Source organism: Cervus elaphus, chromosome 30 (assembly GCF_910594005.1).
Source record: "Cervus elaphus chromosome 30, mCerEla1.1, whole genome shotgun sequence".
Taxonomy (NCBI): domain Eukaryota; kingdom Metazoa; phylum Chordata; class Mammalia; order Artiodactyla; family Cervidae; genus Cervus; species Cervus elaphus.
In genome coordinates this window covers 81,265,486-81,409,235 of record NC_057844.1, presented here as the reverse complement: position 1 = coordinate 81,409,235, position 143,750 = coordinate 81,265,486, and the positions used below count along the sequence as shown (strand labels likewise).

The 143,750-nt window shown below is 44.9% G+C and overlaps 2 protein-coding genes and 2 long non-coding RNA genes across 4 annotated transcripts in view; 3 read left to right on the top strand and 1 right to left on the bottom strand.

The window, feature by feature from the left end:
* LOC122686601 overlaps positions 1 to 20,351 on the bottom strand; it is a 22,794-nt gene extending 2,443 nt beyond the window's left edge. The window contains exon 1 of the long non-coding RNA XR_006338846.1: positions 20,272 to 20,351. This is a non-coding gene — a long non-coding RNA (uncharacterized LOC122686601). The remainder of the gene's footprint in view (positions 1 to 20,271) is intronic.
* A 73-nt stretch (positions 20,352 to 20,424) lies between these two features.
* ARGLU1 (arginine and glutamate rich 1) lies at positions 20,425 to 49,398 on the top strand. The gene is made up of 4 exons (XM_043891755.1): positions 20,425 to 21,022; positions 31,175 to 31,400; positions 33,688 to 33,771; positions 47,823 to 49,398. The coding sequence occupies exons 1-4, from the start codon at positions 20,676 to 20,678 to the stop codon at positions 47,985 to 47,987; spliced, it is 822 nt and encodes a 273-aa protein (XP_043747690.1). The 5' UTR covers positions 20,425 to 20,675; the 3' UTR covers positions 47,988 to 49,398.
* Positions 49,399 to 55,570: 6,172 nt separating this feature from the next.
* Positions 55,571 to 104,945, top strand: EFNB2 (ephrin B2). Its single transcript, XM_043891784.1, has 5 exons — positions 55,571 to 56,387; positions 80,950 to 81,233; positions 98,035 to 98,127; positions 98,863 to 98,976; positions 101,223 to 104,945. Exons 1-5 carry the CDS (start codon positions 56,266 to 56,268, stop codon positions 101,609 to 101,611), a joined length of 1,002 nt encoding a protein of 333 aa, XP_043747719.1. The 5' UTR covers positions 55,571 to 56,265; the 3' UTR covers positions 101,612 to 104,945.
* Positions 104,946 to 111,193: 6,248 nt separating this feature from the next.
* On the top strand, positions 111,194 to 115,845 carry LOC122686839. The gene is made up of 3 exons (XR_006338915.1): positions 111,194 to 111,558; positions 113,323 to 113,572; positions 114,179 to 115,845. It is a non-coding gene; the product is annotated as an uncharacterized LOC122686839 (long non-coding RNA).
* Positions 115,846 to 143,750: the final 27,905 nt, after the last annotated feature.

Below are 143,750 nucleotides of genomic sequence, written 5' to 3'. Positions count from 1 at the left end.
GCAAAGTGATGTCTCTGTTTTTTAATACGCTGTCTAGGTTTGTCACAGCTTTCCTTCTAAGAACACGCGTCTACAGGGAACCAGAGCCAAATAAGCATTCCACTGGGTTGAGTCTACAAGATTCAAAGTGACTATAGGCGTTCCACAGCCACAACCCCTGTCCTTCAAGTAGGCTGGGAAGACTGCAGCCTCTTTCTGCAGATATTAAGCAAAAGCTCCACCTGTGTCATCAGCTTTGATTGGGCCGTCTATGCTGAACCAACCGTTGTCATCAGATGAACACGGTCTAAGTCCTCTGCTCCCTTCCCCGGCTGAGGGTGGAGTCCTGCTCAAGGGCTAATCATGCTACACACAGCGGGGTCTGTATTGACAGCTGAGCTGACGGAACTTGATGAGGAGTTTTAAACAATGGAGCAGTGATTTTTCAGTAGGGACGCCACCACTCAGAAGGGAGTTTTAAAGATTTGTGGGAGTATTTCGATTGTCACAGCTATGAAAGGGGAGCTGCTGGCACTGAGGAGGCCGAGCCTGGGATGTCAGACCTCCTGCCCTGAACAGGGTAGTTTGCGTAAGGAGCTAGCTCTCAATCCTGCATAATTTCCATGAATCTCATTAAAAACCAGGCCTGGGGCTTCCCTGCTGGCAAAGTAGGTAAGAATCCGCCTGCTGATGCAGGGGACAAGGGTTCAGTCCCTGGTCCGGGAAGATCCCACATGCCCCCCCGGAGCAACTAAGTCCATGCGTCACAACTACTGAGCCTGAATTCTAGAGACCGAACACCACAACGACGATGCCCCAGTACTGAAGCCTTCACACACAGAGCCTGTACTCTGCAAGAGAAGTCTCCGCCGTGAGAAACCCGAGCACCACAACGGAGAGAAGCCCCCATTTCTCGAAACTAGGAAAGCCTTCACTTGGCAATGAAGACCCAGTGCAGTCAAAAGCAAAAAAAAAAATTCAATTAAAAAAAATTTTAAATTAAAATTTAAAAAATTGAAATTAAAATTTTAACAACGAAAGGAAAAGCATGCCTGACTATGTACTCTACAGCAAGCTGTGTTGTAAAGAGGAGATTTGTTTTCCATAAGATGATCCACATCACAGCAAAGAAAATTATTTTCTCCCTACACTTACAAATAATAAACAAAGCTGAGCTCATTGATAAGATTATCATACTTGCTCATTTTTTTCACTTTAACAGTCTCAGCTGTAACTTGTCTTGACATGTTATCAGCTCAGTTCAATTAAGGATATCCCCCTCATCCTCTTATTTTGTAGCCCTGTAAGAAAAAGACTATGAAGCCCCTCTGAGTTTCTCCCTTGGTTCGCAGGGAAGAAGGGGCCACAGACAATCAAATATGGAAGCCAGGACATCATGGTTACCAGCAGAGAAGGAAAAAGTGCAGCTACAGTCAAAGGTTAGCACATATTTAAAGGGAAGAAAAACTATTAAAAAAAATATTGATAATATGCAGCTTAAAAAAGATTACAGCATTTGGCAAGGAAAACTATTAGGTTTTATGAACAAACCACTGTGCTTGTCCATGAAAGTAAAACCTCAAGGATCTCTGGTTCATTAAGTTTTTAAACTTAGAATACACGGTATGATCACTTGGCTACTAAAAAGGGATAATTTTTGTCAACACTGGAGTACTTCTAGTTTTCCTAAAACTCGTTTGTAAGCTGTGGCTTTCCCGGTGGCTCAGTGGTAAAGAATCCACCTGCAATGCAGGAGATGCAGGTTCGATCCCTGGGTGGGGAAGGCCCGTGGAGAAGGAAATGGCAACCCACTCCAGTATTCTTGCCTGGAGAATCTGACACGACTTAGCACACAGACACACACACTCAACAGTTTATAAGCTGACACTGGTTTTTAATCAAAGTCCACTCACATCTCTGCTCTTTCCCATAATTTTCTGCTCAGAATGACTTCTGATCATATTTCCCTTACGTCCAAATGATTCGCTAGAAACAGATGCAAGCATCTGACAACTTCATCATGGAGTGTTAGCTTCTACTGATAAGTAACTCATTCCCCTGAAATGTGGTGGCTTAGAACAACATTTATTATCTCACTTTTTTCTGGGTCAGGAGTCCAGGTAGAGCTCAGCTGGTTCTTCTGCCTCAAGGTCTCTGATAAGCCTGCAATTGAGATATCTACTGGGGGACTTGCTTGGCGGTCCACTGCTTAAGACTCTGAGCAACCAATGGAGGGGGCGCGAGCTTGGTCCCTGGTCAGGGAACTAAGAGTCCACATTCCCCGGGGCAACAACTAGAGAAGTCCTGAGCACCCAACTAAGACTCGAGACGGTCAGATAAATAAATATAAAATAAATAAACAACTTCAACCACAAGGTTATTGGACATTCTGAAGTGTCATTTGCTAAGAGACTGCTTTTGTGAAGACATCTGTGCTAGATTCTTTTTGCATTCTCAAGGAGCTTATCCTTTAGAAGAACTTTGTCTTTTCAGTTTATGCCCTGCTTCTGTGGGCTTCCCTGGTAGCTCAGACAGTAAAGAATCCGCTTCCAATGCAGGAAACCTGGGTTCGATCCCTGGGTCGGGAAGATCCCCTGGAGAAGGGAATGGCAGCCCACTCCAGTATTCCTGCCTGGAGAATTCCATGGACAGAGGAGCCTGGTGGGCTACAGTTCACGGGGTCATGCACAGATTTGGACACGACAGAGTGACTAACACTTTCACTTTCACACTTTCTGTGGAAGCAGAAGTCAGCATTCTCTCAAACATCCGGATCTTACAGGGCAGAAGATACCTACTAAAATGATGACCATATGAGGCAAATGGACAATGTTCCATCAGAGGGCCAAATTACTGCTTCATTCAAAAATATGTATTGGATGTCTTCTGTTGCCAGATCTGTGTTAATTATTGGACACTGTGCTAGAGGCTAGTTACAATTTTCACAGCAAGCTATTATCTGAGTGAAACTAGGTCAGGGAGACAGAGGAATTAAGTAGAACATTTAGCTCCGAAAGTATCAGACACATGACAGACTGGAATCTTGGCAAAGGTTAACAATGACAGCAAAGTCTCCTATTTGACACAGATATGGACACTTTTCCTCTCAACACCCAGCAATGAGCACAGAGGAGCTGTCTTGGGTTGGGTTGCTAGGAGCCGAGCCTGCGAGAGGTTATCCACTCAGGAGGCGTATTCAGAGTGACCTTGGGAGAAGGGTCAGGGTTAGTACTGGAAGTGGGACAGACCAGGAGGAAAAGCTAAGCAAGAATGTATGACTCCCCTGAGATGAGCCCCCAGTGAGGCCCGGGGTAGAGATAGACACAGTCTTGTCCTACCTTGAGGTTATCTATGCCCATGTCACTAGGTCAGGGGCCACGGTCCATGTGGGTTTAGCAACACGAATAGCACTCAGACCTTAATGATAGCATCAACCAGTCAGTCCTAAAGGAAATCAGCCCTGAATGTTTATTGGAAGGACTGATGCTGAAGCTGAAACTCCAACACTTTGGCCACCTGATGTGAACAGCCGACTCACTAGAAGAGACCCTGATGCTGGGAAAGACTGGAGGCAAAAGGAGAAGGGGGAGGCAGAGGATGAGATGGTTGGATGGCATTACCGATTCAATGGGCATGAATTTGAACAAACTCTGGGAGATGGTGAAGGACAGCGAAGCCTGGCGTGCTGCAGTCCACGGGGTTGCAAAGAGTCTGCCGCGACTGAGTCACTGAACAACAATGATGGCAGGCTGGGTAGTGAGGCAGGAGCACAGACCTGCTGAGTGTATTCGAGAGAGAACGGGAAGGGAGGAACCGCACCCAGCGGGTGTAGACAGCTCTTCCGGGAAGCACTGCTGCAAATGGGGCAGAAAATGGACTTGCAGCAAGACAAGTACACAGGATCAAGGGGACTTTTCTTTAAAAAAACATTATTTATTTGGCTGCCCCAGGTGTTTGCTGCAACACTGGGTATCTTTGATTTTTCCAGAATCTTTTTTTTTTTTCAGTTGTAGCATGCAAACTCTTAGTTGTGGCATGTGGGATCTAGTTCCCTGACCAGGAACCAAGCTCTGGCCCCCTGAATTGGGAGCACGAAGTCTCAGTCACTGGACGCCCAGAGAAGTCCCAAGGAGGTCTTTTTTAAATGGAAAAAATGTTTTGTTTTGTTTTGTTTTTTTGCTAATAGGGATGATCTAATAGAGAAGAAACATGATGATGCCAAGAGGAAGGATAGTTTGGAGGACACTGGCAGGTGGGTCCTTTACCGCTGAGCTACCACGGAAGCCCCAGTTCACCTCTGTGAACAGAGGAAAAGACAGACTAAATATAAGGGGGTATATTCACCTGAACAGGAGGGCAGGGGCACCGATGGGAGACTCCAGAGGTTCTCTTCTGATTGCTTTCTGTTTCCCCTGAACTAGAGGAGAGGAGACTGAGGACAGGAAAGGGGGTGGAGGTTTGAGGCGTGCAAGAAAGTGCATGGGATGAGGAGGGGCTTCCCTGGTGGCTCAGCTGGTAAAGAATCCACCTGCAATGCAGGAGACCTGGGTTTGATCCTTGGGTCGGGAAGATCCCCTGGAGAAGAGAAAGGCTACCCACTCCAGTGTTCTGGCCTGGAGCATTCCATGGACTGCAAAGAGTTGGACACGACTGAGTGACTTTCACTTTCACTTTGCTTTCAAGCAACTTGACTGATTCATTTTTGGTTGATGACTTCAGATTGCCTGAAATCATGACTTCTGTTCTTTCCATATCGCAGCATGTCCTTTATTTCTGTTTCATTCCTTTTTTAAAAAAATATATGTATATTAAGTTTTTTTTTTTTTTTTTTTTATGTGGACCATTGTTAAAGTCTTCACTGAATTTGTTACATATTGCTTCTGTTTTTTGTTTTGGCTTTTTGGCCACAAGGCATGTGGGATCTCAGCCCACACCAACCAGGGATTGAGCTGGCACCCCTTCCACTGGAAGGTGAAGTCAACTACTGGGCCACCAGAGAAGTCTCTAAACTGAGTTTTCTGTCTTTCTGTTGGGGTTTGGGAAGGGTGTGCGTGCTAAGTCACTCAGTTGTGTCCGACTCTTTGTGACCGCATGGACTGTAGCCCTCCAGGCTCCTCTGTCCATGGGATTTCCCAGCAAGAATACTGGAGAGGGTTGCCATTTCCTTCTCCAGGGGATCTTCCCAGCCCAGGGATTGAACCCAGGTCTCCTATATTGGCAGGCAGGTTCTTTACCACCAAGCCACCAGGATACTCCCTTGGGAAGGGTATGGAGATTGTTGTTTACGTGTTCACTGGGGCCTCAAACAGTACTTAGCAACTAAACAACTGTGCTTAAAGGAAAAGTCCTATAGTAAGTTCTAACTGGAAATGAGAAGGGAGATTGGGTAGTAGCAATAAAGAAACCTTATTCCCTCTCAATTGGGATAAAGTTTTGCTTTTATTCCAACCCCTAAGTTTTCTAAATAAATGCTCATGAAGGCACACATGGGCAATCCACCCACACACCCTCCCCCATGCCTGCAGAGCTTCGGTGACCAACCACGGAGGCCCACGTTTAAAATAAAATGACTGCGGACTCATTGGTGGTGCCCAGCGTGATATACAGCTTGTTTAAGCAAAAATAATAATGACTTTCCCGGAAGATATAAATGGACTCTACCCATGCATGACTTTGCATTTTAATCCTACCACTATCTATCGAGTGGAACCAACCTTGAGGAAGCCAACTTAAGCCATAGCAAGAAATGTCAGTTATTTAAAAATGAGCTGGAGTCCATACTCATCCAAGCAAATAAGAGAATCATAGACTTAAAGTTCTGAATGGCCTCTCTTTGTTCTGACCTTCAGATATCATGCAGGTGAATCTTTAAAGCGGTGTTGTCTGCCAAACGCCAGGCTTTCAAAGGCCACTGAAGCTGCCAGTCTTATTCAGATCCTTCCTGCCTTTCTCCCTGTCTCCCCAAACACACACCCCATTCAGCAAAACCAGAAAGTGTTGATGAGCCAATAGCATTTGTTTGGGCGGTGCTGCTGATCAGAGAGGTGAAGACTGTTTAAACAAGGCAGGGTTAGTAGGAGAAGGCGTCTTGCAGAGATAATTCCCAGGACGTTGGAGAAAAAATAATCCTTAATTTTTTTTTTGGTAAAAGACAATGAACTTGAAGAAGAACTTGGATCCTCCAAGTTTAGCCCCAAAGTGGAAGTGACCAAGTAGAATGGCTACTAAGACTGTTTCATCCTTCTCTCATCAGTCTACAGGATCTGCTGCAGTGTTGACACATACATTTTTTGTTGGGATTCTGTACCAGCTGAGCCACAAGGGAAGCTCAAGAATACTGGGGTGGGTAGCCTGTCCCTTCTCCAGGGGATCCTCCCAACCCAGGAATTGAACTGGGATCCCCTGCATTGCAGACAGATTCTTTACCAGCTGAGCTATGAGGGAAGCCTGGGTAAATAAACAGAATTATTCAAGGAAAATAGTTCAATAACAATACTGTTCATGTGCTCTGGAATATTATGTAGTGTTTAAAAAACATGTTCAATCTCTATTTTATTGACAGGCTAAAACTCCTAAGACATGTGGTTAAGTCATTTTAAAAAGTAAACAAATAATATATTTGATAAATACAGGAAAACATCTAGAGGTATAAGGAATAAATATAATAGACGTTATCTCTGTGGAAAAAATACCGAGGGAGACAGTCATCCATGTGTGCTGTGTGCTAAGCCGCTTCAGTCACGTCCGACTCTTTGCAACCCTATGGACTGGGGCTTCCCAGGCTCCCCCGTCCATGGGAGGCAAGAACACTGGAGTGGGTTGCCATGCCCTCCTCCAGGGGATCTTCTCAACCCAGGGGTCGAACCTGCGTCTCTTACATCTCTTGCGGTGGCCGGCAAGTGCTTTACCATTTGAATATTTTCAACAAGAGTATATTTTTATATTCAGTCAGTCAGTCAGTTCAGTCGCTCAGTCGTGTCCGACTCTTTGCGACCCAATGAATCGCAGCACGCCAGGCCTCCCTGTCCATCACAAACTCCCGGAGTTTACTCAAACTTATGCCCATCGAGTCGGTGATGCCATCCAGCCATCTCATCCTCTGTCGTCCCCTTCTCCTCCTGCCCCCAATGGCTCCCAGCATCAGGGTCTTTTCCAGTGAGTCAGCTCTTCTCATTTGGTGGCCAAAGTATTGGAGTTTCAGCTTCAGCATCACTCCTTCCAATGAATACCCAGGACTGATCTCCTTTAGGATGGACTGGTTGGATCTCCTTGCAGTCCAAGGGACTCTCAAGAGCCTTCTCTAACACACAGTTCAAAAGCATCAATTTTTCGGCACTCAGCTTTCTTCACAGTCCAACACTTACATCCATACATGACCACTGGAAAAACCATAGCCTTGATCAGACAGACCTTTGTTGGCAAAGTAATGTCTCTTCTTTTTAATATGCTATCTAGGTCGGTCATAGATTTCCTTCCAAGGAGTAAACGTCTTTTAATTTCAGGGCTGCAATCACTATCTGCAGTGATTTTGGAGCCCAAAAAACTTTGCTGGAGCAGCCGTAAAGAAATACCCCATGTCCAAGGTAAGAGAAACCCAAGTAAGCTGGTAGGTGTTGTGAGAGGGCATCAGAGGGCAGACACACTAAAACCATAATCACAGAAAACTAGCCAATCTGATCACAGGACCATAGCGTGTCTAACTCAATGAAACTAAGCCATGCCGTGTGGGGCCACCCAAGATGGTCAGGTCACGGTGGAGAGGTCTGACAGAATGTGGTCCACTGGAGAAGGAAATGGCAAACCACTTCAGTATTCTTGCCTTGAGAACCCCGTGAACAGTATGAACAGTATATTTTTATATTAGGTGTGTAGAAAAAAGATAAAGCAAATGTGCCAATTATCAACTGATATTTTTCTCTTGTGCACTTATGATAAATTTTCATATTTTACTTATCTTTTAAATGTCCTATTTACATTTCATTTTTAATTTAAAAATTGTAAATTAATCTTTGGTAATTCATATTTTTCCTACTAAGAATACTATTTTTATTGTACTGGCATAGTTATTTTGCTATGATTTCATATAATAAACATGTAAACAAACACACTTAATAAAAATTAACAAAAACTGAACAATACTATCAATGTTTTTCAACCATTTCTTTACTATATATATTTCCATATGAATATTATACACCTATCAGTATTCATGGTGATTTCATTCTATTTCATTGGATATATATTATATGGATATATATCATCATCTTATAACCCCCTTCTTTTTGAGTATGTATACTGTATTCCTGTTTTTAACTATTACAAACAATTCCAAGAAGTATACATTTGAGCTTGATTGGCTTGCATTTTTAAAAAAAATTTAGTAGTGCAAATTATTGTCCAGAAAAGTTGCACTATTTTAAACTTGCAGTGAGCAGGAATACATTTTCCCCTACCAGTAAAATAATTGTTGACATCAGCATTTAAAAAAACCTTCATTATGTGGTAAAAAAATAGAACCATTTACTGTTTAAATGTATGAGTCTTTATAGTTATTAGTGACAATGTTAATATCTATCTTTGATTCTTTAGTGAAGTTCATGCCCTTTCCTTAGTGGGATATTCACTTTTGTTACTGACTTATAAGCTATTTTTATATTTTAAGGCTGTTTGGTCTTTACAATGTGTTGAAATCTTATTTACCAGGTCATTTAATTTTAAACATTGTCTTAAAACTTTCATCATAAGACTCTTTAAATTCTTATTAAACTTTAGAAATATTTTCTCTTACCACTTTTTCCTCAGTCACATTTTGACAGTTTCCCAAAATATACATGTAAGAAAATAAAAATCCTTCAAGCACGAGTACGGTTTCATTTTCTACCTTTAAAATATGTAAAATATGAATAAAAAAGAAAATGTGTGTCTAGGTGCATAAAACATAAAAACATTAAGGCTTTAATTCACCTTATATTTATTGATTTATTTATATGCAAACAGGTAGGACATGAAATTTATTTTTTCCCAAGTGGTTAGTTAGCTAATCATCCCAGTACCAATAAACAAATATCATTTATTGGCTGTTGCATAATACCACCTTCATTATATCCATAGAACACAATTATAAATAAACATGGGCTTGTTTCTGCATTTTTATTCGTTCATTCGTTTATTCACTCAGCCCATCCTGACTGAGCAAACAGTACATTCTGGGCACCGCTTAGGCACGAAGGACTCGGCATAAATGAGATGCACAGGAGCCTTGCCTTTGGGAGCTTCTGCGGAAGTCACAGGCACAACAACGAAGGAACGGTGACCAGCAGGAGGAACATACAGCAGAAGTCAGAGCGCAGCGTGGGAAGAGGGGCGGGAGAGAAATCTCACTCAGCACGATCAGACGCGTCCGGGAGGACGGGGGTCTCAGCACACCGGAAAGCAGCAGAGGGAACATGAACGACGCGCAGAGCCCCAAATGTAGTGAGGAAATAAACCCGTGACCGTCTGGGGGTGGAGAAGCAGCCAGTGCAAAGGCCCCGGGGCAGGACGGGGTGGGGAGGGCAGGCCAAGGCAGCTGGACCGAGATAAACCAGCACATGTGCAGAGATTTTTAGAGTGCTGGGGGCCCTTTGCAGCTGTGGATCAAAGTGAAAGTGAAAGTCACTCAGTCGTGTCCGACTCTTTGCGACCCCATGGACTATGGAGTCCATGGAATTCTCCAGGCCAGAATACTGGAGTGGGTAGCCTTTCCCTTCTCCAGGGGAATCTTCCCAACCCAGAGATGGAACCCAGCTCTCCCGCATTGCGGGCAGATTCTTTACCAGCTGAGTCACAAGGGAAGCCCAAGAATACTGGGGTGGGTAGCCTATCCCTTCTTCAGCGGATCTTCCTGACCCAGGAATTGAACTGGGGTCTCCTGCACTGCAGGCAGATTCTGTACCAACTGAGCTACTAGGGAAGTGGCTGCGGATGAAAGTTCTGTATGTAGGAAGTGTGCTCTGACTCACATCACTTAAACAAGCGCCTTTGTAGCTATGTGGAAAACTGATCACGTGAGCCAGTGACAGGACTAGATTCAAGCTGTGAAGCTAAGCTGGAGCTCACAGGACTTGGTGATTGACTGGACATACAGGAGAGGAAGAGGTATGGCTGGAACAACTGAGGTGGGACGAACTGGAGACGCATGAAGGCTCCCTAAGGAACATCAGCAATCAGGAGTTTGGTTCTGAACAGGTTCCAGTTGAAATTCTTAGGACCTCTCCAAGTGGAAATATTAAGCAGGTGGCTCGATATACAAGTCTGAACCGCGGGGGAAAAGGTCAGGCTGGAAATACAAGTTTGGGAGGGTCAGGAGCATGCAGGTGGTGTGGTATGCAGGGCCTGTGGGATCTCCAGGGCAGACAAGATAATCAGAGGGTCTGGGGGAAGAGACGGAGAATGCAAAGGAATGGCCAGTGGGGGAGAGGGTGCGGTGTCCTGAGACGGAGCCAGGACGGTGTTTTCAGGAGGACGGCAGGATGCGAGTGGTGACTCAAGGTCAGGACTGCAAATGGACGGTTGGGTTCCCTGAGCTCAGGGCCATTAGTGACGGGGACAAAGCTCTTGCCGTAGAGGAGCAGGACTTCCAGCTGAAGAGCTCGGGGCAGAAGGAATAAGGGTGAAGCTATAAGAAACAGAGGCTGTTCGAGAAGTGTGCATAAGCAGGCACTTGCATTTTTTTTCCCCCCATGGAAGTTAATCCAGTATCCTTGCACACTGACAAAGTAACCCAGGAGAAAGAAGAAATTAACCATGCAGGTGAGGGGGATAAAGGCAGGAACGAGACGAAATAAGGGGCTTTTCCTGCTGGCTCAGACAGTAAAGAATCTGCTTGCAATACGGGAGACCTGAGTTCGATCCCGGGGTCAGGAAGATCTCCTGGAGAAGGGACTGACTACCCACTCCAGCATTCTTGCCTGGGAAATCCCACGGACAGAGGAGCCTGAGGGGTTACAGTCCACGGGGTCGCAAAGAGTCGGACATGGCTTAGTGACAAACAACAACAGTTCTTGTTTTATTGGCTACTTTTATAAATATTACACTTACTTTTGATGCTTAATTGCTAGGTCATGTCCTATTCTTTGCAACCCCATGGACAGTAGCCCACCAGGCTCCTCTGTCCATGGGATTTCTCAGGCAAGAATACCAGAGTGGGTTGCCATTTCCTTCTCCAGGGCCTCTTCCCCAACCTATGGCTCGATCCCTTGTGTCCTGCATTGCTGGGGGTTTCTTTACCACTGAGCCACCAGGGAAACCCCAAAAGAAGGATGCAAATAAATAAAGACTCTACAAAAAGCAAAGAAAGCAGATACTATAAGTGAAAGACTTTTAAAAAATATTCTAAAACTGGAGACAACAGAAAATAATGTGACAGATAAACATCAGCTGTATAATGCAAACTGGAACCTGTAACATTTCAGTTGGTACAATTACAGGAAGAACTATAAAACCACAGCTCTGCAGAGGCGCTGGGGACCTACCTAGTTCAGCCCTTCATCCCGCAGTTGAGGACAGTGAGGGCTGGAGAGCTGCAAAATCTTACTCAAAATCAAACAGAAGCCTGAGAGAGTATCTCCCACCTAGAATGCAGCACTACCTTCATTACATGTTCTTTGAAACATTTATTTGTGAAGGGTATTGTGATGATTTTTAAACACAGCTGCACATTCTGTGAGCCCTCAGGAAGAGGCCTCTTCCCCTGAAATCTGCACTAACCCTGGTGACTCAATGGTTACAAACAGAATACAGTAGAAGTGATGGCATGGCTTTGGAAGTCACGTTGAGAAAAGGCTTGGGTAGTCTCTGCCTCACTTGTTCTCTTGGGTCACTGACATTGGGGGCACCGAGCTGGCTCGAGGCCCGACGCTGTGCCCAGGCCACAGGTAGGTGATGTAGCTGAGTTTCCAGATGATGCCCCTGGCCATTGAGTCGTGGTCCCCCTTCTGCTTTCTGCCACTGAACCTTCCCAACCGAGCCCCCAGACAACCTGGAGCAGAGACAAGCCACTCCCACTGTTGTTATTCACTCAGTCGTGTCTGACTCTTAACCAACCCATGGGCTGTAGCACGCCATGCTTCCCTGTCCTTCACCATCTCCTGGAGTGTGCTCAGACTCAATGTCCCTTGAGTCAGTGATGCCATCCCATCTCGTCCTCTGAGATGGGTTGGATGGCATCTCCCACTGTACACAGAATCTCTGTGCATAATAAAATGGTTCTTTTAGGCCAAAGTTTTGGGGCGGCTTGTTGCAGCAGCATGAAAATGAATACTATTTTTCCTCCACTACTATGGGTTTTTAAATGGAGAGCAAAGAGGAAAAATTTATTCCTAGTCTATTTTATCTTCGAGTCCAACTAAAGCCAAAAGGCTGTACTTGATTCGAGTAGAGAAATGAAATAAAACTTGGTTCTGAATTTTAACTTTCTGCAGCACAGAGGAACAAATTATAAGGCTAGTCCAAGAAGTTTTTCTTTTCTAAATGTCACAAGATTTTCAGATGATAAACACTTGCTTAGCAGCACAGGACTCAAGCAAATATCTTGGCAATTAATCACATGTATACAAGATGTTTTTCCCCCCTGGGGAGAAATTTTCTGTTGTTGTTGAAGAATAGAGCTGTACTTTAAAAGTATTTGAAAGCAAAAGCAAACCAGAGGCTTCTCTGCTCTTAAGTACAATACGACTGATTTACTTTCATAATGTAAACATCTTATTTTTTTTTTTTTTCTAATTAAGCAAGTAAACAAAGCAGGATGAGGGCTGGTGTTGGTGTCAAGGGTTCTCGGGAGCCCCTGAAATGCCTGATGACAATCCAGCCTGGCAGAGACCTGCGAAACCAAGATACTGTATGAAGTGTTTCTGTCAGTTCCCTATGGCTGCTGTAACCAATTACCTCAAAATTTGTGGTTGAAAACAACAGACCTGGACTTCCCTGGCAGCTCAGCGAAAAAGAATCCGCCTGCCAATGCAGGAGACACAGGTTCGATCCCTGATGTGGGCAGATCCCACATGCAATGGAGTCGCTACAATTATGCACCACAACTATGCAGCCTGTCCTCTAGAGCCTGGAAGCCACAACTCCTGAAGCCTGTGTGCCCTAGACCCTGAGTTCTGCAACAAGAGAAACCCCCGCAATGAGATGCCCCCACTCGCTGCAATTAGAGAAAAGCCCACACTGCAATTAAGGCTCAGCACAGCCAAAAAAAAAAAAAAAAATTACAAAAAAACCAGAAATAAACCCAGCACAGTATTGTTGCAGTTATGGAGATGGTTACCTTTACTGCTGTGCTCAGTCATGTTCAACCCTTTGGAACCCCAACATAGCCCACCAGACTCCTCTGTGCATGCAATTTTCAGGTAATCCTGGAGTGGGTTGCCTGGTTTCCTGCTCCAGGGGACCTTCCCCACCCAGGGAGTGAACCCAGGTCTCCTGCGTTGGCAGGCGGATTCTTTACCTTCGAGCCATCCACGAAACCCACTGTTTTGGAGGTTAGAAGTCCTAAATTAAGGGGTTGGAATAGCGACATCCTCTCCAGAGCCTCCAGGGGAGACTCTTTCCCTGCCTTGGAGACAGGCTGGGACGAGGACCCTCTGCTTCAGAGCTGCAGTGCCGGCACCTGGACACACCTCTCCTGGAGCTACAAGGTACAAAGAAGCTGTCAGGGACTAAAAATAACCACACATATGCGCAGTTGGGCCAAATTCTGGACAAAAAGATACAGAGTCTAAAAAGCCCAACTGTTACTTCTGCAGAGCCTGGAGCAAAACCCGGTGTGTATCAGTCGTGTCTGACTCTTTGTGACCCTAAGAGCCAGGAGGCTCCTCTGTCCATGGAATTCTCCAGGCAAGAATACTGGAGTGGATAGCCTATCTCTTCTCCAGGGGAATCTTCCCCACCCAGGGATGGAGCCCAGGTCTCCCGCATTGCAGGTGGATTATTTACCAGTGAGCCACCAGGAAGCAAAAGCAGGAGGTGGGGGGAAGCAGCAGGATACACACATGCCCTGTGCACACAACATGACCAGAGGGGAGGGAGCCAGAAGGGGAGCCTGTTACTTGTTCTCATTCCCACTGCTGCAGCAAGTGCCCCAATAAAGCCTTGTCGGAATTTCTTGTCTGTCCTCTGATCAGTTTCCGTTGATTAAGGAGGCCAAGAACCCTGATTGGCAACACTTCTTCCCACTCCTGGTGGTGATCCTCAGGGTTGCTTAGTTTGAGGCTTCATCACTGCAGTCTCTGCCTCAGTCTTCATGTGACCTTGTCCTCTCTGTGTCTGTCACCATCCTCTTCTTATAAGGGCGCCCATCATGCTGGATTCAGGGTCCCCTCCTCCAGTTTGATCTCATCTTGATTATATCTGTAAAGATGCTATTTTCAAATAACATCACATTTACCCATAGGGGGTTGGGGTTAGAGCTTGAATATATGTTTGTGGGGGACACAATTCAACTGATAACAGTGTCCTAAACAGAAATCTAAATAAAGGGCTGTGATTGTGGGGGAGATGGGATGATTAACTGCAGGGATCCCAGGGCCACTTCTTTTTAAGAAGTCAAGTGCTCAGTTGCTTAGTCGTGTCCAACTCTTTGTGACCCCATGGACTATAGCCCACCAGGCTCCTCTGTCCTTGGGATTTTCCAGGCAAGAATACTGGACTGGGTTGCCATTTCCTCCTCCCTTTGGAGTCAAGAACCTGGATTTAAATACTGACCAGCTGTGAAGCTGTGCAAAAGCCCTTTCTCCTCTCCGGTCTCCCAATACTTATCCGTGAGCAGGGATTAGCCAAGGCAAATGCAGTCACAGACCAGCAACCAGGCATCACCCAGTGAGGAATGCTGACACTCAGGCCCCACCCTGGACCAACTGAGCCAGAATGTGCTTTTAAGCTGGAGCCCCAGCTGCTTCCAGCGCGCCTTAACGCTTGAGGAGCACTTAGCACAGTTCCTGAGGCATGATGGTTTGCCAATAAATGCTAATCCCCCCTGCCTATAAACCCCACAAAGGCACTTACATAAAATGGCTGAGTTTACATTTAATTTAATAACTGAAGACTAAAATGAAAGAAAGGAGGAGGGAAGGCCATTCTTAAAATGTCTCATTACCAAAAAAAAAAAAAAAAATGGCTAACTAGGAACAGGCTGGTACTGAAACACTAATTTCTGGAACTCTTTGGTATATGTCAACTTTTTTTTTTTTTTTTTTTTAAAGAAAAGATTGCTCACACTACATGGGGAAAAGAAACCTAGATATGAGTCACAGCTCACTCACATTTTTTTAAGGCTGTATTATCTGAAAGAAATAGGTGAATTCCTAGGTTACTGGTATATGATTCCTGTGGGAGTTAAAACAATTAAGTGTAAAAACAAAACAAAAAGCTTGGAACTCATGTCTCCATCCCTCAGAACGAGAAAAGAGCTGCATAAACTGAAAGCGTGAAAGTGTTAGTCGCTCAGTCATGTCCGACTCTGTGCAACCCCATAGACTGTAGCCCACTAGGCTCCTCTGTCCATGGGATTGTCCAGGCAAGAGGACTGGAGTGGGTTGCCATTTCCTTCTCCAGGGGATCTTCCTGACCCAGGAATCAAACCCAGGTTTCCTGCACTGTAAGCAGATTCTTTACCATCTGAGCTACCAGCGAAGACCTGCACAAACTGAAAGTCAATGAATTTTCTTAGCTCCATCAGAGAATTGAGGTCCTGGGATAAGCCAACACCCTGAAAACTACAGACAGGTGAGGACTGAGAAAACAGGACTGCACAGCAGAAGCTCTGGGACCAGGAGCAGGGCTTTTGTGGTTCCCACAGCACACTGCTGGACACTGACAAAGGGCTAACAGATTAAGCAAGGATCCCCCACATTTTCATGGATTTTATCTCCAGCACCCCCATCAGGTTCTCATGGTGGAGATGGGAGAAAAATCCCCTTGTTTGGCTTGTGGGTGAGGTAGTAGCCATTTCAAAATATGTCATGACAGAAGTTTAACCAAGGTTTGACTAACACACATTTGCTCCCATTGATCAGTGGGGACAAAATAGTTCAGCTCATTTAAGAGATAAAGCATGGAAATTTGGAGGGTCTGTGTCTGGCCTTTTCATAAGTAATCAAGGTACTCCTATAAGTCTCATTTAGTCTTACGGGGGAGATGGGTTCCTTGCAGTGAGCTTTTTCTCCAAACACCAAGTATGAGAAATCTCTTAATTGTCACTGTTTTCCAGGAGTATGGGATTCAGATAACAGTCAGCACCATTAACAGTAAGGGCTTCCAAGGGCAATCTAAGATTCTTCACTATTTCTTCTCTGACTCTTCTTTATGTAGATCTGAGTTTCTGACCCTTATCCTTTTCCTTCTCTCTGATGAACTGTTAAAACTGTTTCTTGCAAGGCAGGTCTACTTTTGCTTCTCTGAGAAGATCTGTATTTCTCTTTTACTTTTGAAGGATAACTCTGCTGGATACAAAATTCTAGGTCACCTTTTTTTTTTTTCCTTTCAAGACTCTGAATATGTCACCCCACTGTCTTCTACTATGCATGGTTTCTGGTAAGAAGTCTGATATGATGCTGACCTTTGTTTCTCTCCGTCTAAGTTCATGGAGTGTGCAATGCTGAAACTTTGATAAAGTGGACAACTGACGTGTGTGTGTCCCTCGTTGCTTCAGTGCATCCTCAAAGACAGTTCCCAGTAATTTAAGTGGCTTTGATCCACTTTTCTTTTCCACAAACAGTTGCTGATGGAGTGCCTCCAAGAGAAGCATGTGGGGTGCTCACTAAAAATGCAGACTCTTGGGTCCAAGCACTCTATGAGAATCTCTGGGGAAAGGACACAGGATTTTGTATTAAAAACAAATCTCTAGGTGGTAAAACCATTGCTTCATAGTTACACATTTTATGTCTCATATCATTATTTAAGAGTGCTATTTTATGCTTTTGTATATATTTAGATTTCAATCCATCTTAATTTTCTTTCTGTTATGATGCAAAGGGATTCCTTAGTGGTTCAGATGGTAAAGAATCTGCCTGCCATGTGAGAGACCTAGGTTCGATCCCTGGGTTGGGAAGATCTCCTGGAGGAGGGCATGGCAACCCACTCCAGTATTCTTGCCTGGAGAATCCCCATTGACAGAGGAGCCTGGCAGGCTACAGTCCATGGGGTCACAAACAGTAAGAAATGACTGTGTGACTAAGCACAGCACATGATGCAAAACTCTAAATTAACTGTATTTTTAAGGTTTTTACTTTAATTATGCCAGCAGCATTTATTAATAACCCATTTTTTCCCACTAAATTAAAGCATCACCTTTATGATAGATGGTGGAGTTTCTCACAGTTTTTAAAAAAGACACATTCCTTTATTCTTTTTGTAAAATATCACGCACTAATCAAAGGATTCATGACATGCAGAAAAATAAGGTTAAGTTTAAAAAACCCAGCTGTCTTAGATTGAATAGTATCCCTCCAAAATTCATGTCAACCTGGATTTGTGAACTTATTTGGAAATGGGATCTTTGCAGATTAACTTACATTAAGATCAGACCATACAGGATTAGGGTGGGTCCTAATGAAAAGAATTAGTATCTACATAAGAAGGGAACCTGGGCTTCCCAGGTGGTACAGTGGTAAAGAATCGGCCTGCCAATGCAGGAAACACAAGAGACACAGGTTCAATTTCTGGGTCAGAAAGATCCCCTGGAGAAGGAAATGGCACCCACTCCAGTATTGTTGCCTGGGAAATCCCATGGACAGAGGAGCCTGGTGGGCTACAGGCCATGGAGTCGTGAAGAGTCGGACACAACTGAGCACACATGAATGAGAAAAGAACAGATGCACAGTGAATGCCATGTGAAGACAGAGACTGAGATTGAAAAGCCAAAGAAAGAGAGAATGCAACTACCACAAACTAAGACAGAGGCATGGAATATGGTCTCCCTCTGAGCCTCCCAAAGAACCAATCTTGCCGACACCTTGAGTTTGGACGGCTGGACCCCAGAGTTGCAAGTGATTAAGTTTCTGTTGCTTTGTGCAACCAGTCTGACTGTGGTACTCTAGGAAACCAATATATCAACTACCAAGAAATAACTAACTTTAACATCAAATGGCCCTCATTCCAGATATGTTCAGTTCAGTTGCAGCACACCAGGCTTCCCTGTCCTTCACCAACTCCTGGAGCTTACTCAAACTCATGTCCATCGAGTTGGTGATGCCATCCAATCATCATCCTGTGTTGTCCCCTTCTCCTCCTGCCTTCAATCAATTCCAGCATCAGGGTCTTTTCCAAGTCAGTACTTCGAATCCAGTGGCCAAAGTATTGGAGCTTCAGCATCAGTTCTTCCAACGAATATTCAGAGCTGATTTTCCTTTAGGATTGACTGGTTTGATCTCCTGCAGTCCAAGGGCCTCTTAAGAATCTTCTCCAACACCACAGTTCAAAGCATCAATTCTCTGGCACTCAGCTTCTCTTTGTGGTCCAAATTTCACATCCCATACATGACTACTGGAAAAACCATAGCTTTGACTAGACGAACCTTTGTCAGCAAAGTAATGTGGCATTTAGCATGATGTACTCTGCATATAAGTTAAACAAGCAGGCTGACAATACACAGCCTTGGCGTACTCCTTTCCCAATTTGGAACCAGTCCATTGTTCCATGTCCAGTTCTAATTATTGCTTCTTGATCTGTGTATAGATTTCTTAGGAGGCAGGTAAAGTGGTTTGGTATTCCCATCTGTTTAAGAATTTTCCAGTTTGTTGTGATTCACAACATGTAATAACCTTTGCCTAAGTCAAAGGCTTTGGCATAGTCCATAAAGCAGAAGTAAATGTTTTTTTGGAACTCTCTTGCTTTTTCTATGATCCAACAGATATTGGCAATTTGATCTCTGGTTCCTCTGCCTTTTCTAAATCCAGCTTGAACATCTGGAAGTTCTCGGTTCAAGTACTGTTGAAGTCTTGCTTGGAGAATTATATGTAAGCACGAAGTGTAGTGTGAAAGTGTTAGTCACTCAGTTATGTCCAACTCTTTGAGACCCTATGGACTGTAGCCTGCTAGGCTCCTCTGTCCATGGGATTTTCCAGGCAAGAATACTGGAGTGGGTTGCCATTTCCTACTCAAGGGGATCTTCCTAACCTGGGGATTGAACCTGGGTCTCCTACACTGCAGGCAGATTCTTTACTGTCTGAGCCATCAGGCAAGCCCATAATATGTATACACATATTATACATGTAATAGACTGAGAGAAATATTTCCAGTACAAGGTAATTCTGTACACTCTATATTATTAAATGTTATTTTACTTGAATCTATCTTTAAAAAAAAGGGGGGGAGGGAGGTGGGCAGGGGGTTCAAGATGGGGAACATATGTACACTCATGGTGGATTCAAGTCAATGTATGGCAAAACCAATACAAAGTTGTAAAGTAAAATAAGTAAATTAATTAATTTTAAAAAAAAGAAAGAAAAAAACTGGATTTGTACTATTAGTCTGCTGATGGTTTTTCCTATTTCTGTGCTAACAGGTTGGTGTTTAATTTTTTTTTATTATTACTCCTTTTTTTAAGGGTTTTCTTGATCATTCACAACTGTGTGATCCTCTACACAAAATTTAAAATTAGTTACTTTTAAGTCACCCTCGAGAGAATCTGGGATTCTGTTGTCAATCGTGCTAATTTTCAAATTTGACTTGGGAAGAATTGGCCTATTTTTGGTACTGACTTCTCATCCAAAGATCTCGCACGTTTTTTTCATTTACTCAAGTCTTGTTTTCACCAAGAGTGATGGATTTATTTCATCACCAGGATCTTCTAACTCCTTAAACTTTATTCCTAACTACTTTACAGTTTTTGATGCCATTGCAAAATAATTTCCTTTTTAATAGGTTATTACTTGTTCAAAAGGAAAACTGCTAATTTTCCCTCTGCTTATCTGTCGAGAGTTTTAAGCCTCTTACTAAATTCAGTTTTGATGGAGACATCTGAGTTTTTGCACTTGGCCTTTGAACCGCTGCATTAACCCCTGGCTTTCCTGTATCCCAGCCTTCTTGCCAGCCAGTGAGCTGCACAACCGCGTCATAAAGTGGGGCGTCGCCAGGCACAGCACCAGAGAGCTCAGCTCAGAGGAAAGTGGTCTATACCCAGGGTCACTGACACCACTTTGGCCTGCTTGACGAAATCAGCTCCTAAGAAATAACGCCGTCAGTCAGTTCGTACTGAGGCACCTTTCACCTGAGCCAAAAGCTGACGAGCCCAAGATCACGACAGTAGCATCTTACCAGGAAGCAAACACGCGCTGGAGCAGAGGCCAGGAGGTCGGCCTCCCGCGCGGCGGGCCGGCGGAAAGAGCCGAGCGCGCTCGGAAGCTGCGGCCACGCCTTCCGCAGGGAGCGTCAGGGGCGGGGCTCGAGCGACGGCGCGTTGCGCGGGGCATTGTGGGAGGGGCGGCCGGTGCGGCCACGGCTGCCATCTTAGCAACTCCTGGCGTTGCGGCCTTGTCGTTGGAGGCGGCCTTCGCGGCGGCCCTCGACCTCACGGAGAGACGAGAGAGTCAGCTCGCTGACCAGCTTTCCTTCCCTCGGCCTCGACAGGCCTGCCGGCCCGCGTCCGGAGGCGGAGGCGCGGGTAGCCCGGCACGTGCAGGGCCCGAAGCCAGCGGTTAGTCACAGCGTCGCCCGGAAGGATGGGCCGGTCTCGGAGCCGGAGCTCGTCCCGCTCCAAGCACACCAAGAGCAGCAAGCACAACAAGAAGCGGAGCCGGTCCCGCTCGCGCTCTCGGGACAAGGAGCGCGTGCGGAAGCGCTCCAAGTCCCGGGAAAGTAAACGGAACCGGCGGCGGGAGTCGCGGTCCCGCTCGCGCTCCACCAACACGGCCGTGTCCCGGCGCGAGCGGGACCGGGAGCGCGCCTCGTCCCCGCCCGACCGCATCGACATCTTCGGGCGCACGGTGAGCAAGCGCAGCAGCCTGGACGAGAAGCAGAAGCGAGAGGAGGAGGAGAAGAAGGCAGAGTTCGAGCGGCAGCGGAAAATGTGAGCTTCCGCGCGGGGAGGGGTGGGGTGAGGGGGGGAGTGATGAGGGGAGACGGTGACGGGGGGCGGTGGTGAGGGGGGTAGGGGGGACGGGGGGAGTGGCGAGGGGAGACGGTGACGGGGGGCACTGGTGAGGGGGGTGGTGAGGGAGTGGGGGGTGACGGGGGGGGAGCGGTGAGGGGAGACGGTGACGGGGGGCGGTGGTGAGGGGGGTGGGGGTGACGGGGGGAGTGATGAGGGGAGACGGTGACGGGGGGCACTGGTGAGGGGGGTGGTGAGGGAGTGGGGGTGACGGGAGGAGTGGTGAGGGGAGATGGGGAAGAGGGGGTTGGGAGGGTGGTGAGGGAGTGGGGGTGGTGAGGGAGAGGGTGACAGGGTCAGTGAGGGGGGAGAGGGGCTGACGGGGGAGTCGGGGTGGCAGGGGAAGAAGGGAGTGATGGGGTCAGTGGGGGTGAAGGGGGGTCAGTGAGAGGTAGCGGCGGGTGGCGGGGACACTGGGGGTGCCGGTGAGGCGCGGGAGTGAGGGGCGGCGAGGAGAAAGGCGATGGCTGGGTCGGAGTGGGGGGAGGTGAAGGAGGTTAGAAGGGTCGCTGGACCCGGGCCCCGCGGGCCTGCAGCCTCGGCGTCTGGAAAGGCGAGGGGTCAGGACCTGACGAGTTGGTTGGGAAGGAAGACAGTGGGGACCGGCTTGGGAGGCTTGGAGGAGAGAGCGCGTTTTGGCGCGAGAGGCGGCGGCAGCGAGTCCCGGAAGTTGGGGGTGCAGTTCCGAGCGGGCGGGGAGCCGCGTCGGCCCCCGAGGGTGACGAGGGATGCGGGCCTCTGTCGCGTCGGAGACGTAGGACCCGAATTCTCGGGGATAAAGAAAAACACTCGAAAACCAGGCGCTGAACTTCCGTGTGTTCCTGCTGTTGAGTGATGTCGTGGTCGCTTTTCCCTTTTTGAGCCTCTCTCTCTTTTTTTTTTTGAGGTGTAAAAAGCAAAACGCAAGTAGCTTGAGTGTACAGTAAGATGGGTCTTGAAGCATGCGTTCACTTGTGTAACCACCATCCCGAGCAAAGCCGACTCCTTCCTTTTGCTGTGCTGTGCCAAGTCGCTCAGTCGTGTCCGACTCTGAGACCCCGTGGACTGCAGCCCGCTCGGCTCCTCTGTCCATGGGGATTCTCCAGGCAAGAATACTGGAGTGGGCTGCCATGCCCTCCTCCAGGGGATCTTCCCGACCCAGGGATCGAACCCAGGTCTCACACATTGCAGGCTAATTCTCTACCGTCAGAGCCACCAGGGAATTGAACTGTTTATTCATTTTGCTGTGTAGTTCTGTGTAGCACACTTTGGTGCAAGTCTGTTGTTTCCCCTTGTGGTGTACTTGCTGTTGAGAAGACAGTAATTGCTTTTACTTTTGCATTGATCCAATGTAGAAGAGACACCTCTCGAGTTATCTTTTGATCTAAGACTAGGTGCACATAGTCCCAAGCCAATGAAATGGCTTGGGATAATATGGTCTAATCATGAAATTTTGGTTTTAAAGTGTAGGGTTTTGTTCCGGTTCAAGACTATGGTATTCTGATGCTCTGGGTGTTCTTTCTCATCCAGAGTTGCCTTGCTGACTCTACCTGTTTAACCAGCAGTCTTCTTGGCTCTTAAGTGCATGTTCTGAAAGTGCCCATGAGGCAGGACAATTACTGAATGTTGAATTTTCCCAAGACAAGTTTATCTTGTGTACTGATTGTGCAGAGGTTTTAACTTTCTCTGCAGTGTGACTTGTTTCTAAAAGCAAATCATTAAGAGGTCAGGGAATAGAAAACTAATATTGCTGTGGCCAGAGTCCCTTCACTGCGTTCCTTTAAAACATGCGCAATGCTTTGATTTTCCCTTAGAAGTATCAGTGATTGTATGAACACCAAGTACACATAATTGTGTTGGAGGAAATTTCAATTACATAGAATCCAGTTTTTTGGTCTGGAACAAGATCCTTAATTGTAAAGATTTAGTTCTCGAATAACTATCAACATATGAGCGTTTAAAAAAACTAAGACATCTCTGAGATAATATTTACATGCGAAACCAAAGGATACCTCCAAAGAGTAATGGTTGGCCACTCACTAGAAAGCTTAAGACTTATAGGAACAGTATGTATGGGAGAAATAGAGGGATTTAGCAAACTTCACACGAATAGCAGAGAAGAAATCCAGAGATGAAATGAGAGTTTAGAGCAGTTATATAGTTCCAAGTTGATAGAGGAGGCACACTTCCATTAGCATGTATGAAGGGAGGAGGGGGTAGAACTAGCATCCACCTTACACTGAATTCCTGTGTGTCCTGCCGATAGTCACTCGGTCATGTCTGACTCTTTGCGACCCCATGGACGGTAGCTCACTGGCTGCTTTGTCCATGAAGTTCTCCAGGCAATAATACTGGATGGGTTCAGTTCAGTTCAGTTCAGTCGCTCAGTCCTGTCCGACTCTTTGCAACCCCATGAATCACAGCGTGCCAGGCCTCCCTGTCCATCACCAACTCCCAGAGTTTACCCAAACGCATGTCCATTGAGTTGGTGGTTTTATCCAACCATCTCATCCTCTGTCGTCCCCTTCTTCTCCTGGCTTCAACCTTTCCCAGCATCAGGGTCTTTTCCAATGAGTCAACTCTTCGCATGAGGTGGCCAAAGTATTGGAGTTTCAGTTTCAGCATCAGTCCTCCCAATGAACATCCAGGACTGAGCTCCTTTAGGATGGGCTGGTTGGATCTCCTTGCAGTCCAAGGGACTCTCAAGAGTCTTCTCCAACACCACAGTTCAAAAGCATCAATTCTTCGGTGCTCAGCTTTCTTCACAGTCCAACTCTCACATCTGTACATGACCACTGGAAAAACCATAGCCTTGACCAGACAGACCTTTGTTGGCAAAGTAATGTCTCTGCTTTTTAATATGCTATCTAGGTTGGTCATAACTTTGCTTCCAAGGAGTAAGCGTCTCTTAATTTCATGGCTGCAATCACCATCTGCAGTGATTTGGGAGCCCAAGAAAATAAAGTCAGCCACTGTTTCCCCATCTATTTGCCATGAAGTGATGGGACTGGATGCCATGATCTTAGTTTTCTGAATGTTGAGCTTTAAGCCAACTTTTTCACTCTCCTCTTTCACTTTCATCAAGAGGCTTTTTAGTTCCTCTTCACTTCCTGCCATAAGGGTGGTGTCATCTGCATATCTGAAGTTATTGATATTTCTCCCAGCAATCTTGATTCCAGCTTGTGCTTCTTCCAGCCCAGTGTTTCTCATGATGTACTCTGCATAGAAGTTAAATAAGCAGGGTGACAATATACAGCCTTGACGTACTCCTTTTCCTATTTGGAACCAGTCTGTTGTTCCATGTCCAGTTCTTAACTGTTGCTTCCTGACCTGCATATAGGTTTCTCAAGAGGCAGGTCAGGTGGTTTGGTATTCCTATCTCTATCAGAATTTTCCACAGTTTATTGTGATCCACACTGTCCAAGGCTTTGGCATAGTCAATAAAGCAGAAATAGATGTTTTTCTACAACTCTCTTGCTTTATCGATGATCCAGCAGATGTTGGCAATTTGATCTCTGGGTCCTCGGCCTTTTCTAAAACCAGCTTGAACATCTGGAAGTTCACGGTTCACGTATTGCTGAAGCCTGGCTTGGAGAATTTTAAGCAATACTTTACTAGTGTGTGAGGTGAGTGCAATTGTGCGGCAGTTTGAGCATTCTTTGGCATTGGAATGAAAACTGATGTTTTCCAGTCCTGTGGCCACTGCTGAGTTTTCTAAATTTGCTGGCCTATTGAGTGCAGCACTTTTACAGCATCATCTTTCAGGATTTGAAATAGCTTAACTGGAATTCCATCACCTCCATAGCTTTGTTAGTAGTGAGGCTTTCTAAGGCCCACTTCACTTCACATTCCAGGATGTCTGACTCTAGGTGAGTGATCACACCATCGTGATTATCTGGGTCGTGAAGATATTTTTTGTACAGTTCTTCTGTGTATTCTTGCCACCTCTTCTTAATATCTTCTGCTTTTGTTAGGTCCATACCATTTCTGTCCTTTATCGAACCTGTCTTTGCCTGAAATGTTCCCTTGGTATCTATAATTTTCTTGAAGAGATCTCCAGTCTTTCCCATTCTGTTGTTTTCCTCTATTTCTTTGCATTGGATGGGTAGCCATTCCCTTTTCCAGGGGATCTTCCTGACCCAGGGATCGAACCTGTGTCTCTTGCAGTAGGCACTGCTTAATATGGTCTAATCATGCAGAAGAGACAAGTGAAAGGTCTAGGTTTCACAGCCGTGGGAATGGGCAGAAGTAGTTGTCTATCTACAAGTTGTGTTGGTTAGCTCATTCAGCTAATACTTAGGGAGCGTTTGAGAAGTGCCGAGCACTATGCCAAGAGCTGTTACTCTGAGAGACGATTGACCCTCCACGATCTCAGTCTGGCCTGAAGATGGGTAGATGGGTAAGTAGGTAGTAATGCAGTGTGGCAAATTCCGTGATAGTGATGGGACTGAAAAGGACGCATCCTGGACAGCTCAACACCTTAGTTCTCTTGAAGAATGAGTGGCAGATAAAGATAGGAGACTGTCAGGCTCTCCATAGGAGGATACGTGCAGACCCAGGGTGGGAGTGCCCCCACCCCTGCCAGAATAAAGGGAGAGGTGCAGATGGTCTTAATGTAGAGTAAAGAGATGAATATGGACTTGAACATGAAATTCCTTAGGCACTAAAGTCATGGAGTACTGGAAAGGTAGATAGAGGCTGGGAATCATGGGAAGGGTCTTATAGGCTGAATTACGGACCTTGGATTTCATCATAGAAACCAGAAGGGTTTAAAGCAGACAAATGGTGTGGGGTTGTTGGTTTATTTGTTTTTAAACAGATGTTTGTTTTTAAACAGATCGACTGCTGTGTAGGATAAATTGCAGTAAATACACGTAGGAGTAGTGAAGGAGCAGTTGTTGAAATGGACAAAAGGGGCAGATTTAAGAAACATTTAGTGCAAATAAAATTCGATGTGAAACAAGGGAAGTAAAGCATTATTCTTGGCTCTTAAGTTTATATTGTGGCCGTTGCACCTCAGCTACCAGATGTTTAAGTCATGACACTGCAGGTCAGACTCAGATAAAATGTCAGAAGCCTGGTGGATGGTGGCGGGGGAAAAATAAAGGGAGTTTCCACTTGGCACTTCCAATGTAGGCACTAGATTTTGGATATAGTGAGTTTATCCAAGCTTGATAGTGGGGGACTGAAACCTGAGAACCCTTGAGCATAGATAGAATGACCCAGGGAGAGTGTGGGGAAGAGCGGGGGGGTCACAGGGATGTCTGTGTTTACCATTGGACAGAAGGAAAGTGCGTGGTTGGGCAGTGAGTGAAGAAGGAGCAGAAGAAGACACACTGTTGAGTGTAGCTTCTTGTGAGAGGTCCAGTGTGAGGTGGAGAGACAGCAAAGTTAAAATTGATTGGGCTTTAGCAATTAGAAAGTCTCAGTAAGATTGGAAACCAGGCTGTTTTGCCATTTACACTCTTGAGACCTTGAATAAACTACCTACCTTTGAGCTTGATTTCTTATCTGTAAAATGGAGATACTTGTCTTGTTTATTGTGAAGGTTAGAAATAGTGCATTTGGGGTACCTAGGTGGTATTTGTCATGTATGCAGTGAGACTCAATAATGTTGTTTGTAACTTACATGTGTGCAACCAGATTGAACCTGGTGAATTTAAGAAGTGATCTTACAAGTCGTAATCTTAATACAATAAAAGGCAGACCTTAAAATTAAAAAATTCTTGAAATTTTGAGGTTGATAATTCAGTTCGAAAGATCTCCTCCTCATGTCCCAGTCATTCAGTGTTGTGCTCGCTCTCCGCTTCTGCACCCTTATCATTTTTCATGTTTTATTTTGAGATGCTTTATGCCTGATGTAATATCTGTTGGGGAAAGAGAAAGAGTGACTGAAAATGACTTGCAACAAATCAGGATAATAGTGGCATAGTAACTTTAGTGTTCAACTACATGACATCTTGAGCGCCTTCTAAATGAGAGTATCTGAAGTGAACTGGGGTCTGTCTAGTGATTCTGAGAATACTTAGGAGCTTATTGTGAGAGCAAATTCAGTGTGTTGGAACTGCATATCAGGGAGGGTAGGGCTTTGAGATGAACTTTAGGGAGAAAGGTCAGGCTGATGTTGAAAAGAATTTTATCAATTTTTAAAGTATTTTGTAGCTAAATTTTTGTGCATACCTGTGCCTTCCACATTTGTCTGGAGAAACAGTGCAGAGTAGTAGGTCATTACCTGTGGAGTAGCTAGGTTGAGGGTCACTCCTCAGTCACCTGCTTTGCCTCAGAGGCCATCAGAGATGTACATGATGCTGTGGTGTATAGAGCTTTGGGCAGAGTAGTCAGTACTGAGTAAATACTGTTTGCTAATGTTATGAAGCAGTTCCTAGAATTAAGCTCCTAGCACTGAGTTTGTACATTTTAAAGACTTAATATTTCTCGATACTTTGTGCAAAGTCCCACTTGAATTAATGGTGCTGTGCTGCTGGGCCTTTGTTGTTTGTTCTAGTGGTTGCCATTTTAAGGTTGATTGTGATCAATGTTTTTAAAAGACCTGAGACAATGGAGAAAACTTGGTTTTGATTCGCCCCTTTCATGTGTCACAGGTTCTTAACAAGGGGATGAATTTAGCAAAGGACTTTGAGGGAAAAAATTAGAGAAAAGAATCAAGAATGATACTCCTATGACCAAAGTTTAACAAAGGGGTATGCAATGATTGTAGTGATAGGTTTCATAAGATACTAATGATGAAATTGGGTTGTTTTTTTTTTTTTTTCTTTTCTTGAGAAAGTTTCAGTGCCTCTTTGGAAAGGCAGCCTAATAGCTGCCTTATCAGCGATTATGATAATAAATTTGTTTGTCATCAGTAAAAATGAACTCAATTTTTTTTTTTTAAGAGCTATCCACCCATCCCACCTTCCTTCAGCCGAGTGGTACAGGAAAGCTATGTTGTACTAGCTTTTATTCAATTTTATACCATATATTTTTACCTTTGTGGGAAGACAGACAAAGAAAGGGATCCGGACACAAGAAGGGTGCAGTAAAGGGATACAGAGTCACAGTCAGGAGTCCAGGCTCTGGTTTCTAGCGCAGCACCTAGTACCCAGTGAGTGGTTCAACAGAGGCTTGTCCTGTCTCTCAGGTGCTTAATTCCCCTGTGCTTGTGTCATTGAGATTCTGGATTCACGTGTGTGGAGGGAGGGGAATTAAAACAGTATTGGGCTTTTAACTTTTTCAGAGCTGGATCTAGAAATTGATTAATTTTTTCTGATTGCTGAAGTGGCCGTTTTAACCTTACCAAGAATAACAGCGATTATATTGTTGATAATCCTTGTAGGGGGCAGCTTTGCACTGGTGCCCTGACCTTGCCTGTCTCCTGGCAGGGCACGGCAGCAAGGCCTAATTACAGTCCGGGGTGGGGGTGCCTGTTCCTCCAGGAACAGAGAGAGATAAGCAGCCTTGTGAGAAAGTCCACTGGGCCGTTTCCCATCTCCTGGTTTCAGTTAAGCTTGGCAGTTTCCGCTTGCCCTCCCCTTGAGACTGTGAAACTGCTGAGTTGTAGTTAGAGTTGACTCCTTAGCAGCAGCCATCTCTTGTCTCCACTGCATGTCACAGTGTGTAGCCTGTCACCTGGCCCCTCTGGTTTGGTGTCCGTCAGTGGGAGCAGAGACCCAGGGAGCTGATACCATGCTGGTGTGGCTTTTGCTGTAAGTAATAACACTGAATTTATTTAGGTTCATTTTGTGCTTACTGACCAAATCTGTGGAAATGTGGCCCCATCAGCCATTGTGCTGTATTGCTGTCATTTAGGGACTGTTTGCTTGTCAGAAACACTAAATATATGTCAAATCTCTTCCACCTTTACCAAACTCCTTAGTTAATTAGTCAGCTTTTATACTGATAACCTAACTCAAAGCCTTATCCCATTCTTTTCCCTCTTTACTACTTTGTGTGGAAAGTTTTAATTGGAACTTGGTTTATAGTGTCCTTTTAAGAGTTGAGTTGTACCATTTTTGAAATTTTAAAATGAAATTTCTTCTAGACTTACACATTTATTAATTTTATAAGAACCAACTAACAAAAGGCGTGCAGGGTATGTGTATACTTTTAAACTTCGTGTTATGAAAGCTTTCCAGTTTACCAAAATGGAGTACTGTAATCCTCATACATCATACAGGTTCAGCAATTGTTAGCCTTGCTTGTTTCTTACATATTTTCTTTCTCTTGGGATGAAGTAGAGAAACAGCATGTTTATATTTGAAATATAGTTTTAATTTGTATTGAAGTCACTGCCTGATTTCCTTTAGATACTTTGGTCACTCATTTTTAGTGCTGGAGTAGATGTCTGTTCTCTTACTGAGCTGCTGTAGATGAAGGCTTATTGGAACTGCCTTAATACTATATTTTGTTGAAACTAAAAAAAGGTAAAGGAGCATAGTTAGAATACATGTTAGGCTTTCATGTTTTTTCCCCCAATTATAATCACCAATAATGTAATGTTGGGAAGAGATAGTTAAGAAACAAGCAACAGAATCTTCAGAATGGTTATTGCAGATATCTGGAACCTAATAGAAATTATGCTTTTTCAAGAAACTACTATCTCCCTGGTAGAAATACGTAGAGATTATAAATGCAGAAACATATATGAATCGGAATGTTAGATATGCTGGTGTTAGTATGGTATCACTGAATAAATAACAGGAGTTAAGAATGAAAGCACCTTAGTGGGAGTTGAATCACCCCCCAAAATAGTTGACTTGAAGTGGATTAGGATATTTAAAGGTCACTTAGAAACTATGAAGTCTTAACTAAACAGATAAATTGAATGACTTCATACATACATAGGAGTCATCAAAAGATAGAAAGGTTACAGATTTTGTTTAATTTTGTGGTTGTGAGAAACTGAAGCATTAATGGATTGACCTCTTAGGATTTAGGTATACTTTCAGAGTTTCTTGCATTCATTTCAGCACAGATTGTCTCAAATAATGCTGTTCAATAGAAATGTAATGTGAGACAGATTAAAAAGAAACCAGTGAAATTAATTTTAACATATGCTGTATCTTTATTCTTTTCTTTTTACTAATCTTCAGTTCAAATTGGATGCATGTGAGACTATTGGCTGTCATATTGGAGATCACTGGTATAAAATGTGCGACGTTTCCACCATGGTGCCTTGATAAATGTCAGTATCTTCAGCACCAAATTTCACCTTGAGTAAATAAGTTCATATATAATATCTAAATGGGATTAGAATAATTAAGCAATATCATGCTTCATTGAACTTTATAGAAGAAGTGATGATAAAAATGCATTTCATCCACTTCGCCCTATCTGGACAAGGAAATGGCAACCCACTCCAGTATTCTTGCCTGGAGAATTCCATGGACAGAGGAGCCTGGTGGGCTACAGTCCATGGCGTCACAAAGAGTCGGACACAACTGAGTGACTAGCACTCCCCATATTTGGTAGAGCTTTGAATTGACAGTCAATTAATAAAAGAAAGAACAGGTTCATTAAAGGGTAAAAGTTGCAAAGCTAAATAAGTCTGTGTTTTCTCTAAAAGCTGTAGTACTATTGCTTTCACACTCTGAATCTCTTTCAATCTGTATTTATTCTGACCTTGCTTGTAAGTGGGGGAGGAGGAATCAATTTAGCTGGTCTGAATTGCTTGCTACATAAGTTTCTCCTAACTTCTCTGTAACTCATCGCTTAGATTAAATGGATTGGCAGATGAGCAAATCATATATTTAATAGCTTGTCCTTTCATTATAAAGCTGATAATGAAAGTAGATTCCCTGTTTCAGATTTACTCTGCGGTTCCTAAAGCTAAGGCATTAAGCTCTTTGTATATACTAGTCTTTTTGTATTTACTTTAGAGAGTGACAGAAGAAAAAACCATGATATTATATTTACTTGAATTTTGGTATCACTTAACCTCTTGATATCTATCTTTTCCTTGTATGTTATGTGAGAATGAATTGTGAAATCATAGAAATATATAATCGGACTCTGTTTTACAGACTTAGAACTAGTTCTCTTTCAACTCTTGGTTTACTATATTATCAAAATCACCTTTCCCACTTTGTTTGCTAGTCGGCAGCAGGAAATAGAAGAAAAACTCATCGAGGAAGAAACAGCACGAAGAGTGGAAGAGCTGGTGGCCAAACGGGTCGAGGAAGAATTGGAGAAACGGAAGGATGAGATTGAGCGAGAAGTTCTCCGAAGGGTGGAGGAAGCCAAGCGCATCATGGAAAAGCAGTTGCTCGAAGAACTCGAGCGACAGAGACAAGCTGAGCTTGCAGCACAAAAAGCCAGAGAGGTAACGCTCGGTCGTTTGGAAAGTAGAGACAGTCCATGGCAAAACTTTCAGTGTCGGGTGTGCCTCCTGCTCAGTTCAGAAAGAGATGGAATACAGACTCATTCCTTTCTCGTCTAAACTTAACATTGCTGTGAAAGTTAATTTTTTAGCCTATTCAGATGTGCTGACTGATACTTAAAAGTTATTTCCATAAAACTATCCAAGGATACTTTTTGATTGAATGGAACTGGCTTACATATTTGAGAAGTGTTTGAAACTTTTGCCATGGCTGCAGGACTTATATTCTTCTTTGGGAGGGTGGGGGGAGACAGGGAGTGGTAAAGGAGAAGGTTAATAATCCACCTGTGGTTATGTGTTCTTTTCTGTTCATCACTCTTACTGCCTAGACTGTGAGAGGCTTTTTGCCTTCAGTCAGATTAAAAAGAGCAGGGCCTAATGTTGAGTGACAGCACCTGCTTTTGATAAATAGGTTTTCTTGTTCTTCTTTTTTTCCTCCTTTTATTCCTTGCCCCCTACCCCAAATCCTGCTACAACACAATGGACTAATTCTAGCATTCTGATCATAAGGCCCTCCATTTTCCTAATGTGTTTCAAGGATCTTTTTAGGAAAAATGTCCAGATTATTCATCCACTTTTTTAGTATCTACTAACAACTCCTTTTTTCCTCTAGAGAGTTATGAAGGAACAGGTTGTCCTTGTCTGGAGTCAAGCTAAACACACGATTTGTTTTATCAGCAGCTGGAGCAGAAGTTGAAAATGTCTTTCTGTGAGACAGTAATTTGCTACTGAAGCTTTATGGCTTGTTTGCACTGATTACTCCAGGAACCTAAAACTTGCGGAAAGTCACTGAAACACTCGAGGCAAATTACTTTACAGCACTGAGTGTCCCTCAACATGGTTGCATAATAACTGAATTCCAATGATAGAAAATAGAACCCGTAGTTCTATTTTGTTGGACTTCAATGTTTTACTCAAAATAATGTGATTCATTGTCTTTTTTAATCTTGGCATTATTGTGGACAAGTTGACCTTACATTAAATCTCTGTTTTCCAGTAAGCTTAGTTTTTCAAATGCGTTTTCCCTCGTGCTGTCTTTAACTAGATATACATGTCTATATTTAGTGGATGTCACAGCCTCTGCAATTGAGTGTATGAAATTTTGATTAGTGTTTTTCATGACGAAGATACTTTTGGAGTAATGGTGCTGTCTTGTAGCGAGTTATTAATCATAGGAAGATTTTTTTCTCTTCGTTTGCTTTTTGTTTCATATTAACAAATTTTTTTTTTTACACGGACACAACCCTCTTGACAGTCTTCCCAAATATTAAAATCATTTGAATATGTATGCTGTGATCTCAACACTGCCCAAACCATCAAGCAGTCTTCATATAGTTTGCATTATAAAATCTCATTAAATTCTCCAAGAAAAAATAAATTACAGAATTTTATTTCCTGACCATGCACCCCCTGGATTCCTGATTTTCAGTTCAGATTGTAGATGACAAGATAAGCTGCCTTTAGAAATTGTCAACAATTCTGAATGTTAAGTCCATTTTCCCCATGGAAGAAGCCCTTAGTTCCATGAAGTATGGATTACCATTTGTATTTTTCACTAACAGTAAATGTATTTTTCTTATTAATTGTTTGCCTTAGGAATGATGAATTACATTTTTTGTTCCTTCTTACCATAAACATCTGCATTCCTCAGCTCAGCCTTCCTTGTATGTTGTTTCTTTATAAATGGTTGAGCTGCTGATGCAGGTTTTGCCAAGCTAACAGTACAAATCATTTTAAAGAGGAAGCTGGCGCGTATGGCAGCCGAGGAGCACACTCTGCAGGACACTGGACAAGACAGTAAATATTCAACTTTTAATGCTGATTAAAGGAGTATAGGTAAAGAATACGTAGGTATACATAATTGGTGAGACAAATATTCACTTTATTTATCTTTTATATATTATTTTTTAATTTGGTAAATACTATCCAGTTTTGTAGTTGTCCTTGTTGATTTGTGTGATGTTAAAGTATTAGTAGTAACTGCCAGGAAACTGTCATTAGGGAGGGTGTAGTCGGTTGCTGTTTGGACTGGGAGGGATGATTGAAATTTAGTGCTAGAGACAAATGTTAGTGGCTGCACAGTTTATCATTTGTCAGACAGAAGGTAGCTATACAGCTGCCCTGTTAAGTCAGATCAAAAAAGTTCAGAGGAAGATTAGTAAGTATTTTATCAATTAAAAAAAAAAAAACATTTTATCTTTCTAACATCTTAACATGTCCTCCCCTTTAGGAGGAAGAACGTGCAAAACGTGAAGAGCTAGAGCGAATACTAGAAGAGAATAACCGAAAAATTGCAGAAGCACAAGCCAAACTGGTATGTATAAAGCATATATGAAAAATAGTCCAGAGTTCTCAGAACTGTTTTAAGGAATTTGAGGCAGGAGTAGGAATAGTTCACTAGATTTTAGCTACTGTCTTTAGAGGAATCTCTTTGGGGCAAGCCAGAAATTCTGATTAATCTGGAGAAAATTCCAGAATTCACAGTGGTTTAGAACAGATTTTCTAGGGGAAATTGAACTGTCCCTAATTTTTTTCTATCCTAACCTCATTCACATTTCTTCTCTACCTACAACACAAAAGCAAAAGTCTGAAGGTATTTACACGCACTAATATGCAATATTTCACTTGGCATAAGTTGCTGTTATCAATTACTAGACAGAATTATACAGTATTTGATAAAGTGTACCCAGTTAGTAAGTGTTCTGTGTTTTTCAAGTTTATAATCTAACAAGGAATAGAGACTTAAATAATTGCATTATGAAATAGGCATATGAAAGGAGATACAATTTTTACATTTCATTCAAGTCAACATAAGAATACCAAAGTAGATTTTTTAATAGAAAAGCTAATGCACATCACTTCTGTTTTTCTTTCCCATTCTGTTTTAGTACTCCAGTTTTTTTGTGTTTGTAGCATATACTAGCATTTAAAAGTAGATCAAGTTTTTGTTGTAGTAGGATTTTCCCACTTAAAAGTGTGAATATATTTTGAAGCATACTCAGTATGATGAAAAAGAAAGCTAGAATTAAAGGAATATAGGTATAAATAAAAACAAAAAAGGATAGTCAGACACTATAAGGGAAAACTTTCTTATACAGATGGCACATAGGAACTCTACTTCAAAGTAAGAATATAAATCAAGGATGGAAGGACATGAACATAACGATGAATGAGCATTAGTGGTGGTTCCTGCCCAGGAATGAAAACATGGCCCAAGAGGGACTTTTGGTTGTAGACAGGATTTGCCTAGTTAGAAATGGTTGTGAATAATATAGCCACAGGAAAACATTTGCTACTAAGTTATGCTGTAGACTGGGGGGGAAGCAAGATGTAGGTTCCATTTAAGTGGTTTAGAAAAAAACAAATTCTGTGACTGTGTTTATAAAGGCACAGAAAAAGATCTGGGAGTGTATAAGCAATTTGAGTTTGGGCAAACTCCGAGAGATAGTGAAGGACAAGGAAGCCTGGCATGCTGCAGTTCATGGGGTCGAAGAGTGGGACAAGCACTTAGAGGTGGATCGTTATGGCCAGGTGGGGGTGAGGGAAGACCGCAACTACTTGTTTATAATGCGTAAGAATGTGACAGTGAAACCACCAGCAGTTGGTCCTAGAGCATGATCTTTTACAAGATAATGTACCCCACGTAAGAGCCAAACTCGAAATACTCTGAACAACTTACCGAGCTTGACATAAGGACTCTTACTTAATATCACTGTCCTGGTTAAAGTGAAAGCCACAGGGAAAGGGGAAGACTCACTTCCGCTTTACCAAGGAAAAGACATTAAAATCTGCTTAGGTAGAAAAGACACCATGAATGTGAAGTGGATGAGAAGTTATAGTAAGGTGTATCACTGTATGCTGATGAACAAGTATGTGATCATTTTTTTTTTTTAAATAATTCCACATAAGGAAATCTCAGTACAAATAGAGAGTGTAAGTTGGAAGTGTGCCTCTTAAATTTAGTTTTGCAAGTTGAGCTTTGAATGGTACATGCAGTCTGGTTTGTAAGGCATGAATATTTGCAGAAGACAGGAGCAGTGTAGTTTAGGTTGAAACACTGAAGCAAAATTACCCAGCAGGTGAGGTGGCATTCCTTTTAGAACATGGTGTAAGAGATTGGATAGTAAATGGGTTTGGGTTGTGGATGGCCTGAAACGCTGGATGGTGACTCTTGAAGTAGGTATATGCTGCCAAATTCCTGATCCCTCCTGACCTGGGCTGTCTGGGTGCCTAGGGACAGCTCAGGGTCCGGTGTTCCTCTAGGAGTGTTTACCCACATGAGCCATAAATTCAGAGTCTTCTGTTTGTCATTACTGGGAAAGGATGAGCCAAACATACTCTGGAGCAGCTTCTCAAGTGGTAGTAAAACTGGCCAGATTTTATTTTTGTCTTCTAATTCTGGTTTGCCTCAGACCCCTATTTTTGCAAAACAACAGTTAAGATGCATTATTAAAAAAATGAGGTGAGAGTGCTGTAGAAGTTGCTGAAATGCTTACTGGCTTCTCTCTTGTGGGTCAGTGAGTTTGCGCGGTCCTGGGTCCCTGGACCATACTTAGACCAGTGCTGCTCCAGGGCAGCATTAACAGATTGTTCCGTGACACTACTGTTAACCGCATATTGCCAGTGAAACTTGGGTGGGAAGAAAGGTATCCTACAGGGAAAGAAGCTTGAATTTCAGGAAAGTTGGTAAGAATTTGGACACAATTAGTTCATTTGTTTCTTGGGTTCGGTAAAGTTGCAAGTATAAGTTACTGTTCATGTTGGAAAAGATTAATTTTTGTTTATTCTCTTGGTGAACATTTCCTTGCAGGGAAAGTAGAGTATCCTTTGTGTAGGAAGAGACAGAATGTATATTTTATAAAACATTGAGTTTCTTTAATTTTTGTTTTCTCTCCTCTTCCTCTGAATTTTGAGTACAGTTCTTTAATCTTCTTACATATTTACTAAGAAATAGGCTTACTTGGTGGCTCAGTTGTAAGGAACTTGCCTGCTAACGCAGGAGACACAGGTTCAATCCCTGGGTCAGGAAGATCCCCTGGAGAAGGAAATGGGAACCCACTCAGTATTCTTGCCTGGGAAATCCCAGGACTAGAGGAGGCTGGCAGGCTACAGTCCATGGAGTCACAACGAGTCAGGCATTACTAGGGAATTCTACATGGAATATATTGAAAATCTTGTTAAAATGATAGATATAATGTATAAAGAGCAATATGGAGATAAAAAAAGAGTCAAGTCTCTTAAAAACTTTAATGTATTAATTGTGGAGACAAGGACAGTTCCAAGAAAAGTCAACTAATAATATGGAACTGCCGGGTAAGGAGTATGAATTATGTGAGACAACTGACATAATTGCCCTGAGAACCTTCTGGAAGAGAGACCCCGGATCTGGACCCTGATGGACAGTTAGAATGAGGACAAGAGTGTGAGGAAACGAAGTGTAGAGCAAAGGCCTGTAGGGAAGTAGAATTGGAGAAATCTCTTTGGGGGATCTCTTGGAATAATGGGAAGAGCAGTAGTAGTTGTGGTAGTAAAAGCACTTTGTGAGTAGCAAGCTGTGTGATAAGTGATGGGAGAGTAGGTGTAATGGGTTCCATAAAACCCCTTCTTAGTAGGGAAACAAAGAAATGGCCCTCTCTCTGCTCTTTCTCTGACACGACGTGCCACATTTGAAGGTCTTTTCCTCGTGTCAGTGCCCAGTGCTGCTGGCAGGGTTGTGGTCATAGGGACCCTTTGTGCAGAGCGCTGTCCTGGGAATGGAAATGGGCATGACCATTTTCAGTTAAGATCAGTTGCTCAGTCCTTTCCAACTCTTTGCAACCTCATGGACTGTATCCCACCAGGCTCCTCTGTCCATGGGCTTCTCCAGGCAAGAATACTGGAATGGGTTGTCATTTCCTTCCCAAGGGATCTTGCCAACCCAGGGATCAAACCTACGTAATACGGGGAAAGTAGCTAAATACAAAACTTACATACATACTTTGATTTTCCTAATTTGAAATGTACATTTGCACATTTAATAGAAAAATATGCCAAAGTGCTGAGAATAGATCTAATTGGTAGGCTTGTAAGTGATTTTATACTTTTCTCCAGTGTCTACATTTTGTCCAAGAAATACATGTCACCATTGTGATCATGTAAGAGTAACTAGTAAAGAAAGTAAACTTAAGCCACACTTAGACTAACTTTTTAGTAGGTCCTCGTGACAAAACTACAGAGATAGATCCCAGTAATGTCTATGATAAGGAACACATTAGCTAAGCGCTGGGCTCTCATATGTGATAATCATGTTAAGTGGTCTAGACCAAGAGTAATTTTTGCTTATTTTGATTCCACATTATCAAGATACTTTATTTTATCTGTTCATAAGGACACAATATATTAACTGACATACATACTTGATTTATAAAATCGAATGAAAATTAACCAGAATGTGAATTGACTTGGCTTGGCTTTTTGGCAGATTGGGTTCAGTTCTTGGGTTAGTATTGGCAGTGCACAACTATCATCAAATATTTGCAAGGCTGTTAGCATGATGAGATGGAGAATTTTAATTTTCTTCAGTGTTAAAATAATACTTAAAAACTGTGTGAAAGTCGTCGTCTTTGCACTGTTTTTTAGTGATATGTCTGGGAAGAGCCCAGATACTATTCTGAAATGTATATGAATCTTACTTATTCAGAAAGGGAAACAAACTAAATGAAGGTGATAGGTGTTGGCATGGAATAAAATGTTCTAGGAGGTTATGTCAGTAGGAAAAATGACCCTCAGATGGTTCCCTAAAATTGTAGCTCTATCGTATATTTCCTCTCCTTAATGTTGAAATAGTTTTCTCCTTTCCCCCTTATCGGAAAGGGAGATTTCCCATGTTCATTGTGCTGCATGACAGTTGGTATCTCACCAGTTTGAGAGATTTAAAAAATAGTACCATTGTTTACTATATATGAAATGTACCCATATTCTTAAAGTAAACCAGATCTTACTTTGCAGTTTCAGGAGAGGCTCTAAAACAGAGTTTTTAGAAAGGTGCAGGAAAGCGCTTTTTTAAAGTGTGTGTGTGTATGTATTGAATATAGTTACTCTCAGTGTTTCAGGTGCCAAGCAGGGTGCTTCGGGTACACATGTACACATATATTAGTTTTGAAATTATTTCCATCACAGGTTATTACAAGCTATTGACTATCTTTCTCTATGCTATACAGTAATAAACCTTTGTTGCTTGTTGCATATCTATTTTTTAATTAGAAATCTAGCATTCCATTCATACCAAGACAAGTGGAATCACAGTGTCATAATTTTTTAGGCAAAAAGTCAAAAAGTTTTCTAAAATATATGTTATGTGTACTATGTATGTATACAAAAACTTTTTAACTATACTTGATAAAGCCTTGAAAAAGAACACCAGAAAGAGAGATTGAGAAATTGGAGAACAAACTAAATGAAATGGGAGTGCTGAATATGAAATAGAAAAATAGAAACAAACTAGATAAATGTAAAAGTATAGTCCAGTTGTTTAAACGTGACTGCTCATTAGAAACATATCTGGAGCTCTGGAGAAAAGGCAATTCCTGAGCATATTTTTCAAAAAAATTTCAAGATAATTCTGATATACATGTGGATTTTAAAAAATGTTTACAGGTTTTTCTATTAGATTCTAGTTTTGATGATACAGAGTTCTGTTATTTTTCTGTTGACCAATCATGATACAGTGGTATTGAGTAATAGTTACATAATCATAATAGTAAAAATGTTTTATCAGTTTTCGCAATCAGTACCAGACCGCCCCCCCCCCCAAATAAAGATAATTACAATTACAAGCCACAATAGGAACATGTTTAACTTAACAATATAAAATAATCACATACAATTTGGGGTGTTAGGCAGAGTGATGTGGTAAGTGGAAGTATGTGCATACACATGTCTTCATCCCCTCAGTCAGTCAGTCTGTCTTTTGGTTGGTGCATTTAATATGTTTACATTTAACATAGTTATTGATATTTGTGATCCTGTTACCATTTTCTTAATTGTTTTGGGTTTATTTTCTGTGTGTCTTTTCCTTTGTGTTTCCTTCCTGGAGAAGTTCCTTTAGCATTCGTTGTAAAGCTGGTTTGGTGATGCTGAATTCTCTGAACTTTTGCTTGTCTGGAAAGCTTTCAATTTCTCCATCAAATCTGAACAAGAGTCATGCAGGGTTGAGTATTCTTGGTTGTAGGTTTTTCCCTTTCATCACTTTAAATACATCATGCCATTCCCTTCTGTCTTATAGAGTTTCTGTTGAGAAATCAGCTGATAGCCTGATGGGAGTTCCCTTGTATGTTATTTCTCATTTTTCCCTTGTTGCTTTTAATATTTTATCTCTGTCTTTTAATTTTTGTCAGTTTGATTACTGTGTGTCTCATTGTGAGACACCTCCTTGAGTTTATCTTTCCTGGGACTCTGTGCTTCCTGGACTTGGTTGAATTTCCTTTCCCATGTTCAGGAAATTTTTAGCCATTATCGCTTCAAATATTTTCTTAAGTCCTTTCTCTCTCCCATCTCCTTCTTGGGACCCTTGTAATGCAAATGTTGGTGCATTTAATTATCCTCAGGTTGTCCCAGAGGTCTCTTCGGCCATCTTCAGTTCTTTCATTCTTTTTTCTGTATTCTGCAACACTGATTTCCACCATCTGTCCTCCATTTATCCGTTCTGCCTCAATTATTCTGCTGTTAATTCTTTCTAATGTATTATTCATCTCTATTTGTTCTTTAGTTCTTGTAGGTCTTTGGTAAACGTTTCTTGCATCTTCTTAATCTTTGCCTCCATTCTTTTTCTGTGATCCTGGATCATCTTCACTATCATCATTCCGAATTCTTTTTCTAGAAGGTTGCCTATCTCCACTTCATTAGTTGTTTTTCTGGGATTTTATCTTTTCCCTTCATCTGGGACATAACTTTCTGCTCTGTCATCATGATTAACTTTCTGTAATATGGTTTTTGTTTTAGCCGCTGTGAGACTGTGCTTCTTGCTGCTTCTGTCTGCCTTCTGATGGAGGAAGCTAAGGGGCTTGTGTAAGCTTCCTGATGGGAGGAATGGGTGGTGGGAAAAACTGGGTCTTGCTCTGGTGGGCAGGGCCTTGCTCAGTAAAGCTTTAATCTGATTATCTGCTGCTCGGGGGGTGGGGTGTCACACTCTGTCCCTGGTAGTTGTTTGGCCTGAGCTGACCCAACCCTGGGGTCTCCAGGGCTCTATGGTAGGGTTAATGGCAGACTCCCAGGGGGGTTACACTACAGGGGACCCTCCAGTGCCCCTGTAATAATGCCCCTGTGGTGAGCCCCTGGCGACCCACGCCTCCACGGGAGGCCCTCCAACAGTAGCAGGTAGCTTTGGTTCAGTCTCGTGTGGGGTCACTGTTCCTCTTCTCTAGGTCTTGGTGTGTGCAAAGTTTTATTTGTGCTCTCCAAGACTGGAGTCCCTGTTTCCCACAGTCTCCTGGGAGGCCTATGATCAAATCCTGTTGACCCTCAAGGCCAGATTCCCTGGGGATTCCCAGTCCCTTTGTTGGATCCCAGGCTGGGAACCCTGACGTGGGGTTCAGAACCTTCACAACAGTGGGAGATCGTCTTGGGTATTATTGGTCTCCAGTCTGTGTATCATCCACCTGGCAAGTATGGGGTTTGATTTTATGGTGATTGCGCCCCTCCTACCATCTGACTGCGGCGTCTTTGTCTTTGGACGTGGGGGGTCTTTTTTTGGTGGGCTCCAGTGTCCTCTTGATGGTTGTTGTACAGCTAGTTAAAGTTTTGTTGCTCTCGCAGATGAGTGCACGTCCTTTTACTCTGCCATCTTGAACCAAAAGCACTTTTTAATGTTTGTATAGTAGACTGAAAAATACCTCCAGCCCCCTAAAAAAAGATATCCGTGTTCTAATCCCCAAAACTTAGGAATGTTATCTTATATGACAGATGAAGAGTTTTACAGATAAAAGTTCAGGGTCTTGAGGTGGAAAGTCTATCCTGGTTTATTACTGTGCCCTGAATGCCTTCAGGCATTCACCGACTCATCACTGACTCCATGGACTTGAGTTTGAGTAAACTGGGAGTTGGTGATGGACAGGGAGGCCTGGTGTGCTGCAGTCCATGGGGTTGCAGAGTCAGACACAACTGAGCGACTGAGCTGAACTGAATGCCTTCACATGTATCCTTTCAAGAGGGAGCTAGAAGAGGTTTTACCACAAAACACACAAGAGATGGAAAGATACTAGCCTTGAAGACAAGAGTGATGTGGTCAGAATGCAAGAAGTCCTCCTCGCACCCCCCAGGAGCAGGAAGAAGCTTGCAGTGGACTCCCCTAGACCTTTGTGAGGGAGCACAGCTGCCAACACCTTGGTGTGGCCTAGCAATGCTGATTTTCTATTTCCAACCCTTAGGTGAACTTTGTGTTGTTTTCAGCCTACCTAGTTTGTGCTAACTTGTTACCTTAAAATGTGGGCATATTTTTGGAATTGGACAGTGGATAGAGGCTGGAAGAATTTTGAGGCACATGATAGAAAATGCCTGGACTGCTTTTGAGAGACTCTAGGTAGGAATATGGACTTTATAAAGTGCCTCTGGGCACTTCTGGTTAGGGGTGGGAAGAAAAGAAATAACATGTTAATGGAAACTAGAGGCAAGGAATTCCTTATTATATAGTGGGAGAAAACCCAGCTGGATTGTATCCTACAGTTGTGTGAGAGGCAGAACTTACGTAATGATGATCTTCATGTATGATTGAAGATACTTGTAAGTAAAGTGCAGTCTTGTTTCTGCTCATAATTTATGTAAAATGAAAGAAGAGAGAAATTGAGCAAAGAACCAGGAAGTAAAATAGATGAGAACTTGATGCTTGTTCTAGAAAGAAGGCCAAGGGTATGACTGGACATCTTCCTAATGCTGAAAAGGTTATGCATGTAACTCAGAGGCTACCTCAGCCATTTTAGCAGAAGCCAGGAGTAGGTGAGATTATCCAAGAAGGACCCGTGGAAGAGCCTGTTGGCTCATGGCCAGATGTGCCTAGGAGATCAGCAGAAGCACTGCCAACACGGACTGATAGAGAAGACACCGTGGCAAAAGACTTTCAGACTCCATAACAGATGAAAAGGTGGTGTGAAGTCAGAACAGAGATGGAAAGATCCTGGCGGAAGGAATGTGGCCCTGGAATGTCAGCACCTTGATTCTGCTGCAGTGATAACTGCCTGCTGGATTCACTTCTGTCGTTTTAAGCTATCCAGTTTGTGGTAATATGTTATAGTGCCTACCGGAAACTAACAGTTGTAAAGAGAACGGAACATTTGTAATAGAGCTGAGTGTGTGTAAGTTGACTAGTAATGACATGTTTATACATTTTAAGAGATGGGAAAACATGATATGGCATCACATTTAAAGGTCAGTTTAAATATCTTAATTTGAGATGGGATGGTGGGCAAGTTAGGGTTTTCAGGCATTGAGAGGCTTGTTCCCAGATGATAAAGTAGAAAACTGATTTAATTATGTTGTATTTTCGGCAACAGTTTTTTTAAAAACTGTGAACATTAAATGTATGGACATTGTGCGATGTGGTGTGAAGGACAGAGGCTATAGAAACAAGAAAGCCACTGAGGTCAGTGAAAAGGTGGGCACTTGATAAGGTGGAAATAGAAATAGTAAAGAGAATAGCTGAACTCGGTGAGTGGTGAGGGTGTGCAGAGGGAGGAAGAAGAGGAAATGCAAGAGAAGGAAGTCTGCACTAGGAACCTGGAAGGCTGGATGTGATCATGCTAAGAACCAGGTGTCACCAGGCATTGAAGGAAAACTCACAAAAGGGATGAGTATTGAACAAGACAAGCAAAAGAACTGAGTAAAAGAACAGAGAATTTAGGGCGCAAAATTAAAAGAAGTGCATCTAGAAGAGTACAGTTTCTTTTTTGTGAAATTTTAAGACACGAGTGGTGGAATCCTGAAAGTGTCAGCTATCTCTTTTGGCAGTAATGACGAGCAGCCTCTCCAGAGATCTGGAAGGCAGTGATTTCTGTACCCAGTGTTTCATACCATGCTCAATTACCAGGCAGTTCTTGACGCAATTGTTTGTACTTCAGGTAAAATGAGAGAGGAGATGTTATCTAACATTGAAGTTTGGAAAGTATGTTTGTTACAAAGGTAGCAAAGGGGAATTAAACTGAGCAGAAAGGGGACTAGATGGAGGGTGGTTACTATTTCTTTTTAGATGAGTAGCTAATGATACAGTGATGGTATATATCCTCAGAAGGTGTCAGTCAGAATAACTAAATTAACATGGGCCCCTGGGGGGAAAGAGGGTATTACTTTTTTCAAGCTCCCTGTCCCCCCCCCCCCAACCTTTTTTTTTTTTTTTTTTTTGGCCTTGTGCATGAATAACATAAAATAGTTTGCTAAGGGTCAAAACTAATTACATCAGATTTTCTTTTTAATATTTTTTACTCATTTTTTAATCTAAAATGGAACCTATGTTATACTTGTTAATACAGGGGAGGGTGTGTTAAAATTGCAAAATGGCAGAGTGAAACATATGCTTTGGAAGGTTAAAATGCAGAAATTCACATTTCCAAGTTAGGGGCATGATTCCTAATTGTAATTTTTTTTTCCCCATTATTCCTGTTATCACTCCTGATACATATTTCATAAAAATTCATATGTATTCCAAGTAGAGAGTGATGGTTTTCAGTATCACTATTTGCTAAAGAAATTGTAGCTAAGAACCTTGAACCAAAATTGCAGACAGTGTAAGGAGAATGCTTAGAAAGGAGTTAATTAAAAAGGTAATAGAAGCTCTGGCTAAAGAGGGACAGGGAGACAAAAGATCCTGGGAGAGGGGCTAGGTAGACCCTGCTATTATGGCAGTATACTCTGCTTTTGTGTATTTCATCTCAGCAGTCGTTCTTTTGAATGGGGTGAGGGTTGAAAACCTTTCTGAGACCTAGCAGGGCCCTGGGTGCAGTGGCCGGGAAGGCTGGCCCCGCTGTGACGACTGGCATCGTCAGTGTGGACCTTTCTCTCCGGGCGCCGTGGTGTGAGAGGACTTGGTGCTGTCCCTCGGTGTGAACACGCCTGTGCGTGCCCTCCCCCTCCTCTGGAATAGTGGTTTCTTCTGCGCACATTGGAAATGAAGAGGGGAGAGGGGTCGTGTGCACTTGCCTGCAGACGGGGTCGTGAGAGACAGTGCAGCAGGCCAGTTACCTGAGAGGGCTGCACGGCTCCGAGCAAGCCCTGGCCAGGCGGCCGTGGAGCCCGCCACACGCAGGGGACGGGCAGGCTTCATCTCCTAAACGCCACTGCGTTAACATGAGCGAGCACTGGTTTTTCTCAACTGGCCTTTTTTAATATGAAATGTACTTTATTGTCAGGGTTTATCAATTTACCAACATACTTGTTAACTTGCAGTTGAAAAGGACTTTGTAATTTTATCAGTTCAACATAATTTTCTTATTTTAGAGCTAAAATAATGGTTTTTCTTCTTTGGTCACTGTACTTAGGCCTCAGATATTTTTTGTTTGGCTTAGAGGATAACTTCTAGCATTTATAAAGTATTGTACTTTACCGTGTGCTCTCATAATTATCTTATTTCATCTTGTAATTACCCTATGATATAATTACTCTGTGATCATTTCATTGTTATTGTCATTGCTATTGGAGTCATTATTTATATATAAGGGCCAAAAAAAATTAAGATTTCCCCAAGATTATTGAAGTACTGAATCTTAAAAACCAACTTTTATGCATGTCAAATTCTTCTGTGTTTTACAAAAGCCTTGAGTGTTTTACAAATAGGGAGCCTTCCTTAATATATTACAATTGTTAAAAAACTTATTTCAGGCCACATTTTGGCATACATGTTCTTTACACAAAGACACTTATTTCTGCACTGTTTTATTTGAAAATGTCTGTTTTGTTACTCTCTATTTTCTTCTTGCAGTTCTGTTGAGATACAGTTGACATACAGCACTGTATGGGTTAGTGTATAGCCTAAACATCTGGCTTATGAAATGATTACCATGATACGTTTATTGAAAATTCTTTTTTCTTTTTTTGCCAAAAAATATGCTTGGTTTAAAGCCGTAATGACAAACTAGGAGTGTGTGTGTGCATGAGGACAGGAGAGATGTGCTTCACGGCTGAGAGAATCGTGCCGTCTGGGGCTGGCGAGGCGCCGCGCTCCGCTGGCCCCGGGCATCGCGCCTCAGTGCTGCGCCTCCCCAGCCTTGTCATGCTCCCAGCTGCGTAGGCTGTGCCCTTGCCTGTATCTGCAGACTTAATGAAAACGAACCTTTTCTTCTTCTTCACTCAGATCTGAAGTTAATTTCAGTACAGTTGGAATACTTCTGTCTGTGAAGGAAGTTGCTTTTTAAATCTTGTTCAATTTCTTTGATTAGGTAATATCACATGATTCTGGATTTAACAGCTACACAGTATTTTCTTTTATAGGGTTTTTCCAGTCTTTCACAAACCATGTTGCAATAAATTTGTTCAATTTTGCATGTATGCAAGTATATTTATAGAATAAAACTAGTAGAAAATGAAATTGCTGGATATAAAAGTGCTATGAAAATGTAGTTTGGGGTAGATAGTGTCAAAGTGCTTTTCATAAATTTCTCAAGTGGGTTGTTGAGGTTGTGATATAAAATCCTTCAATCCCCAGGGTTCTTTCTAATATGCTTTCCTCGAGGCTGAGTTAGAACCTTAGGGATGTTTGTATTGGTGAAAGTTTCCGAAGCACAGGCATGCACCCTGAGAGTCTTTACTACACCTTGATTCAGCTGCATGTGCCATGCCCTGGCCATCTAGAAAGCAATTTCAGGAAAATAATGGAGACGAAAGCAATGAATTTTTGACTTTGGAAATATAAAGGCATTCAGATAACGTAGTGAATTATTTTACGATCAAGGTCAGATAGGGAAAAAAGGACAACTCAGTGATAACTGAGATTCAGAAGTCAAGGGTTAGAGCAGGTTTTCCAAACCTTGGCACTCTTAAACTTAGGAGTTAGACAGTTGTTTGTTGTGGGGGCTGTCCTGTGCCTTGTAGGGTGTTTGGCAGTCTGTTTCCTACCCACGAGATGCCAGCAGCGATCCCCCAGTCGTGATGACTCAAGTCACCACCACACACTACCTGATGTCCCCTGGGGGAGAGTGGAGTGGAATTGCACCTAGTTGAGAGTTTAAGGAAGTGGATGTGGTATCTCTGGAGAGAAGAGCGGCTTGAGGAGGAAGGAGCTGGTGAGAATGGCCTGCATTTTCTTGGTGCAGAGAGGAAATCTGTAGAGAACACAGGAAGTTGGTTGCTTGAGACTGAAGGTGTTGAAGGCATTTGCAGGAATTAATTTTATTGGTGTCTATTGAAAATAGCCAAGGAATCTCAAGAATACTGGCGTGGGTAGCCTATCCCTTCTCTAGGGAATCTTCCCGACCAGGAGATATACCTTTAGGTTAAAGATAAACCTTCTGGTTAATTTTCTTGAAATTGGACTGCAAGGAGATCAAACCAGTCCTTCCTAAAGGAAATCAGTCCTGAATATTCATTGGAAGGACTGATGCTGAAGCTGAAACTCCTAATACTTGGGCCACCTGATTCAAAGAACTGACTCATTGGAAAAGACCCTGATGCTGGTAAAGATTGAAGGCAGGAGAAGGGGACAACAGAGGATGAGATGGTTGGATGGCATCACTGACTCGATGGACATGAGTTTGAGCAAGCTCCAGGAGTTGGTGAAGGACAGGGAAGCCTTGCATGCTGCAGTCCATGGGGTCGCAAAGTCAGACACAGCTGAGCGACTGAACTGAACTGAACTGATTGAAATTCACATTTTATAGTCAGCCAAGTCAGAAAGGTTCTGTTGTTTTTCTCTCCAGAAAAAAGTTTATTATTTTTTGGTTGTCAATATGACAGTATAATGTAGCACCATTGAGGATCTTTTTATGCCTTTCTAATTACAAATTTAATTAAAACAAATTGGTAGATAGCATACTCTTTAGAATTCATGCCTCGATTTGTAATTGACAGTTTGTTAGTCCGGTTACTAAAATGGTAAATAAAAATAGGTAATAGGACAAAATGTATACTGAGCTCAAGGCATGATTATAGAAACTTCTTTTCATCTTCAAAATGTTCACGTGCTTTCTTAACGATTTGTTCATGTATTTTTCATAAAAAACAATATTGGAAAATGTTGGAATAATTTATAAGGAGTTCTTTTCTACTTCGTCAGTATTTTTCCCTGATACCTTATATGTCATCTGTGGCAAGATTTTTTTAAACATATACTTTTGTATACCCCTTTTGATTAACTTGTCAGAATATTACAAATAAAAGATAAGATTCTAATTTTTTACTTTGAACTTACAGGCTGAAGAACAGTTGAGAATTGTTGAAGAACAAAGAAAGATTCATGAGGAAAGGATGAAACTAGAACAAGAGCGACAGCGTCAACAAAAAGAAGAACAAAAAATTATCCTGGGCAAGGGGAAGTCCAGGCCGAAACTGTCCTTCTCATTAAAAACCCAGGATTAGACTGCAAACTCTGAACTTTTTACAAAGAAATATGGAAAAACTTTGTATGGTAGCTTCATGTTGAAGTGGTTTTTTTTGTTTTGTTTTTGTTTTTTTAATTTGGAAAATCTGGAAAGTTAGCTTGTTTTAATAGGGGCTATGCTCTACACAGTTCCTTTTTTCCCCCCGCCCCCCCCCCCCCAACCCCCTCTTAACGTCCATTAAGTCAGATCCTTATCAGATCATTGGTACCTTCTAAAAAGCGATCTATTTTTCACCTGTTGGACTGTTGTGTTAGTGGTCTGAGGAAGAACAGATCACTGGTAAACTATGGATGGTCTGATAAGGTTTTTACTGACCCACTGACTTTAGAGTTATACTCTGTTTACTACATCATAATGCTGGTTTTGCTGACTTTTTGTTTTTTTATATATTTATAAAAAAAGAAAAAGTTGGTGATTGCATTGGAAGCCCCAGGGTGTCACTGGACCTTTGTGGTGTATTGTTAACCAGTGTCTCGTGATACCGTTGCTCTTGGTGTTCCTGACACAGGTAAGGAAACAGTTGGTCAGCTCTGGTACAAAATACATATACAATTCAGTATTGTCTCTGTTCACCTTGTTTTTATTTCATTGACAGAATCAAACCAGCATTCCCCACTGTGTAAATAAATGATTTTGCTGAATAAAGTAAAAGTCTTAAATTCATATGTTGAAGCAATTTTTTTTAAAGTTCTGTTAAGTCTTAAAGAGGGTGGTTTACTTTTTGATGTCAACAATCTAGAAATCCTAGGACTATGCTATATATTTCTTCTAGCTTATACTTTTAACATAGGATTTATATGTACTTTAAATATACTTGAGAATTAGTATTTAATGGCTATTTTTACAAATACCTAATTTATGCTGACACAAGAAATTATGGCAGCAGTATTACCTTTAAGAAAGATTAAGCACCCAGAAAAAGATTGAAATTCTCAATCCTGCACCTCTATTTTAGGATAATAAGTATTATCACCACAAATTACACTTAATAAAGGCTAGAAAAATGCTTCTAAAATTTACAGTATCTTAAATTATTTTCACAGTGGGCCATCAGAAAGAACTTAGCTCTGTTCTTTTACAAAAGGCTGAGGTGGTCAGATCGCCCTCAGTGGAGGGTACCTGCACATTTATTTTTGGGAAAACACATTTCAACTTAAAAGTTTTTCTTTTGTTTTTGCATGTGGTATCTTATAAATGACTTTTATACACTAGAATCTGCCTCATTTATCTTTACATATGTTTAAGTCAACTGGCATTACAACATTTATTCAAGAAAAGGAGATGGATATAAAAAAGCTGCCTGAGATACATAGATATGTCATCAAAGTAGAGAAACCTTCCAATATTTTTGAGACAGTTTGACCAGTCTTTTAAAAGGGAAAACATAAGTTAATGATATGACTAAATGCTAGATTATTTTGTGTGTGCATGCTTTAGTTTGAGCTCTTCATGAGTCTAATTGTGCTAAGGAACAATAAACTAGGTTTAAATATCTTTAAAGATAGAATTTTAAATAGGCATGAACTGTAGTGAGAACTGACTTTTAGTAAACATGGTACCTTCTACTCTTAATAAAACATTCACTTAATTTACCCTAAAGAATTTAGGTTGCATATGAATCCTTTTTTTAATCTCTAAATTAGGTTAGCTTTAATTATTTTATGATTCTTAACACTTTTTTAAATGTAACTTTTTTTGGGGGGGGGTGCAGATCCATTGTTCCTAAGTTGTGTATTCAAGTTTTTGGAAATGTTTATTTAAAAATTGTTTTGCTATACAAATGTTCTAAACATTGTATCTAAGAGAGTAGCCTGGACTTTAGAATATATGAAATCAGCTTATGCGTGCCTTTTTTATTTTTAAAAAACTTCTTCCTGCCTCATATGGTGTGAAATCACAGTGAGTTGCTTAGTAACGTATTGCAGTATCCCTTTGCTGTTGGAGACTCCCGTCCAATAATGAAATTGTTCCTGCTCCAGGCTGCAGGAAAGAGGATGGAATTGTTAATAAAGTACACCCAATCTTCTCTGTGCAACAGCAATGTGTAGATTTGTTTTCTTCATTTCCACTGCTTTTGTATACATATTATAAAAGTTCAAATTCTTTCCCAAACTATTAGCAGTTCAGATGTTCCTTAATTTATTAAGTATGGTTTTCTTCATAATTTGTTTTTTAAAGTTATAAATTCTTACTGCATTACAGAATTAACTAATGACTTTGTTTATTTTTATTACAGTATTTAAAATATGTAGTTAATGCCATTTATATTGTGGAGTTTGCAGAATGAAATCAGTTGTATAAACTAAACCTTTAAATTAGCTATGTGTGAGGACTCTTTAATGCTTGCAAAGAGGGGAAGGGGTTTGTAGTTAAAGATACACTGCTCCAATTTCTTTTGTGAAGACAGCAAATTAGGCTCTCCCTGTCCTCAGTTAATTTCTTAGTTATACTAGTACTGTCCATAGCTTTTCTGTGTAGCCACCAGTACTTTTAGGAATTTGCAAATAATTTAGTTTACAAAAAATAAATTTTTTTTTTGCAAATGAAAATTTGTACTACTTTTTAAATTTTCTGAGGTAAAATAAGTATGGAATCCTGGTCAGTTGAGGTATATATATTGTTTCCAAGGCTTTGTTTTATATCAGAGTTCTCAACTAAAATTTCTCCAAAGATATTAATAAAACCAGACTGTCGTCGGTTGTCTCAATTTTCTGCTCATTTACACCCAGAGCCATCCATCTGTTTTATCTGTTGGCCATGAGGAATTCTAAGACACAGTATCAATTTTTGAGACTCCATCCAGGAGGCTTGTGAACGCTCAGGTACCAAAGTATGACTGATTAGCGGAAGGACCAGAACCAGTGAAGATACAGGCTCTGGGAGGAGTATGAAGGCCGAGCAGAAGGCCCGCTCTTTCATTGGTTAAACTGCCACTTGAGGAGGTGTTGATTCTTCACCATCACCTGTGGTGTTCATAAATGTTTTTGTTTACCCTTGCGCTTTGAGTGTTACTATTTATTTTAAACAGTCTGTGGTCCAGTGTCACAGAGTTGCCAGTGGAGCTGTAGTTTGTTTTATACTCAATGTTTCGCATTGTATATTGTGTAGCACATAGCTATAATTGGTTTTCAGATGGTTAAATCACTTTGCCTGATCCATTTACTGTGTATCTATAATGACTAGAATGAGTAACTTGCAGCTAGGAAGCAATGGAAAGAGGGATACAGGCAAGCCAATAGGATTTAAAAGTTGGTGTGTGTGTAATTGAACTTCATGGGAAGTTGTTTTACAAGATTGTTCCTTTCCTGAGCCTCCGGTGGTTGACCAAGGGATGCTGGAACAGTTTCACTATTTATCCTTCCACGTCTGAAGCCAGTAAGTTTCAGAGTAAAAGTAAAATCAATGTTCAGGTAGTTTTCACTGCCATTCAAGCAAAGGTGTGTGTGTGTGTTCAGTAGCATCAATAACCTTGTAAGATTGCTGTAACTGCTGATCACTAAGCCTGGTTTATTAGGGTTAGAACTAAATGGATTCTTTGTATACATTTGGGTAATGATTGTTGCCTTCCTCATTTTCCGGGCTTTCAGGATGGATTAAATTAATGACAACATGAATTAAAGGAATATATAATTCCAATTGGTTCTAGGTACTATGAAATCTCTTACTGCAAAGTGGGATAAAGGAGCAAAAATGGTTTGATGGAGACTGCTGGTCAGTAATAACCCTTACATGTTGAGAGCAGAATTTATTATAATACACAGTATGTCTGTATCTTACCGGTGCACAAAGTGGGAATCTCAGCATGTTCAGTCACTAAGTCGTGTCCAACTCTTCCCAACCTCACGAACCATAACCTACCAGGCGCTTATGTCCTCCACTATCTCCCGGAGTTTGCTTAAATTCATGTCCGTTGAGTCGGTGATGCTATCTAACTATCTCATCCTCTACTGCCCCCTTGTTTTGCCTTTAGTCTCTCAGCATCAGAGTCTACCAGTGAGTCAGCTCTTCGGATCAGGTGACCACAATACTGGAGCTTCAGCATCAGTCCTTCCAATGAATATTCAGGGTTGATTTCCTTTAGGGTTGACTGGTTTGATCTAAAGTGAAGTCTTGTGCCAGGTTCCAGAGGTAGTTGGAGCCATACCTTTCTTTCCACATACAGTCCTTTTGCATTAATAATATTATAAAAGCAGTGATCATTTGAGCTAGAGATTTATTAGATTACTATATGTTTGCCCAGTCGTGTCCAACTCTTGGTGACCTCATGGACTGTAGCCTGCCAGGCCCCTCCATGGAATTTCCCAGGCAAGAATACTGGAGTGGGCTGCCATTTCCTTCTCCAGGGGCTCTTCCTGACCCAATGAGCAAACACTTCTCTTGCATATCCTGCTTTGACAGGTAGATTCTTTACCACTGGAAAGTCACCTTGGAAGCCATCTGTAGTAGAAAGGAATGGTATTTTGGTTCTTTAAAGAGTATGTTAGGGTCTATAAGGTCATGAAACTTCCCAAAGGGAAAAATAACTTTTGACCAAGAACCCTATGTAATGACTAATAATTTTTTCCTACCAAACTAATAAGTAGACACTAACTTAGCATGCTGCAATGTGTAATAATGAGAATTTTATAAGTTGATAAGGCAGGAATGTGTGGCAAAGTTGGTCTTACCAGGGAAGAGACCAAGCAAAGTGTCACTCTGGGGGAAGAGCTCTTACAACTTCAGTAACTTGCATGAGGTGAACTGCATGTAGTGCTGCAGAGACTTCCAGCTATGTTGGAAAATTCATGGCTTTGACAACATTTAATCAACAAGAATCAAACGTCAGCAATTTTTCTGTAATGTTAAACTTAGATACAACATTTCTTTATAGTTTTTTGAAAGTTAAAGATGTCTTTCAAAGTCTTGGAATACTATACAAGGAATATGTAAGAAAACAAGTTCTAAAGACCAAAGCTTGAGTATGAACCCCAAAGGGGTAGGAACATGACTAGTAAGGTACATTTACTTGGGCAAAATTCATTGCCCTCTTATTTTTAAAACTATTAACTATCAAACTTTTATATCTATGTTTATTCAAATTTATATCCAACTTTTATATTTTGGTTGTCTCTGAAGTCACCCAAAGTTTGACTAGACTTTTAAAAATTTCTTCCTTAACACTAGAAGTAGTTGAAGTAATGTTTTTTGCTGAAATAAAATGTCATTTTTAGATGTAGGGTTAAATATATGCTGGTAGAATTACAGGTTTTCAAAAACCATGTTTCTCTTAGAATTGTAAAGAAGTCCAAATACAAAGAGCTATTAAACTGACCAGTCCAGCCAGACGGGACTGGTTTTTTTCCCTTGTATGATAGGCGTAGGATAGAGACAAGTGACTTGGGGTAATGCTTTTAATTATTGAAATTAACTAAAGAGCAGTGGTGTTGCTACTGCTGGTACTTTAAACATAGTTTCTACAGTTATTTTATGTTTACTGAAAGTAAGTTAATGCATACTCACACTAAAGTTATGTAATAGGAGTCTTTTTGTGTAACTTTATTTTTTGGTCAGATACACACTTTATTTTTTAAAAATGAAGCCATTTAAACGTGCATTTACATTTCCCCCAAGGTAAAATTCTCTGGATGTGAGAATATTTGATTGACTAAAAATGGAAGCCAGGGTTATTTTCAGACAATGCAAATTTCCTTTATTTCCTCTGGTTTACTTGGAGAGAGGATGTAGGCTCTAAGAGGTCAGAACTTAAATTTCACAATTTCATAAGTTCGCTAAAGGTGAAACAGCTATTGAGACACTCGGTTTTAGTACTTTTTAAGGGTTATAATAGCTAGCTTTATATTAAATTTCAAATGAATCCCTTAAATGTTTGTGAGCTTATTTAAAAAAAAACAAAAAACAACTTTTGCTTTTGTGAAATATACTGCCTGTTTGCTCCGGGTTTTTCAGTCCTCTGGGAGTCAGGATGACTTTCAATAGGTGTGCTGTCTTCGAGACTGAAATATTTTCGCAAGTTGGAGTCTTTCATTGAAAACTAGCAATTGCAGAGAATACAGTTGTTTTCTTCTTGTAAAGACTTGTTTGGAATATGAATGTATTGGGTACCTCGCCTGCCTTGGTATTTTCAGCCTTAACAAAGTAGTCTTCACAGAAGTTTTAACATTTAACATTTGGACATTCGTAATGTCCAAAAACCGAATGCTGAATGCACCATAAAACTCTTCCAAACTTACTACAAAGAAGAGGGAAAGGGAAACTCATAACTATCTAAACGAGATTTTTAAAAAACCATATAATTAGTTATGTTTTAAATTTAGTGGATAATCCGTCTTAAAAATTTAGAATTCGTAGCAATAGTAGTGACTGGTTCTTTGCATTTAAAACATTAAGGGCACCCTGGTGTAGAAAGGAATTTTTTAAAGCATGCTGTAGGTAGGTATACAACATACATTTTTCAAACTGAATCGTTGCAATCAGTACAGCGCCTCGTCCCCGCCGCGCTCCCGCGGCGGTTCCTCACTCGGGCGATCTCGCCCGCGGCCCCTCTGCGCCGCGGGGCGCGCGCGCGCGCGGAGTACCGGCCGCCCGAGGGTCCCGCTCCTGCCGCGGAGCGCGCAGACCGGCCGCTAGTGGGCGCTGTGGGTCCGCGGAAGCCGCGGTGCGGTGCGTCCCGCCCGCTCCGGGGGCCCGCGCTCCGCCGGGACTCGGAGCGAAGGATTCCCGCCGCCCCTCCGCTTCGGCGCTGTCTGTCCCGGTCACCCCCGAAATTCGCGATCACCTTGGGGAGGTGTGAGCGTGTCCCAGTCAAGGAGACGGTCCGGCGGCGCGCTCGGGGAGAGGCGCTGCCTTCGCGGAGCCAGCGCCCCGGGGCTCGGCCGCCCCGCCGGGTCCCCGGCAGACGCGCTCTGCCTCTCCCGGCCCCCGCGCACTGGGATCGGGCGCCCCGGCCAGCGTTTGGCGCAGAAATCAGGTGTGCGAAGCGTCACCGACAGGCCCTGCAGAGGGGGTGGCTAGGGGCTGCGCGAGGGGCCTCGAGCCCCTCTACGCAGTTTGGGGGGGTGTCCCCCGCCTCTTAAGGAGGAAGACCCTCGGGAAACCCACCGCCTTCCCCTCCGCAGGGAAAAGGGGCGCCCTCGCCGCGATGCCTCTGCCGAACTTTAGGGCGCTTGCGGGGCCCTGCGATCGCGGCTTCTGGGCGCTGCCGGGCGCTGCCGGGCGCTGCTGGGCACGGGGACAGGTGGCCCGCTCTGTCCCCGCTCCCGCTCGCCCGCCGGGCCGAGCGTCTCCAGGCCGCCGCTCCGGGGGCGCCGGGGGCTCGCGCGGGCGGGTCCCCCTTGGCCCCGGCTCCTCCGCGCTGCTGTGCTCGCGCCGCCCGCCCGGGGCCGGGGGCGGGGCTCACCTGTCAGCTGGCACCGCCCACTGTCGGGTGGGGGCGGGACGGCGGCTGACGGACAGACCGGCCGTCCAACCAGGTGGCGAGGGCCCCGCGGCGGGCCAATGGGTGGCGCGGCGCGGGGCGGGGCTCCGCGTTTATAGCGCTCTGACAGCGCGCCGGCCGAGCGGACTCTGCTCGGCGGGGACGGCGGCGCCGGCCGGAGCGAGGAGCTGCGCGCGGAGCTGCTCCCGGTGCCTTCCCCGCGCACAAAGGGCCCCCCTCAGCCCCCAGCCCCGCGCGCGCGCCTTGGCGCCCGCGGCGAGGACCGAGCCACCCTCTCCTGCCTGCCCCGCGGGCTGGGATCCGCGAGGACTGTGGAGGCTCCCCGTGCGCCCGGAGGCGCCCCTCGCCGCTCGCGCCCCGCGCGCGCTCCGGGACATGGAACGGCGCCGAAGCGGCGCCCGCGCGCTCGGGCCGCTGCCGGGCCCCCTGGATCTATAGTGCGAGGCGGTCCCTGTCGGGGCGCCGCGCCCGCCGCTGCGTCGTCTCTCCGCCTTTGTGTCCCGGCCGCGCGCCCTCCCCGCTTCCCGGCGCCCGGCACCCTGGAGCCGCACGGGAGCCGGCTGTCCGAGCTGCGTCCGGCGCGGCGCCCCGGAGCCCCGAGCCCGCCGCGCCGCCGCGCCCCGCGCGTGCGCTCCCGCCCCGCGCTCTGAAGGGCCCCCGCGGAGAGCGCCCCCGGGCCTTGGCGACCGCTGGAGCTGCTGATCGGCGCGCCCCGGAGCTGCCTGCGGTCTCCCCTGTGTCTGCCTGGAGGATTGGGGTTCCCGGCCCGCACTTCGTTCCTCCGGCGTCAGGAGCGCGCGGAGCTGGGAGCGGCTTGGCCATGGCCGCTAGGAGGGACTCCTTGTGGAAGTACTGCTGGGGAGTTTTGATGGTTTTATGCAGAACTGCGATTTCCAGATCGATAGTTTTAGAACCCATCTATTGGAATTCCTCGAACTCCAAGTAAGTAGCGTCCACGATGCCCCTCGTTCGCCGCCCCGGGGTCCGCCGCTCCGCGCAGCCCCGAAGGGAGGATGGGTCGGGCCGCCGAGCCTCGGAGCGTGTTTCTGGATCCTCGCTCTCTCGAGCCCCCTCGCCCCCCACCCCCGCCGCCTTTCGCTTTGTGGTGACTCCGCTGGGCCTTGCAGCCAGAGTGCCGGCCCCGAGGGGCGCCCTCCTCGTCCTCTTCGCCCCGTGAATAGGCCCCCGGGCGCTAAAAAAAAAGCCCCTGTTGACTTGGGTGTCACGTCCGGAGAGGTGTCCGATGGCGATCCCTGACCCTGACTTCTTCTCCAGGGCGGAGAACGGGGCTACAAACAGGGCCGGCTGGCGCGCTGAGGCTGGCGGGCTCCGGAGACGCTAGGATGCCGCGCTCCCGAGGAGCGGCCGGGCGCGGGCCGGGCCGGCTGGGCGGGCGCGGGCCGGGCCGGCTGGGCGGGCGGGGCAGGCAGGCCGGGGGTGCAGCGGAGCGCTCCCCGGAGAAGGGAGTCGGGGGTCCCTGGGCCGCCCAGAGCTCACGCGTCTGGGCGCCGCGCCGCCTGCCCGAGCGTGCACGGGGAGCTCGCCCGCCTGGGAGAAGTCGGGCGGCGAGCCCTTCCCTCCCCACCCGGGAGACTGGCCTTCGGCTGCTCCCAGGGAACCGTCTGCAGGTCGGCCTCTCCCTTCGTTTCTAAACCGATGGCCCGGACTCTGTGGTCCCGAAGGCTAACTTGATTTTAAAGATGCTTTGCGCAAAAGCTTCATTAAGGCCCTGCCCAGTAGCCACACAGCTCCTGAAGCCTTCGCGCTTGGGGAGCCTGGGCGGGAATGGGAGCCTTGGGTCCGATTTGCTTTATCGAAAGGTGCAGCCGGGAGAAGCCAGGCCTGGCGGAGATTAAGTTTCACTGTGAGCAGCCCGAGTACGTTTAGCATTTAGAAAAGGCTATCCATCTCGAAATATACATATATGAGATATATATATATATATATATATACACACATATATGGCTGTGACTGGTAATTAGTCAGCTGTGCACTCAGTATTGCATTATAACTTCACTCTCGGGAGACGTTTCGAATCCTAGCCAGAATTATTTTACAGAACCATGGGATTTTTTAACCTTGGGAAACTTGGGGGGTAAGTCTGAAGACATTGGTTGTTCCCGGAGTCAGCATTTGAGATCAGAAGCAAAAATCAATGACCTAACACGAAGTTGAGCTGAGTCGGCCCATGGATTTAGGAATAAAGGGGTGGGGGTGGGGGTGGGGTTGATTTGAAGATCACATCTCAATCAGAGAATTATTAATCCACGCTTTTAAAAGTGGTGAATTTCAGATTCACCGACATGCTAACCAAGAATTCCCTGGTAAAGAGCGAAAAACGTCACGGCTATAAAGCGGATGAAACCGAGATTCTTGCACGAGGCTGGATGGCTTTTTCCCAACACTGCTCCCGTGTATAATAAAAGTTACTCTGTGCACTCCCTTTCCCTGTAGCCTGATCTTTATGGACTTCTGTTTCCCTTTCCCCGCCTCGGTGTAAGATACTGGATTTGCTGAGAAAACGCTGGCAGTGAGAGCTGGTCTCCGCTCCGGCAGCGTAAGGCGCCGGGCGGTGCGGGAGAACGCGGGGCTGGGAGCCTCGGCCCGGGCACCGGGCACCGGGGACCGGGGAGCCAGGCCAGGGCAGCGGGCCCCGTGGAGCCGGCCCAGGGCGGCCGGCGCTCGCTTCCTGCCTACAGGGGTCACTCTTCCCTGCGCTGTCGCCGAGCTGGCCCTCGCCTCCTCCCCGGGGCTGCCTTGCACTTTCACTCACCGACTGGCTTTGGGGGGCTGGTTTTGGGGTTTGAGTTTGCACTCCCCTCCTCCTCCCAGTAAGATTTAATTTTTACATTCCTGTCTTTAAAGAAATTCCCATTAACCCCTTCAGGTTTCAGCTCAGTAAAAGTCACCTTTTTGTATTATTAACTACTGGTTTGTAGGCTTTGCAAATAGCTACTTGGAAACAATAAAGGTAGCGCAGTAATTATTTCAGCCTACGGTTTCCCTGTGAGTATCGTCTTCCTCCAGGATGCTGGGGGAAGGGGTGACTGATACTCACTGGCCTGATAGGAGAATCAGGCTGCTCTTCTGAGCTGGGCTCGGGTTTAGAGCCCTCCCGGAGGCCTGGTTGTGGAGAAGCCTGCCTCCCTGCACTGACCCTGTTGCTGTTGGTGCGATGGCTCCGGCCCCCAAGAGGAGAATTTCTTTGACAATCCTCATGATAATGGCTGGCCTGGAGGACGGGATCGTTTGTCCCCTGGCAAAAGTCTACTTAACTAAGTTATGCAGCTGAATGCTAGCTTGAGAGATCAGAAAGATTTCTTCCTGGAGGAATGCTATGAAAGAGCCTTTTCTAAGTTTGAGAATGAATTTTTTTTTTTTTTAAAGGGTGCCAAGGAGTTGCTCTGTTTGTTGGGGGGGTTGCATATTTATTTCCAGGGGGAGAGTTTTCGGTCAGTAAATGTGACGTGGCAGAGAGTAATCAACTGCATTGAAGTTGCCCATCAGTTTGTCCAAGTGTAGAACAATTCACTTGTAATGAAGCGGCCATCAGTAATTAGGTTTGTTTCGCTCGGAGGTCAGCTTTTTTAGCAGGTGGTGGACAGAGGGGGCACACAGCAGCTGTTTGGAGACACAGTCCAGAAAAGCCTTTGTAAATTCACCGTCTCCATAACTACTTCAATCACACTGTCTGCTTCTCCCACCCCCGGAGAGTCTTGAATAAGTTTTACTGCTGAAAAGTTAGCCACTGCATCCACAGGTTCAAAGAAGAGTTGTGTCAACTGTGGCCATTTCGTTGTGTAGCTTTTTTTTTTTTAACTCTGGAGAGAAAAGCAGAGCCTGGCTTTCATTGCTAATTAACGTTTCAGTAGAATAATTTTTTCCAAGCATGATGTTTTTGCCAAAAAAAAAAAAAAGGTTTACTCTTCAAAATATATTTACTTATTTATTATTAACTTCACTTTAGAGTGAGCAAGTCCGTATTGGTATGGAATTCTGGAGTGAATTACACTAGCTTTGTTGAATTTGGAGCATTCATTTCTTCTATTTGTTCCCTAGTATATGCGCCATATACTAGTTAACCAAGCGTTTTGCTTTTCTCGGGTCATTTTTTCCCTACATAATGGTGAATTCCTGATATTGATTGACTTGATACAAAAGAATGGCTGGATAATGTCCAGATAACCTATAATACTTAGGCTCCGCCACAGTCAGGCTCTGAATAAATACAGACCTGTCAGAGATTGATAAAATAAACTACAATGGATAGTGCTGTTTAAACAGTCCATTCAATACCATATATAAGCCGGCCGGCCTTCCATTGTGTCTGAAATTCTTATTTTTGTAGGTAAACAAATGCACATTCAGCAAGGATTCAATAGCCCCTTGAACTATGCTCCCCAGTTTGCGTTTGGGTTAATCTTGTCGGTTTTAATATGGGGGGGGGGAAGCACAAAGCAGCAGGGGTGGAATTGTTAGTGCCTTCACATCCACAGCCCTCACATTTTGTCAGGATGATAAACTGTAGGTAATGGACTGTCGCGGTTGCACAGGACGACCGAGCCAGGGCGAGCACAAAGCCGGGGCGGCCTCGAGATCTCACCGCAGGCTTGGGAGCCTTCTTTTCAGACCAGGAGAGAATTGATTTGGGAATCGTGTGTCCAGGGACTGCACTTTTTAACCTCAGCAATTACAGCCTCAAGCTTCAGAAACGGGAGCTGGAGGTTAAGATGATTCCTTAAGCACTTGGTTCAAAATCTTTCACAAAGGGTAGCTCTTGACACTTGTCCTAGGAGGCAAAGGCATGCAAATGACTCCCGCATCCTGAAATGTGCCGGGCTGAAGCCGGGGGACAGGTAAATGAGCCATCAAGCCCCGGACCAGCTGAGAACTGCTGATGGGCTTGGTTGCTCCATACGGAGTCAGCTGAAGAGTCAGCGGTATATTTAGAATCATTATCGTAAAACCTCTTATCTGGAAATACACGGAGAGGAATCCTCTGGTTGGTGGGTCAGCATGATTACCTGCAGAGGGACTTTGCTACCTGGCCCCGCCCCGAAATAATTCAGGTAGTATCTGGGGGTGGCTGAGAGCGACCCCCCCAGCCGGCTACTTCTCCCAGCGCCAGCACCTAATGGGAAGCGATTCGAGATCCCAGCGTGACTGCAGTGACGCGTCACAGGGATGGGAGTGGCAGGGGCAAGGATATACAGACTGAGACCCTCATCAGAAAAGAAAGAAAAAAAACAAGCAGGCTATTTCTTGAGCATTCCATGAAAACTTTATTTTTGAACTCTCCCACTGCAAATGAGATGAGAAGGAGGGCTTTTCTAAGGAAAATAATCATCGAGACGGTCCTAGGGGCCCGCCCAGTCTCTGGCTGCTGCCATAAAAACCTGTTTTTCAGGTCACTTTTCATATATCTACATAGATTTACTTAGGAGCTTGCTGTTGGTGCAGTAAAGTAGAGCCTTAAATGGGGAGTGTTCAGCTGCTTAAAATATTTTCATTAACATATGCAGACTAGAAGCTGCTAGTCAGGAATTAGGTCTTTTGGGAAAGAGCTCCCCCCACTTCTATCTTTTTTTTTTTTTTTTAAGGGGAGGAATTAGAATGGGGCTGGGAGAGAGGAGGAGAAGAAAAGGCAAGAGGGAAGGGTAGGGTAGGGAAGGGACAGAGTTTCGAACAGCTTGGAGAAACTCCTGTGGCTTCATTGTCTCTCTAAAGCCAAAGAACACAAAGACATAGGCAATTCAGCCCTTCTCCCATGATGGAAAATGTAGACCGTGGACATGGCTCTCCTGTTTGACTTGTTTAATTCTCATTTTAAATTCAGTACTATACGAGCCGTGTGAACTCTGAAGATTTCTTTAGTAATCCATTTTGTAGTTCCGAATCAAAAACAAAGTGAAAGGGTCTGACACAATTTGCTTTTATTTTTAGGCAAATCAACCCTGGTCATAGTTAATAAGGGGATTACAACCCAGACTGGGTCTTTACAGATGTAATGTAAATCAAGGGCAGAGTAAAAAGACACGGATCCCTTTTGATTGAAGTATGGTAAAAAGGCATAGAGAAAGTAGCAGCGGTAATCTGATTGTATGGCAATAAAACCACCATTTTCTGTCTTTCAGATAAAAATAATGTGGTAAATCCATGCAGTTCATAAGATGTAAAGGCAGATAAAGGGTGAAGCCATGGCAACATATAGATTAGCTGGATGTGGGGAATGACACGTCTCTGAAAAGAGGGTAGAAAGGAAGGCCCTTGCTTCAGGCTGTTGGCTATTATGTGGGAGGCATACAGACTTGGAAACTCGGATTAGAAGGTATGAAAGCCCCCCTTGTGGCCTGGGTTGGTTGAAGCCGGGAAGAAAAGATGGCTCAGTTCTTGCTCATTGGTGGCGGATAATATGGCCAAGGTAGGTTCCCATTGACCGCCTTTTCCAGAGGTTGAGGTTGCGGCTGATTAAAACCTCGGCTCACTGCAGTGAGTTCAGGCCCGCAAGCTTTTCCTTTTTAACTCCTGGCCTAACAGCGGCTGCCGTAATGTAGGATTAGCCGCCCTTGGCGGTACCTGCCTTCATCTCTTTGGGCTCCAGGCAGGGACCTGCTGGGGATGAACAGAGCCCAGAGGGGCTAGGAAGGGCCGCAGGGACCTGAAAAGAAAACACCGACCTTTTGATTTCAGCCATCTTTCAGCCCCAGCCCGGGCAAGGCCGAGCTAAACATTTATATCCCACCCCCCATCCCCCGCCTCTGCCAGGGAGCTCCTCTCTGAGTTTTGTCTTTCCCACCCCCAGGAAAAAAAGAAAAAAACGTATAATTAAGCAAAATCACAGGACGAATTGGGTTTTCACTTGGATAGGCAGTAATCGGATATGCCCCTACCGGTGGAGATGACATTTCACTCCTAACCGTGAGTTGAGTTGAATGGGACAGGGACAGGCCCCTATTGGGGAAACGGTAGGATTGTGAAAGTGTGATTGCTGCCAGCTTGAAAGTTAGAAACGGAAGAGGCTCTTGCTCTCCTGTGCCCTGAACAGCCCTGTCCATGGGCCGGGCTTTTGTCTTGGAGGTCCACACTTTGCATTTTAGTCATAACCAAAATCGGCCTTTGAAGCCACGGTTGGGTTCCAGGCAGAGTGGCATCAAGTTAAGTCAGGCCAGAAAGGAGATTTTCGCTTTTTCTGCCTCCTGCTTGGGTTCTTAGAAAAGTCTCAGCATTTCTTTGGGAAAGTCTGAACTCTTAAGAGGCTGAGAAAACTGAAAGCTATAAACACCCTAGGTTGGTGACTTGCTGGAGTGGGTGGGGGGCATTTGGGGGCCGTCCTCTAAAAAACAGCGTGGCAGCTTTCTAGACGAATGCATCCCGTGTCTGAAGATCCTCACTAAGTCGAAATTATTCTGTTTTAGACCCATTTCCTGGATTTTGTTCCTAATTCTCAGAGAGCCAACTCAATGGTGTGGAGCGATGGCTTTCTGACACTTGTTGCCTGCTTCTCTTCACTGCGGTGTAGCTTTCACCATTTCAAAACATGTAAGAGAGGGCCCAGAGACCTGCCCTCCGCAGGGCCTGCTACTCTACCTTCCTCTCCAGTGCAATTCAGAAACCATATCAAAAGACCCAGCGTTCACCCAGGTTCATCTAAGAGAAGGGGCACCCCCTCATTTACAAGCTGGTCGCATCCCAGCACCTTGCATTCTGCATCTGACAATAAGCGCTAATGGTCCATTCAGCGAAAGTATTTGCTTGTTAGTGGGGAACAGAGCATGATAAATGTCCAGCAAGCTTGCGGCCTCCTTCAGCCTTTCAGACGCAGGCTGGTGCATATTTATGGCAGGCAAGTGACAAAAGGAGCCACTGAATTGCCCTGGCCTCCAGCTTCCTATGAGGAACGGGGTTAAAGTGATTAAAGAAATGATGCAGGCAAGTCCTGCCACTTGTTTACGAACCAGCCTCCAACCCACAGCTTCGCATCCTACCTTTGAGAACCCCCCGCAGGAGCGTTAGGGATCAGGATGTTTGGATCCAGTGGCCCCGTGGAAAGAGAAGGTGATCCCTTATGAACTGTTCTGCACGCACGCTGAATGCCAGGTGCACCAATTTCTGTGGCTCCCGCAGAGAAGCAGCAGAGGGTCTTTATTCCCCTTTTCATGTATAAATATCAAATATATAATTCTAGTCCAGAGCATTTTGTGACTGGTGAGTGCAGCCGTGCTGGTTTCAAAGAAAACACCATCATTGGAGAAGGCGCCATGAAAGGCAAACAGGTTGTTTCTGCCCTTAGTAATTCCCCCCAACAAAATATGAAGACAAAATTGGCAGTAGTGAAGTGTTAATAGTTCGCTCTTTCCATTCTCGAGAGCACGGGTAGGTGAATGTTCTAACTGCCTGGTACTGGGCAAGCATTCAGAAGACCGTGAATGAACCATGCTCTGAAAACTTCATCTTCTTGGTGTTTTCTGTATGAAACTCGAAAACCATCCAGATTTTTCTTCTCAGTTTATGTTTGGTGGCATCCAATTTTAATTACAGTCCTTGGATCCCTCTACAAGTATTAATGTGCATGCGTGCTAAATTGCTTCAGTCCTGTCTGACTCTTTGCGGCCCCCTGGACTGTAGCCCGCCAGGCTCCTCTGTCCATGGGATTCTCCAGGCAACAATCGTGGAGTGGGTTGCCATGGCCTCCTCTGGGGGATCTTCCTGACCCAGGAATCGAACCCGTGTCTCCTGCATCGGCAGGCAGGTTCCTTACCACTGGCACCACCTGGGAAGCCCACGGGTACTCATAGGTGCTAGTTGAGTCTCTTGCTTCTGAGACAGAACTCTCTGCTTTCCACCTGCTGAGTCCTCCCGCATTCCGCCAGAGTGGTGATGGGTGCTCCCCACCCGACCGTGCTCACCTCAGCAGCTCTGAGCTGCAGAGCTGATGTCTGAAGTGGCCCTCCTCGCATCTCTGCGGCGCCTCCTGTGCCAGCTGATGAACCTGAGGGCCGGCCTGGCGTTCTCACCTGAGGAAGCACTTCTGAATCTCGGTCCTTGCTTTCTCCACCTATTAAACTGGCTCACTGTGGCCTGAAACTTTTGTCCCGAATGGGAACTGTCTGACGCGTGAGTGGGGCCAGGCTGCTTATATTCAAGGCCAGCTCAGAGTGCCTCTACCTGCAGAAGTTAGAAGAGGTCAGTTTTCACTTAGCTCCGTTGCTGTTGTTTAGCTGCTAAGTTGTGTCCAACTCCTTTGTGACCCCATGGACTGTAGCCCACCAGGCTCCTCTGTCCATGGGATTTCCCAGGCAAGAACACTGGAGTGGGTTGCCATGATCTTGCTCCAGGGGATCTTCCCCACCCAGGAGTTGAACCCCGTGTCTCCTGCATTGGCAGGAGAATTCTTTACTGATGAGCCACTATTAGCTTACCAGAACTATATTTGGGATACATTTTTTTTTTGCAATAAACATAGTGTATTTTCATCTCTATTCTTTTATATTCAGTACAAATATATGCATAGTCAGTGTTAGGAGTATCATCTACTGTATAATGCCCTTCTCTTATGTTAAATACATGACCTTTAAACAATAAGTATTTTAATCTTGCAAACTCCAATCAGCAGAAAATAAATGTCTAATTGTATGGGGGAAATAATTAAAAATAAGATTGACCTTCTCTATGATTGCATATTGTGGGTTTTTTTTTTTTAATTAATTTTTATTTGAAATGTTGTTCCCTGGGTTGGGAAGATCCCCTGGAGAAAGAAATGGCAGTGTACTCCAGGACTCTGGCCTGGAGAATTCCGTGGACAGAGGAGCCTGGTGGGCTACAGTCCATGGGGTCACAAAGGGTCAGACACGACTTAGTGACTGGCACTTTTGCGCCACATTCATAGCTGGCTTTGCACTGTTGTGTTACTCTCTGCTCTACGGCAAAGTGAATCAACAGTATGTTTACTTATAAGCCCTCTTTTTTGGATTTCCCTCCCGTTTAGGTCACTGCAGAGCATCGAGTAGAATTCCCTGTGCTGTACAGTGGGTTCTTGGGGGTACATTTTTGATAAAAACAGGCTCTCCTAAGCCCTGCACCCCACTTTGTCTATGGGAAAATGGATCTTCATGAGAAACGGACTGTCCTTAAAGGTCACCGTGTCCCCTGAAATGACTGCCCTCTCTTGATGGCGTAGATCAAACACAGTTCCTTTAAGTCTTGCCCCTGTAATCCCACAGCACTTTAGTTAAATACCCAGGGCACAGAAAGAACGTGATACACAGCACTGTTGTGATTCATATGCAAGTCTTGATCCCCCAGCACCCAGCCTGTCCCTAAAAGGCAGGGAGCAGAATTCTTTCCTGTCATCAATCTCTGCCAGTGAGCATTGACATCCAGTAAGTATTAGTCGAAGGGGCACTCACAACGCAGAGGTCTGTGTCTGGCTGCCCCTGTTAACAAATCACCTGATCCTGGAGAGCTCCCTCAAGCCCAGTGGCTCTAGAACCATCAGAATCACCTGGAGGACTTGTTAAAACAGGCTGGCCGCCCGCCCCCGCAGTTCCGGATTCCTGAGGTCTGCGTGGGACTTGAAATTCACATTTCTAACAAGCTCTCAGCTGATGCCACACCTTAAGAACTGCTGCCCTCTTTCCAACTTTTTTTTTTGGAAAACGGCTAAAGATTAGATCACCATTCTCCGAAAGGCTGATAAGGATCGCTGAAGAAAGCCCTGGATTGCTGAAGAAAGCCCTGGATCGCTGAAGAAATCGGAGGCCCTTGTCTCCCAGCTCTTGGCCTCTCTTCTTGCCTGGTTGATCACTAACGGTAGATAATTCATTGATTTGTTGGATGAGCATTTGTGAACGGCGAGGTCTGTTAACGCTGGGCTCTGAGAATACAGAAAAGAGCAGTCTCTACCCTCAGGAGACTTAAACCCTAAGGGGGTAAGGGTATCCCCCGGGGAAGGCAAACATGCTCTGTGCAGCTCTGCGTGGCCGGGGTGGCCGTGGGCACGGAGGAAGAAAGGGATTGGAGTTCCTCCCATGGGAGGGGAAACTGAGTCAGGAGAGACAACAGTATTGCTCAGCAAAGTCCCGGGAGATCTCCGAAACAGAACCACAGCAAATCAAAGGAACACATTTCAGCTAAGGGTGGCCACTGTCTACACCGTATGTCTTTAATAATCTGCCTCATTTCCTATGTCTCAGTGGAGCTTGAAGACAGATTCCCACAAGTGAACAAATAGACCCTGCGGGACAGCTAACCCAGCAATTCTAGCCCCCTTACTCTCAGGAGAACTAGCAGTACCTGTTGGTTTTCAAAAGGTCTGTGCTGATAATGGAAAGGTCAGGTGATTCCATTTAGCAAAGTGAGCCAGGCCAGGGCTATTTCAGTTTGCTTAAGAGGACGGGCCTTGGAACCTGGCCGTAGGCGCCCACTCCCAGGTTAGTCATTTTTCTTCTGTGTAGCTTTGGGAACAAAACCCCCCTGTGTTTCTGACTTGTCCCATTTCTAAACTGGGGGACAATAATCTAACAGGACTGAAGAAGAAGCGTGCTAGAACTGTGGTCAGGATTTAGAGAAGACTCTAGCTCTGGACTTGGCGCAACGAACCGATACATGTCAGCTCCTGCCATTGAAAGTGAATTGAGCATCTACTGTATGCCTGGCCGTCTGGTTCAGTTTGCCTTCTACATACAGATGCCAAGTAAATAAAAAAAATGTTAGTAAGGATTAGGACACGGCGCCTGCACCTTCTAACGTCTCTGTTTAGCTGCCTGTGTCCCACTCATCTCGCACACTTCACTGCTCCAGGAGGCACATTTTTAGTTCCCTTCTGCTGCCGAATCAGATGTGCTCTCCTCTGCTTCCTGCCCTGGTGCTGTGTTGTAACATCTATAACCCTGGATTCACTCAGCTTCTCCACCGCGGCTGGGGAAGGGCTGGATCCTGGGCGAACCCCCTTTATGGGAGGACACGGGAAGCCATTGGGTTGTTGAATGAATCCTCGAAGGCAGCCCAGTAGCCTTTTGGCATTAATGTGCCATGCGGTTGCTTATTTAGCAAGCTCCTCACCTGGCGGGCACAGTCTGTTTCATTGAACGACAGTTGCCTGCAGCACACACTGGGGGCCAGTGGCTGTTCCAGCCGCCCCACAAATACTGACTCGTTCAGACTTCATGATGACCCCTTGAGGAAGGAACTCTCATGACCCCCGTGACAGCGATGGGGAAACCAAGGCAGAGCCTGGCTCATCATCTTGCCTCAAGTCATTCAGCTCATAGGTGGTACAGTCTGTATTTGAACCTGAGTGTTCTGATTCCAGGCTCCTTCCTCCAAATTCTCCAGCTCTCTTTCTTAGGCTGTTTCGTGGAGTGGTTAGAAATCACATAACCCAGTGAAGCGTATGGGTGCTCAAAGTAATACCCACAAGGTGGGCTGAAAGAAGGTTGGGGTATCACACTTCGCTTGTCCATCTTGATTTATAGACTTTCCTGGGATGGACATGCGGTTCTAAATGGATCCTTTAAATCTTTGATAACAAGGTTTTACCCAATGGAAGCTAGACAGTTACAAAAGTCCATCATATTAATAATGCATTTATTGAATATTACTCCTCTGACTATTAACATTTTCCTTTTAAAAATGGGAGCATTTGATTGTCTCTTTGCTGGGAGAAGACAAGGTCAGGTTTGTGCGGAGAGTTCCATGGGGTTCGATGGTGCACGCGTGTCAAGCTAAGGAGATAGGATGACATCTTTTTTAGAGTCTAGTCACAATTAAATGCCATTTTATTTTGGATTTTGGGATCTGAGCCAGCTTCCATCTTGTCAGAGCTGAGAAGACTCAAATCAAGTCCAGGCCTATTTCTACTGCAAACTGGGCTTCTGGCTTCCTGCCTGTGGATTCATTCAGTGGAGCCCATCTGGCTTTTGATGTTCGGCGAGTTTGGAGCAGTTTGTTTCAGGAAGCGAGGCAGGGAGGATCTGTGGGCCTGGGGTGCTCTTGACTCCCGAGCAGATCCTCCCCAACCCCGTTGCATCCCCTTAGGGCTCAGGGTCTGCTCACCTGCAACCCTGGTGTGGGTTGGGGGGTGGTGGTGAGGGGCTCTCACACCCCCAGCCCTCATTCCTGATAAGAGGAGTTCAGGGCCTCCTCTTATCACCATGGTCCAGTTCCCCTCCTGGGGTTCAGTAGCAACCTGGGTAACTCAGGGTGCTGGACTCCCCTTGTGTTTGTTTTATGATCTGGCTCATCCCAGGCTGCTGGTGGCGACTGAGCAGGAAATATATTGTCCCCAAAGCTACGGCGGTGCACCACCCACATTTTTTCCTCTAATGTACGCACCTGGGGGGTGATCTGCAAGGGAATTAGTCACCCAGGCTGGTATTCCTCCTTTCTGAGGATCTCCCGCCCACAGCGGACCCGTCCCTGACCCTCTCTCGAGCGAGGAAGGAGGAAGCGTCCGGAAGGCAACCGTGTAGGTGGCTGTGAAGGGCTGCGTGCAGCCTTCTGAATTGTGTTGGTAGGTGATGCTTGCCTGGCAAGGGGCTTCTCTGCTCGTGGCAGGAGAGACCTGGAATCTCGCCTCTTTTTTAAACCTTACTTCTGAAAATGCTCTTTCTCCAGTTACACAGACGCTCACTGAGCCCTCACTGGACGCGGGGCAGACTGGGGTGGGGGCCCCGGGGTCCAGTGCTGAACCGACCTGGGGTCACCCTCCAGCCTGGAGAGCGGGCGTCCCACCCCCGCGGCGTGTGCTTGCTTTCAAGGCTGTTTTCCCCACCAAAGGGGAGCGGTCTCGTTCGCCCATGAGACGTGGCTGGATGGTCTCTCTCCGTAGGCCCAATTCTTTGAAGTTAAAGGAAAAGGTGTGCTGCTGGAAATGAAAGGGATGCTCAAGGGCCCTCGATGGTGGTGCTGCGCTGAGACCTCAGGCCCATCTCCTTAAGATGCCAGCCTGTTTCTGGACCGTGTCCTGCTCCTCCTCCCGGCGGTGTTCCCACTCAGGTGGCTGAGCACGGGGGCTCCAAGCTTCAGTCTGAAACAGCAGAGACCCGGCTGGAAATGCCCTTCGAATGGCTTTCTGTAGGAAAGCTGGTTTTTTGAGTTTTCATTCCGGGCCCTCAGCTGTGAATAGCGAGTCCCACCTTCCTTTATAGACTCTTGCTAAGAGCATAGTTTGGAACAAGACCGTACAGGTGCAAACAAATTACACTTGGGAAAGAAGCTTGCTCGCACCGGCTCTCGCCTGTGAGGGTTATGAAATTCCTGTTTTGATAATGGGGCCGCGTGGTCGGGCCAGCCCGACAGAGGTTGGCCTGGGTGATTCACCCCCCTACCAGCTGCTTTCCCAGGCACATCCCAGCATTTCCAGCCCTCCCTGTCTCACCCCCCCAACCCCTAACCCTTTTGCCCCAGCTAGTTACAAAATTCATGGCATGTTTTTTTTTTTTTGGAAAGTTTTGAGGGAGGAGATGTTTGGGTCACTTCCATAAATAAAGACCTTGATTTTTTTAGTGTGTTTTGGGCCCAGTGGTTGATTTTTGTTTTTAATTCCATGCTGGAGATTAACTAGCCTCTCTGAACCTGGGAAAGGGAAACTATGATCTCTGCCCTTCCCACTCTTAAATTCTAACTTAACTGATAAAGACACATCTAGTCCAACCTCGGCTCGTTAAAGGCCAGCCTTCTGTGAATTGGAGGGTTTTGTTACGGTGAAAATTATGGTATGGATCAAAAAATTAAATACCTACTTGTGTTATTTTCCTGAAAGAAAATTTAAAGCTTGAGCATCTTCTCTTTGAGCACTGGAGACTAAAATTCACTTTTAGCCACCAGTGTTTTGAGCGTTATATCACAAATAACAAACAAGATTAACATCAAAGGGAGTCAGTTTTCGTCCCATTGTGCAGCCTTGGAGGCTGTGAAATTTGATATTATTTTGACTTGTACGGTAATTGTAGAATGACAGAGGGAAATGGATTAAGTTGAAATGAAAGGATACACGCCGTGCACACACATACTGCCAAATGCGGGTTGAGGTCTTTGGGCCAAGAATGGGGGCCCGGAGCTGTGTCCTTGCAGATTAGGATTTTATAAATAAAACTTTGCTTCAGTCACCGCAGTTTACAGTTCTTTCAAGTGCCTGTGTAGATGAGGAGTCCGCCTCCCCTTGGAGAGTTGCAGAACTGGATCGGGCACCTGTGCTCACCGCCCGTGTGAATTTCAGTGCTTCTCATCTTTCCTTTCCTTGAAAAGATGCTGCCTGTCCTCGGTGTGAAGTCTGAGATGTACTCTCCACCCCCACCCCACCCCCCGTCAGCTCTTGGATTAAGACCTCTGTAATGGTCCAAAGTGTAGAGCCAGCTTTTATGTACCTTTTCTTTTCCTTGAATAAATCAGTTTCATGTTGCAGATGATATTTGTTTCTAGAAAAGTGTGAAAGAAGGGACACCTGTGAAAACAGACAATTGTCCCAGCACTCACACATATTGGAATCAAAAGCTGCAAATGCCAATTAAAACCTCCAGTGACTACCTTATTTCTTAGAGCTTTAAAGCCACAGAGAAGACAGTGAATGGTGCGTTTACTTGAAGTTTTAAGGTAATTACTTGTTCCTCCAAGGTGGGGTCTGGTAACCTAATTCTGTATCAGCCTGACACCCTATAGCGACACCCCACTATCTCTCTGGTTTCAGAGTAACTTTGCAGACACTTGTTCTGATATTAGAGTGCAAAAGGGGGCAGTAAAGTGCTGTCCACAAAAACAGCACAATGGTTTCCCTGAGTATTTCTTATGGTCGATATTGCCTAAGTCTTTCTTGGGCCCTGCTTTTATTCATTTATGACAAACTCTTCTGTTTGGGGTGTTTGGAGTTGATCGAACTAAGCCAGAGCAGCAATCTAGCATTAAATGGAAGTAAGGCAAGCCCCCAAATCCTGCCCGTTTATGAAATGTGCCATCAAATTCACAAACTCGTGAGTTTAAGTCATTTTGGGGGGTGGGATTTATGTTCCCAAGTGCACTGAGCATTGCTGGAAGGAATCTCGGGGTTCTGCGTTAATGCTGTTTTAGCTCCACCTCTGGAAAGCCCCAGGTGCATGGGGAGGTCACGGGGTCAAGGGTGTGGGCTCATCTCTAGTATCGAGTATGTTTTTTTCAGGAGCGAGCTAGGAAGGTGTGCCTTGGAGGACAGAGCAATGGCGGGCTTGTCCTCATTCAGAATTTCAGACATAGCGATTTACACACCGACTGCTCTTCTTCCTGCAGCCTCTGACATTTAATTAAAAATAAAAGCATTTTCTGGGAAAAATGCATGTTTTCCAAAACATGGTAAACTGAGAGTGTACTTGATGCAGAACTCTGGCTTGTGAATGAGCCTATTCTGTGGTATGATTTGGGGTGTGCCAACGGCTAGGGTAATAAAAACCTGTTCCTAAAGCTGGGACTCAAGCGCGCCTGAAATGTTAGCCAACTCCCAGATCTGTGCAGTTGAATGATTAAGCAGAAACTGTATCCCGTAGTTTTCATCTGTTTGAATAAACTACTTGTATGTGACTACATATGGCTTTTGTAGACTCAAGAACTGCTTCGTTAAATAGACCGCAGTTCAGGAGAACGATAATTTTATTTCGTTGCGTTCTCAGGAAATGCATCCCCCAAAAGTGTAAAAGTCTACAGGCCTTGAAAATCTTGTTTTAAACTGGAGTCATGAAAGACTGCTCCAGAATGTAGTAGTTTGTTCTTGAAACTGGACCTTGATGCATAATGTTCTAATCAGATTACAAAAGCACTTGATGTTTATCGCAGAGAATTCTGAAAAAACACCGAAAGCTGACAGTCACCCCCAGTCCAGCATCCAGTAGCTCAGAGCAGCCTCAGATAGAGGCCCCGCGTCTGACCGTCCGTGTCTGTGTTCTCTGTCTGGTCCGCAGAATGAGCAGAGCAGCACGCTCTGTGTGTGTGTGTGTGTATTTTCAACTGAACTTAGCCATTTACTTACATAATCATATACTCTAATGATGTAATGTTTTTCAAATCTTTTTATTTTGTGTTGGGGTATACCCCCATTAACTATTAACACCGTTGTGATAGCGTCAGGGGAACAGTGAAGCGACTGAGCCATACCTACATTAAATACATGTATCCACTCTCCCCAAACTCCCCTCCCATCCAGGCCGCCACATGACATTGAGCAGAGTTCCCTGTGCCCTACAGGAGGTCCTTGTTGGTTGTCCAGTTTGAATATGGCAGTGTGCACATGTGCCTCTAATGATGTAATTTTGAAAGGAAAGGAAAAATAAAATCAGTCATACACACGGGCTTCCCAGGTGGCTCAGGCGGTAAAGAATCTACCCGCACTGCAGGGGACCTGGGTTGGATCCCTGGGCTGGCCAAGTCCCCTGGAGGAGGATGTGGCAACCCACTCCAGTATTCTTGGCCTGGAGAATCCCGTGGACAGAGGAGCCTGGTGGGCCACAGTCCATGGGGCCGTGAAGAGTTGGAACAGAGTGAGGTCTGTTCACTCAGACGCTGAAGCTTTTGCTTTTGCTCGGCGTTTTGTTCCAGAGGTAGAAGAGTGTCACCTGTCGGTCCCTCCCCCCAGTCTGCCCATTGGCAGGGCTTGCATGGGTTCTGATACATGAGTAACTTGCTCCTGGCTCAGTCGGACGATACCTGCCACAAGTAGGCGGAAATATTAGATACTCAGAAAGATGCTGAAATCATATGTGTACCATGGTACCCGGAGAGGACCCTGGGTTGGAGCTGACGCACTTTAGAGCAAGAAGCTCAGTGGTCATGCCCGTCTGGAGGGCGTTTGCCTGACCCGGTTATTCGTTTGGACCCAGGAGCTGGTCATTCCTGTCTACATCCTTTCATTCCCATCTCTTCTGCTCTGGGTAGGCGGGATGTTTTTGCGTTTGGCAGCAGCGTATCAATTTGCCCTTATTACTATGGTAGTTCGATGTGTTCTCCGGTCATCTACCTTGACGTGCTGTTGCCTTCAGGAGAGCAAGGGCTCCTTATTTCAAGTCTTCTCAGACTCTTTGAACATCAAGGGGGCCACGGTGACTCGGCTGTCCTAAGTTCAACCTACATAGTTTTGGCAACCTCGAAGAAAAGTGTGAGAAGTCCTTGCACGTTTGTCCTGAGGAACACATGTTATGATGGGGGCATGAATGGAGGAGCGGGAAGGAGAGAAAAGAGAAGCAAGGAAAACGGAGTGTCCGTGAGGGGCTGGGGAGAATCGCTGTGGCCCCATAACCAGCCAGCCATGAGCATCTCAGCTCCTCGGTCCCATGGACCTCGCTGTTCCCTCGGGCCTGGTTTGGAAGTCAGGCAGGCAACCATTGCCCCATCTGATGTACCCTGTGAAACCTGGGAATGCGATGCTAGTCGACAGAAGGGTCCAGATTGGAGAGTGTAACGTGTGATACGCTGATCTGTCGTGACCCCTAAACGCCTAAGTGGCAGGTTTAGGCTTTCAGTGCATTATGCTAGGTTTTTAAACAAGCATGGGATCCTAGTGTGAATTAAAACATTAAGGAAATTTGTGTCACCAGGGAAGTATATTCAATATCCTACGACACACCTCATGGAAAAAATATGAAAAAGAATGTGTTGTGTATGTATCACTGAATCCCTATGCTGCATGGCAGGAATTGTTGTTGTTGTTTAGATGTCTGTCTGACTTTCACGACCCCATGGGTTGTAGCCCGTCATGGGATTTCCCAGGCAAGAATACTGGAGTCTGTTGCCATTTCCTTCTTCAGGGGAATCTTCCCAACACAGGGATTGAACTTGTGTTTCCTACACTGCAAGTGGATTCTTTACCCCCGAGCCACCTGGGAAGGAAGGCACAGCAGAAATCCACACACCTAATCAGCTCTACTCCCATAAAATAAGTTTTTAAAAAATGCTGTGTCACATAATGGTTGCATTATTTTAAAAGTTTCCACAGTGATGAATATGGAGTTGGAGTATGTAATTGAGATTATTAGAGATCTAATTTAGATTATTAAACATTAAAGTCTAATTTAGGTTATTAGATTGATTCAGAGTATTCCCTGTGGAAGTGTTAGAGTCTAGTTTGGTGAATAACTTTTGAAAACTTGGATTCAGGTTGATAGGTAATCAGAAGATAGAAACAGATCCTAGTAGCAAAGCATTTCATATCAGGGACTTTCTGGGTGGTCCAGTGGTTAAGACTGCACTTCCACAGCAGTGGGGACAGGTTCGATCCCTGGTTAGGGAACTAGGATCCCACAAGTTGTGTGGTGCGACCAAAATAATCATACTAATAATAAATTTCAGGCAGGGAAACTTCAGAAACCGTACTCAGAGTTTCCATTTTGTCCCATATTATAGCGTCCCTGGGTTTGGCTCAGAGTCATCGTATCTTATTGTCTTGCTTGGGAGTGATTCATTGGGAAAAACTGAAAAACCATAGGAGTTCCCTGTTTCTGCTCGGCTCACCCTACTCCCGTGCCTTCCCACGGAAGCTCTCCAGGGAGAGACCCACAACCACAGCTCCGACACTCCCGGCAGCCGTCCCGACCGTGAGCTCCCCTGATGGGGATGGGCTGCCCCCTCCCAGGAGGGCAGCAGGGTGACTCGTTCTGACTTTGAGCCCTGGCCCCGAAGGGGATCTGACCCACTGTGTTTGCTCTGCTATATAGGACGTGAGACCGTGTGAGTCTTCTTTGTTCTTTGTTTTCGATCAAAAGCCAGCAGATATTATTGACAAAGACCTCTAACCACTTTTTTTTCTTTTTCTTTTTGGATGTGGTTGAACGACAACCACCTCAGCTCTGTGGTATGGGTTACAAATGTGGGGATTTTCCCCTGGGCTGCTTTGGCTACAGAAATAGATGTGATCTCAGCACACAGAAGGAAATCTGCACTTAATATTCACTAGGCAAGGTCACTAGACTTCCCTGGCAGTTCAGTGGTAATGAAATCTGCTGACCAATGCAGGAGATGAGGGTTCGATCCCTGAGAAGGGAAGATTCCCAGGTCAGGAAGCTCCCCAGAGAACACAAAGGCAGCCCAGTCCAGTATTCCTGTCTGGGAAGTCCCATGGACAGAGGAGCTTGGCAGGCTGCAGTCCATGGGGTCATGAAAGAGTCAGACTCGACTTAGCAACTAAACAACAAGAGGCAGAGTCAGTGTAGTAATTTAAAATTAGCCAGTTGTCCCCACCCTAATTCTTTAAATAAAAAAAAAAATTCCCAGGTCAACAATAACACAAGTGTCTTATTATTACCAAATGTTCAGGGCACAGATGTACTGTGCGGTCTGACTTGTTAACTTGTCTGAGCAATCTTGAGGCGATAAAAGGCAAATATAAGTGACCTGGCTTCAAAAACAGAACTCTGTGGTTACTGCCTTGGCTTTAACCTGTGGGACAGACACGTTGTTTTCCATTCAGAAATGATAGTATGAGGACATCCACCCCGTTTTCTTTCCACATACATTCTGCGATTCTCCTGAACTGTCCAGATCGCTCTCTAACACCACACTGGAAACACAAGTTCCACCTCTGGCCCGTTTTCGCCTCGGACCCTGGTCTCTGACGCCTGGGTAAAGGCGTGCACGTGGGTTGACGTTCTTTCTCTTGATTCGCCTTTAAACTGCGTGGCTTTTCTATGAAAAGCTCAATTGAGAGAAAGCTGCGTTTCCCCAAACCTGATTTTCGCTTTAATGCCGTGTAGCCGGAGCTGAGAAGGGTGCGGGGCGGAGGCTTTTCCTGTTGCGTCTCGCGTGTGGCACGAGACGCATGTCTGGTCTGCGTGTCAGGTCCGGGTGCGGGGACCGAACGGAGACCGTGGAGGAGGGTGCTCTGATCTGTGTTCACTTACCAAAGAGTCAGTGCCCCAAAGCCGCCTGGCTTCTGGGGGCGGCGCACCGCTTTGCGTTGTGACCAGGAAAGGATTGCAGAAAACCGTCGATATTCATGACTGGGGAGAAGGAGTCCAGAACTCCATCTGCAGTTGGACAGCCCCTGACGGTCCAGAAACGCATCCTGCCGGGGTGGTTCCGCTCGGTTCTCAGCACCACCACCCTCCCGCCCACCTCCCCGGCCCCATCCCAACTCCCGCTCATCCTTCCTTCAGAATCCCTAACGTGCCTGCGATCTGCAGCTAGTTCATGGCACTAGATTTGACTTAAATTGATTGTGTCTTAGCTGCCGCTGGTTCTTTAAGCGTCTACCAGATGTCAGCACTTGGACGTTCTGTGTTGAGTCAGCCACGCCTGGGACCTGCTGCCCTCGGGAAGCCAGATTGTAAAGTCCTGACATCCGGGTCCTACTTTCCTGTAGCATCTCTCCGTAGCATCTCTCATGGAGATGCGGGTGCCTCCGTTGTTACCCTCACTTGATTCCACTTGCTCCATGTTGCCTTAGAGACAGTGAAGGTGCTTGGATAGACCCAAAGGGTATCCTGCCTGCTTCTTAAGTAAGCCAGAGACAGATACTGTTTGTGATCCCTTACATGTGGAATCTAAAAAATAAAGCAAATTAGTGATTGTAACTAAAAAGAAAAGTTCACAGATTCAGAGAACAAACCAGTGGTTATTAATTGAGGGGGGTGGGCAGAGGAAGGTGGGAGGAGCAGAGAATTAAGAGCTACAAACCACTATGTATAAAATAAATAAGCTACAAGGGTATATTGTGCAACACAGGGAATATAATCAATACTTCATAATAATTGTAAATGGAATAGAACCATAAACATTTTGAATCACAATGCAGTGCACCTGAAAGGAATATAATATTATAAATCAACTATATCTCAATTAAAAGAAAACACAACAACAACCGTGAAGTCTCCTGGGAGGCAAAAGAATTTCTGGGCTCAATAAACTTAGTGGTAACATGTGCAAGAAATTCCGCCCGAGTCATTTGTCTACTGAGAAACCATAATCTCATCAATTAGAGAAACAAGTGTGCTAATTGCTGGTATATCTATTAATATATACCTGTATAGGTTTAAAAAAGTCAACCTCTGAAGTGCTCAAGTGTCGGGTCCTGTTGTATGCATTTAAAGAAGGAATAATTTTTTTTTAGGAACCCTTGAAACCACTTTTCAGAGTGAAGGAGCAAATCCTTGCCTGACTTTTTGCCACAGCGTCCTCTGAAAAGTGAACTGATGCTTTTGCAAGCATTAGGAATAGTGGGTTTTATCAGGATTTACTTTTTATGAGTGCATCCAATACGCTTATTGCAATTGAGATTCCCCCCTTTCAAAAAGCATCCCCTGGGTTAACTCCTTCCCAGACATGGCTCTCCTGTGATGACCATTTAAGCTTTTTGTGTGATCAGTACTTTCTTCCCAGGCGGTGCTACTGGTAAACAAGAGATGAGGGTTTGATCTCTGGGTCAGGAAGATCCCCTGGAGAAGGGAAAGGCAACCCACTCCAGTATTCTTGCCCAGAGAACCCCATGGACAGAGGAGCCTGGCAGGCTACATGGGATTGCAAAGAGTTGGACACGACTGAAGTGACTTAGCAAATATAATCAGGGCCTTCTGAGAACCTGGTCTGAAACACAGAGATCCTTGTAGCTAAACCCGTTCATGTGTCCTCTGTTCTTGACTTCGCCCCATCAGCTCCAGCAGAAACTGGAACTTGGATTTGGTGAGTGAAGAGAGAGTCCCGTGGAGGTGCTCACAGGGGCGGAGAGGGAACCAACAGCGAGTCTTCGGTTATGCAGGAAAAAATCATCTTCGTGAGGGGAACAGGATCTGGGTAGCATCTTGAATGAAGAAAGAGCTTGGTGAGCCAAACCTGAGACGTAGGCGTGATGTGGGAGAGCATGGAGATGTGCAGAGATGATACACAGCTTTCGGGTGGGGATGGGCCTGATGTCTTACAGGAACTGAGTGGATGGACAAGAGGATGGGTCCATCTGTCTCAGGATCCTGAGGTCCGGAGCCTGGTGGTCCAGGGTGAAGTTCGCTCAGTGTGGAGGTCAGAGCTGAAAGGAGGCAGGTCCGGGCATCCAGGCTGCAGATTTCACTCCAGCTAACGCAGGTGCTCGCTGTGCCGGCTGCTCTCGGAGCAGGTTTAGGGGAGAAGGTGTTTGGAGAGGGGTGGGAAACCCCAGGCAGGAGTCTGCCCTTGGTGCTCAGATGCAGTGAAGATTTCCCAAGAAGGTCCAGGAGTAAGACATGAGAAAAATGATGTGCCAGGAAGGTGAGCAGCGTTAATACTCAGTGTATCTCATCTATATGGACCAGCAGGCTCCTGGCCCCCACTTCCCAACCACGGCAGAATCACTTAGTAAAGACTGAACAAGCCTCAAACATTCAGATTCTGTCCTTCAGTCTGTCCACCAGAAACCAGAGCCAGGTTTTAGCCACAGGAAAGACGGAGACCCCCGACCCTCGGGGTGGAGAGAGAGCCCTGGATGCCCGCAGTCCCCTGGAGTCCAGTTTTCCAAGCAGCTCTCCAGAAAACTGCAGGAATGGCCCAGAATTTCCCCGAGAGGCTCCTACACAGTGGTGATCTACATTTGTCAGCAGTTCTAGAGAATTCTTCAAGGGTGCACAACATGGTTGTCTGAAATTTGTCATTCATTTTGAGTTCTGCTTCAAGGAAAGATTTTTGTCATCCACTTTTCTTTCATTTTTAACTTAAAAAAAGTGTCATATATCCCTGCTTTAGGAATTTCAGTTAAGACAAAATAAGAAAGGGGGCCACTCTCTCTTGGAGATTGTAAAAAGGCACAGTCCCAGGGAAGAGTGACAGACCATTGTGTGCAACTTGCTTTTTTTCCTGGTTTTTCGTATAAATCTGCAATCTAGTTTTTGTTATGTTCTGTGATGCTTTATAATCAACCTCATGCACATTTTAGAAAAATTCATACCACTCATTAGCACACATCATCAGCTGTTCCTTCAGTATCGATTTGAAATTGGGGACGCCCCATCCCTCCTGCTTTCTCCCTCCCTCTCTCTGCTTCTTTCTCAGTGAATTATGACCCATTCATGGTCATGGCTGATGGCCTTCCCTGGTTCAGTAAACGTTGGATCAGACATGATGCTTTGTTCCCAGGCTTTAATACTTGAATGAGCCTGCAGGCTTGGTCTCCTCAGAAGGAACGAGATGGGTTTCCTAAGTGTGTTTTTAATGTTAGCACTTGTAGAAGGATGTTCACTGAGAAGCTGTTGTTTCAGGCTTTCAGAGGAGCTCCCCGGTAGGAAAGATCTTCCAGCAGCAGAGCTAGGAAGAAAGAACGGGGAGGAGGGAGGCTATTAGTAAGCACTGTGGGGATAGTGCATTAGGAGTTTGGGTTCTAAAGATCTGCTTCTAAGAATTAATTGAAGCAACTGTATCTCAAGGGAGGGGGAAAATGGTTTGTGGGGCCGGGGCAGTAGATGCTGTCCTCCTGAGCTGGGGACTTTTCATCTTGCAGCTGAATCAATACTCCAACTAATTATTTCTGGTTAACTTTTTATGGGTTTGTAAGACGTTTCTTTTGTTCAGGGTAATAAAGGAGCCATTGTTTGATCAGTGACTGACTAATTATGATAAGTAATTTGAAACATTCTTGATGAAACTTGTCTGTTAATTAGCATCAACAGCAAATGGAAACTAACAGGACAACAAAGTTTTCGGGCATCCACCATTCCATGGAATTGAGGCGGTCTTTCTGTGGCATGCCCAATAAACGGAGGCTGCCAATGGTTAAAAAATAACAAACAGGTGGGAAGGTCTGACTCACCATCAAGGAGAAGTCATTGTGGAGTTACACAAAGGAGCCCTGAAATGTTACAGTGAGGGGGTGGGGAAGGAGTGTCAGCAGGGTGACTTGATCCTACTGGGTAAAGATAGGAGTGTGGTTTCTTTCTTTTTCTTTTTTCCTTTAAAGCTTAGTTCCTAAATACATGCATCCCGTATTGATCTGAATTCAGATTGTTGTTCAGTCACTCAGTGGTGTCCCACGCTTTGTGCACACCAAGCTTCCCTGTCCTTCACTGTCTCCCGGAGTTTGCTCACACTCACGTCCATTGAGTCGGTGATGCCATCCAGCCATCTCATCCTCTGTCACCCCCTTCTCCTCCTGCCCTCAGTCTTTCCCAGCATCAGGGTCTTTTCCAATGAGTCTGCTCTCCGTCCACATAGGTGGCCAAAGTACTGGAGCTTCAGCTTTAGTCCTTCCAGTGATATCCAGGGTTGATTTCCTTTAGGATGAACTGATTGGATCTCCTTGCAGTTTGCGGGACTCTCAAGAGCCTTCTCCAGCACCACAGTTTGAAAGCATCAGTTCTTCGGCACTCAGCCTTCTTTATGGTCCAACTCTCACGTCCGGACATGAATACTGGAAAAGCTATAGCTTTGACTAGATGGACTTTTGTCGGCAAAGTGAACTCAGATACTGTTGATCAATAAAAGTGTGGAACTATGAAATTGGAGTTTGGAATTTTTGATGTCTGACTATATTGTCATTATTATTAACATGGTTAATTTTTTAAAAATAAACTCAATGGTACCTTTTCTTTTATGCTTTTAGATTTCTACCTGGACAAGGACTGGTACTATACCCACAGATAGGAGACAAATTGGATATTATTTGCCCCAAGGTGGACTCTAAAACTGTTGGCCAGTATGAATATTATAAAGTTTATATGGTGGACAAAGACCAAGCAGACAGATGCACTATTAAGAAGGAAAATACCCCTCTTCTCAACTGTGCCAGACCAGATCAAGATGTAAAGTTCACTATCAAGTTCCAAGAATTCAGCCCTAACCTCTGGGGTCTAGAATTTCAGAAGAACAGAGATTATTACATTATATGTAAGTATAATTCTATTCATTTATTTTATAGAAATTAGGATAAGCTAAATAGGTTTGTATCCATTTTTGTTTCCTGAAAATTATTACTGTGGCAAATAATTTGGTGGGAATCTTTGCTGAAAATTGTCCATTTTTTTTAAAAAGAAGCCTTAATTGAATGAAGGACCCTGTACTAGTAATACCATTAATATAAATACCTAAAGAGAAAGAGCCTCCTAGAGTTTTTGTAGCATTGAAATAAGTGGATATATTTGAATATACTCAGCATCTCTACTGACAAAATCATTTTTAAGAAACATTGGTGAGATTTTGATAGGTGAATCTTGTGCGATGACTTTTATCTTTATCCATCCATCCATCCATCCATCCATCCATCTATCCATCCATTCATTTAGTATTTACTCTGTGCCAGAAACTGCATCAGTGCTAGGGGTTCAGCAGTGAGCAAGATGGTAAAATGGTACCCATTCCGCATGGAGTGTGTAGGTCAAAGGATGGGAGTTCCAGGCAACCACTATCATACATGGGTAGGCTAAAACCAGATTTGGAAGAAGAATAAAGTTAGGTTTGTTTGATGAATTTCTTTTTTTCTCTCCCCATATAATTAATTTGACACATCCCGTGTACCTCGTGGGTTCTATCTGAGCTCCTGTTCACTCCTGAGGCTGTGAACTCCAATGAGGCAGCCTGTGCCTAGTAGGTACAGGAGTTAGGGTTGTTCCGGGCCCAGGGTATGTCAGAGCCCGGTCTGGGTGCCTAGGACAGCTGTTCACATCACGCAAGCAACGCAGTCATTTTTCTCGGTTTCTTTGGGGAGTCTCCACTCACTCGTCAGAAGGGGCCCCAGTTTGTCGGGGGCGCTGAGCTGCTGTCTACTGGGAGATGGTCTCTGGGTGATCAGACTGAAACTCTCTTGGCTGCTCTTGAGAAATTGCAAAATCAACAATTCACTGACTACTTATTAAGTACTCAATAATGTATTGTTTTCTGTTTTTTATTACAGTCATTAGTAATTAAAACAAAGATATGGTCATAACCGTCTAATCCTTGTCCTTTGCTGTGAACCTGAAATGCCACAGCGACTGAAAGCCTATTTTTAAACCATGGTAATGCACAGAGAGTGGCTTAGTGAGAACAAGCAACAAAGAAAAAGGGAAAGTGGTGAATTATAGATTTAAAAGCAGAGTGATCATACAATGAAAGTAAAAGTATTTTTGAGGGATGGGACAAGCAGATGGGTATGAAATAAGAGGGAAATCTTTGAAAGTATAAAATAGTCATTAGGTAAAATAAATGGAAATCTCAAGCTTTTGGAAGTCCAACAGTGTCTTCCAAAAAAAAAAAAAACTTTTAAAAGTAAGACTTCATTGTTGTTTAGTCACTAAGTCATGTCTGACTCTTGCGACCCCATGAACTTTAGCCCTCCAGGCTCCTCTGTCCCTGGAATTTCCCAGGCAGGAATATTGGAGTGGGTTGCCACTTCTTTCTCCCAGGGATCTTCCTGACCCAGGGATGGAACCTGGGTCTCCTGTACTGCAGTGGATTCTTTACCACTGAGCCACCAGGAAAGCCCGGCAATGTGTATGACATGAGTTTAACTCCAAATCTTAGCATCCAGCTAGTAGGCACCTTCATAGCTAAGAGTATTAGTCCAGTCAGCGTCATCACTGTATCCTGGTTTCTGTCCGTGGGTAGGAAGAAGAGAAGTGACACTTTGGAGCAGTTGTTCAGCAGCCCCAGAGAGGAACAGTCCAAGTTGCCAGTGGACTGAGTTGGAATTGGTGTTGGGCCGTTCCCTAGGGGAACTGCCAGGAGCCCTGACACCTGGGTTCTAGTCCTGCTGCCTAAGCTTAATGAGGAAGTTACTTTATTTCTTTGAATTTCGATGCCTTCTGTAGGAAACGGCTTTTATTGTTATTATTGTTCTTATTCTGGCTAAGGGTAGAAGTCTCCAGTTCCACACCATTTGTGGTTGGATGGATACATCTGGTCTAGCATCTCTTGTCAGAGTGGCTCTTCTCCAACTGAATGGACAGGATCCACTAAACTCTTTAAAGACACGGATTTGTAGTAGTAACGGGTTTATGATGCAGGCGTCACACTTTTTTTAAGTCTTAGAAGTCAATATTAACTTTTAATTGGGAGTGTATTTTTAAACCTACCAAGTATCCGCTGACTTCCCCTAGGAAAGGACATGACACAACGATGCTGATCCTAATTAGTTTTTCTCCTAGATGAGTATTTGCTTTGACGTGGGGCAAAGTGATATATACGGGTTTTCCTCATGTTGGGAACTGACTTTTTCAGGTGACCTGGGTCAGTCATTAACCTTGGGTTTAATTTGCATAATAAAGTCTCCTAATCTTTAATCTTCCAAAGGTGAGGATATTGTGGCCATTGGGTCTCTTTTTCATTACATTCTGATTCTTAATTGCCTCAAAGACAAACATTTATAAGCTACAGTTTTTTTTTCTTAGCATGTCTTTACATTTTTTAAAAAAAGTTTATAAAATAACTATCTGTTCTGAAGTGACCCATTGTCAAAGGAAGCTTAGTCTCAGAAAAACACTCCAGTGAATACTAGGCAAGCATTCCTAACTGTGTCCTCAGCCTTATTTGTGTCAAATTTATGCTTGTTTCCAGTTTCTTTTTAGAAGGGATAACCCAGAAGGATTTGCTTGCTTCCAAATACCAAATTGGGAGTCATTGTCACTGATTTCTTTGAAATTGTTTAATAACTCACCTGCATTATCTCTGGGTCTTCCCTGGTGCCTCGGATGGTAAAGAATCTGCCTGCAATGCAGAAAACTGGGATTCGATCCCTGGGTTGGGAATCGCAACCCACTCCTGTATTCTTGCCTGGGAAATCCCATGGACAGAGGAGCCTGGTGGGCTACAGTCCACAGGGTCGAAAAGAGTCAGACACGACTGAACGACTGACACTTTCACTTTGTATTCTCTCTGCCTTCCACGGCAGAGATTCAGCTTTTGTGGGCTTGATAACCAGGATATTTCTAGACCTAAGCATGGTATGAGCTGTGTGGTTGGCACTTAACAGTCATTTATTTCTAATAAACAAATGGCTGAAGAATTTGAAAAGTTAAAAAAAAAAGGGGGGAATTAATAATTCAGAGCTGAATGAATCAGCAGTTTTGGTGTGGAGGCCCTTTGCAGTATTAACCCTCACGAAGGTCCCTTGGGTTGGTCAGCCAGCCACAGCGTAAAATCTTGCAAAATACCTGCAAAGAGGTTTTCATCACACTACCAAAACCTGTGAGTCAGAGACGGTGACAATGAATGCCCTTGTGTGGATAATTTTTAAGTGAACCCTGTCCACAGCCCAGCTGTTAGGAAGAACACCGCCCGCCCAGGGCACCTCCCAACTTACCCTTGTGTGGTTGGTACGTTCTTTCACCACAGACCCATAGCCAAGATGTGGATTTGTGGAATAGTTTAAAAGACATCATTTCTAACGATTGCTTGATTGATTGAACGCTGTTCTGTAACTCCACCCTGCTGCGTTCACAGTGGTCCTTCCAAAAGCCACCCCTCGGGAAAGTCTTCCTTGAGAAACGCTGAATGAATCTGAATGAGTCACCATTTCGTAGGCCCATTATGGGTTTCATTCTCCAAAGCAATTTTTTTTTTTTTAGTGTTATCAGAGCATATAAAATTGGAAAGCTCCTCAGTCAGCTTTGCTATTTTTTAGGCATAAACTTCACTTCTGAGCAAAATTGCTAAATAAATTAAAATGTTTGCACACAAATATAAGGAAACACCATTCTTAAAGAATCAAAACAGAACAGCAGATTCCATCCCTGTATTTTTGTGGAGTGTTTTCCTTTTTTCCTGTTTGTTTTTCTTTTTTGTTTTTGGTTTCCCTATTTCTGGGAGTCAGTGTAGCAAATAGCAGTAAATATACTGAATAGAGACTTCCCTGGTGGTCCAGTGGTCAGATTTCATGCTGCCAGTGGAAGGGGCACAGGTTCGATCCCTGGTTGGGGAACTAAGATCCTGCATGCTGAGTGGTGTGGCCAAAAGATTAAATATATATATATATACATAAATGAAAAATAAAATATGCTGAATGTACCATAGCCCTTTCCCTAGCAAAATCGTTATGGGAGGTTTCAGATGTCCTTCTACACATAGATTTATTTTAGAATATATGTGTGGTCTCTGCAGTTGATTATGGGCTTTAGTTGATGACTTATTTACATGATAAAGGTGGCAAACGCTGTATTTCCATCACGGAGCATCATTAAGTTCTAAAATATGACAGTATGAGCCCTGTCACTTATCTAACTTTGGGGTAGGGATTTATGTTTGATACCTGGCGTAGAATTGCCTTGCATATAAACTCAAGAATTAGACACATTTTTATTTTTCACCTACAACTGGCATGCTGCAGTCCATGGGGTCGCAAAGAGTTGGACACGACTGAGCGACTGAACTGAACCGATTGGCTTCATCATAGAATGCTCATCGACTCGGTGACCCCGTGGACTGTAGCCCACCAGGCTCCTCTGTCCATGGGATTCTCCAGGCAAGGTTACGGGAGTGGGTTGCCGTTTCCTTCTCCTGGGGGATCCTCCGGATCCAGGGGTTGAACCTGCATCTCCTGCATTGGCAGCTGGATTCTTTACCGCTGAGTCACCTGGGAAAACCCAGTTGGGAGCTTGGAGTCAGGCACAGCTGGGTTCTCGAGTGCCCTCACCAAGGAACTGAACCAGTCCCTGCCTCATGCCCCTGTCTGTCAGCTGGGGACCATGTGCCTTTAAGTGGGGTGCTGTATGTGAACTGCTTACTGCCAGGGCGGCCCCCAAGTAAGCACAGCTGGGGGTCTCTTTGCGGAGAGGCAGGGGGTGGAGGGATGTGAGAGGCAGGAGATTAAAGGCAAGCCTGTGCGCTCCTGCGAGCTGGCAGGCAGGAAGATGTGCTCCAAAAGTGTCATTTATTTGAAAAACCATCCACAAAATGAAACTCCGGAGACTTTACAAGTTTCAGTAATGCTACGTAACTTAATTATAAGACCTTCCCTCTTTTTTGTCTTCTTGGAGTGTTATAAAAGTTCTTTTGTCCTTGGGCTTTCCTTACCGAGAAACATGCATTTATGGATCTTTTTGTCGGAGGCATTGCCCAAGCTTGTTAGCAGATCCTCTGTAAGACCCGAAAGAGACAGACTGGGCGGAGTCTTCTACACGTATAATCATCTCCCACTTAGCATCTCACCAGCCTTGCCAGGTCCGTTTCTCTGTTCCCTGTTACACAAAGGAGATGTTGTGTTTTTATCCGTCATTTCCACAGCATCCCCACGTGGTATACATGTTCTTCTAGAGCAAACGTAGGCGTCACGGTTGGCTTGTCCCTGAGATGAACTGAGACCGTGCTTCCTTTCACTGGTCTGACCATGAGAAGCATCGTTTCTGTTCTTTTCAGCGTAACATAAAATCCTTTTATGACCGTATTGGAGGCTCTCTAGCGGAGTACATCAGTAAGGCTCCTTGTTCAATTTAATATGAATAAAGCTTAAATTCTTTATAATTTCAGGAATAAAATCTCAACTTCTGCTTCATTGGAGCTTGTGCTGGGAAATGCCTGGCTTGCAGGTCTGATGGAGTCATGGCCATTGGGGTATTTATCCCGTATCTCTTGGGGTTTAGGAGGATTAGGCTATTGTAGGTTGAGACTGTTCAAGTTCAATGGCGTCACCTAGGTGGTAGTGACAGCTTATTTAAAGCTAGACAGAGATTGTCTTGTGAGCACCATTCCTTTTTCCCAAAATAACCTATGAACGGACAAGATGACTCTGGTCCTTAAAGCAATGGGGAGAGACTAAAAGCCTCTCATGTAAAATAAGAGTACATGAGGAGTGAAGGCAATTCCTTGGAAAAAAAGAATTATGTAGGAATTGCTCAGAATAAAACTGCCTTTACTATTTCATAAAATACATCTTAATTTCCCTAGCACCTGTATTTATAGCTTTTGCAAAGTTTACTTAGACTTGTAAATAATTGAACAGTCCTGGAGATTTTGTGGAAGCATGAGAACGCGTTTCTTTCTTAATAGCCTTTAAATATTTATCATGAAAATCAAAATTTAAAGCAAAATAAAGTACTTCAAGAAATAGCCAAGAGGCATTAGACAGACATGAAAAGATTACTTGGCAAGAACTTATTTATATCATTCTTAAGAGTCCCGGGTTTGTTCCTAACAGACTGAAACCTCAGGCTCTGGGTGTTTGATCACTTGCAAGAAGGTGTTATGGCCTCACGTACTCTCTGTCACTCTGCAGTCTCAAAACACAGGTGACAGAGGAATTTTTATCACCGTGAGAAAACAGAAACTTGGGACGTGTGAGAAGTTTAGTCCAGTTCACACGGCAGTGTGAGGGGCAAAACTGAGGCCAGAGTTTTCAGACCCTTAGACCAGCATCATCAGATTATGACAGAGCTCCTTGGGGTGGCCAGGCACATACATGTGTACAGATGGAGAGGAAAGACAGTCTCCAGCCAGAGCATACTACATCCTGGGACACACGAGTCTCACACAGAGTGACAGCAGAGACAGCATGTATACATACAAAGCGCATGCCTAGTGAGCAGGCGTGGATCCCCAGACACCCAAGCACGGATCTTCACCATGGATACCCAGAGACCGGTTGGACCAGAGGTGCTGGCCTCTGTTGTCCAAATGTATAACTGCCCTCTGGCTTCACTGGTGACTCAGATAGTAAAGAATCTGCCTGCAATGCAGGAGACCCAGGTTCCATCCCTGGGTTGGGAAGATCCCTTGGAGAAGGGAATGGCTACCCACTCCAGTATTTTTGCCTGGAGAATCCCCATAGACAGAGGAGCTTGGAGGGCTACAGTCCATGAGGTTGCAAAGAGTCAGACGCAACTGAGTGACCAAGCATGATCACAACGATGGCTGACTTCAATCATATGCCCCGAAATTGACCTATGAAAATTCTACAGAGCAGTAGGAAAGGAGAAAGGGCCGTTGGTTAACAGTGGTCGTAGTGGCAATTTGTCAGATCTTCCAAATTTTCATTTTTCTTTTTAGAGCTACTATCAGTCAATTCCATTTCTCTAGTAAGATGGAGCTTTGTGTTTTATCAAGTACAGTTGACCCTTGAACAGCACAGGTTGAACTGGTTGTATCCACTTACATGCAGATTTGTTCAGTAGTAAATATTCCAGTACCGTAGGATCTACTGTTGGTTGAATTCGAGGATATGGAAGAACCACGGGTATGGAGGGCCCACCGTAAACTAGACTTGGATTCCTGACTGCTTGGGGGTTAGGGCCTCTAACCCTCATGTTGTTCAAGGGTCCAGTGTACTTTGCCTGTCAGTGAGAAGTGACGAAATAGTAAAATTAAAAATAATAAAAAAAACTCTCAAGTGTACAAAAGAGGTAATAAGAGACTTCAGATTTCCTTAGACAAGTATAAGGGTACAAGTTTGTGTGGAGGGATGGATGGATGGGTGGGTGGAGGAGGGATGGATGGATGGATAGAAGCATAGATGCAATGGTGGGTGGATGGATGGATGGAGAGAGGGATGGATGGAGCAAGGAGTGGCTGGATGGATGCAGGGAGGGATGGATGGATGGATGGATGGATGGATGGATGGATGGATAGATGGATGGATGGAGAGGGGAGGGATGGATGGAGGGAGGGATGGATGGATGGATGGATGGATGGAGTGGGGAGGGATGGATGGATGGAGGGAGGGATGGAGGCATGGGTGGATGGATGGATGGAGGGGGGAGGGATGGATGGAGGGAGGGATGGATGGATAGATAAAGCGGGGAGGGATGGATGGATGGAGGGAGGGAGGGAGGCATGGGTGGATGGATGGATGGAGGGGGGAGGGATGGATGGAGGGAGGGAGGGATGGAGACATGGATGGATGGGTGGATGGATGAATGGGCAGGCAGAACCTCTGGCAGGAGCACAGTTGATCACTTCACAGAGGAGCCAGGCTGTGTGTCTTTAAAGCCGTCCCGCTTTGCAAATGGCTTTTTGCCTTGGTGGAGTAACCCAGTTTTATCGTTCCTGATGTTAAACCAGGAGCTGAAGGTGTTCTTTTATTGATGCAAACATGTGGAAAATGGCTGTGGCTTCTTGGCGTCTAGGACGTGTCCCCGGAATGGAATTAGGTTCACGTGTAGGGCAGATTTAGGCAGGGCACTTTATCGGGGTTCCTGCTGGTCTCTAGGCGGTCAAAGCAAATAGCATCATGTCCGTCTGAGCTATTTTGCATTTTCGCATCTGCAGTGTTATGCTCTAAACTGTCAGCAAGCATTAATTCAGGCACTGGTGAAGCCCTACCACCCAGAGATGAACTCTGCCTCAGATGGAAGTTTTCCACTTGAGTGCCGCGGTCTCCCAATTACTGGGTCATTAATATCATTGCCTGTGATTAGGGACGAGCAGGAGGCTTGTGGGCTGTGCCCGCCCCACCATCAACTTTTTACTCTGACCCTTCACTGTCTAGAGGTTTCCACATCTCCACAAAGATATTTTAATGATGAAGACCGTTAAACACTCAGGAGTGGGCTAGAAATCGTGTGCTGGAAATAATTCGCCCAAACACACGCTTCTTCATGGCCAAAATGTTTTTATTAGATATTATCACTCTCTCTTGACTGGGAAGTCTCATTTTTATTAAAAAAAAAAATTCAGAATGCCAAAGTAAAGCTAATATAGACAATAGGGCATTATGTTTTATCTTTAGAACTCTGACCTCATTCTTTTCTTAATGTGAGTTTGGTCATTCTATTGAAGTGATCATCTGGCCTCCTAATTTTTGTTTTTGAACCAGAGCCATGGCAATGAAAGTCTGCAATCCTAACTAACCACTAGGCCACCAGGGAGTTAGCACCCTATTTTTAAAATGTGATTCCTCTTTTGAAGTAGATTTTGGCCCATATTAAGGTTGACTCTCACATGTAGAAGGTGATTGTTCTTTTACCTTTAATGTTCACATTCTCTCAATTATGAATCTTTGTGACACTCTCTTAAAGCACACTTGATGCAAAGCTTTTTCTTTTTTTTTTTAAATCTTGTTGAAATTTTTGTTTTGCCTAATGAGAGATCCTACCTGCATAAATCATCATCACTTGTAGCAAAAAAATTTTAGACTCTGAAAGGAATGTTTTCCCACAACAGAATTTATGAAAAATCAAGACATCAAGGTGTTGCAAGCCATATTTTGAGGAAAATAAAGTAAGCCACTCATAAAGGAACCCCCATGTGTTTAAGCCTGCCTCTTGTAAAAAGAGGGGACCTGTGATTTATTTCCGGGACTGTTTGATCTTTCTCAGCGAAATGTCAGAGCAGCCGTTGAACCTGGGAGGTGCTTCTGTCATTGACATACACCTGCGATGTGTGCCCACACGCACACACACACATTCTCTGCTTCTCCTTTTCCCACGTTTTTCCACTCTGGTCTTATGTGTAGTCAGTGGCTGTTCAGGGCTCTCTCATCAAAGGTGACTATGGCTTTTAGCATCTTCGTTGACTGTCCCTACCTTGAACTTTGTATATACTTCCTCATGGTGAAGCGGTTTTATGAGTAAGCTGTGATGAAATTTCTTATGCTCTGAGGGTCATATTTATTATTTTCAATTATTACTGTTCTCTCAGTTGGCTGAATTCTCTCAACGTCCAAGTCTCGTATGACATAGGAGATATAACATATGTTGGCACCTTTAGACTCAGTTCTACATAGTATCTTTGTATTGTCCCTCTTTCCCCAAAGAGTAATATGTGGAAGAGTAATAAGTCATACAATTTTTTAGTGAACACACAAACAAACAGTTCATGAAATTGTTTCAAGGTTGTTACATTTTTAAAACTGTCATTACTGAGTTGTTAGTAGAATATCCTATCACTGTTCATGGTGAGCATTTACAATTGAGGAAATAAAATTATACCATTTTATTCAAGAGCATTCATTTATACTGGGTACCGATATCTTTGTTGCTACATGCATGCTAAGTCACTTCAGTCGTGTCCAACTCTTTGAGATCCCATGGACTATAGCCCGCCAGGCTCCTCTGTCCATGGGATTTCCCAGGCAAGAACACTGGAGTGGGTTGCCATTTCCTTCTCCAAGGAATCTTCCTGACCCAGGGATCAAACGCACGTCTCATATCTCCTGCATTGCCAGGAGGTTCTTTACCACTAGTGCTCCCTGCGAAGTAGATATCTTTACTTGTATTTTAATATGGTAGGAGGGGCTAAAGTGTGACTCTCGTTTTTAATTCATTTTTCCAAATCATTCTGTCTAATGGAGAAACTAACTGAATGTGTTGTATAGAAGTTACTGGGGCTAAGCCCATTATTACCTCCAAATGCCTGATTTACGGCTTTAAAATGTCAAAACACACCCAGAATGATGTGGGGTTAAGTTCAAGTGACTCTTCCCATTGTTACTAGAACCATGTTTCCTTGGGTGAAAAATGCACACATCCTGTATCTTCCTTTGTATTTTTCTTTCTTCAAGTCGAGACTTTTAGAAGTACCTATAAAACTTTCACTCTAAGATCAGGCATTCTGGGAAGAAATGCCATATGATTTGAATTAATGCTGAACTTTTTTTGATACTGCGCCAAGCAAAAATAGTGAGGTCCTTGGGAAACTACGGCGGTGTATTCACCATTTCTTTAACTATAAAACCACAGAGGAAAGCATATAAAAAGAAGAAGTTAGAAGTGATTTTTTTTTCATCTTCCTTTTGACACATCGTACAGATGTTTTTGTTTCAAAAGTTTTTATTAATTAAAGCAAAGGGCAAGTCCCTTTTGGCATTTAGTGATTGTTATCATTTCCATGGTTAGAATTTTTCTTTGAAGTTGGCATGTTAAAGGATAACCATGATACTCAGGGCATTAAACTACCTTGAGTTCTAGAAATTGAATCCCTGTCTCTTTAATACATATTTTGAATATGCATCCTATGTTTTGAATTTGAATTCATGTCACGGTGCGAAGTAGGTAGATCTTAACTCCCTGGGTTGTATGTTCATATTAAGTACTTAAGTTTTTCTCAACCTTCTGGTTTTCAACTTACATAGCTCAGTTCTTTTTTTCTTTTCTTTTAGAAACTCAAAATTTTGCTCACTCTGCTGGAAGAAAACAGTAACCCAGTCTATGTGTCACATGCATTTCAGCATCATGACTTTACTTTTCAAGTTTCTCACTTGGTTTTGCTTCCTTTAGTTCCTCAGTTTCCCAGGTAATAGGCTTCCAAGTTCTTCCAGTTCTTGAGTTGAGTTTCAGGAGACCTGTGTGTAGAAGGGCTGCCCGAAGAAACCAAAATTAGCACGGCCAGCATCAGATGACAGGGTGGACACGCATAGTGCCAAGAAGATGATGTTGGTAGAGGATTCTCATAAAATGCTCGTTGTTTCATAACCAAATAAGAGCACCTTATGTCATGTGCAGCTTTATATGGACACAAAGTTTTTATTCTTTCTAGAAAACTGAACTCTCTCATTTCCTGACCCTGTATGCTTATTATCTGTCTCTCTTTTGTGGGTCTCTCTGATGAGAAAAGGATTTGCTTTAGGGATGTCCATCAATGCCCCCCCCCCCAACTCCATCCCAGCCCCATCCCAGTAAGCTACTTTTTAAAATGATCTAGATTCTTCCCTGGCAGTCCAGTGGTTAAGACTCTGTGCTTCCAATGCAGGGGCAAAGGTTTGATCCCTGGTCAAGGAAATAAGATCCCACAAACCAAGAAAATAAATAAATTAAATAGTATGAAATACCCTGCATAGGCTATCTCGATGTTTCCTTCTTTCCATCATACCCTAAGAATGATGGATGCCCTTGGTCAGGAGGGGCCAACTCTGTAGAATTTCTTGGCGCGGGCCTCAGGGCTTGGGACAGACCCATGTATGCGTCAGCACGCAGCCAGCAGTTAATGCCCCATCCAGTTACCGAGGTGGAAGACTGAAATCAAAACAGCCGAGATCCAGGACTCCAGCTCACCCTCCCCTGGGTGCAGAGCCGTAAGCACCCAGTGAAGACACATTAAAATGCGATAGGACTTCCTCTCCGTGGGCACAGCCTAGAAACACCGCCAGAAACACAGTCTGCCTTGCCCACTGGGTCTCCTCTGTTACTCAGATCACCAGCACACTGCCTACCTGTAGGGAGGGAGAAAGTTAAGTCCGCCTACAGATACACCGGCAGGTACAGATGTTCGCGGAGTAGTTTTCAGACCTGAAGAGAACTTTTAGGCAATATGAACTCAGGGTTCCCCCCCCACCCCCTGCTAAGCCATGGTCTCCACCCACTTAAAATCAGGCCCTGGGGGAACAAGCTAGTGATTTCAATACACTCAGCTCAGTGCAATTAGATCCCAGAAGCAAAAGCTTTTAAAAGCAGGCTATAAAATGCCCATGTATCTTTATGAACCCTCCTTTCTAACTAGATAGAGATACTCTTCTGATAATTTTTGATTTGATAAAATCTAGTTTTTCTCTTGAGTCAAGGGGGGAAAAAAAGTCTGGGCACTAAAAGCTTAGATATAACAATGTTCTTTTTTCTCTCTCTAAATGAGTAAATGCAATTTCATCCATTTAGTTCAGTCATACTATGATTGTGGCGGCATTGGATGATGCTGGTTGAGAGATGCAAAGAAAAATTAAGTAGAATGAGGTTAGCAATTTATTTTTACCTTCTCCCAGTTAAAAATTCACAATACATTCAAATCAACAATAAGAAAAATTGCAAAACTGTCTCCTGAAGTAGAAGCAGATTTTACTCCCAAGAATTAGCACTTTCTTATTGTGTTTCAAAGTTGGCCACTAAGCCTTTTAAAGCTTGTTGATGACTAGCTGTTGCATCAGAAATCAGAATATTAATCTTGAGGCTTTATTTCAGAGTTCAAGGCCAAAGAAGACTTTCAGCTATGCTATTTCTCAAGGTTGGGGGGCGGAGGGCAAGGGAGGGCAGGGGACACCTCTAGAATTAGGACCACATGCCCTTACACTCCTTGATAAGAAGGTACTGAGGAAGACAGACATTAGTTTTACTGTGAGATTAGATGTAAAATAAGTTGAAGTTGCTCAAGTTATTTTATACTTGAACTTGCTATGAAGTTTACCTTCTGAAGTTTCCATTGGTACTCACATCTTAAAACAGGGTTTTCCTAGACAGCTTGCATCATTCCTAACTCAGAGCAAAAATCCTTTCATGGTGGAACATATAACTGTACTTTTTTTTTTTAACCGAGCTGCATGGTTTGTGGGATCTTAATTCCCTGACCAGGGATTGAACTAGGGGCCTCATCAGGGAGAATGCCAAGTCCTAACCATTGGACTGCCAGAGAATTCCCTCTTAACTGTGTTTTAAAGTTTAGCTCCCTTTTATTTATTTTTTTAAAGGTTTTATTGGAGTATAGTTGCTTTGCGATGTTGTGTTCGTTTCCACTGTACAGCAAAGTAGATCAGCTCTGCATACACATACATGCCCTCTTGCTTGGATCTCCTTCCCATTTAGGTCACTGAGTACAGAGTTCCCTGCGCTGTTCCGTGGAGTATCACCAGCGTGTATGTGTTAGGACCTGCTGTAAGCGCAGGGAACTCTGCCCATTGTTACGTGGCAGCCTGGATGGGAGGCGAGTTCGGGGGAGAGTGGAAACCTGTAAGGCTGAGTCCCTTCATTCTTGACCTGGAGCTACCACCACGTTGTTAATCAGCTATACTCTGATACAAAATGAAAAGTTAAAAAAACAACAGGGTGTCTGTGTCAATTCCAGTCTCCTAATTCATCCCACCCGCCCCCCACTTGGCACCCCTTTAAAAAGCCACATATCGGGGATGCTAAAACAAACATTAGGAATGAATTTTTCAGCATCTTCCAGTAACTTTGCAACTTCCAAGTGGACTTCGAGAGGAGGGATGCAGAGTCCAGAGTGGAGAGAAGAACCTCCCGCAGTCATGGTGCTCTGCTCCTGGCCCCCCTCCCCCCTCATCCCCCCCCCCCCACCCCAGCAGTGGCCTTGGCCTCAAGAACTCAGCCGAAGCTGCATCTTCAGGTTTCCTTCTGGGAATCTCCAGGGCTTGAGGCTTTGTTTTTTTTTTTCCTCACCAAGGGATAAAAAAATGTCCACGGTTGGAGATGCAAAGCAGTCTTCTCCCACTACACATTTTCTGCCTGCCGTGTATAGTCTGTGGATGCTGAATTATAGATTGCTCTTTGATTTGAATACTTCTGGAGTTCTTTATGTTTAGGGGTTCCTCAGACATCACTCTGAGTAAACCAAAGGGAGCTCTCCACGGAGGCACTGGTATTCAGAAAAGGCACTGACCTATAAATTAAAATCAAAAGAGAAGTCACTCGAATTATGTGCACCCCTCCTGCTTCCAGACTGACAAAGTGGAAGTCAGCTGTAGTTTCTGCCTCTGCAGATGCAGTTCTGAATGTTATTCACCAGTGACTCTTCTCTGCTGTGACTTGTCTATCCTTTCTTGTACTCCTTTATTTTTTTTACTTTTACACCTGAATCTTTGATCTTTTTACATCAAGGTTAAAATAAATAAATCTATATTACTTCCCCTTATCTGTTTTTTCCTTCTTCTTCTGTGTATCAACCTTCAAATCTTATTTTTATCATTTGTCAGCTCAGTGTTAAAGTTTTAGCAAGAAACACTTAGTCATTGAACTTTGCATTGGGGTGCATTTATGTGTGTATGAATTAGAAAAGATGGGAATTCCACTTCAATTAAGTAACTAAACCTTTGAGACTGTCAGCCAGATAAAGACATCAGCTTTTCACCATTTTTTCTGTATAAAAACATATCCTAAATTTTGAGAAAAATCAGATGAGAAAACTCAAGTGACAATTATAGCACTGCTCTGATATTGCTCAGAAAGAGTGCCTGCTGACACCCATGCTATTCTAGGCCTTTGGGAGGAAAAGATATTTTGAAATTTAAGCCCAGGTTTGGAAAACACAAAAGGGAAAGAAGACAGAAAATGGAAAGAAAAATAAAAATATTTTTAGAGTCGCCAAAGCATGCAAGCTTCTTAGGTATTTGTTCTAACTTATCGGCCAAACATTTTCTCAGTCATCTACAAGAGGATACTATCTACTTTTTACTCTTTAAAAAAAAAAATTCTAATGGCAATTTTTGTCCAGTTTCCCAGGAGAAACTCAGTGTCAGCAAGAACAGAAGAGTAAGATATGATTGTGAGCCCGTACTTTAAGGAAGCACTCAGATAAGCAAAGAGATATTTATACACACAAGAGACAGCCATTGTTATTACGGAAAACAGTGAATGTAAAAGTCAGTAACTCGAGAACACAGAAACGAGTCAGCCCAGGCCTCGTTTTCCAGCTGAGATACTCATCCACACATACATGTTTCCATGCACACCTGTCCTGATTTGTCTGCTGCCCTGCCGTTTGGGAAACAAACAGCCCATTAAAAGAATGTCTTTGGATATATTTTTATCAGGAAGTCTGTCCCCTTTTCAGTGCCTTTAAAAGTATAGAGTTAGTAGGCACGACTTTGGTCGTTAGAGAAGGGAGAATACTCTGAGGGTCCAGTGGTTAGGAATCTGTGCTTACCATAGGGGCTGCAGGTTTGATTCCTGGTCAGGGAACTAAGATCCAGAATGCCATACAGCATGACCAAAAAAGGAAAAAAAGAAAAGGAAAGAGAGAAAAAAAAAAATAGAGAAGGATTTATATGGCAGAATTGGATATGAAACACTTAGTTCCCTGCCCCTTGAACTGTGGAGGAATAGAAATGTCTCAACGTCCACCTCCTTTTCTTGTCTGGAACTTGACCTGTAATTTAAATCCTGTCCCTCAGCAAGTTAGCTAGCATAGCAGCCTGTCTTTTTTCGGCTTTAGTTACAATGCTGTTCAGAGAACTCACTGTCCTAAAGAAATAGACCTTTGACTTCAAATAGAGTAGGGCATGGACTGTTGAGAAAAAAGAGACACTGAGAATGGTTAAACATCCTGCCTTCCCCTCCTCCTTGAGGTGGAAAGGGAATCGAGCTGAGGGGCCTGAACCAAGTCCTTGCCTTATGTCCCGAGCTGCCCGGGCGACTCACAGAGCAGTGGGCATGTGTGGGTCCCTCTGTCCATCCAGAGTTCTGCACCAGGGAGTCTGGTTAATGAGTCTGACCAAGGTCGATGGTGGTGGTCAAAGCACATCCGTGCATTCGGGTCGAGTACAAAATGATAGGAAAACTCCAGAACTGGAAGATGCGAATTCTAGTACAACCTCTTAAGCTCCAGAAAGGCTGGGGAAAGAAAACGGGGCGTGGGAGTCTCCTCTCTTGAGTGTTTATAGAACTTGGACGCTTGACAATCAGGGAGCATCAAGGTAATTGTTCTTGAGGCAGGAAATCAGTAGTAGAGGAAGCAGGTGCTGGGTGATGATTACCGTGGTTTGAAATTACCGTATTTACTGTACTGCTCTTTGGAGGCTGAACTCCAAAATAGTCAGCTTTTGGAAGATGCCGTTCTTTTTATCTACAGACTCAGGCGAAATCCGTTGATTATAAAGGGAGGGGAAAGTGCTTAAGCCCATTGGACACCAGAGGTCATACGCAAAGCAGTGTGGATGACATCCATCGCTCTTTGTTTCTTTATTTTTTTCGTTTTGCCTTTCAGCATCCCATACTTTCAGCAAACCTGTGACTAAGAGTGAATTCTTATTTTCCAAATTGTTTTCAGACATTTCATGTTCATGTAAACTTGGCTTATTGATTTCCTGATTTTTTCTTTATTTTTTTGTTTTGTCCATTTTATTTTTGATCAGCTACATCAAATGGGTCTTTGGAGGGCCTGGATAACCAGGAGGGAGGGGTGTGCCAGACAAGAGCCATGAAGATCCTCATGAAAGTTGGACAAGGTAAAAAACCGTCTGCTGATTCACGGAGCCTCTGATCTGGTTGGGCCCCCAGCTAGTATGGCTGCCCCCAGGGCCGCGCACACTCGCCTCCACTCACTCTTCAGCTTAGTTTCCAAAGCAAACCTTTCTGCGCTCCTCGAGCCACTGACCGGCTTCCTTAAGTTGATGCAGCCCACTTCTTTTTACTGGAGATACTTCTAAAAGTTGAGGTCAGCCAGGTTCAGTGTCTATGGCCATGTCTGTATCTGAAGATAAATTTTTCCTTCTTCAAAGCAAAACACCCCCTTTGGTTCACAATTAAAATATCCAGAATGCAAATTAAAGTTTCTGCCATTTTGCCCATTTCTGCCTCTTGTCTACGGAAGACTTGTGTTCACTGAGCCTTTTCACACAGAGATGACCTCTTGTGCAGAGAGAATTATTCTTCTAATTAGAAATTGGGGTAGTAGTCAGTCAACTCGCTCAGTTAAATTAAAATGTCATCTGCAATGTTCTGCCTGCCAAATGCAAGAATCCCTATAGTTTCCACAGATGGCCTCACTAGCTAAACCTCTGAAGTAACTAGTAGAACCGTTGTGCTTTCAAAGGAAAGTTTATATTCTTGCATCTCACAGTACTTTGCATAAAGAATCTTATGTTCATTGCTATTCGTGCCTCTTGAGATTTAGATCCTGCTCCTAAAGGTAGATCCCATCAGATCTCTGTGCCGTAAGTAACTGCTTGTTTTTCATGTAGATGCAAGTTCCACTGGGTCAACCAGGCATAATGATCCAACGAAACGGCCAGAATTCGAAGCTGGTACAAATGGAAGAAGTTCAACAACAAGTCCCTTTGTCAAACCAAATTCAGGTACAGCAGCGTGACTCGTGTGCGTCTAGCCTGCGTGGACCGCTCTTACCGTGTATCACACTTACGGTGTCACACTCGGGGCGGGGGGTACCAGAGCGCGGGTACTTCTGCCCCAGAACATACTTGTTCTTCCCGCAGTCAGTAATCTTTGCTCTCGGTTAGTTGTTATTAATTACCCAATCAGAATACAATAATTCACTGCCACAAAAGTCTTAGATTCAAGAGAGCAGAATCCATCAAATTTAAGTGCCAATTATTAGCACTGCTCTTTCAGATCAAAGTTATTTTCATTGGCTGACACTTGATCATGCTGGTTGCAACACTAGCTTCAAGCCGGTGTTAATGTATATATAATTAAGGCTCTAATGCCTCATCTAATTATATCTAATCCACAGAGAGCCTGATTGATCCTCTTCTACATTTAAGATGGTAACGTCTTAAAATATTGCACAATGCTTCATTTTTCAGGTGGTTCCGTCAATTTTATTTTTCTTTCCATGAATTCAGTGTAAAATGAAATATTAAAGGGAGTCCTGGCAAAAGTTTAGAATACTGGATAAAACTGACTGTTGTGTAACTTCGCTTTTTTTAGCAGTCTTTGAGCAAATAGCTATGTGTTTGTTACCACTCGAATGAACTTGTTATGTGGTGGTCGCTGAGCAGACGTCAGCCGTTCCGTGTTAAAGATCCGCACGTCTGGTTGGTAGTCCCGCGAATTTAGCCTCTGTAGCAATATTCCATCTCTTTCCAAGCGTCAAGGAGGGAAGTTGTTATTTCCAACTTTCAATGACAAGATGTGTCAAATTCTTATGACAAACTGATAAATGGATAATATAATGATGCCAGGCAGTTTTTTAATGCTTAACATTTGGGTTGGCAGTCTGTTCCGTGTGAGAGTTTCTACTGCCTTCCAGATATATTTTAAGTGTAAATCAAATAATACAAACGAGTTACGGTTTGAACGTTTTCCCAGGCCCCATCCCTCTTCGCGAGCGCTCTCGCCATTCTGCGGGTAGGCGGGGCTTGTCCTTAATAATAGGCGGTTTGCAGGGTAGGCGGGGCTTGCCTTTAATGACAGGTGGTTTGCAGGGTAGGCGGGGCTTGTCCTTAATGACAGGCGATTTGGAGATTCCCACCGAAAACTTCGAGAGCGATGCCGCCTGAGCGGCAGACGCCGACCTGAAGACCTGGCCCCTTGCTTTCTTGCGCCCTGTGGTGGCTGCAGGCTGGCTGACCTGGGCTGAGACATGGGGCAAGATCAAGAGCTGCCTGTCACAGCCCGTTCTCGCGGCTGATGGACGATGATGTATGGAAGGGCAATGAAGCAGTCTGGGAGCAGCATCAAAGCCCCACCTGGAGTCCCGTCTCCCCGCCCAGGGCTGGCTTCTGCAGTTTGCATTTAGCTGTTTGTTTGTTTAACTGAAGTACAGTAGTGGCTCATTGGTAAAAAAAAAAAAAAAAAAAAAAAGTCTGCCTGCCAATGCAGGAGATACAGATTCAGTCCCTGGATCAGGAAAATCCCTTGGAGAAGGAAATGGTAACTCATTCCACTATTCTTGCCTGGGAAATCCCATGGACAGAGGAACCTGGTGGGTTACAGTCCATGGGGTCGGAAAAGACTCACACGCCTTAGTGACTAAACAAAACGTAATTTACCATGTCGTGTTAGTTTCAAGTGTATAGCACAGTGATCCAGGTATGCATATATAGTCTTTTTCAGATTCTTTTCCTTTAAAGTTATTACAAAGTACTGAGTATCATTCCCTGGGCTATCAGTAGGTTTTTTTATTGTATTGTTAGTTGCTCAGTGGTGTCTGATGTTTTGCAGCCCCTTGGACTGTAGCCTGTTAGGCTCCTCTATCCATGGGATTCTTGCAGGGAAGAATACTGGAGTGGGTTGCCATTTCCTTCTCCAGGGGATCTTCCGGATCCAGGGATGGAACCCGGGTCTCCTGCATTGCAGGCAGGTTCTTTACCTTCTGAGTCACCAAGGAAGCCCACAGTAGGTCCTTGTTGGTTTTCTAGTTTATATATATAGCAGTGGTTGGTCAATTCCAATTTTCTGATTTACCCTTGCATTTGGCTAATAAACGAGGTGATTGGTTTACCAGAGTCTAGCTGCCAGGGAAGTGTTTGGCCCCCCGCTGAGTCTTCCCACCTGGGCGCACCCCACCCCACCCCCACCCCCACCCCCCGCCCAGCGGTGACTCTTCTGACCGCTCTCCCTGTCCCCGTCCTCCCCACAGGTTCCAGCACAGACGGCAGCAGCGCCGGACATTCTGGGAGCAATATCCTGGGTTCCGAAGTGGCCTTATTCGCAGGGATAGCTTCAGGGTGCATCATCTTCATCGTCATCATCATCACGCTGGTGGTCCTGCTGCTCAAGTACCGCCGGCGACACCGCAAGCACTCGCCGCAGCACACGGCCACGCTGTCGCTGAGCACGCTGGCCACGCCCAAGCGCGGCGGCAACAACAACGGCTCGGAGCCCAGCGACATCATCATCCCGCTAAGGACCGCGGACAGTGTCTTCTGCCCCCACTACGAGAAGGTCAGCGGGGACTACGGGCACCCGGTGTACATAGTCCAGGAGATGCCCCCGCAGAGCCCGGCGAACATTTATTACAAGGTCTGAGCCTCGGCGGTGCCTTCGCTTCCCGGAGGAAACTTACTGTCCCCGCTGCTGCCCGCCGAGGGTCCGAGACCCCCTGTGTCTGCGACGGACTGACGCGCATCAGGGAGCGGGGACACCCCTTCTCTGAAGAGCCCCGTGGAGTCGGACAGCCTTCTAGTCTGTAGCGTTTCGGCCGCGGTGACGGAGGATGCGCCCCTGCCCGGCCGTCGGAAGACTCGCGTAGAAGATGCGCGCGCGCGCCCCGCCCCTCTCCTCCTCCCCGTACCACTGGGTACCACGAGCGCGCGAGCCCGCGGGCCTCCGCAGGAGCCGGGAGACCTAGCGGCTGGTGGGCGGGAGAGAGCTGGCAGCATCCCAGGCCCCTGGCTCGCCGGGCCTGGCGGGGCCGCCCTCGGCCTCGGGTGTGACCCCCGACCCCCCACCCCTGAGCTGCACCCCGGACTTGTCTTGCCGCACAGACTCTGGCTGCGTGAGGCCTTGGGAGACCGCTGGCTTCTAGTCGTCACTGTTGCACACGCTCTGTCATCCAGGGCTCTGCAGGCCTTCACCCGAGATTCCCTCCCCCACGCCACACTCGCATCACTCATGGGACACTAACGTTGGGCGTCTCCTACTCCATCCTTTTGCCACAACAGCCGCAGCGGAAGGGGTCATACGTTGATAGGAATGGCGTTTGCGGGTAAAAAGGAGCCTTCCAGCTAGATGCTCGGCTGTCAGCCCAGGAAGACGAGGAGTTTCGTGAGAAGCGGGGCGTGGGGGGAGACGCAAACGCTGTCTGCAAAGGCGGTTCCGTGCTGCCGCCTCTGAAACAAGGTTTGGGAAGGGAAAGCCCCAATTAGGGAGCACAGCACTTTGGTTCTGCTAAGATTTTTAAGAGGCAAGTAGGAGACACAGCGACACACACAGTAGATTAGGGTGCATTTGAAGGAATCACTCTTATCAAATAGCAATGCACAGGAAAAATAAAAGAAAGAAATAGCCCCTCTCTAGCCGGATGGAACGAAGGGGCATTGTTGGTAGAGGACCAGGCTTGGAGAGAAGGGTGATTCGGGCAGGACTTTTCTTGGTACTGGCAATAGACGTACAGCTGTGAGGCTGTAGGGAAGTCGTCGGTCTGCTTTGGATGTCGTTTAAAGCGGACCCAGCTGCTATACTGATCACATTTTATTAACACAGGGAGAGCCTTTAGCAGAGAGCCAAATCTGACCTAGCAGTTTAAAAAGCCAAAGGTCACACGGGCTGTAATTCCATCATCATTGACATTATTAAGGCATCTTTATATCCTGAAGGAAGGTCAGATCCCCCCGCCCCCTCATCGCCCCTCCCCCGCCGCCCCCCCCCCCCCCCATCGCGCCTTGTGGCACTTGGGTTTATGGCGGTGCCGTCCTGGCCTGGGGCCGAGGGGTGGGTGCTGAGCGAGACTGCAGTCCTGGTACCGTGTCAGGGTCAGACACACACGGCAACCCTCCTAGGAGTCCTGAGGACCCAACCGATGATGCCGAGGGGGAAGGAAGGTAGGATGTGTTTATAATAGGTATATAGAACACAAGGGATATAAAGTGAAAGAGTTTTACTAATATATATTTTAAGATTGCACACAATCCACACCAGAAGATGTGAAACTCATTTGTGACGATTAAGTGGTCTCAAACGCTCCGTGGTTTTTTGTTTTGTTTTGTTTTAATTGAACTGCTACTTCTGGGAAAAACGACATTACTCCAAAAATAACAATAATGGGAGCAAACACAAAAATAACCAAGTCCTCTGAAGGCGTGTCACGTCACCATAGATTAGGAAGTGCAAGCCCCAAATACCAGGAAATCAGTGTTCACTGCATCGTGTTTTCAACAATGAGAAGATGTGCTGGCCTTTAGTTTCTGTGCTGTGTTTTCCCTCGCCTCATGGGCTGAAGTGTTCGCTAGAATCCACCGGGTCACGTCGAGGGGGCTTCAGCTGAAAGTTCAGCCTGACCCCCTTCCTTCCTCTCTCCCCCCTCCCCTCGCCCCTTCCCTGCTGGGAAAAGAAGCGAGTAAACAGGAAACCTACTTTTTATGTGCTATGCAAAATAGACATCTTTAACATAGTCCCGTTACTATGGTAACACTTTGCTTTCTGAATTGGGAGGAAAAAAAAAAAAGAAGCAACAGCATTTTTAAGGTTCTCAAACCTCCAGTGAATACCTGCAAAAATGAGTTGTCACAGAAATTCTTCTTTCTACTTACTGAACCTGAAAATGATGTTGGTCCAAAGTGCGTGTGTGTTTGTGTGAGTGGGTGTGTGGTATACATGTGTACATATATGTATAATATATATCGACAGTATATATTATATATATCTATATCATAGTTCTGTGGAAGGTTGCCATGGTGACCAGCCACAGTACATATGTAATTCTTTCCATCACCCTGGCCTCTCCTGTACGTGCATTCATATAAGGTTTTCTTGTAAGCCATCAAAAATTGACCTTTAGGATGGGGGAGAGGGGCAAGAAGGGGAAAAATGGGAAACAGTCTGATTTTAATGCAATCGAAGGTGCGTGTCATCAGTTGGCTACATTTTGAGGATGTGCTAAACTGTGAAAAAAAATCAGATGAGTTGATGAAGAGTTGCCTGCAAGCAGTTGACAAGTAGTCTGTGCGTCTGTTTGGTGTGTGGTGCAGAATATGACAATCTACCAACTGTCCCTTTGTCTGAAGTTGGTTCAGCTTTGGAAAGTTACTGTAAATGCCTTCCTTGTATTCTCATCCCTAGTCACCTGACTTTGGAATTTGCACCATAATGTTTAAGTGAAGATGCTGTAAATAAGTTCAGATTTTACTGTATATGGATTTGGGGTGTTACAGTAGCCTTATTCACCTTTTTAATAAAAATACACATGAAAAACAAGACAGAAATGGCTTTTCTTACCCAGATTGTGTACATAGAGCAATGTTGGTTTTTTATAAAGTCTAAGCAAGATGTTTTGTATAAAATCTGAATTTTGCAATGTATTTAGCTACAGCTTGTTAAACGGCAGTGTCACTCCCCTTTGCACTGTAATGAGGAAAAAAAATGGTATAAAAGGTTGCCAAATTGCTGCATATTTGTGCCGTAATTATGTACCATGAATATTTATTTAAAATTTCGTTGTCCAATTTGTAAGTAACACAGTATTATGCTTGAGTTATAAATATTTTTTCTTTCCTTTGTTTTGTTTTGATAGCCTGTCATAGGTTTTTTGATCTGCTTTAGTTCCACATTGCAGTTAGCCCCCAGCCAATGAAGTCACGTTCCAAACCTGTTTCAAACTGAATTTGTTCTTAAAAAAATAAAATATTTTTTTCCTATGGAAAAAGCGCCTTCAAAGTATTTTCCTTTCCTGCTTGTTTTCTTTTCCTTTGGCTTTCTTTTTTGTTGGTTATTTTAATTTGCCTCCCATGTTTCTCTGTGATTGCAGTTACCCAAACCCTTCTGCCCACAGGCATGCACGCGCCCATTTTTCAAACCAGGCGGTGCGCGCGATGTAAAGGCTCATCTTGCCCCACACTGGTGCATGAGCCCCTTGGCTTCCCTGTAAAACTTTTGATCTCACGTTTTAGTGTCAAGTTTTATATGGTCTCCTCTTCATCCTGAGCACTTTGACCTGCACAGTGTGAAAACAGCCGTGAGAAGAGAAACTTTTAAAAATATTTTTGTTTATTTATTTGGCTGCACTGGGTGTTGGGTGTGGCTCACAGGACCTTTCGTTGCAGTGTGCGGGCTCTTAGTTGAAGCAAGTGGAATCAGGTTCCCTGACCAGGGATCAAACCGGAATTGAAGTGAAAGTCACTCAGTTGTGTCCGACACTTGCGACCCCATGGACTGTAGCCCACCAGGCTCCTCTGTCCATGAGATTCTCCAGGCAAGAATACTGGAGTGGGTTGCCATTTCCTTCTCCAGGGGATCTTCCCCATCCAGGGATTGAACCCCAGTCTTCTGCATTGCAGTCAGATTCTTTGCCGACTGAGCTATGAGGGAAGCCCATAACTTACCTGGAACCGGAGCCCCCTGCATTAGGAGAACAGAGTCTTAGCCAGCCCCTGGACCACCAGGAAAGACCCAGAAGAAGGACTTTTATGCCAACTTTAGTTCGGGATTGATCTGGTTTCCATTCAAACAGAGCAGTTTGCTTCCCTTTCCTTCACAAAATAATCCCAGGAGGAGGGAAACAGTCAAATGTTCTTTGTGAAAACGTAGCAAGGGTGAAAGCGAGTGTTGTGATGCCGGACAGAGGCCAGCAGTGAGTTTAGCTTCAGCCCCGCTTGCCGTGCGCCTCCTGGGGAAGGTGCCTGCTGCCCGAGTGTCTTCCCCGATCCTGTGGTCTTTGAGGTCTTAGGATTGATCATCAGACCCCCACCGTGGTCATCCTTCGATTTCTGAGGGCAGAGCCGTGGTCAAGCCAGAAGGCGACTGGCTACCACGAAGGGCTCAGCTCTCCAGCTACGCTGGGACTATGCAGCGCGTGAGCGTTCAGTTTCTCGGTCGTGTCTGACTCTGCGTGACCCCCTGGACTGCAGCCCACCAGGCCCCTCTGTTCATGGTCTTTCCCAGGCAAGATTACTGGAGTGAGTGGCCAGGACTCCAGAGCCTCACTGGAGTGAGAGGATCTTCCTTGCCCGGGGATCGAACCTGCGTCTCCTGCACTGGCAGGCTGTTTCTTTAGCACCGAGCTACGTCGGAAGCCCTCACAGGCTGTATTAACTCTGGTTAATCCTTGCCTTAAGGAGTGAAGCCTTTTAGGTTGAGAGGATGAGAAGGGGCCCCTGAAGTAATGAGCCAGAGATCATTGCAGCCCACGGTGATTTGCCCCAGACCACGGCCGCAGCAAATGAAGAATCTGAGTGTTTCAGTAGCCCCTCAGGAGACTGTCATGAAAGTCTGCGTCTGCAGCCTTGGCCCAGCAGACTTGGACTAAAGGCGGATTTGTCGAGTAAATGCTCTCTTTCCAAAAACCAGAAACAAAATTCTCCGGAGGCCCGCAGTTTCAGGTGGTGCTTGAATAGTAGCTTCATCTCCCCGATCAGGTTATTTCACTGCCCCTCCAGTGCAAATCCAAGATTCGGGCACAGTTTACAGCCACGTCCCCCAGCTGAATGTTCTACCCCGATCACAAATGATTAGTGTGAGTAAAAGAAATCAATGACAAAATACTGTGTTTTCAACTTAGCGTTGTGACCTCTGACGCAGTTTCAATGGTCACATGCATAGTACTATTTTTGCCACTTTGTTTTTGAAACCATCCTTTCCAAACTAAGTCAGCCTCAACTGAGAAAAATAAAATGTGCCCAACAGTTGTTGTTCTTCTCAATCAGAGAGAAGGAATGTCGCATACAGAAACTCCTCGCAGAGGTTGCAAAGGCAGGACCCCTGCATCCTATTTGAAAGCTAAGCCCGCGGTTGCGACTTCCCTGCCTGTATCCCCAAGCGTTGTCCGGCCAGGTGACGACTCTTCGGAACGACTCTCACCGTTGTCCGTCTCCTTTTTGGTAAAGCAGCTGTCCATTCAAACCCTGTGATAAAGGTCCACAGTGGAAATGAGAAAAAAATGAAATAAAAAGATCAGTCTCTGGCCGTGCAACTTGGTGTCAGTCTGTGGCCCCAGCCCAGAGAAGGATCGGGGGAAGAGGAAAAATTAAATAAAATTCAGAGGAATAAGACTGACTGCTAATGTTCGTACAAAAGACTGATTACCTCCTTTTGGTTGGGTAGAAAAGAGGTCTTCAGGTGGCTCAACGGGAGGCAAAATTGCTCCTGCATCCAAAGGCCCAGGATGGTCTTCTGTTCCTGTTTTCAGTGAATTTGGGATAATGTTTGTGATATTTACACAACAGATGCCCTTGATGACACAATTTCTGTATTTCCTAAATATCTCCTCTTTCTGTATTTCCTACCTCATATTTCCAGGTAGTGAAGCATTTATCAATGATTGAGGGGATGTTAAAATATTATCTTTTTTTTCTAGCAAAGTACAGATAGATGAATTCACTTTTTAGTGATGAAAGTGTGCCTCCAAAGCTGAAAATGTATTCACTTCAAGGATTTTATACCATGGTAAATGAACTAACAGACTCTCTTAGAAACAATTCTTCACATGAAGCTAATTATATTTGTGTGTGTGTATATATATATATATATATTTTTTTTTTTTTAAGAGGGGGGTCTTCGCTGGTGGCTCAGCCAGTAAAGAATCTGCCTGCAATGCAGGAGACTTGGGTTCGATCCCTGGGTTGGGAAGATGCCCTGGAGAAGGAAGTAGCAACCCACTCCAGGGTTCTTGCCTGGAGAATCCCATGGACAGAGGAGCCTGGTGGGCTACAGTCTTAGGAGGTTGCAGAGAGTCGGACACAACTGAGCAACAAATACACACACACATTTAAAAAAACAACCGAACTCCTCAAAAAAAATCTCTACAGACACAAGTGTGTGACCTGAGAAATAAGGATACCCGCACAGTTCACGGACAATTGTAGATAGTCGATAAATGTGTCAAATGAATGAAAGTAAGACCTGGCTTCCTGCTCTGTCTCTGCTGCCACTGACTCCATGGCCTTTGAACAAATTGCTTTGTGCTCTGCGCCCCAGCGGCCTCACCTGTAAAGTGAGAGGGCGTGTCTCCAACACACTGAAGGTCGCTTTCAGCTTTTTACAGGATTTGCAGCAAAGCTGTCAGTCTTCTGTACAAAGGGATCTCAATGCAAGCTTCTATTTATCCTGGCATCCCACAGGCAGAGCTCTGAAGACTGTTCGCAGTCAAACCCCACCCCCCTTGGGGCTGCACTTGACCACCTCCGGCTCTGAGCTCAGCAGCTCGCCACCCTTTCCTGCCGTTAAAACTCAGAAAGATCCAACCTCTAACAATCTCACACACTGATTGAACTGGGAGCGCTGCTCTTGTGCGTTCAGCCTTTTAGCCATAATTTTTAAGGACAGGCACATCTCAGAGATAGTTCGAGCTTGGTTCCGGACCAAAACAAAGTAAATACTGCAACAAAGGCAAGTCATATGAATTTTTTGATTTTCCAGTGCATATAAAAAAGTTATACTTACACTATACTGTAGTCTAGCACCAATGGCCCAGTGGTAAAGAATCTGCCTGCAGTGCAGGAGAAGCAGAAGATGAAGGTTCGATCCCTGGGTCAGGAAGATCCCTTGGAGGAGGGCATGGCCACGCACTCCGGTATTCTTGCCTGGACAATCCCACGGACAGAGGAGCCTGGTGGGCTACAGTCTGTGGGGTTGCAAAGAGTCGGACACGACTGAAGTGACTGAGCATGCACACACATAATCTAGTAAGTGTGCAATAGCATTATGTTTTTTAAAATGTACAGACCTTAATTTTTTAAATTGTTTTGTTGCTAAAAAACGCCAAAACAGTTACAGCAGTAACATCAAAGATCACTGACCACAGATCACCATAACAAATATAATCGTAATGAAAAAGTTTGAAATATTGCAAGAATTACCAAAATGTAACACAGAGTCACCAAGTGAGAAGATGCTGTTGGAAAAATGGTTCCAACAGACTTGCTGACTACAGTGTTGGCCCAAATCTTCAATTTGATTTAAAAAAAAAAAAAAGGCAATCAAACTAAGCTCAGTAAAACAAGGCATGCCTGTAAATCTTTTTTTTTTTTTCTTTATTTAAAGACATTGTCAGGTCACTCTGAGCAGGCTCCCAGCTTCTATTTAAAGATTTCACTAGGGGCCAGGCAATGTGGCAGCAATTGGCCATGTTCTTTTCCACCGGTTAACTGAGCCCAAGTTCACTTTGTTTTCCTTGTACTTCAGATTAACTTGCTCAGTAGTTCATTCTTTCCGTGCTGGTTGCTGGAACACGTCTTTATTATCAATATCTCCTTTTTGATTTACACCTCTGATTCTGTAGTCTGTGGCAGAGAATTACCTGACTGAAGAAGATCTTTTGGTTGTTAAGAGCACTATTATTTCCTAAGTATCATTCATGCATAATAAAGACATCACAGAGTTTTTGTGTGTTTTGTTTTTAAAGCCATCCGCGATTCTATCTTTAAAAACTCAAGAACAGTAGAGGAGATAATGGTCGTCAAAGAAAACTGCTTAAAATCGACTGAAATCTGGAGATGCCTTTGAGGTGTATCGTTTTTGTACAGTAGCCTCATTAAGGCAACATGAAAGGGAGACCAAAAAGGGGGCCGAGAATAATGTCTGGCTCCAGGAATATCAGATGGGAAAAGTAACAGGAACACTACAGGAAAAGTTCCTGCGACAGCTCTCATTCGAGTCTATAAGATTTTTGGTCCCTTCGTCATCCTGGCAATCTGCATATTGTTCAAGATGCTGAGAAGTCTGTAACAGGTTTCTACAAGCATCACCGCAAACTTCTTTGTTTTACATGTGTCATTTACTGTGTTTGGGTTTCTTCACATCCTTCTGATGAAGTGTCTTTTGCCTGAAAGAATGCATACAACTCCCACAACTGGGGACACCTGTCTGGAGCTTCTGGTTCCTTGCAGGATTCCCCTCCCCACTCCCCCCACCCCCAACCTGCCCCCGCCGCCCTGCTCCAGGTAAAGTGCATAGCTGTTCCTTCCTCCTCCAAGGCCAGTCATCTGAAAGTGGGTTTTTGGAACACTCACTCATAAGGTTTAACTTAATTCTGTGCATCCTATTTTGATGTGTAGGTTATAAAACACAACAAATCAAAACCTATTATCTCTGTAGCTTATCCAGAGTGAATACTTAAAGATTAGCAGATAATCATGACATAGAAACAGAATTAGCAGTGACTTCAGCATCCTCAGAGAGATCTTTTTTATTGGACTGGTCCAAGATGCTAACAAGGGGCCCAGTAGACTCTACACAAGTCTAGAAGCTTCTGTCCACTGAACACACACACACACACACACATTTAACTTGCCCACTTACCCATCACGAATCTATTTAACACTTAATATATGCCAGGCGGGGGCCCTAAGCTTTGGAAATGACGACATGAATCAGAAGATTCCTCCTGTTAGGGAGCTCAGAGTCCAGTCAGCAATTCAAACCCTTCACAAATAAAAATGAAGCATCTCAAACACGTGTAAAGAGAGGAGTAACAACTCTAATAACCACTCTATGATTTATTCCCAGAGCATCTTTTGTAAGAAGTATTTGTCCATTAGCAGCCTATGTCTTTGTTACTGTGGGTTACATTTCTTTCCTTTTAAATCTTTCATTACATATATGCCAACGGGCTGGTTCAGATGCTAAATTTAGTGTAACGGTTCTTCAAAACATCTTCAGAGTCTGCCTCAAGTGCCTGCCTCTGGCCTTAAAGGGCAAATCAAAACGTTTCCAATTGGTTTCCAGCCCACATTACAATGTGTATGTGTATTTGAAAGACTGTTTCTTGGCTATAATTGGTAGTTTTCTTGTAGCTGGTTCTGAGGAAAGAATTGCAGAGAGTTCTCTGTCTGCTAACAGTAGTTAGCACTGAGCTCAAAAGCAGCAGGAAAAAAACTGAAGTCTGAGGATCTGGGATGCTTGCCAGACTGACCTCCAGAGTTTCTTGCACCAGAAGGTTTCTAGCAGAGCAGACGCAGGCCTCCTCCTGTCGAGACCAGGGCTCTGCCTTTTAACTTCTCTCCTTGTAATGGAGAGAAGAAAAGATAACCACCGACTCCTTTAATTCTCTTGCACAGATCTCCCTGTCGTCAATGACACACGTCACACATGGATTCCTCCATACTGTGGTCAGGAAAAGAGAAGATTGCACCACGCATGCTCTTTATAGGAGCACGTGTGTCAGATTCAAAGAGGAAGTTACCACTCGTCTTGTCGGACGATGGAAGATAGCCCGTGATGGTTACTTCTCTCCTGCCCCCTCGGCTCTGCGCCGTGGGGACAGGGTTTGGCTGGATCGGATTGCTGAATGTGGGAAACGCCGCAGTTTGTGTGGAACGCCACAGGTAAGAGTCTGTGTGTAGCATCCTTCGGGATGCGGAGAGAGGCCGCCAGCCACTGGGATGGCAGCTTCGCTGCCTCCCTGAGGATGTCCTGCAGGGACACACCTTCTCGTAAGTCACCACCACCTTAAGGACACAGGAGAGAATGAGTTACCGTCACTGGGCTTTTCATCCCCCTGCACTGTTTTTAAGTCTCCTTTAGGTTAACTTGAAGAATAGATTCCAGGAAAGGGTTTGCTATAAGGCAACCGAAGTTTTCAAGCAGCATCTCCAGCCAAGAAGGTACCATGATTATGATAGCGACAAAGCAGTTGGAAGATTCTCGTTACCCTTACCAAGGTTTCCAGCTTCTCCTAGGCCTGAACAGAAATCCCTTCAGAGAGCTCCTTCCGTCTGACCACGGTCTCCACTCTTTCTGTGATGTGTCTTGATTTCAGATTTTGATGCCTGATTTCTGATGTTTTAATACGGCAACCTGTGAACGCTGCCTACATCAGGAAGACGGGAGATCTCTGAAGCTCTCTGTCCTAAAGTGCTAAGCTTTTTAATCATTTCATTTTCCTTAGCTTTTTACCTTGAAAATCCTCAGATATACAGAAAAGCTGAAAGACCAGAACAGTAAACTGCCATGGATCTACCACGCAGATTCAACAATTCACATTTTGCACATAAGTGTGTGTTCTGTGGCCACGTGTGTGTGCGTGTGCACACAATTCTTCGGCTAAAGCATCTGAAAGTGGTTATAGACTTCACGCAGAGAAGGCAGTGGCACCCCACCCCAGTACTCTTGCCTGGAAAACCCCATGGACGGAGGAGCCTGGTGGGCTGCAGTCCGTGGGGTCGCTAAGAGTCAGACACGACTGAGCGACTTCACTTTCACTTTTCACTTTCACGCATTGGAGAAGGAAATGGCAACCCACTCCAGTGTTCTTGCCTGGAGACTCCCAGGGACGGGGGAGCCTGGTGGGCTGCAGTCCATGGGGTCGCACAGAGTCAGACACGACTGAAGCGACTTAGCAGCAGCTGCGGCAGCACAGACCTCAGGACATTTCCTTTCACCTCTCAGCATCTAAGAAGAGAGAAACCTGGGACCTCCCTGGCGGTCCAGGGGTTAAGATTCCGAGCTTCCAGTGCAAGGGTCGTGGGTTTGATCCCTGGTCAGTGAACTAACATCCTATGTGCTGCGCAGCAAGGCCAAGAAAATATTTAAAATAACAGAACAAAGATTCCCCCCTCATGGAACCAAAGCACCATGATCAATCTTGAGAAAACTAAGAATTTCATAATATTATTAACTAGTGTGTTAGATTTATCTTTTTATCTTTATTATTTTAGATAAAATTAGTACTGTGCTTGCAACTGGCAAAAATTATCTTTCTTTTCCTGACCCTTCCTTCATTCCTCATAGCAACCATCATGAACAGAATCTTGTCTGTCTGTTTAGAAAAACACTGTATGTATATACTTGCATATGTGCATTCTCTAAATGATGTCTTTAGAGATCACACTTTGCACAATTGTTCATGTTTTCTTTCTTTCTTTTTTTTTTTTGTGCTAAATAATACATCTAGGAGGTGTTTCCTTATTAGAATGTAGATTCATTTTTTAAACAATCACATTATAATATATCACAGCTTATTTAAACCATTGGCCACTAGCAAAATTTGGTTTTTAAGCTTGGACACACAATACATCATGTGCAGCTCTTGGTTAGCGGCAGGGACAGTGGGGTTCATGGGTAATTACATACTCCTGTGCTTTTCTCAGCTTTATTTGCAATTAGGTTGAAGGCAATGGGCAGCAATGGGGATGCTGTACGGACAGAAGAGCAGGTGAGGGGTTCATGCTTCCCTCCTTCCCGGCTGTCATGACGAGGATGTCACAAGTTCCAGGGGGCAGAGTTCAAAGGTGGTGGAGGCTGGGTCTGGTCTGCCTGAATCCTGAGTGACCGTATGGAGCAGAGCTTCCTGCTGGTCTGCGTGACTGGGCTCTGCGTGTGATGACTCAAATTTATGTGGTAAGCCAGAAGATCTGGGCGGGGGGGCGGGGGGGGGGGTGCGGGGGGGGGTGCGGGGGCGGGTGTTTGTTACCACAGCCTGTGCCCACCTACCCTAATTTATACATCCTCACCATCTCGAGGTATTTTTCCAAGTATACCCGTAAGGTAAATTCCTAGTGGCGAAATTGCTGCACAAAAGGCAATGCCCATTTGAAATGTTGATAAATACTGCCAGATTGCCTTCCAATTACCTTCCTCTTTTTTTTTTTTTCTGACTTAAATATACAACTTCTGCTCCACTCCATTGCCTCCCTTCCCCTAGTTTGTTTACATTTTTCCTCTGTGATGAGCTTTAAAACCTGCAAGAGGCAAATGGGATGAGAAAGATTAATACCACCAGGAGCTTTCTGCTTGCATGTGGGGCTGTGTTTAAAGTACCTTCTCCTTAGGTAGCAATTGTTAAGGCACTAAATATTGCTTTGGTGCCAAGCTCTGGGAATTAGAAATATCACACACACAAATATGCATATTTATATTTACGTAGGACGCTGTACCTTCTAGAGGGCCCAGAACCGTCAGTCTTGCTTCATGATCACAATGTAAGGAGACATATTTTGCTCCTAGTGAGAAGATGCCTGGGCTATGACTCAGCTGTTAAAGAACCCGCCTGCCAATGCAGGAGACACAGGAGACGTGGGTTTGATCCCCGGGTCACAAAGATCCCCTGGAGGAGGAAATGGCAACCCACTCCAGTATACTTGCGTGGAGAATCGCATGGATAGAAGAGCCTGGTGGGCTACAGTCCACGGGGTCACAAAGAGTCAGACACGACAGAAGTAACAGCATTATCAGAGCGAGAACTTAGATCTCAGACTCCCTAGATCGAACTGCCTATGTAGTTGTCTGCTTGGACTATGAGTAAAGCTTGTCCTCATTGTCAAAAGTCTCCATTTATGGGCAAACACCTCCTCTCCAGGCTTCTTCAATATTCACCTGGGCCTCGCCTGTCTGCGCGAATTACAGATGATTCAGAAACATAAACTTTACACAGAGGGGTGCGCAAAAGGATCAGCTCTTAGCAAGACAATGATGTTGGTCCTGAACGAGTTTAAGGCCCTTCTTCTTTCTGCTCGTGTGTGTGGCTGTATTTAAAGTACCTTCTCCTTAGGGAGAAATTGTTAAGACACTAAACATTTGCCCATCCTCCTCCCGGTGAAGCGGGCTGGCCCTCCTCGCCCGGATCCCTTCTGTCCATCACGACACTGCCAACTTCACTCTGGCTGGGACCACACCCACTGACGTCGCCCTGTATCTCGGTTCCTCCACTCCCACATTTCAGCCGCCTAATCTGATGAGCGGTTTCTACAAGTGAGAAGGTTTTGCTCAGGAAACACATGGTTTATTTAACTCGGGCCTTCTGAAGACAATGCCCCTGTTTTTCTTGTTTCTCCCAGTAAAAACCAGCACGTAGCAAGTCAATACAGAATTATTTTTTTGGCAACAAAAGCTTCTCTGTAACATTCAAACTATGTGTTTCCCTGTCCAGAAGTTGGGTTGGTTTTGGCCATGGTTCCTTAGAACAGTGAGGACAAGCATAATCGTTTTTCTTTCCTTCTCTCCTCTTTTGCATGCCATGAACATTCCCAAATTTTTCAGAGGCATTAGAGACTGGGTGAGTCTTTCAACTGTTTCACACACACACACACACACAATCCATAGCTAATGGTGATAACCGAGAGAACACGAGGCCTGTTTGTTTTCTTTTGGGCGCTTTCCCTTTCTTTTTTGCCAATTTCCACAGGCTGGGAAAGAGCTTACAGGACTTGCGCTCCGTGGATCTGAGCGACGGGAGGCTGAAACAGAGCATTAACAAAACACATTAGGGAAAGATCAGGTTGCGAGAAGAGCAGGTTGAGCTGGGAGGGCGGCCTCCCCCTGAGTTTGGAATCCAGGGGTGTGCAGCTGGGTGCGATGGTACTCACCCCGGGAATGTTCCCCTCCCTGCATTGTGTAGGATCTGCCAGGCGGGACCTGACTATTCAACCCAAATTGTGGTCCGAGGAACGTGGTATAAAGGGATCTTTCAGAAAAGCCCTGCTGTCATGAGCTTCCGTGAATCGTTGCTCAGGGCGCGTTCCCATTGGCTACAGGCGGGGGTGGGACTCCGGCCCCGCTGCTGATTGGCTGCGCGTGTAGGTACTGAGCCTCCTGGAACCTCTGGTTTCTTCATCAATGAAAAGAGGCCCATTAAAGCTGAAACTCCAGTACTTTGGCCACCTCATGCGAAGAGTTGACTCATTGGAAAAGACCCTGATGCTGGGAGGGATTGGGGGCAGGAGGAGAAGGGGACGACAGAGGATGAGATGACTGGATGGCATCACCGACTCGATGGACATGAGTTTGAGCAAACTCCGGGAGTTGGTGATGGACAGGGAGGCCTGGCGTGCTGCGATTCATGGGGTCGCAAAGAGTCGAACACAACTGAGCGACTGAACTGAACTGAACTGAAGGCCCACCTTGAGAGCTGTTGTGAAGATTAGTGGAAATACCAGACGTCAATGGGTCTGGAAGACAATAGGCCCTGAGCAATGACCTCTGAAGGGTGTCTGTATCAAACGGCCCATCCCAAGGCTTGGCTTTTGATGGATTTTACTCTTGACCACAAGACTTTTTTTGCTGATTTTTTTCTTTAAAGTCTCTGTTTCTTTCAGTGGACCTAGGAAGCATTCATATTAAAGATGTTACATTACATAGATAGCATCTTTGTATCCCTCTACCCGGAGATAGTGAAGGACAGGGAAGCCTGGTGTGCTGCAGTCCATGGGGTCTCAAAGAGTCAGACATGACTTAGCGATTGAACAAACAAAATGAAGGGGGAAACCATTAGCAATGTTTCGCCAGAGAAAGGGGAGAACAAACTTTTTTTGCACTTTACTTTTCTGCCTTGACTATTTAAGCCAATTGGCCATGCATTTATACTTAAAGTTGAACTTAAAGCCAGTGCCATATATATATATATACACACACACATATACATACAAGTTCAACTGAATGGATTTAATACATATATACTCAAAGCAAAGAGTCAAGCATGACTGAGCACACAAACAAGTATCATCCAAACAGGAACCTCTCAGATAACCAGATATGATACTTGTTTACTTTTTGTTGTTGTTGTTTAGTGGCTAAGTTGTGTCTGACTCTTTTGTGACCCCGCTGATAGCCTGCCAGGCTCCTCCATCTATGGGATTTCAAAGGCAAGAATACTGGAGTGGGTTGCCGTTTCCTCCTCCAGGGGATCTTCCCAATCCAGGGATCGAACCTGTGTCTCTTTTGTCTCCTGCATTGGCAGACAGATTCCATTAATGAATTAAGTAAAAGCTTTAATGTGTGTCTGTTATCTTTAATATTAGAGAATATTTATTTCTTTCCATCTGTGACTATTTTCTTGAAGAGTCTATATCTTTATCCATATGAGTAATACATTTAGTTTTCATTAAAGGAAATATCTCTTTTTTATCATTTACCCCTCTATGTGCCTTTGAAATGGAATATTAATTATAACTGTGTGTCCATTTTTATATTGATTATGGAAGCATGATTCCACCTATTTTGGGAAAAATTGTGCTTTAACCCTGGGTAAAGGGACTATGTTATTTGGGCAGATTAAACCATTGGCTATGTTGTCCTACAAAAGCACCAAGAAGCCCCAGTGTGAGAGGCAATAAGTTATAAAGTTTTAATGCCGCAGGCTGTTCCTTGGTGCTGGGTTGCTGGGTGTCAGCCCAGGAGTTGGACATACAAACAGAGCGATGCAGAGCTCAGAGCAGGGCCTGGAATCCCGCAGATCTTGGTCTGCCTTCCAGATGACAGCTTAACTGTTGTGACCTCGGAAAGCCTTGCAGCACTCTGTTTTCTCCCCATAAAATGGCCGTAGTCATAGTAAGTACTGCATAGGACTGAAACGAGCCAATGACTGCAAGAGGTGTGTCGTAGTCGAAGAGCATGTGTGAACAGCACAATGAATAATAGCATGTGAGCTGATGAAATGCAGGCAGTTATTGTTACAAAGGCAAAAAATGAAGAGTTTGATGAGAAATGCAACTCAGGAAGAGGTTTTGCCCTGTTTGTCTGGGTGGCAGCATCAAATGTTTGGGGGGGATTTGACAGGAAGGTGCTGTCATGGCCAAGAGTATATAAGTCTTCCATATCTCCCAACCTGATAATGGCTGGGAATTTCCTTGGACATTTTCTGCCAATGATTCATACTTGCAAATTTTGTGATAAATATGTAACAAAAACACAGTCACAAGGCCATTCCCACAAAGGGCTAACATGTGAACAGCCTGTGTTACCGCTGGGTCTGGCACAGACAGAGAAGTTTCTGGGTCCTGAGAATGTATGAGGGTCAGGTTGCATCAGGCTTCAGCATCAGGCTGAAGCAATACAGCTTAAGAGGACACAATGTTTTCTGTCCTTCAGGATGCTTTTTGTTCTTTAGCATAGCTCTCTGGGGATGATGAAGCCAGCAAGTCTCAAAGCATGCTATGTATTATGCTATGGATTACTTCTTATTCATTTTCTTTCAGTTTAGTTCAGTTCAGTCACTCAGTCATGTCCGACTCTTTGCAACCCCATGAACTGCAGCTCGCCAGGCCTCCCTGTCCATCACCAACTCCCGGAGTCCATGCCCATTGAGTCAGTGATGCCATCCAACCATCTCATCCTCTGTCGTCCCCTTCTCCTCCTGCCTTCAATCTTTCCCAGCATCAGGGTCTTTTCCAATGAGTCAGCTCTTCGCATCAGGTGGCCTAAGTATTGGAGTTTCACTTTCAACATCAGTCCTTCCAATGAACACCCAGGACTTTAGGATGGACTGGTTGGATCTCCTTGCAGTCCAAGGGACTCTCAAGAGTCTTCTCCAACAACACAATTCAAAAACATCAATTCTTCAGTGCTCAGCTTTCTTTATAGTCCAACTCTCACATCCATACATGACTGCTGGAAAAACTATAGCCTTGACTAGACGGACCTTTTTTGGCAAAGTAATGTCTCTGCTTTTTAATATGCTGCCTAGGTTTGAGTAATTATTAATTATATTTTAAAAATAACTCTGTCCAAATTATGTTTCAAAATGTCTGCCTACACCTGAATCGAAGTCTGGCAAATTCAACAAAGAAGCAATAAACAGCAACCATGCCAACTTCTAAACCAGAAGTAGAAGGGATACAGGAGGAAGATGGCTTAGCCAATCACCAAGAAGCTTTCGAACCTCGGCAAGGATGCTCCTAATTGTAACCCAAGGGAGGGTGAGACAGGGTCTCCATAAGGGCTGCTGCTCCTGGGACCTCGACCACCAGTGAATGACATTTCCAAAGGCTCCAAACAGCCAGGGTCTAGCTGCCAGTTTAGTGAGAGTCACTTTAGGCTATGTGCCGGTGCGGGTCTGCTCAGGAGGGGCGGTGCGAGGGAAAGGGCAGGAGAGGAGCCAGCTGCCATAGCTCCCTTGGATCACCATCGTAAGCGGGTCACGCTGTGCGTGTGGCTTCATTTCTTGGGGTTCTGTGTTTAATTCCTGCCATGAAGATAATACGCTTGGCTCTTACCAGGACAAACAGATAGCTGTCATTGTGCTCCAGAGGCAAAGGGATAGAATGCCTGAGCTCAGATCAGCGTAAGGAACCAGTTGAGCATTTTCAGGCAAGGTCTAGTTAATTCGGCAAGAAGTCTCACAGTGCTGCCCCGGGCTGAGTGCAGGCTGGTCACAAAGCTCGTGAATTTCTTTCCACTGTAACACAATTATATGGTTACTTCACACACACACACACACACAAGACTGAAGGAAAGTTTCATGAAACGTTCACTCTTGAGATGCAATCTGCTTTTTACATACCTTTTGTTCTATTTCATTTAAAAAAATCAAATTCGAACTGGTTATCTATTTTTATATACAGTCATGCATATGTTTTGATGCTAGTCTCTCAAATCATCCCACCCTCTCCTTCTTCCCACTGAGTCCAAAAGTCTGTTTCTTTATAACTCTTTGCAGCCCGGTGGACTGAAGAGCCCGCCAGGCTCCTCTGTCCGTGGGATTCTCCAGGCAAGAACACTAGAGTGGGTTGCCATGCCCTCCTCCAGGGGATCTTCTCCACCCAGGGATCAAACCCACGTCTCTTTCATTTCCTGCATTGGGAGGTGGGTTCTTTACCCCCAGTGCCACCTGGGCAGCACAAATATACCAAATTACACTTTCACAATTTTATATAAAGCCCATATTATGTACTTGCCTTCAGTATCATAGGAAATGGAAGTTTTTAGTCTTGCTATGTCTGTTTATATTGTATGGCGGTCTCTATGTTTGTCAGTTTTATTATACACCGTTACTTCCTCCATTTGAGTTGATAAGCCTAGGTTTCAGTGGTACAAGAACAATGAAAAACAATGAAGCATGAACTAGAAGGCTGAACAACAACAGCAAAAAGTCTAACTCAATACGTTTATTTTGCAACTTTTCCCAATTTCCTATGGGATCAAAACCCACAATTTGAAAATCACTGATAGAGGAGTTTTACAGTTTTCAGAAAGAGTTCAAGATAAGATGGGCGTTAAGGGAAGGCCATCAGAGCCATGAACCAAGAGAAATATTCTTGCATCCACATGGCTATATTTCTTCAATCTTGGCTCACAATGAGTACAGGTTTCTAAATGGACCCCGGGCTCAGCTTTCCCACCTGTAAAGTGGGGGAACTGAAAGTACCAATCTCATAGAGTCATCATGACGGCAAATGGGTTAATATAATAAAAAAGGAAATTTCCTAAAATAATGTTGTTGGGACCTGCCTGGTGCCCAGTGGTTGAGGCTCCAATTCAGGGGACACAAGTTTGAGTCCTGGTCAAGGAACTAAGATCCCACATGACTCACAGTCTGACCAAATTAAAATTTAAAAGAATCATTTTGCCTATAGAAAGATTGAGATGTTATTGCTTTTCTTATTGTTATATTTCCATGTCATAGATTCAGTGAATTTGTAAAGATACAGTTATTTATCTACTTTTTATGGAGATATAACTGAAATATATTAGTTTCAGCTGAACAACATAATGATTTTAAAAATCAGAGCTGAGGATGAGTGCTCTTGCTACCTTATGCTTCTCATTAAAAATTGTTGTTGTGTTAGTCACTAAGTCGTGTCCAACTCTTTGAAACTCCATGGACTGTAGCCGGCCAGGCTCCTCCATCCATGGGATTCTCCAGGCAAGAATACTGGAGTGAGTTGCCATTCCCTTCTCCAGGGGATCTTCTCTACCCAGGGATTGAACCCACATCTCCCACCTTGCAGGCAGATTCTTCACCGTCTGAGTCACCAGGGAAGCCCCATTAAAAATCAGGCAACCATTAAAAATTGCACTTAAACGTAATAGTCAGAAGCTCCCACAGCACTTAACAATCAACTTACCAACTTACAAACCGACACGGCTTCCAAACCATCAATTATTAGCACAATATGCCAATGAGAAGAATATTGGCAAGCCTTCGCTTTACAGAAACCACAAGTTCCACGTCTCTTATGAAGCGCTCCTCCAAAGCCTCCGCCAACTCTGTTCTCTGTTTAATTGAACTGCGGGGCCCTGGAGGCTGGTTCCAGGATGCTGCTTCATCACGCCAGCATGAGGTGGTGCCGGGCCCGGGCGTGATCATCACCCCAGGGTGCGGGCCTGTCTAGGGCAGCTGGAGGGCCGGGGGCGCTGGCTTATGTCTGTGATGAGCCGAGGAGCTTCCGGGGGAAGGACTGTCAGCAAACCAGCACGAGATGTGGCTCGGCGACCTGGTCCAAGGCCCCAGGCTGAGGTCCCGGTGAAGCCTGATCCCGCCATGACAGTCTGCCCCCTCTGGAGGCCCCTGGCCTAACCCTCACATGCTCCCGTCAAAGTCCTGGGCAAGCGGCCAAAATCAAAGCAATGTACCAATTGAAAGAGTAGTTAGGGACTTCCCTGGCGGCCCAGTGGCTAAGACTGCGTTCCCAATGCAGGGGGCCTGGGTTCAATCCCTGGGCAGGGAATTAGTTCCCAAGGGCCTGCAATGGAAGATCTTGCATGCTGCAATGAAGATGGAAGATCCTGTGTGCTGCAGCTAAGAACTGGTTCAGCCAGATAAATAAAAGAATCTTTAAAAAAGAGAAGAAGAGCAATGTGACTGAAGTCTGTGCTGCCTGGTGAGAGCCCAAGGCCTCGCTTCAATTCAGAAAACATCTCAGCCTGCCGATCACCCACCGGGCAGTGAGCCGGGAGCGCCCCGGAAGGCCACGTGGGCCCTGACGGGACGGCTCCGACCAGCACAGGCAGCAGACTCTTCCACGGGGGCGGCAGCACCACGGGCCCCTCTCAGGCGGCTATGCTGGCATCACCCCAGGCGGCCGTGACACGGGTAACTTGGCCCCAAGGAGGAGATGTTTCGGGGCAGCTGTAGCCAAGGCAGGAAAAAGCGTGACGAGCTCCTGGTCATCCATAAGACTTGAGGAACCCATATCACACTCCCCCGGCAGCCACCCACTAAAGGGAGCTTAAAGGAGCTTAAGCGGGAGGCGAACTTGCGTCCCTGTGCACACTGACTGCAGCCCTGAGATTGAACGACGCCTGCTCCTTGGGAGAAAAGCCATGGCAAACCTAGACAGCATGTGAAAAAGCAGAGACATTACTTTGCCAGCAATGGTCTGTATAGTCAAAGATTTGGTTTTTCCACTGGTCAAGTATGGATGTGAGAGTTGGACCATAAAGAAGGCTGAGAGCCAAAGATTGATGCTTTTGAACTGTGGTGTTGGAGAAGACTCTTGAGAGTCCCTTGGACTGCAAGGAGATCCAACCAGTTCATCCTGAAGGAGATCAGTCCTGAATATTCATTGGAAGGATTGACGCTGAAGCTGAACCTCCAAAACTTTGGCCATCTGATGTGAAGAACCAGAACCAACTCATTGGAAAAGATCCTGATGCTGGGAAAGATTGAGGGCAGGAAGAGAAGGGGACAACAGAAGATGAGATAGTTGGATGGCATCACCGACCCAATGGACATGAGTTTGAGCAAGCTTCAGGAGTTGGTGATGGACAGGGAAGCCTGGCGTGCTGTAGTCCATGGGGTCACAAAGAGTCGGACACGACTGCGTGACTGAACTTTACTGAGTAAATTTACTGTGCTGCATGCGTGGGGCTTCCCAGGTGGTGCTAGTGGTGAAGAATCCATCTGCCAAAGCAGGAGATGCAGGTTCAATCCCTGGGTTGGGAAGATCCCCTGGAGTAGGAAATGGCAACCCACTCCAGTATTCTTGCCTGGGAGATCCCATGGACAGAGGAGCTTGGAGGGCTACAGTCCTTGGGGTTGCTAAGAGTTGGACACGAGTGAGTGCCTGAGCACTTACATATGCACATTGCATACTTGAAAGTTGCTAAGAGACTAGATCTTAAAAGCTTTCATCACAAGAAGGAAAAAAGTGTGTGTAACTAAGTGTGGTGATGGGTGTTAACTAGGCTCATTAAGATGATCATGATGTTGTACATCTGAAACTAATATAATGTTATGTGTCAATTATATCTTTAAAAGAGAGAGAAGTCGAGTTGGTCAGACATGTCATATCTAGAAAGATGGGCTGAGTCAAGGAGCAGGCGGGTAGCAGAAGTCAGGCCTCGGAAGATGAGTCAAAGCCGAGATGGAAACTGCAGACCAAACAGACAGGAGTCAAACCGCGGCAGGGAAACCAGAAGTCAGAGGCAGAGCAGGAGACGCGCGGGGGGAGCCTGGGGTCTGTGAAGGCGAGCCAGGGGCCCTCGCCTGTCCATGCCACGGCCAGGGCTCAGCGGACTCGGTGCCGGGCACCGCCCTCCCAGCTGAAACCAGGAGGACTCCAGATGTGGCACGGCCCGCCCTTTGCCCAGGCTGGTCTCAGGCACCAGACAGTCACCCACCCTAGGAAAGGAGGAGGGACCAGTTGCCCAATTTCAAGAAGACTGCTTCACAGCTGAGGAGGAGCCACTTTTGTACCAGTGAAGAGACTTAAAGACCCTTCTAGCAATCTGGTGAAGCTAAAGGGTCCCTACTAGGAACAATATTTTAAAACCCATCGCATAAAAATATAAGACAACACAGACACTGCAACTGAAAGTGGGGTCCGCCTGCTCGCCCCCCTAAAGCCAACAAAGAGGCATGGTTGGTTGGTGGAACGGAAAACTTGCTTTATTTTGGGTGCTGGCAAATTGGGGGTCAGTGGGGGGGCAAATGCCTGTCCAGTCCTCCCCCTGCCCCACTGACAACCAGGGGACGAGAGCTTCTGTAGGCTGCGGGAGGGGGCTCCGTGCAGAACCAGCACCGTCAGCTCTGACCCTTGTCTTGACACTGGTCATCGGCCGTCTGACCAGCATCGTCTGATGGCTTTAAGGACAGTCGGTCTCCGGTTCTAGGGTCGGCTTGGTCCCATGTCTTTGAGGCCAGTTCTCAGAACTGCGGCAGCTTCTGTCATGGCTACGGTCTGGTCCCCGTGTACCTTCTCCCACCTGCTGGGGGCTTCAGTGTCCACAAGACCGCTCACAGGATATGAATGTTGTCTATAGCCCATGAAGAGGAAATGAAGGTCCTTGACTATTCCTGACGATTAAACTATTATTATCTAGTTTTGTTGGACTGATTTTCTTTGTTTCTGCCTTTTCTCCTTCCTCTCATTAAACTTTTTCTTTGGCTAAAGTTTTCCCAAAGGCAAAAGGCAGGCAGAACACCATAGGGACCTGCTGTTTCCAAACCAATTATATTGAAGCAGAGCTATCAAAGGAAACCAAATATCAAGAAATAGAGTTACTAAAATATTAGAATAGCTGCGTTATTGTAATCTCAGGGTCTCTTCTTTATTAACTCATTGAACGGCAAGGTCTGCATGTAACTCAGGAGTAGTGATGAGTGGTGATGACATTTCAAGGTATTTGTGCCTCCTTCCGTGTGCTGTGAAAATAGCTGCATTTTCCATTGGTGATAAAGCCACACTTCATCTCACACATTCTTTCAGTGGGGGCATGGTATGTGTCCTTGCTTCTCAGAATAGTGTGGTGCTCACCGCTGGAGCTCACGACAAAGCAGTTTCCACTGATGCTACTGAGGCACTTAGAGTCAGCCCTTCCATCTTCCAAATTCAGAACCCCGAGGAGGAATGTTACTATTCAGTAACATTAAAAAGGGCTTGAACACACTGTTTTTCTTCAGAGTAGGAGCTCTCCGGCTTCCCTAGTGGCTCAGTGGTGAAGAGTCCGCCTGCCGATGCAAGAGACAGGGGTTTGATCCCTGGTCTGGGAAGAGCTCACATGCCGCGGAGCAATTAAGCCCGTGAGTCACAACTGCTGAGGCTGTGCCCTGGGGCCCGGAGCTGCCGCTGCGGAAGCCTGCAAGCCCTAGAGCCCGCGCTCTGCAAACCAGAGGCGCCACCACAGGAGAAGCCCGCGCACCACAGCTGGGAAAAGCAGTCCCTGCTCGCCACAACTAGGGAAAAGTCCATGCAGCCCTGAAGATGCGGCAAGTCAAAATAAATTAAAGAATAAACAAAAAATTTAAAACACAGTAGGATCTCTCAAAAATATCCAACCACGCACACACCACACCAAACATAATTTGCTTATAATTCCCTATGTAGATGTTCTGTGTAAATGTGCGTGTGTGCACAGTCGTGTCTGACTCTTTGAGGGACCCCATGGACTGTAGCCCGCCAGGCTCCTCTGTCCATGGGGTTTCCCAGACAAGAATACTGGAGTGGGTTGCCAGTTTCTACTCTAGGGGGTCTTCCTGACCCAGGGATCCACCTGCATTGCAGGCAGATTCTTTACCTCTGTGCCACCTGGGAAGCCCCATTCTATGTAAATAGACTTTTAACTTATGTTAGAGGATTCGTCACAGGAACAGCAAGTGTGAGCAGTCTCCAGGATCAGAGCGAGAGAGAAGGGGGGGAGGGGAAGTGGCCGAGGAGGACTAGGAGCTTCAGTAAATATCAGAGGCCTGAGGTTTGGCTGCAGATCCCCGGGGAGCGGTGGAAGGTTTGGGGCCCTGAGTGCAACAGAGCAAAGCAGAAACTGCAACAATCACTACAATCATCGGACATCAGAAGAACATGAGACATTTTATTTTTTCAATGAAAATATTTCCTTCGGAAATAGGTGAAAGGATGCTTGTAAAGATAATGCATTCACCATTTACATCTTGATTCACTTTAACATACTCAAAGCGAAAAGTGTTTCTATTCAACTGTCCTGAAAACAATTCACGAAATGAGGAAATCTGAGGCATAAACAGCAGGGACCAAACTGAATAGGCTCTCCCAGCCTTGCAGGGTCCCTGCTTCCTGATATTCACAAAGGTAAGCCATCCGCAAACATAAACAGCATTAACGTGGGTGAGAGATGATGGTTGTGTCGGTTTGTTTTATAGTGGTTATAATCAATAAGGTGTTATTTGCAACTAAATAAACCATGTAGTCATTCTAGAGATTTGGTCTAAAAAGCTCTTGTCAAAACTAAACTTGTCTACAGAGGCAATAAACCCAGAATATCCAGCACAGTAGTAAAGAAAAACTCAGTTGCAGGATTGACACCACTTGACTTCAGGAATTATGAGACCTAGTAATCAAGACTGCTTAGTAAAAAAACAGACAAAATAGGCAATCCAAGAGAACAGAGAGAGCCCATTCAACCCAATAAATACAGTCAATGAATCTTGGGGAAAAAGGAACAATGATAACACAAATGGAGAAAAGACAGCCTTTCCAGAAAAAGGTGCTGGAACCACTGGACGTGCAAAAAAAAAAAAATTAATTTAGACACCTTACACCCATCACCAAAATCAACTGAAAATGAATCACAGACATAAATGTAAAACTCAAAGCTATAAAACTCCTAGAAAATAATATAGGGGAAAGCCTAGCTTACCTTGGATTTGGCAATGACTTTTTACCTGGTGACTCTGACAGTAAAGAATCTGTGCCCAGTGTGGGAAACTGGGTTTGATCCCTAGGTTTGGAAGATCCCCTGGAGAAGGGAATGGCCACCCACTCCAGTCTTCTGGCCTGAAGAATTCCATGGACAGAGGAGCCTGGCAGGCTTTTGGGGCAACAAGCAGTCAGACATGACTCAGTGACTAACACTTTCAGATACAAAACCAAAGGTATGGTACGTGAAAGAAATAATTGACAAGCTGGACTTTATTAAAATTTTAAAATTCTGCATTATAAAAGACACTGCCAAGAGAATGAAAAGACAAGCTAGAGAGTGGGAGAAAATATTTGCAAATGCATATCTGATAAAGGACTGTTCGCCAAAATACACAAAGAACTCTTAACACTCAACAATAAGAAAATAACTCTAAAAATGGGCCAAAGATTTTAACGGACACCTCACCAGAGAAGACATGCACGTGGCAAATAAGCATTTGAGAAGATGCTGCACATTTTATGTTATCAGGAACACTCAGATTAAAACAGAGAAACACCTTTGAGATGCTCTAAATCCAGATCACTGACAATGCCAAGAGCTGGTGAAGAAGCAGAGCATCGGAAGATGGGGTTTCTTCCAAAACGAAGCATTCTCAAACCATGTGATCCAGCAACTGTGTTTGCCTCTGCGTTTAGCCAAAGGAGTTGAAAACTTAGGTCCACACGAAAACCTGCACCCAGGTGTTCAGAGCAGCTTCGTAAATGCCAAAACTTGCAAGGCGCCAAGATGTCCTTCAGTGGGGGAATGGAGAAATAAACCATGGTGCATCCAGACAATGGATATTATTCAGTAATAAAAAGAAATGAGTTATCAAGCCCTGAAAAGACATAGAGGAAACTTAAATACACATTAGTAAGTAAAAGAAGCTAGTCTGGAAAGGCTGCCTACTACATAACTGGGCTTCCCTGGTGTCTCAGCTGGTAAATAGTCCGCCTGCAATGCGGGAGACCTGGGTTCGATCCCTGGGTTGGGAAGATTCCCTGGAGAAGGGAAAGGCTACCCACTCCAGTATTCTGGCCTGGAGAATTCCATGGGCTGTATAATCCATGGGGTCGCAAAGAGCTGGATACGACTGAGCAACTTTCACTTTCACACTTTTCACTACATAATTACAACTATATGACATTCTGGAAAAGGCACAATTGTGAAGACAGAAAAAAGATTAGAGATTGTCAGGGATTTAGGGGGGTGGAGGATGAATCGGTGAAGCATGGAGGATTTTTAGGGCACCCGAAATATTCCGTAAACACCATAAGGATGGATACGTGTCATTGAACATTCGTTTGTTCAAACCCAGAGAAGGCACTACACTAGACTGAGCCCTGGTGTAAACCACAGTCTTTAAGGGGTTATGATGCATCACGCAGGTTTATCCACTGCAGCAGATGTCCCATCCAGCGGCGGATGGTGGTGATGGGGGAGGCTGAGGGGGAGGGATTTTACAAGAAATCTGGTAGCTTCCCCTTAAATTTGCTGTGCCTCTAAAACTACTTTAAAAATAATAATAATGTTTAATTTTTTAAAAAGACAGGAACTTACTATTTCTTCCAGAATACTCTTCTTGGGTTTTCTTTACTCATGCCAGTGTTTTTTAAATTTTGTTTATTTATGGCCGCACTGGGTCTTCATCGCTGAACGAAGGGGCTACTCTCAAGTTGTAGGGCTCGGACTTCATTGCACCGTCTCTTGTCATGGAGCGCAGGCTCTAGGCGTGTGAGCTTAGTAGTTGAGGTGCTCGGGCTTAGTCGCTCCGAGGCACGTAGAAGCTTCCTGGACGAGGCATCAAACCTGTGTCCCCTGCATTGGCAGATGGATTCTTATTCACTGGACCACCAGGGAAGGTTTTATGTTCTTGTAAGCATCCAGGCTGAACACCGTAGTGAAGAGACAGCACCGGGAAGCAAAGACAGGTCCACAGTGTGGGCTCTTCTGAAGGTAAGTGACGGGATTGCCACGCTAGTCAAGGGCAGGAATGAAAGCAAGCAAACACAAAACCCAGCAGAGATGACTGTGGAGGAACACGACTTGCAAATCATGACAACTGAATATGATGTATCGATCTTGTCTGAACCCTGATTTGAACAACCCAACTGTAAAAAGACATTTTTGAGACCATTGGGAAATTTGTTTATAGATCGGGCGTTAGATGAATCAAAAGACTATTGATGACAATGTTGTTGATCAACTATGTGTACCTGTGTGCAAAGTCACTTCAGTGGTGTCCGACTCTTTGCGACCCCAGGGACTGTAGCCCCCCAGGCTCCTCTGTCCATGGGGATTCTCCGGGCAAGAATACTGGAGTGGGTTGCCCTGCCCTCCTCTGGGGGATCTTCCCAACCCAAGGATCAAACCCGAGTCTCTTATATTTTCTGCATTGGCAGGCAGGTTCTTTACCACTAGCGTCACCTGGGAAGCCTGCTAATCAAATATTCTCCAATACAAAATAAAAATGAAAAAAAAAGAGAGACTATTGCTGATTTCTTGGGACATGGCAGGAAGTCAGCCTGCTTGTCAGAGATGCAAAATGCAGTGACAGGCTCTTCAGGGTTTATTTCCTATAAAATTCTTGAGCAAAGAAAAAGCGCAAATAAAGCTAATATGACAAAATCTTGAAAATCATTAAATTTGTGGACTGGGTGTGGACGATCATTACACTATTCTGGTTTGAGGTACACACGCAAAGTTGTATAATATGAAAAAAAAGTAACGCAGCTTTGATGTTTCCCCTCTCTGTTTAATTATTTCCAGTGTTCTATCACGCTGGATGTCCCTACAGCCTGGCAAACCGTCCTTTCCTCTTTCACTCCTGTGTCCCAGTTGCATCCCTCATGACTGGTTTGGGCCCAGGATCAGCTGACATCCCTCCTCCGCCACCGAGCACCTGTCCGTCCTCTGACCTGGAGCCCAGCAAGGCCCATCACTCTCTTTTTTTCAGGAGAATAAAAACAAGTCTATTGTTATTTTTATTATTTTATTTTTCAAGTATAGATGATTTGGGCTTTCCAGGTGGCACTAGTGGTAAAGAACCTGCCTGCCAATGCAGGAGACATAAGAAACGTGAGGTTGGATCCCTGGGTCGGGAAGATCCCCTGGAGGAGGGCATGGCAACCCACTCTCCACTATTCTTGCTTGGACAGAGGAGCCTGGTGCGCTACAGTTCATAAGGTTGCACAGAGTTGGACTTAGCACTAAAGTGACTTAGCACACTCACGCACACACAGATGATTTATTTCATACAATGTTGTGGTCATTACAGCTGTATAGCAAAGTGATTCAGTGATATATGCATGAGCACTCTTTATTTTTACTCTTTTCCATTATGATTTATCATTGGAACTATGCATGCACGCGCTAAGTTGCTTCAGTCACGTCCAACTCTGTGCGACCCCCATGGACTGTAGCCCACCAGGCTCCTCTGTCCATGGGGTTCTCCAGGCAAGAATACTGGAGTGGGTTGCCATGCCCTTCTCCAGGGGAACCTCCTGATCCAGGGATCAAACCTGCGTTTCTTTTATCTCCTGCATTGGCAGGCAGGTTCTTTACCACTAACTCCACCTGGGAAGCCTTATACTTCCATAAAATAACAACAACTCCTACAACAATAGTAATAATAATAACAAGACTAAAAGTCGATCAAACAGACTAATTTCCCCTAATTTAAGATTTCTGGAAAGTGAAAAGTTTGCATTGTATATAAAATCTGGTCTTGACTTAGTGACATAAAAGGAGAGCTCACCTTAGCCTTACAAAGTGAGACTACTCTTTGAAGTTGCTGTTTTTCACTTTGAATTCTTCAACTTGTTTCCCAAATTAAGGGCTGAATAGTCACGCCTTTGCTCTGATCAATGTCAAGGCCAACCAAGTCTGAGTCCTCAGTAGGGTTTTTGGTAGCAGTGTCTTGTTCAGCCCCGATTATTGACTATTGACCCTCGGGTTCTCTCCACTCTTCTCCCGGGTGCTATCTTGGCAGCCAGCCTGCAAGAGGAGGCACAGACGTGAGTGGAGTGGTTCATTAAGAGCTATCTTCAGGCCAAGTCAGGAGCATGAGTTCTCCATGGATTTTCCGATGCCCTAACAGCATCTGGTGCCGAGGGCTAGGTTGTCGCTTGCTTGCAGGTGGGTGTTGGCGAAGGTGCCCTGACTTTCCTGCGCCAGTCGGGCGGGGGACACCCTGTACTCGGTGACATTTCTGGAAGCACCATTTCTGTCCACATGCCTACAAGGCACGAGTGTTTCCCCCTCGGATGCGGGTGGATTGCCTGCACCCTCGTGCATGAAAGGTGGTAAACATGCTTCCCACATCAACATCAGTTTCCCCAAGAATGGAAGCTTTGACTGAAAGAGGTCTTGTCTCCAAGGCAATGTATAAAAAGAAAATTGAGAAGAATCGTGTCATTAGTTGTTAGGATAATTTTTTTGTTTCAATTCGTCAACGTTTTTCAGTCTAAGATATATTTTGTCTTGCATCCCAAGCTATCAAGGTGTCAACTTGGTTATTTCAGAAACAGACATACGGGGGCGGCCCGGGGGATCCTGTTTAAGATCAGCACACAAAATGATGCACTTCCAGCAGACGCTGCAGAAAAGTCAGGTCGGAACCTGCACTCCAGCGTTCCGGTCATGTTCTCCTGGTCCTCGCAGGCAGGAGCTGGAGGGACAGCTGAGTCCGTCAGAGCCCCGGCCCCGCCTGGCCCTCAGCTCCTCTCTCTCATTCATTTCTGCTGCTCCCCGTGTTCACCGCCGTCTCTCTCTCCAGATCTGGCTGTGCTGCCCTGTCTGAGGTAGCTGATGGGCAGCCTCTGTGCCAGTTGACAGGTGGCCAACTCCGCGGAGCAAAGCGCTAATTGAAAGTCACCGTCATCACCCCCGTCATCTCCTCCGCTAGGCTGATGCTCTGACAATGTTCTCAGCCAAGGCTGCGGGCCCAGATTGGAGAATCGGGGGCCTGTGAACCCTGTCTTCACGTTGGCAGGGGGGCCTGGCATCTGTTGCAGATCTAGGAGGTTGGCATGTGCCCGAGGCCATGAGAAATCTGGCCTTTTCTCTTGTCATCTGATTCCGATAGCGAAGAAATCGCATGGATTAAAACGCACGTCCTTCTGCCGAATTGTTGAGTCAGGTCACTGGGTTTTTCTGCGTGGATCACTGGGGGAAAGTTAAAAGAAGGCCTCCATGCATGGCTCATGGGCTCCAAATCTTGTTTGGCTTCTAAAAGAACAGCTTTGAAAGGCCCTAAAAGGGAAAGGTGGGTGGTATTGCCTCCCCGCCCCACAGAGGGTCCATGCCTGCCAAGGAGAAGGCGGGTCACAGGGGTCAGGAGGGATAAGGGAATTTAAAAACTGTCCTAAAGGAGCTGTCAGGCCCCGACATGCTGAGAGGGGAATGAAGTCCGATCTCTCCAATCTGATGTCCAGGAGTAACGAAATGATGGGTCTATTCTGCACAATGGACCTGTCAAGAAAATAGTGTCGCTTCAAGGAAACTTGGAGAGCTCTCCTCCTCCACCTTCAAAGTATCAATTTTCAGGTGCTAAGTGGTAATTAAAGTTAGCAACTTCTAGTAGCATTCAGAGAAATTAGATCATGTCAAAGACCACAGAAGGGGTCAGGATGAGTGATGTTTCCCACGGATGGCACATTCCAACCTCAGTTGATATTTGCAATAGTGGAAAATGCTTTAAGGTCAAAAAGGAGAATGCATCTTTTTATTTCACCAAAACCACGCTGTTCTTAAGGCTTAAAATTCTCCTGTGAGGGAACGGTCAGCTTTATTTGTCTTTAATACTCAGTGAAATAGTTCATTGTGGGAAAACAACTATTTCTTCATTGAATCGTTTTTTTTTTCTTCTTAAAGTTGATTGTAGAAATTATTTTTTTCCAAGTGAACTAATATGATTCCTTTACTCTATACTTAAGTTACATAACTTGTATTAATTCATAGTCTCTATCTCTCTTTTCTTTTTTCTGGTCATGGTTTCTGTGAAGCTGGACTTCCCAGGTGGCACTAGTGGTGGGGAAAAAAAAAAAAAAAAAGCTACCTGCCAATGCAGAAGACCCAGGAGACATGGGCTTGATCCCTGGGTCAGGAAGATCCCCTGCAGTAGGAAAATGGCAACCCAGTCCAGTATTCTTGCCTGGAGAATCCCATGGACAGAGAAGTCTGGCTGGCTACAGTCCATGGGATTGTAGAGTCAGACACGACTGAACAACTGAGAAGGCATACTTTCTGTGAAGCTAAGAACTGTTAAAAGCACTAGGGATTACCCATGCCTCAGTTAGCCTTAGATATTTTTTGGTATAATTATTCCCTACCCTCTTCATTATCTGATTTTTTTTTTTTACTGTATCTTTCTTATATGAATCATTTTATAATACCTGTGCATTTCTTCTGAGTTTTCATTACAGAAAATAATTGACAATAGATGAGCTGAATTAATAAATAAGTAAGAGGATTAAGTAGCAGTGTGTGTGTGCCAAGTGCTAAGTCACTTCAGCCACGTCGGACTCTGCAAACACATGGACTGTAGGCTGCCAGGCTCCTCTGTCCATGAGAATCCTCCAGGTAGGAATACTGGAGTGAGCTGCCATGCCTTCCTCTAGCGGCTCTTCCAGGCTCAGGGACTGAACCTGCGTCTTTTATGTCTCCTGCATTGGCAGGCAGATTCTTCTGCCACGCGCGCCACCTGGGAAGCCCCTACGTAGTAGTAAACTCAAACAAAGTGGGTTAGGCCAGGTCCGGCCCAGGCGGCTCTGCGGACGGGAGGATGGGTCCCCGGGGCCAGTGGGCCAGCCCGGGTGTTGACGGGGAGCCTGTTTGTTTTATCGAAGAGTCAGAGGAGAGAGATGAAAGCCAGAGGCAACAGGAGGGCTGAGGTCACAGACTTGAGAGAAGGTGGATCGTGCATCATGCCGGGATGACAAGGAGAGGCATAAACAGAGATTAGGCCAGCAGAGCGGTAGCCAAGGAGGTCGCAGAAATGGAACGGGGAGCCAGGTGCGGGCTAAGTGACGTTTGACAGGTGGGGAGCTAAATCTTCCAGGGTTAGACACCCGGTTGGGTCTTTCCTTTACGTCGACCAGGCCAGATAACATCTGTACAATATCTTCATGCTGGCTGGACAAAGCAAAGCCCCCCGTAGGCAGACCAGAGGCATACACGGGGGGCCAGGGCGGCTCTATGTACATCCATCAGGAGAGTCATCTGGTGGAGGGGGAGGGCATCTCACGCTCCATCTCCCGGAGTCACCCCGCCCGCTGGTACCTGTTGGAAGGGCATACTCAGAACTGGAGCAATACGAATTTTCTTCGGAACAATCCAAGTTACCATGATATGTTGCCTTGAATCTATGAAACTGGGCTGGTCAAATCAATATCAATTTAAAAAAAAAAGAAAGAAACATGCGTATGGTCCTTGGGCCAACTGTTTGCATCACAGAATTACAGAGCTGTTTTACAGTTGAAAGAACTGGTCCAGTCTGGTCTCTGCCCCCTGGCAGCTGTTTGACCTTGGACCAAGGACACAGGGAGCCCACGGCCACCTGGGAATCCTTATCAGTAGCTGTGCAGTCTCTATCAGCATCATTGGGTGCAAGGTACCCAAGTGTATTTTGAGGTCTGGGAAGACAAGTATGGTGGTTTACATTTCCTTGATTGTCCCTTTCAGATGACACTATAACTAAAACACATAATAAGAGCTTAACAAATACGCGTTGCTGGGGGAGGGTAAATTAGGAGTCTGGGATTAACAGATACATACTACTATATAAAAAAGGTAAGCAACAAGGACCTCCTGTAAAACACAGGGAACCATACTCAATATCTTGTAATAGCCTAAACAGAAAAGACTCTGAAAAGGAATATTTATGGGTACATACATATTTGTATATATTACTGAATCACTTTGCTGTATACTTGAAACTAACACATCATAAATCAACTATACTTTAAAAAAATGCACTGCTCACTGAATACCTGTTTGAATTTCCAGACAGTATTGAGCTATTTATTTTTATATCCTCTGTAACTTATCTTTTTCCACTCTATAGCACCAGAACTCATGATTTTGAACAAATAGCCTCTGTGATTTTTCCTCATTTCTATTTTCTCGTGTTCTAATCAGGTTATTTTCTTAAATAAGTTTTCATTGGACATCCTTTTAAGTAATCATTCTAAATGATAATAAATAAAATACCAAACTGTAAAATCCTGTCTTACTTTTTAAACAATGGATACAACGTCTCCGAGGAAGTAAAAAATGAGACAGGAGCTACAAAAGGGATCCTTTGAGTACGTTATCAAATGTTCCAACACATTCTTAAAAAGAAATGAAAAACAGCAAATGCTGACGTTTATTGATTCTGGGTATGGCTGTCCAGCTGTTTGTTGTACTCTTTTCTGTGCTTCTCTATCGCTCTTTTAAACATCAAGTTATTATATTTGCTGGTATCCCATACTTTTGCAATAGTATTGCTCCACAGGTTGCCTCCTCCACTGAAAATTTTTCCAGGTAGACCGCTTCTTTTTGCTCCATGGATTTCAGCTTTTCATCTGGGTGTCATCAGTGAACTCACCCGTATTCATTTTCTGAAACCCATCACTTACTTGCCTTTTATTCCACTGCCTGAAACTTCAGCCCTTTAGCCCATGGCTGGGGCTGGCAAGCACTCGGTCTTACCACATCCCATCATTCCGAATCACCCATATTTGATTCTCAAGTTGCATAGTGTTTACCCCCAAATCCACAGCTACTCATGGAGACTGAAGTGAAAGAAATCAAGAGTTGTCAGATATACGTATCTGTGGCTCAATGCCTGGGTCGAAAGATCCCCTGGAAGAGGAAGTGGCAGCCCACTCCAATATTCTTGCCCCGGAAATCCCATGGACAGAGGAACCTGGCAGGATACAGTCCATGGGTTTGCAAAAGAGCTAGACACGATTTAGCGACTAAACAGTGTGAAGAAATGATTTTATTCCTTTTATATTGATCATGCTTCCAAACAGGTAAATTATACCACTTTCTCAGACTCTCCAGGAAGCACACGGAGCAGAAAGATTCTGGGGTTCCTGCCAAGAAAGCACCCTCCCACCCAGTGCAGCTTTCTCCATGTTCTTAGATAGGCAGCCGAAGGGACGTAGAAAGTTAAGGATTGAGGCTTATGTATACTCACCACTTTCAGGAAAATCTATAATTTTTTTTGAGGTGAGTGAGCAACATTCTGAGAGATTTCTGGGTTTCCCTTCCCACTTTTGGCTGCCATTAGTTTAGCTAAACAAAATGAGCATGTCATCTGATGTTCAGTCTAATCGATGACCACCCATCGTACTTGGCTCAGAAACCTTTCAGCTTTGACATTGCTATTGAAGTTCCTGTGGCCACTGGTAACTGAAGCCTCAAGCAAAGAAGCCAGGGAATTAAAAAAGAGCATAGTAAAGGTGCTGCGTTCAACATCACCCAGCAATGGGGCAAAAGAGTCAGAAATGTGAGTTGTTGGCTCGTTCAAAACTGTTTCTCCTACATATTTTACCATATGCAAAACAGATAACCAGGGAACTCATTCTGGGGCTCTGTAATAGTGGGATGGGGAGGGAGGTGGGAAGGATGTTCAAGAGAGAGGGGAAATGCATACAACTATGGCTGATTCATGCTCTTGTTTGTTCAAGCTGGATTTAGAAAAGGCAGAGGAACCAGATATCAAATTGCCAACATCCGTTGGATCATCAATAAAGCAAGAGAGTTCTAGAAAAACATCTACTTCTGCTTTATTGAATATGCCAAAGCCTTTGACTGTGTGGATCAGAACAAACTGTGGAAAATTCTTCAAGAGATGGGAATACCAGGCCACCTGACCTGCCTCCTGAGAAATCTGTATGCAGGTCAAGAAGCAACAGTTAGAACTGGACATGGAACAACAGACTGGTTCCAAATCAGGAAACGAGTATGTCAAGGCTGTATATTGTCACCCTGCTTATTTAACTTACATGCAGAATACATCATGAGAAACATTGGACTGGATGAATCACAAGCTGGAATCAAGATTGCCAGGAGAAATATCAATAACCTCAGATATGCAGATGACACCACACTTATGGCAGAAAGTGAAGAATTAAGAGCCTCTTGATAAAAATGAAGGAGGAGAGTGAAAAAGTTGGCTTAAAACTCAACATTCAGAAAACGAAGATCATGGCATCTGGTCCCATCACTTCATGGCAAATAGATGGGGAAACAATAGAAACAGTGAGAGACTTTATTTTTTTGGGCTCCAAAATCACTGCAGATGGTGATTGCAGCCATGAAATTAAAAGATGCTTGCTCCTTGGAAGAAAAGTTATGACCAACCTAGATAACATATTAAAGAGCAGAGACATTACTTTGCCAACAAAAGTCCATCTAGTCAAAGCTTTGGTTTTTCCAGTAGTCATTTGGATGTGAGAATTGGACCATAAAGAAGGCTGAGTGCCAAAGAATTGATGCTTTTGAACTGTGGTGCTGGAGAAGACTCTTGAGAGTCCCTTGGACTGCGAGGAGATCCAACAAGTCAATTCTAAAGGAAATCAGTCCTGAATAGTCACTGGAAGGACTGATGCTGAAGCTGAAACTCCAATCCTTTGGCCACCTGATGTGAAGAACTGACTCAGTGGAAAAGACCTTGATGCTGGGAAAGATTGAAGGCAGGAGGAGAAGGGGATGACAGAGGATGAGATGGTTGGATGGCATCACCAACTCAATGACATGAGTTTGGGTAAACTCTAGGAGTTCATGACGGACAGGGAAGCCTGGCATACTGCAGTCCATGGGGTCACAAAGAATCAGACCCAACTGAGTGACTGAACTGAACTGAACACAGTATTATTAAAGAAATTATCCTTCAATTACAAAGAAATAAATTTAATTAAAAAAATTGTTTCTCCTTATCTGGACCTTTCCAATCAGCTAGGGAGACTGTCTGCATTAGTCAAATTTATAGCCAACAGTCTGCAGGCAATCAGAACCTCACCATGAGTCTTTGAAACTCTACAAGTTCCTGGGGCTGCATCCTTACTTGTCCTTGACTCCAAAGCACTGAGCATCCCGTTCATACTCATGACCTGGTGGTGAGACAAGGTGTGTCTTCAGAACTGCGCGTGTAGATACCTAACGGCTGTAGTCATCTGCCTCCAGCTGTCCCACGGCTACGGAAAGTCCACGAAGACCCCGAACTCACTTCACCAGCTTTCCACGTGAAAAACAAAGAGAAATGGACCAAGCTGGCTCTTCAGCTTTGTACCCGTTTTTGCCTCCGGTGATGGCATTGCAGGTGCTGCAGCTTTCCTCTCCTTACACGTGCGTTCAGGCAAGCACACGACTGTGCCACGTGCCAGAGCGTGCTTTCATCCCTGCGTGTTTCAGTCCATCATCATCTCCTGTCTTGACTACGGAGCAGATGGACTCGACTGTCCCTCCCCCAGCCCACCTCTCCCAGAATCCATACTTGCCTGGTAACCATAGTAATTTAATTAAAACTTAAATCTGTCCACAGCCATCCTTCTTCCCAGGGTCTGCACTGTCTGGGAGCTAAAGTGTGGGCTGGTTAACATGTCATGAAAATCCCTCTAGGTTTCCACAGTTCTTAGACCCTCACCTTTAGAAAATCTCCCCGACCCTTTGGACTGGGCATGGGTACCTTTTTTTTTTTTTTTCTCCCACAATAACACTCCTTTGTTTCCCTTCAGACAAACTTCTCAGGCACTTTCTATCCTTCATGTTGTTAAATCCAATGGGTAGAGTCATTTCTCCATCTTATATTAAATTCTCAGCAAGGAAGCCCATATCCTTCTTGAAACAACAGTTTCTACTCTTGGTTTCGTGAACTCCTTCTTTGCTGGCTTTCTTTTACTTACATTTTTATTAATTTGCAGTTTAATCTGCTGACTCATGATTCTCGTCTTGAATTCTGAATGTGGGGGATGTTCCATGATTCAGTCATATATCCTTGACTCTGTTTACCCTCCTTCTCTCTCAAGGGTCTCATTCTCTTCCCTGGGTTTAAAAAAGGTGCTCTTTCTTCGTCCAAGGCCTGTCCATCAGCTGGATTCCCATTGGCACATCCACCTCTGTATTGGACATCTCTGCTGGTGGGACCGTGTTGTGTCAAGGGGGTGAGTCTACTGTATTAGACACAGAGGGGTTTTATGAAAGGGGTTTAGATGTGGCTAATGTTTACAATCAGCTGACTTTAAGTAATGCTGTGAGAAAATGAAAGTGTTTGTCACTCAGCCATGTCCGACTCTTGCAGCCCCATGAACCATAATCTGTCAGTCTCCTCTGTCCATGGGATTCTCCAGGCAAGAATACTGGAGTGGGTTGGCATTTTCTTCTTCAGAGGATCTTTCCTACCCAGGGATCAAACTCACGTCTCCTGCATTGGCAGGTGGATTCTTCCCCATCTGAGCTACCAAGTAATGCTGATTCCACTCAATAACGTGGGTGGGTCACATCTAATCAGTTGAAGTCTTTAAGAGCAAAAACTGAGGTTTCCAAGACAGAAGAGAATTCTGCCTCATGATGGCACCACAGAAATCCTGCCTGAGTTTCCAGCTTGCCAACCTGCCCTATAGACTTAATTCCTTAAAATCTATCATCTGTCTGTCTATGCTTCCATCCATCTGTGCATCCATCCATTTATCTCTTTCAGGTTCTGTTTTCCAGAGAACCTGGCTGATAAGAGGCTGCCTCACATCTCCTTAGTCTCAGCCCATCTCACACACTCACAGCTGGTCCCCTTCCTCCTCCAGGTCATTCATGCCAGGTGCCCCACCCCAAGCAGGAGTCATCCTAATTCCCTCTTTCCCCAGCCCCCGCCCCCTTGTCCTGGGTCCTGAGTCGCGTGGAACAGTCATGTAGACTTGTGGATCCAGGGTATCTATCTGTAGCATCCCCTTCTGCACTCACAGTTGTTTCTGGTTGAATGATCAGTTACATGTTGGTCTATTCCATCAGCAAGTTCTGTGACTCCTCCTCTAAATGAAGGCCTTCTGGTCCATGGAGTGAGTGTCATCTCCTCCTGACGCTGCTCTGTCCTTCCACATCCTTCAGTGTTGCTCCCTAACACTCCCTTCTCATCTCACCAGCTTTGCCAGGACGACCTCTGGACATGCCGAGGGGATCATTTCACCCCTTCTGTAGACGCCTGCAGCGGACTCCCCATTATGTCAACATTTAGGGAAAACGAAGCCCAACATTCTTACTCAGCAAGTAGGCTCCCATATATCAATACTTAGGAAGAAATGAAAGCCAGTGTTCTCACCCTGCAAGCCTTCACGGGTCTTTCTCTGACCACCTCCTGGTCCCATCCCCTTCCCGTCTCCCCTCGCTCACCGAGCTCCAGCCACAGCACATTTCTGTCCCACCCAGCTCACCCCCAGCTGGGCTGCCTTCTTGTTCCTACTTCTCCATCTTCAGTGGTCGCGTCCTACCTGTTGCTCAAGTCTGTTTCAGGTACTGCCGTCTCAGAAGGCGCTTCTTCCCAGGAGTAGTTCTCTGACCCCCTTTCCCCGCCGCCTCTACTTTCCCTGTCTGGGGATGGTCGTGGGCTGTGACTGTGGTGGGGTGACACCCAAGTGGAAGCTTGGAGGGTGTCCCCTGGCAGGCGGACGTCACGTGTGCTGGTCCTATCCCTTCCTCCCTGCCTGGTGCTTTGGCCACCTGTCATCCATCGGTCAGCCCACAAATGTGTATCAAATGAATGAATGCGTGAACACTGTGTCTCACATATGAATCGGTCTGTGCTCTCCCCTGGGCAGTATTCTTGCCTGGAGAATCCCACGGACAGAGGAGCCTGGCAAGCTGCGGTCCACGGGGTTGCAGAGTCGGACAAGACCGAAGCGACCTAGCACACACTCCTTGTGTGGAGAAAGCAGATAAAAGCAAGAGAAAGCTTTTCAAACCTCCTGGCAGTTAGGACTAGCTCCTCCAGAGGCAAGACACTATCTTAATTTTGAAATAGTCGTCTGCTATCTACTCCCCCTTCACTCCACCACCCCCAAACCTGTAGATATAAGGCTCTAGAGAGATCCAGATGGGCTCCCTGCTCCAGAACCTCTGAGTCTACCAGGCCAGCATTCCTCACCCGTGCCGACGTAATTACAGCCTAGGAACAGCCAGGGAATGCGCTCCTCCCGACTCTGATTGGAGCGTCTCAAGCCCCGAGGCCTTCGGAGATGGAGGCCTAAAAGGCCTCATTAGACGTAATTATAAAGCTCTCAATCTTTCAGACTCTCATACCTTTCAAAAAACTTGCCGGGATTTTGTTTAGAATTTTTTTTAAAGGGACAGAGAGTATTTTCTCCCTCCCCTTTGCAACGAATAAAGAAAGTTTTACCATTAGGATGCTCCTCCTGAGGAGCCAGGACGAGGCATCGCAATTCCTGGGCCCCATGAGTGTTCCGTGTTTCCTGGAAGAAGCACAAAGAGTGGGTGACATCCGACACTTCACACACACTTTTGTCTGTGTTCCCAGCTTATTAAAAGGATGCCATCGAGGCTGTAAACAAAAAGGATGAGTTTTGAAGGTGAGCCTGGATAAGACACCTACCCCCAAGCCTTCAGGATGAGCAAACCATAAGCATTCCTACCTAAGTACTGAACTTGCTCATGTGCCTTGTGAGACTAGTGAGAAAGGACTGGAGCTCGGCTCTGGCCTGGATGTGCATAGCTCGTGAGAACGTCAAAAGCTGACCTTGACATGGAGGTTCTTTATAAAACTAAAAGCAGAGCTACCTTATGGTCCTGCAGCGCCACTTCTTGCTGTATATCCAGGGAAAAACATGATCCCAAAGGATGCATGCACCCCAGTGTTCGCTGCAGCACTGTTCAAGACATGGAAGCACCTAAATGTCCATCGACAGAGGAGTGGGTAAACAAGGTGTGCCTATACACAATGGAGTATTACTCAGCCATCAAAAAGGATGAGATAATGCCATTTGCAGCGACATGGATGGACCCAGAGAGTGTCATACTGAATGAAGTAAGTCAGAGAGAGAGGAAGAAATATTGTATGATATCCCTCCTATGTGGAATCTAAAAATAAATAATACAAGTGAACTTTCTTAAAAAATAGAAAGAGACTCACAGACTTAGAGAACGACCTTATGGTTGCCTGGGGAAGGATGGGGGAAGGTATAGTGAAGGAGTCTGGGATCAACAAGTACACACTGCTGTATTTAAAACAGAGAACCAACAAGGACCTACTGGATAGTACATGGAACTCTGCTCAATGCTGTGTGGTAGCCTGGATGGGACAGGAGTTGGAGGAGAATGGATGTATGTATGTGTATGGCTGAATACCCTGGACAGTCATTGGAAGGACTGATGCTGAAGCTGAAAGCTCCTTCCGACTCAAAGGACAGGAGTTTGAGCAAACTCTGGGAGATAGTGAAGGACAGGGAAGGCTGGCACGCGGCAGTCCATGGGGTCGCAGAGAGTTGGACACAACTGAGCGACTGAACAACGACAAATTGAGAAAAGGAAATGCAGTTGCCATTATTCACTTTGGGAAGGCTCAGATTAGAGCGGATTTGGGGAAGGAGGGGTCAGCAGTTAGTTTGGGACATATTTAAGACTGAGTTATCTGTTATAAGTGGCAATGGTGATATGAAACCAGAACACAGGAGACATGTGTAGACTGTTAGAGATCTGAAATACAAAGGACTTCCAAAGATAGTTTTTCTTATATCAAACTTCTAGCTTGGTGTGCTGCAGTCCATGGGGTCACAAAGAGTCAGACCTGACTTGTGACTAAACAACAACAACCTGCCTGAGTCCCTTCGCTGTTCGCCTGAAAATATCACGCCACCGTTAATCAGCCATACTCCAATGTAAAATAAAAATGTAAAAACAACAACAAAACAAACTGACCTCACTTACAAGCAGATTCTGAAGCCGAGCTGGAGGAACCCTGGGCTGGGGGGGGGGGGTTCCCTCTCAGGTACAAAAGCCCCTCTGTGCCCCCTGTTTTCCTTTCATAGAAAAAGGCTTCCATCACCTAGGCCTTCCCTGAGTGCCAAGGAGCAAGCATCGTACGGAGTGTTTTCACTGTCCTTGAAAATCCTCTGGGCTCCAGCCACTCATCCCCCTCCCCTCCCCCGAAGCCCTGGCGACCACTGGTCTTTTTACTGTCTGCACAGTTTTGCCTTTTCCAGTATTAAATGTTTTAATAGTTTGAACAAGGTAGCCAGTGAACAGGGACCACCCTCAGAGCAAAGTGAAACTTTTTATAACCATTGGTATTATATTAAACAATAATATTTCCTTAAGCTTCGCTCACAATAAATTTTGATCACACAGAATAACAATTTCACAACACCACATGAGAAATAGATTGTGACTAAATTTAAAAATATCTGTGTGAGTGGCTCAGTCGTGTTTGACGGTTTTGCGACCCCATGGACTGTAGACCACCAGGCCCCTCTGTCCGGGGAATTCTCCAGGCAAGAACACTGGCGTGGGCGGCCATTTCCTTCTCCAGGAGATCTTCCCGACCCAGGGATCGAACCCAGGTCTCTTGCATTGCAGGCAGGTGAGCCAATGGGGAAGCTATACACACACACACACACACACACACACACACACACATACACATGACTGACAAGGATTTGTCACATTTTCTAATTATGTTGAACAAAACTGTTTGGAAAGAACACCTCTGGGAAAAAGGAAATGTTAAACTTTTCTAAAACATCCAGATGTCTAGTTTCAGATTTTTGCTACTTTAATTCAAGACAGTTGTCCATGTGGTGGATTTAGATTCATTATCTAGTGTCACCTGGAAAGCCCCAATAGGTAAATAGTACCCAGGTGGCGCTAGTGGTAAAGAACCCACCTGCCAATGCAGGCTTGATCTCTGGGTCTGGAAGATCCCCTGGAGGAGGGTATAGCAACCCACTCCAGTATTCTTGCCTGGAGAATCCCATGGACAGAAGAGGCTGGCGGATTATAGTCCATGGGGTTGCAAAGAGTCAGAAATGACTAAAGCGACTTAGCACGCACTCATGCATGTAAATATTTCTTAATCTTACTGTTTTTGGGTTTCTGCTCAATATTTGTTTTCAGATACTACTCAATATTTGTTTATAGATACACAGGTGTTGACTTCCATAGCTATTTTTGAAAAATTAAATTTAAAACTTGAGAATCAAAGTATAGTTTCATCTAC

Coding starts and splice junctions, on each gene's coding strand:
- EFNB2 (XM_043891784.1), top strand. CDS start 56,266: ATGGCCGCTAGGAGGGACTCCTTGTGGAAGTACTGCTGGGGAGTTTTG. Junction 98,128..98,862: donor CCTCATGAAAGTTGGACAAG/GTAAAAAACCGT, acceptor TTTTTCATGTAG/ATGCAAGTTCCACTGGGTCA. Junction 98,977..101,222: donor CTTTGTCAAACCAAATTCAG/GTACAGCAGCGT, acceptor TCCTCCCCACAG/GTTCCAGCACAGACGGCAGC.
- ARGLU1 (XM_043891755.1), top strand. CDS start 20,676: ATGGGCCGGTCTCGGAGCCGGAGCTCGTCCCGCTCCAAGCACACCAAG. Junction 21,023..31,174: donor TTCGAGCGGCAGCGGAAAAT/GTGAGCTTCCGC, acceptor TTTGTTTGCTAG/TCGGCAGCAGGAAATAGAAG. Junction 31,401..33,687: donor CAGCACAAAAAGCCAGAGAG/GTAACGCTCGGT, acceptor CCTCCCCTTTAG/GAGGAAGAACGTGCAAAACG.